This window comes from Scyliorhinus torazame, chromosome 8, assembly GCF_047496885.1.
Source record: "Scyliorhinus torazame isolate Kashiwa2021f chromosome 8, sScyTor2.1, whole genome shotgun sequence".
In the NCBI taxonomy this organism is placed as follows: Eukaryota; Metazoa; Chordata; class Chondrichthyes; order Carcharhiniformes; family Scyliorhinidae; genus Scyliorhinus; species Scyliorhinus torazame.
In genome coordinates, this window is record NC_092714.1 from 224,616,361 (window position 1) to 224,760,539 (window position 144,179).

The window sequence follows — 144,179 nt, forward strand, 5'->3', positions numbered from 1 at the left end:
ACTAAGGAGAAACAGGTTTGTGTGTCAAAGTGATGTCTGATGTTGGATAGGAGTCATTTAAAACAGCAGAGTCTTATGAAATCTATCTGGTGCGTGACTGGAATTAATTGTAGAGGTGCATGCAATACGGATCTGGCTTTTAGAACCACTATTGCACTTGGGTAGGTGGGGAGGGTGTGGGGCAGAGAGAGACATGTGGTGTCAGTATTAGTACTGTCAGTTCAATGTAACTATGAAGCATGTTAAATTACACTAGGCATATTTCACTACTGCCTTTATGATCAATCAAATTCTAGTTATACTAATTAAGCTGACTGAAAAATGTTGGCTGAAGTCTAACATAAACAGTAGTAAGAAGTTAAAGATCAACAAGTTTGTTTCAAACACTAGCTTTCGGAGCACTGCTCCTTCCTCAGGTGAATGAAGAGGTATGAAGATTACAGCAAATGCAACCAGGAGCTTAGAGTAGCATTGTGCTGACTTTTCTGTTAAATAATGGAATGATATAGCATAGTATATGTTAGAAAATTATTCTCTAATGGCAGTGCATCAAACAAAGCCAGACTAAATTGCAGCAAAGAAATCTTCGGAACAACGAACTACAAAACCAGTTTTCTGCTTGCTATTCAGATTGGTGAGCACAAGACATGCTTTTGATATCGACGCCTAATAATCCAACACATCTGAAATTAATCATCCAAACCTATACTGTCATATCAATGTTTTTTTCGCTTTTGAAAGAAATAGTTGCTTAACCATGTAGTATTTAGGTTTACACAATTGTGCTCCAACTAGAAAATAATGAAACCGAACAGAATCAAAGAAAAGAATCAGTTCACATGCTTTTGTGCTGTGTCAAAAGAATGCAAATAATAGCTGAGCCATTTCATCCTGTTATAGTCATTTCCTTAGAGAAAAGCAAAGAAAAAACTCATCTTGCACAATTTGATCCTTTTCTGCTATTGTAAAGAGGTCACATATTGAAAGATGAACAGGTTGGAATCTTCTGCTCTCTCTGGTGGTGAGGTTGGAAGCGGATAGGCTCTTTAATATGGTGGAATGGTGGCGTACCAAAACTCTGCCTCCTTCCCGTCTCTGCCAAAATTAAACTATAATCACCAAAATTATACAGCTGGGTTGGTGGAGTGGGCGATAAAGTGGAAGGTGGAATTTAACACAGAGAAGTGTGAGGTCATGCATTTAGGGAGGTCAAACAGTCAAACAGTTATAGGGAGTACACAATAAATGAAAATATACTAAGAGTGGTAGATGAAGTACACAAGTCCCTAAAGGCAGTAGTTCAAGTGGACAGGTTGTAAAGAGAGCACATGGAATGCTCTCCTTCATTAGCAGAGGTATAGAATATAAAAGCAAGGATATAATGTTGGAATTGTATAAAACACTGATGAGGCCACAACTGGAGTATTGGGCATAGTTCTGGTCACCACATTACAGGAAGGACGTAATTGCTCTGGAGAGAGTGCAGAAGAGGTTTACAAGAATGTCGCCAGGGCTAGAAAAGTGTAGCTATGAGGAGAGATTGGACAGGTTGAAGTTATTTTCCTTGGAAAAAAGAAGGCTGAGGGATGATTTAATTGAGGTGTACAAAAGTATGAGGGAAGTGAGAGTGGACAGGATAAACTGTTTCCCTTTGGTGGAGAATTCTAGAACCAGGGGGCATAGATTCAAGATAAGTGTCAGAAGATGTAGAGGGTACATGAGGAAGAAAGGTTTTACATCATTGAATATTAGTAGAAAATCAACTGAAGTTTATTTGAACATACTGACTGGAGCGGTACTCATCCTTCTCACTCAGTTTGTCCTAATTTATTGCTGTCAGACACAATATAAGTGTATGCGAAGAGTAGGAAGTTGAGTCCTCAGTCTCGTTCCCATTAAGGCCTTGCACGGAACTGAGCATTCTGAAGTGGGGTAGAATGATAACTTAGCATTGCCAGGTAAATGTCATTGTATCTCTTTAATAAAGCCTTTATCATCCTCACACTTCTTTCAGCTTCAGCATTAGCCTGCAAGTACCTCGACGAGAGAGTCATGGGGAGAAACGTATCAGATCCAATGAACCCCCTGAAGTATTCATTAGCAAAGTGTGGACCATTGTCTGAAGTGGTGAGAACTGGAATCCCATGTGTGCCAAAAATGTATTTCTACAATGTAATTACCGCCTCAGGGGTATAGCCATGTAGACACGTTTCCTCTATCCACCTTGAACAGTTGTCAACCACGATCAAAAAATGTTTTCCCTCTTGATCTCAAAAAGATCCAACCCGAGACATTCCCAGGGTCTAGATGGAAATGAGGATGCCATCAACCATCACACTTTGCTCGTCCCGATGGATAGTGCATGTGGTGAAATTGGATCTCATTTTTTCTCATGATTTGGGGAGTCCTGGCCACCAAACTGGAGGGATTCTCCGTCCTGCCAGACCTGTTTTCTGGCGCGACGTGGTGCACCCCTGCCAGCAGCGGGATCCTCCACCCCGGCAGCTGGCTAATGGGGCTTCCCATTGTGGCCACTCTCACGCCGTCGAGAAATCCGCGGTTGTGTGTGCGCTGCCAGCGAAGCGGAGGGTCCCGCGAACAGAGAATCCTGTCTCACTCTGGAAATGAACCTCCTGATACCCAAGTCACCTTTGTGTAACATCTGAAGTATATTAAGCTGCAGGACTCAAGGTATAACCAGGCCCTCATCATAAATCATCAAGTCATTCACGCCACTGAGGTGTCCCCGTTGTTCAAAACTGCCTCAAATTAGGATTTTGTGGGGCATATTCTGCCCATTCTCTGATGCAGTACTCACAGATTTGAGCACATTCTTCTTCTGACATTTCTGCATTTCTGATCTCATTTAAGTGTAGTGTTGGAGCTGGTAGGTTTGATCATTCACAAAGTAAAGGCCTCCAAGTCGTGAACAAAATTCAGATCCCCTTGTTCCGACCTTGCTGCAAAATATGCAAAAACACATCTGCTGTAGTTTGGCTCTTACCTTTCTTACTCAGTTGCAGCATCAAATCTCATCAAACTCCAAACTCATTTGAAAGCTTTGCACCCTTGGTGGAACCTTTGCTAATTCCTTCACATTAAACAGAGAAGCCAAAGGTCTCTGGTTAGTCGCAATTGTGAATTGAAGATTCAGGACATAGTCTGCAAACTTAACGAAAACCCAGGTAGCAGTTAGAGCTTTGTTTTCAATAACTGCTACCTTTGTTTTGTTTCAGTTAAAGAACAAGCTGTGCAGTACCCCCGTCTATGTTTACCTAAGTTTGGGAAAGTGCCCCCCCAATTCCAGTCGATAACGCATCTATGGCAACAATTGCAAGCAGTTCAGTGATATAATGAGCCAATGTGTCTGGTGATATTAACATTTCCTTGATCCTTTCAAACGATATCTGTTGGCCTTCTTCCCAGCATCAAGCCTGGTCCTGTCTTAACAGCAGACATAAATTCATGTTTGCAAGTTGGCTAAGAACTTCCCCACTTGATTCACCATCCCCATAAATCGCTGGAGCTCTCTGTCATTCCAAGGAGGTGGAAATTCTTTGATCACTCTAGTTTTCTGCGGATCTGCACTGACCCCGATACATGTACAATATGCCCGAGGAATTTAATAATCAGTTGTGAAAACTCACATTTGTTATTATGAGCAAGTCTTGTTTCCAGTAGATGTTGAAACATAGCTCTCCCACTTGCCCCGTGCTCTTACTCTGGCACCGTGCTCAGTTATAGTGGAACCATGGAATAGGATGTCATTCATGTGCCAAATTACTCCCTCAAACCCTTCCAGGATATGTGTCACCATCTGCTGAAAAATCTCAGGCGTCAATGTGATTTCAAAAGGTACTCTGTTAAAGCAATATCTCCCAAACGGTGTAATATAGATTGTAAGTAATTTGATACAGAAACGGGGGAAGTGCGAGGAGGCACAGCAACAGCCATAGCCATATGTCATCGATGTGGTGGGAAAGGGCAGCGTCACTTGAGACTGTCCCCCCAAACCTGTAGAGTGCCATTTTTGTAAGAAGGTGGATCATTTCAAAGCAATGTCTTCACAGCAAGGAGGTTTCATTGTAGAAACAACAAGAAAAACCCTCAAAAGTTTGCAAAATCCAACATATTTTGACCACTGCCTGTACGTTAAAACTTAACAGCCTTCTCTGTGTCTGTACTTCTTTGCAAATGAGTCTCCCTGTCACCTCGAAGTGTTGAACGATTCTGTTTTCTAACTTCAGGTTGCCTGGTCAAATGAACAGCCTTGGTTAAGTGTCGTCATCCCTCGACTGCAGGAGCTCCGAAACGTTTTCATCAAAGGCTCTAACAATGCTTTCATTGGAAATTAATTCTCCTTTTAAGTTTCCATACTCACAACTTTCTGCCACTCGGTATGGATAATGTGATGAAGGATATCTGTATACACATGTACCTTTAATGCGTAGGCCCCTTTAAGACCGGGTTTCGAACCCTGGGGGACTCCGCCCCCAGGGAACTGTATATAAGGTTACGTTCAGTGGGCAGCGTGCAGTGAGCACACTTCTCGGCAGCTGTCTGGTTCTCTGGTAATTAAAGCCTTTGAATTATCCATCTTCTCTCCTGAGTCGTAATTGAGGGTATCTCAGATCATTAATAAACAAATTGACACTTTCTCCCAGTCACTGGGTGCACTTATTAAACTTTCCCCACTCAACATTGATAATTTTTCCTGAGAATAAATTAGGCATTAAATGCTTCATTTCTTCATCATATTCAGCATTTTCCTCATCGATCTCTTGACTAACTAAGATATAGCCTGCACAACCCCCCCCCCATTGCATACAGATGTGTACTGACCTACTCCTCGCTCAGCTTTGTAATGAGCAGCATAGTACATTACAAATCTTCGGTGCCAGTTCAGCCATCTTTCAGCTTAATTTGAACCTGCAACTGGTTTGAAACAATCTAGTAATGGCAATGGCTTCTCCATTCTGTTTCTTTAAATCTGCTATTTGTCAACATGCTATTGGGTCACTGGGTATTTGTTTTCCTGCTGTCCATTTACCTGCTGCCGCCATCAAATGTCTTAGGTTCGAGGTATTGTTAATGACTGTTGGAATCCTCTGAGGCAGGTTTCAACATCAACTTTATTCAGAAAACATAGCAAAGAATAACTAAATCTGGAGTGAGATGTCACCCTTGCCATGAGACTGCAAGAGAGAACTCCAGCAGGATAGTCCTGTGATCCCATGATGATGTGAACTGTCTCATTTACATATTCACTTTAACCCTTTACACTACACACAGAGGTGCAAGAAAATACAGAAGCTGAGTCAACAAATGTCATGGAAAGTGTCCAAAATGCTTTGTGAAAGTTCTCAGGAGACTATTAAAAGGATGAGGTGGTGAAGTTTAAGAAGTAAATTCCAGAGCTTAGAGTTTTGGTGAGTAAAAGGGTGACCGACCAATGTTTGAGCAAACCGAGCTATCACCACTGATTGAATGTAAGATCCCTGGTCTCTGTTTAAGACCCTCCACCTCTCCGTCCTTCTATAACCATCTGAACCAACGGAGTTTACAGCCTCATTTTCCCTTGGAATTCTATCCGCTCAGGGGCAACACAGTGGCACAGTGGTTAGCACTGCTGCCTCACGGTGCAAAGGACACGGGTTCGATCCCAACCCCGGTGTGGAGTTTTCACATTCTCCCCGTGTCAGTGTGAATCTCAACCCCACAACCCAAAGAAGTGCAAGGTAGGCGGATTGGCCACGCTAAGTTGCCCCTTCATCATAACTTTTTTTTTAAATGAATTGTACCCTCTCATTCAAACAAAATCTCCTCGAAATTTTGTTCTTTTGATAATGTCTTTGCTCACATAGCATCACTGTTTGATATCAGTTCTTTGGGCTGTTTAATATGGTATAGGTATAATGTGCAATTTAACTTAAGAAAAACATGCGCAATTTAACAGAAGAAAAACAGAGTCCCATTTTGGGCACATATAGCGGGGTGTTTCCCATCACCTGCAGCGACGAGAATGACCTCGTTATCTAATGGGACTCTGCCGTTTTTTTGGCCTCAATGGGGAACGCCCTGATGAGCTCAGCTCGACAGTGCAGGAAGATGACTCGCAGATCGGGGGGGCGTCATTTATAAATGCCGCCCCTATCTTCCGACCCCCTCCAGCATCCCCACCCTGACCTCCGGACCCCCCAATTTACCTTGCAGGGGTCCTCAAGCCCCCCCCTTCCTCTCGTGCCACCTCTCAAGGACAGAGCATCCCCGGGCCCGATTCCTGGCACGGTCAACCTGGCACCTGGGCACCACGACACTGCCAGCCTGGTTCCCTGACAGTGCTAAGGTGGTATTGCCAGAGTGCCAGGGTGGCAATGCCATGGTGCCAGGCTGGCAGTGCCAAGGTGCCCAGGTGCTAGTGGGAGCTCCAGGGTACCATCCTGCCCAGAGTCTGACCACCCAGCTGTCTCCAGTAGCCTAGAAGACCCCCAGGTGCCATTGCGCCTGGTCCACGTTTGTGTGGACCAGTGCAAAATGGTGTCACGGCGAGATCTCCCAGGCAAGGCCATTAGTTATTGGGCCTTGGGAGAATCTGGCATACATGTATTTAATTGAGCCTAATCGCTGATCGCGAATATCCCAACGTGTCACGAGATCGCGTTAGATCTCGCGAGACGTTCTGAGCCCTCATTTTTTCACCAAGTCGGGCGCAATGAGGCCATTAAATCACGACCATGACATAAATAGGCAAAGGCAGTTTGTCTCAGACCCACAACTATAATCAAAATCATTACGTGCCCATGAATGTTAAACCAGCAAACATGTTTACAGGCACTGAACTGCTTACATGGAAGCAAGTCATTTGGTCTTGCACAACTATGCAGTAGAAACATAAAAAAATCATTTTCTGATCACTGCTCTTTTAGTCTGAGCCAACATCTGTCCAGAACAATCCATCAGCAGAGGCAAGGTGCAGCCAGTTCAGTGCAGTTAGCCAAGATTTGACGTTTTATACGGCACTGAATGTCCTGTGTGTACATGTGTTTTCACAACATTTTGCACAGATGTGGAACAGTACAGTAAATAAAAAGGTTCAGTGCAAAGCTGCGTGCCACCATATAACTGGTGTCAGATTGCCATGCAGGCCAGAGATTAGCTGTTCGTGCCGTGAATGCTTTTTTTTCACATTTATTAATTCTCGGAAGCAATATGCTTAGTGCTAATATTGAAAAAGAAATGCTGCAAATTGCAGTCTGGAATGAAATTTCTGAATTGACTTCATGCGTCCCAGCACACGTTGCAGCATTACAGTGAAAGTTCAACTTGTCAAATACACACAAGAATCCAAAATAATAACCGCACATCATTGAAGAAAGATCATGCTGACATCACATGTGGATCTAATAAAAACTGTTGTCGCTAATTGATCCTTGCTACAGTGCTCTATTTGGGGTGTATAAAGAAAACCTGGGCGGGATTCTCCCCTACCCGGCGAGGAGTGGCGTGAACGATTCCGGCGTCGGGATGCCCGGAAGGTGCGGAGTCCTCCGCACCGTCAGGGGCTAGGCCGGCGCCGGCTGGGTTGGCGCTGCGCCAACCGGCACCGAAGGGCCTCCGCCGGCCGGCATCAGATGGCGCATGCGTGGGAGCACCAGTGTGTGCTGGCTTCATCCCAGCGCATGCGCAGGGGGGTTCTTCTCCGCGCCGGCCACGGCGGACCGTTACACTGGCTGGCACGGAGGGAAAGAGTGCCCACATGGCACAGGCCCGCCCGCGGATCGGTGGGCCCTGATCGCGGATCAGGCCACTTTGGGGTTCCCCCCCCCGGAGCCAGATCCCCCCGCGGCCCCCCCCTCCCCCCCCCTCCCCCCCCCCCCAACCCCCCACCCCCCGAGGACTCCGCAGGCTGGCCGGAGAGCCAGGTCCCGTCGGTACGGACCTGGTGTATTTTACGCCGGCAGGACCCACCGAAAACGGGCGGCCACTCGGCCCATCGCGGGCCGGAGAATCGCCGGGTGGGCCGCTGCCAACTACCTCTGACTGGCGCAGTGCGATTCTCGCCCCAGCCGAAAAACCGGCAGCGGAGAATCCGGCAGCCGCCGGCGGGGCAGCGGGGCGAGATTCACACTGCCCCCTGGCAATTCTCCGGCCCGGCGGGGGGTCGCAGAATCCCGCCCCTATTTCTTGAGGAACACCGAGTAAAAAATGACAACACAAAAGAAAGCAATTCAGCCTATCGTCCCAATGCCAGCGTCGACTATTCCACTGGAGTACAATTCTGTAAGCATATTTGCCTCTCCTGTTTTCTTTTGCAACATTTGTTGTCGTGATTCCACATGAATTCCACATTAAATGTACTACTCCATCCCTTGTTGGATCAATGGCAGAAGCCCCAAATTTCAGCTCGGGAATCCCCAAAAAATTGCCGAGAAGCACATGGGGCGGGTTTCTCCTTTACCCGACGCCGATATCGTAATCCCTGATCGGGTGGAGAATCGATTCCGATGCTGGAATCGGGGCCGGTGCTGGTTTGACGCTGGTTTGCGAGTCTCCGTCCACTCCAAACTGGCATCCTCATGATACGCGCCGCGCACAGTCGCAATGCTGTTGCCGTCTCATTGGCCATCCCACTCGCGATGCTCCACCCCCGATAGGCCGAGTTCCCAACGGCACGGGACAGTGTCCTCACAGAAATCGTGAACCTGGTGCTGCGGCTGTGGACTGTGTCCAGCGCTGCCATACTCAGCCGGGATCCATGCCATTGGATGGGGGGCGGGAGGGGGGGGGGTGCTTCAGCGAGTGCTGGGGGGACTGGTGGAGGGTGGCCAGGGGTTGAGCTGTGGGGTTGCAGTTTTCGGGTTGGGTCAACACATGGACGACGCTATGTTGCATGGCGCAACCGCTGCAGGTCATCAGCCGTGCGCATGCGCGACCTGGGACCCGCCCATTCTCTGGCCAGTTTCGGCGCAGGAGGCAGGAGTTTTGATCAACGCCAGTGCTAGCCCCTCAGCGGTACCAGAATCGGTGAGGGGCTTGTCTCGATTTTCTTTGCATAGACCTCCCACGGATTCTACGTTCGAGTCAACAAGTATCCAGAGAAATGGAGAATCACGCCCATGGCTTTTCCACGCGACTCGCTTTGAATAAGGGGCTGAAATGGGGAACGCACAGCCAAGGCCGCACATAGGACCATTTTTTACAATGCGGAGCTCTGCTCACCGCAACTCTTCATTGTAGCAAGAGATCGGGACCCCAAATTACGTCCTGATCTCCAAGGCACCCTGGTGGCATTGTCACGGTTCCCAGATGGCACCAGCAGTGTAGGGTACCACCCTGCCCGTGCCTTCCAGTGTTGACCATGGAGTGAGTAGTCACACACAGGGCGGCTCCTGCTTGAAGGCACAAAAACAAGCTCTTTTTACCCAATGCAGGGTGGAATTTTGATGAAAAGGTTTGGGTGAATGTTGGAGGAGTAGTTTCCCCCAGGAGTGGTATGTCTGCTGGTTACCAGACTCGGCAGAAAACAGTGAGAGATTGGCTGAAAAGTTGGAACAGGCTTGTGCTGCAGCAACAGCCACTTTAAACACGCAGGTGCGGAAGGGCTGATGCAAGTTGGAAGGCTTCAACTTGACTTGATGGTGTTTACTAAAGCTGACTTCCAGCAGCAGAGCAAACAAATGCGTGAGGATCATACAAAGGCCATCGAAGAAGCGGTGGCACCTCTGAAGAGTTCTTTGGAACGGGTGGAGAAGTGTTTGGAGATGCAGGGGTCGCAGATTTGGGAGATCAAAGTAGTGATCTCGGACCACAGCGATCTTGTGGTGACTATGGAGGCAGAGGTGGAGCTCCTCGGAGACCTCTGTAAAACTTTGGAGGGCACCACCCTGCCCAATAGGCAGGCAACTGGGGGCCTCCGATCCCTTTGGAGACCCCCACAAATGCCGTTCCGTCTAGTTCCCGTTTGTGGGGACCAGTAACAAATGGCGTTCGCCCGAAGTCCCTGAGGCGAAGGGATTGAATCCCAAAGCCTCAGGTACCTTGGGCATCTGCACATTAGAGTAAGGCTTACTGCCTCACTCTAATATGCAGATTTGTCAAAAACTGATCCCGTCCATTGTGGGTGGGATTCCCCTGCAATGTCTTGCGAGATTGCATTAAATCTCGTGAAGCATTATGCGCCGGGTAAATCCTGGAAGCGGGGTCTCCCGGCTTTCACCGACCACGCTGCGTCACGGCGAGGTGTTTTTCCGACACAGCGTGGCCGGAAGATCAAGCCCGTAGTTTCGATCTGAAATTGTTGAACTCAATGTTGAGGCCAGAAGGATGTATTTTCCTGCCGGCATTGCGGAGAATCTGGCGTGGGTCCTCAGCCTGGAGGCAGTTACATTTTACTAAGGAGGGGCCACTGAAATGTTCCACCTTCTTCAATCAGACCTGCAGCAACAAAGCAGAATGAGAATAGCACTACCTATGACTGTTTAGATCATGCGAGACCTCCATTGTAATGCCACTTCTAGGCGAGACATTTCATAGTTCCCCTTGCCTTGTTGCATCAGGGGGTTGACAGAGGCCATGTAAACCAAGCGTGCGGCCATATCATAGTCTTCTCTACGACCAAAGAGATGCAGGAGGAGCAAGCATGTGGTTTTTCAAGGCTAGCAGGATTCCCATTGGTGCAGGATGCCATCAACTGCTCACAAGTGACTCTGTGTCTCCCACATATTAATGGAGAGATGCACCACAATGGCAAGGACCACCGCCAACTGAACATGCAGTCGTGTGCAACTGTGTACAGAAGATCACGTTGGTGAATGCCTGCTATCCCCTGTGAGCAGCCATGATGTTTTTGGCGTGCACCAGTCAGTCATTCCTCTCAGATTTAGGTCACCTTGACGATTTAGAGGTTGGTTTCTTGGTGACAAGGCTTAGCCAATCTATACCTGGCTCATAACTCCTCTCTGCCACTCTACCATATATGGACAGGATGTTCACAATGAAAGCCAAGCCACCGCCAGGACCAATGTAGAGAAATTCATCATGCTCATGCTTACATGCTCATTTGTGTATTGGTATCCACAGTCAAGATGGCAGCAGTCTGAATCTCGGATGTCATGAAGTTGGGTTGTACATCCCTCCAAGCTTCTTAACAATGGCATAAGGCTCAGTGAAATCATAGAATCATAGAATTTACTGTGCAGAAGGAGGCCATTCAGCCCATCGAGTCTGCACCGGCCCTTGGAAAGAGCACCCCACTTAAGCCCTACACCTCCTCTTTATCCCCGAACCCAACCTAACCTTTTTGGACACTAAGGGCAATTTAGAATGGCCAATCCACCTAACCTGCACATCTTTGGACTGTGGGAGGAAACCGGTGCACCCGGAGGAAACCCACACACACACGGGGAGAACATGCAAACTCCACACAGAGAGTGACCCAAGCCGGGAATCGAACCTGGGACCCTGGAGTTGTGAAGCAACTGTGCTAACCAACATGCTACCATGCTGCCTGGGTGCGCAAAGCATCTCTGTTTGCATACTCATCTGTCTTCCATACACACCAGCATTATCTAACACACATGAGTGTTCTCCCATCAAAGTCTTCACCTTTGGCAGCACGATAGCACACGTGGGCAGCAAGGTAGCACATGTGGCTAGCACTGTGGCTTCACAGCACCAGGGTCCCAGGTTCGATTCCCCGCTGGGTCACTGTCTGTGCGGAGCCTGCACATTCTCCCCGTGTATGTGGGGGTTTCCTCCGAGTGCTCCTGTTTCCTTCACAGTCCAAAGATGTGCAGGTTAGGTGGATTGGCCATGCTAAATTGCCCTTAGTGTCCAAAAAAGGTTAGGAGGGGTTATTGGATTATGGGGATAGGGTGGAAGTAAGGGCTTAAGTGGGTCGGTGCAGACTCGATGCTCCGAATGGCCTCCTTCTGCACTGTACATTCTATGTATCTATGTATCTGTCCAATAGATCACATCTGCAATCTCGCCCTCTGGGGAGCATGGCATTCACGTTACCCTTTCTCCCTGGCCTGGCTGCAAACCATTCATGGTCAGTGAGCCATCACATGCTGTCCCAAATCTATACTATCCCCTTAATGTATGCACAGCTTAATGTATTCAAAGTGCGAGTGTCTGAGCTGTCAGATCAAGTGACAGTGCATCTTCATCAGAGATCCGCTGTTGCTAGTGGTGAGACTGCAGTCACTGGCCAGGCAACAAATCTTAAGTACTCAAAAGTAAAAAAATGTTGAAGGGGAGGGTTGGGACAAGAGTGTGGAAAGCAAGAGATTCATGGGTCACACCATCAGCTGCTAGTAGTTAAGATAGTGAGGATGATGGTGAATTATGATTTGAAAAACGCACAAATTGCAAGAACATTCCAAAGATCTGAATGATGACAGATACTGTGGCCTCAATGACTGCTGGCCCTATGATGTGGAGCACTTTCTCTTTGATGCACGATCAATTGCACAGAGACGAGTGTTGAATACAACTGAGGCTTTATTACTCTAAGATGTGTGGCCTCCTACAGCAGCTGGCAAAATGGCTGCTGTATAGGGAGCACACATATTTATACTCCGCCTACTGGGCGGAGCCAGCAGGCAGGGATTACCCCCATACCTGTAGTACAGGGGCCTTACCACACATCTCCTAATATATACAACAGTGGTGATTACCACACTCTTCCAAGGAGATACAGGCATGCCCTGTTCCCTGCCGATTGTCTGCTACTCCCTGGGGTTATATGTGACATTACCTTGCAACCACGAGGGAAGAATGGCAGTGAGTGTGTTGCAATGCGTTTAATTGATATGTTTGCTATTGCTACAGCTGAATAACTGGAATAAGGTGGAAACTCACTGGTAAGTGTGTGAGGTTGAGCTGGAATACCTGAGTGTTAAGCATGGCTCCTGATTGCTGATGGCTGATGAAGTTGTGGTGCATTGAGTAGAGTGAGAAGTTGATAGCGCTTAGTAATGGGCCAAGTCAAATGTTTTCCCCCAGCATGCTGCTTATAAGTTTATAGTGAGAAATGTTACCATTTCTTAAATGAGGCAACAGTGTAAAACATGGTCAGCCAATTGATATCATCAAAGGAACTGTTGTTCTTTGAAGTAGGACTATAATTGTTGTAAAAAGTTCCTATATTCATTTTACTGCTGAAATGATGAATGAGGAATAGGTCAAATAAATGAGGTATTCCATTTAGAACATAATTCACAGCTACTAACCTCAATGAGTCAAACTGATTCATTTCCTACATTAAATTGCATTTTCTTATGTTCTTTTATTTCATGCCAATTCAGTCTGCCACCATTTATTAATGAAGGAAATCCAAGCCCAGTTGTACTTAGGCCAAATTATATCACTTTTATAATTCAGCTATTGCCTGAATGTAACATTGCCTGTGCCAACTGACCCACAACTCCCCGTAAGCAGAAGCTACATTAGTTTAAACAGAAATACTATATAATTGTTTTGGACATTACTGTGCCAACGCTTTCATATGATGTAATAGAACACAGTTCGATTTGTAACTAATTGATAAATGTTATGTCTGTCTGAGGTGTGTATTCAATAACCAGCCATAGCTACCGACAGACTCGAAGATTCAAATCAATGTATTCCAAAATGATTAATTTAGCTTTGGAAAAATTAAATGGAAATGCAAGTTTTAGACAGTTATGAAAGATGTCACACCTGGGATTGGAGTGTCTATTCCAAATGACATTCTACTGTTGCATTGATAGAGCAGCCATTCTTCAGGAGAAATGTTAAACACACTCAACGATGGCAGAGCCCAGCGTCTGACCACAAGAGTCAAGGCTGAAGCATTTGAATGGTTTGTCCACCTCCTCCTCCTCCTCCTGAGGACCTAACAATTGTAGATCAGTCTCCAATCGATTCGATTCACTGCACATGATACCAAGAAATAGCTGAGCACAAAGGAGAGAGCAAAAGGCTCACAGCCCTGAAACATCCTGACTGTGGGGTTAAGACATGTGCTCCAAAACTGGCAGCCTAACTGTGCCAGTACAGCTACAACACTGGCATCTACAGGACAAAGGGAATAATTGTCCAGGAATGCCATGGTCACAAAAAGTTGAACATATTCAATCCAGTTAATTATCACCCTATCAACCTACAATCAATCAACAAAGTGTGGAATGTCAACAGTGCTATCAGGTGGCCCAAGACTCCATTATGTCCAAACAAAGACAAAAACTGAATTCCAGAGATGAGGTGAGAGTGACTCCACTTGATATTAAAGCAACATTTTACCCAAAGGAGCCCTAGCAAGATTGAGGAAATAAGTGAGAGTCAAAGGGAAATTATCCCCTGGCTGAAGTCATACCGAGCAAATAGGAAAATGGTTGGAAGCCAATCAGCTTAGCCCCCAGGCAAGGTCTGTAATGGTTTCCTAGGACACAGACCTATATGCAACAATCCTGAGCAATGGCCTTCCCTCTAACATAGGGCGCGATTTAACAGAAAAGTTTCCAAGTGTGGTAGTGAGCGGGAACTGCCATGTGCTTCCCGATGCTCGGACCGGCGAGGCCATCACTGCTTTAAAACTTTAATTGGTCCACTTAACGAGGCCCAATGGGCTTCACGCCACAAATGATGGTCCCGCCAACTGATTCGCTGGGACCATGCTTGCCAGCCCCCTGCTAACAAGGAAGAGCAGCATTTTAACTGCCCCAGCACAGTCAATCCCACTGAGCTCACAGCAATGCCTCTAAGACCAGCCCCACAATTCATGATGCCGACTTGCGTCTGCCACAGGGCAGCCAGTGCTGCCTGGGAGAAAGTGGCAGCAGCCGTCAGCAAGGGGAACATGACCAGGAGCACTGTTCCATTCCCCACCCACCCATATCCAGCTGTGCCGCCCACACAGCACCCCCGTATAGCCTCCATCTACCCCATACTCCACATTCCCCCTCCCCCATACTTCCCATTTCTCCCATACTCCTCATTCTCAACACCATACTCCCCATTCCCGGATGCCATACTTCCCACCCACCCCCCAAACGGCCGTCCCCCTACCCCTCCCCCCCCCCCAGCCAAAACGAGCCTCCCCCAGGCCCCTCACCCCCCAGCAACCCTCCTACATTCCACAATGAACAACGCGTGTGGCTAACGATGCCCCCTTTGTGTCCCCGTGGAAGAAGTTGGTTCACAACAGACGGGGCAGGATCCAGATGGGCGGCAGGGTGCTGGACATCAGAGTCCTCACCCCCGACGTGAAACGGGCCCTGGAGATCGCGGGGGTGGTCAAGGGCAGATCGGTCACCAACATAGAGATCGGCATATGGTGGAGAGGTAAGGGTTCACCAGTCCCCATAAAGATGACCTGTCACTCGTGAGTTGTTAATACCATACAGAATGACCCATCCCTCCCACTGACCACATGTTCATTCTCCCACAGGATCCTCATCCGACTGTGCCGGCCAGCTGGGGTAGGTACCCCTCCCCCTCCCTCCCATGAGAACATCGCGGAGAAGAGTCCCAAGGGTGCCACCGTCGATGCGTCACAGCTGTCATCCCCACCCTACACCAGCGCAGAGACACACACCTCGCTGGGCAACAGTATTGGGCAGACTTCTGGGGCACAGCCTGGTGAGCTCCACACAGTTGCTGATGCACATCAGATGGAGGCAGTAACGCCCAGGCAAGACAGCAGACGGATGTCAGCAAGGGGAATGTGACCAAGAGGACTGGCACCCAGTGCCGCAAGAAGATCAATGACTTCCGCCGGGCCGCACGAGAGGATTGACCCAAAACCCCCCCACAATGAGAATGCGCAGGAGATGGCGGCAACAATGCCTGGCACCGAGGCCAACAATGCTGGGGTGGCGACTACAGTGGAGATCTTGGTGCACACCCTCGGCAGCATGAGTGGAGGTGTCCAAGGTGTGGCTCAGTTAGTAACCCCCGAAGCTGAGCACGTCGACAGCATGTCCCAGTCTCTGGGGGACGTGACTCAGTACCAGGTGGACCTTGATGAGCTGGTGCTTGATCCAGCTGCCCCTCCGTCTCAAGGTGAACCCCAGGGCCCTATGGGCACCAACCGGATGCCAAACCGGAGCCACCCTACGGAGTGACGACGGCGGCCAGCTGCTCCCCAGAGACACATCCCCCTGACAACGATGCGTCTCGGAGTCAGCACCCAGAGCAGGGTGGCACGGAGGGGCATGTGCCTTCGACAACTGCGCTGGGGCCCTCGGGGTTGGGTGCATTGGAGGGGGAGCGGGGGAGGGTCTGGGAAAGGTGGGGAGAGTGGGGCGGCACCATCGTGGAATTGGGGACATATGCATAGATTATTAAAAATCGTTGACCTCGACCTAATCACACCTCTGGCACTTTCTTCTGCAATGCAAGCTGAGCACCAATTCCATGCCCTATCTCCCCGGACACGGAGGTCGTGGATGCCTCTTCTCCCTCTGCCGCCTCATATACCCCCATTCTCCCATTGTTCACCCCCCCCCTCCCCCACATCCCCTGTGTTCTGACACCTCCTGCACATGCACCCCCGGCTGCAGCGGGGGCCCCTGCCTACCGGATCCCACACCTTGTACCCCAGCCATCTGCACGTTACCTGGACTGGGTGCTGGTCCCCTCCCCGGTGCACTTGCCCACCTTCTGGTCACCCATTGACCAGGAACGAAGATGGCTACTCACCTCCTTGGTTCCACACAGCAGCCCTTCCGCCAGCTTCACGTTTGTAAAAGGGAGTACTATACGGCGCCCACGTAACCACTTGCTGGGGAGGCCATTAGATCACAGGAGGCTGTTAGATAGGGGGTTGCTCCCGTTAATTGAATCGAGATTGGGCTTAAGTGGTGATTATTGGTTTCTCACCACGCAATGGCGGGTTGCTGATTTTGTCAATGGGGTGGGCGATTAGATCTCAAACAGATCAGCGCCCGGCACAGTTCTTGACTTTGGCCTCTCCTGCAATCTAAAGGCCTCGTCGCGCACTCACTTAAACGCAATACGGGCATTAATTCGCATCCTGAATTTGGAATGTTCGATAATAGCTGCACAGTGTTCCGTTCCACTTACAGTTCTTCAGATAATCAAGCAGTTATGCCTGCATGCAGCAGAACTTGAGTCACATCTAACTGATAAGTGGCAGCAACATTCATGCCACACAAGTGTCTGACAATGACCATCTTCAACAATAGAGAATCGAATCATCACCCACCACCTTTGACATTGACACGGTGATCAAATGCCCCACCATCAACATCCTGGGGTCACCTTTGACCAAAAACCTAATGGCACCCACCACATAAATACTGTGGTTACAAGAGGCTTGGTATTCTGCAATGAATGACTCAACTTCAGACTCTCCAAAGCCTTTCCCCCATCTCCAAGGCATAAGCCTACTTGCCTGCATAAGTGCAGCTAAATGTTCAAGAAGTTTGACACCATCTGGGGCAAAGCATTGTGCTTGATTGCCACCAATTCTAATTCCTTAAAGATTCACTTCCTTCACCACCAGTGCAGAATGGCTGCAGTGTGTACCATCTACACGATGCACTGCAGCAATTCATCGAGGCTTCAAACCCACAAACTCCACCACCTAGAAGAACAAGGGCAGCAGGCATATGAGAACATCACCACTTCAAAGTCACACAGCATCCTGACTTGGATCTATATATACTACATCTATAGCCCGCTGCCAGCGGAAAGAGCGAATGGCAACTGCCGGAGAATTAAATATACATAAGCTGTTGCCATGGACTCCATTCTTTCCTCATGCTTTTTTTTTCAGTTGTCTACTGAAGAAATTTTATTTTCTCAAATAATACACCACAGCGGCACGGTAGCACGGTGGTTAGAACTGTTGCTTTACAGTGCCAATGCCCCAGGTTCGATTCCCGGCTTGGGTCACTGTGCAGATCTGCAAATTCTCCCTGCGTCTGCGTGGGTTTCCTCCGGGTGCTCCGCTTTCCTCCCACAAGTCCCAAAAGACGTGGGGCGGGATTCTCTGACCCCCCCCCCCGTCTGCCGAATTCTCCCACGCCGTTTTTTTGGCGGGGGTGGGGATCACGTCATGCCGGTCGGGGGCCGTTGGCAGTGGCACCCCCGGCGATTCTCCGATGGGCCAAGCAGCCGCCCGATTTCGGCCAGTCCCGCCGGCGTGGATTAGACCAGGTCCATACCGGCGAGACCTGGCTTTGAGGGCGGCCTGCGGCGTCCTCGGGGGGGGCGCGGGCGGATCCGGCCTCGGGGGGATCCCCACGGTGGCCTGGCCCGCGATCGGGGCCCACGGTCCTGTGCCGTGGAGGCACTCTTTCCTTCCGTGCCGGCCTCTGGAATGCTCCGCCATGGCCGGCGCGAAGAAGAAACCCCCTGCGCATGCACAGGGATCACGCCGGCGGTTCTGCGCATGCGGCAGAATACGCTGGCGCTCCCGCGCATGTGCCAACTCGTGCCGGCCAACGGAGGCCCTTCGGCACCAGTTGGCACAGCACCAACCACTCCAGCGCCGGCCTAGCCCCCGGAAGTGCAGAGGATTCCGCCACTTCCGGCGGCCCGACACCGGAGTGGTTCACGCCACTCTTTGGCGCTGGTACAGCCCGCCCGCCGGTTGGGGGAGAATCCCGGCTGTGCTGTTAGGTAATTTGGACATTCCAAATTCTCCCACTGTGTATCCGAACAGGCGCTGGAATGTGGCGACTAGGGGCTTTTCAAAGTATCTTCATTGCAATGGTAATGTAAGCCTGCTAGTGACAGTAAAGATTATTGAATTGAAATTAAATTAAGTAAAGGTAAGTAAAGAACAAGGTTTAATTAAATTATTTCATTTTAGATTGCTAATGCTGGTTAAACCCACACCCACTATTATATTGAGCAAAACCATGTGGGTGAGCTAACCACTAAATTTTGAAACAAATGCATTTTAAAATTACTTTTAAAAAGTTGCAGCGTTAAAGAACCATGAGAAATTGGTTTGTGTCCAACACCAATTTTCCAACCTTTGGGAATACTCCCCACAGCAGGAGGGGAATATCACGAGGCAACAGTCAACTGGAATATATTTCCTCAGTACTTTGCAGTGTATTATGTAATCACAGCTGAATCCAACTGTGGAAGCCAATTCCTAGAGGCCACTTGGTAATCTTCTGGCTGAAATATACAGCTCCAACAAGTTAGGACACGACTGCTGAATTAACACGTGACTCCTTGAAAACGAGTGATTATTGTCTTTAATATTATTAAAACCCAGTTCTAAACCATTGCCAAAAATCTGTTCAAAGTGACTTTGCCAAAGGCCTCAATAATGTATGCTACCCGGTTTGGCTGTCTTTGGTCTATATCCCAGGGAGACAAAGTAAAACAGAAGAAACGTGTTGGAAAAAGACCAGAAATTTTGTACATGTATTTAATCAATTGAATGCTGTTTAAACCATGGGTGATGCTAGCATGTTCGACAGCATCACGAGGAACGATAAAACGTATTTTCCTGTTACACTAAAAAGTAGAAAGTCCCTTTTGTATCCTGCTGTTTTATTCTGTTCCAGATTCTGTCAGGTATCATCCATCATTTGAGGTCAGTTGGATTATACTGCGCCAATCTTGCCAAACATCCAATTTTTATCCTATATTGTTGCTCTGATCTTTACAGGCAGTCTAGACTAATTGACAGATGTGGGATGTAAAAGGAAACAAAATAGAATATTTGCACGCTACAACACCTGTAGGAGCATGCAAAAAATGTTTTTCAGAATAGTAGTATGTGAAATTTGTTAAAAGATATTTTTAGATTTGTTCATGGGATGTGTGCAACACTACACGACAGTGGCACAGATTTTATAGTCAGGAAGGGCTCCAAAGCCCCGTAAGCTAGCCAACAAAATGTTTTGTGGGCTTCTGTATGTAAACTCGCAGTACTAGAAATTCCAAACAGCAGGACCCTCTATAAATCATCTGGAACTTGCTTGAACAGGGCAAACAGTGGGCAAGTGACTCCGTAAGCAATCAGATTGAAGAAGCCCCTCAGATACTTGCTATTTTCCTGGTAATTTGGTGGGAGAGGCAGTGGAGGAGTTTTGTTTGAGACACTGTGCAGTTTGAACATTAAAGCCTGCATCTTTCCTTTGAGGGGTTTGGTCACCTGGAACCCACCTGAATTGATAGACTTGTCCTCCTATTACGCAGGAACTCTTTAGAGGAGGCAACAGATCAGGAGCAGTTATGAGGGTGCAGATTTGTTGGTAGTACTTGGTAGCAAGGTTCATGGGTGGGGTTCTTCTTCCCTGAGAATAAGTGTTAGCGCCAGGGCAGGATTCATGGATTTCCGTGACAGCAAAACTTCCGCTGCACCTAGACCAATTCAGTGACTGTTGAGAGGCTGGGACCAGCATCACGTGGAACATAATCGATTCCAAGGAGAAAAGGTGGGGGATTCGCCAGATTCACGATTGACATGCTGACAAGCTGCAGCCGCATATACACAAAATTCCTACACACCATCCCAGCCAATAAGATGGCAGCAAGGAAAGTGGCAGCACACTTCACATACGCCGAGCTGGCGACCCTCCTGGATGCGGTGGAGGAGAGGCGGCCCACCCTGTACCCAGCCCGGGAAGGAAGCTGCCATCTGCCATTATTTGCCATGCCTGGCGCAGGTGGCAGAGGCCATCAGCGCCACGAGCAACTCCATTAGGACTCACCTGCAGTGCCTTAAAAACTGCACAACGTCCTCAGGATAGCCAGGGTAAGTAGGCAACACTATGCCTCTCGCACTAACCTGGTCCCACACATCAATAACCCAACACCTCCCATCGGCGGTGGTCGAAACTCTGCCCTGCATCACCTGCCAGCATCCACAACAGCCTCCATGGCTGGATCCCCTGGCCACTGATGCCACCAGCTACCCACCCCCAGGGTTGCATGTGTCGGTCGAACTGTCGAACACTGCCATTTTCTGTTTCCCTCCCACTCCCCAGGACAAGTCCGCCCATAACTGCCAGGAGCAGGAGAAAATTGGAGGAGGACCGCCGGACCTGCAGCCCCTCGTCATAGCTTAGCAGAAGTCCCTGGATGTGGTTGACGGCCCAGAGGAAAGGGAGGTCGCCGAGGTGGAGATCGGTCGCGGGCGAGGAAGTGAAACACCACTGAATTGCGGTTCCCCATGGCACGTGTGGCAACCCCCCCCCACACCACCCCCAGACCATGCTCACCCTCAACCCCACACCATCCCCACCCCCGCCCTCAGCCCCACCAAATCCCTCACCCCCCACTCGCACCCACACCACCCCTACTCGGCACCCGGCCCGCAGTCTAATCATACATCTTGTCCTGTGCCTTGCAGAACCTGCTGGTGATGGGGCGGGTCCATCTGGTGCCGCCCTCTTCCAAGCCAGTGCCAAAGCCGGAGCCCCCCCATGTGCCAATGAGGAGAGTGGGGTGGTCAGTGGGGTGCGCAGCAAGGTGGCTGCCTTGCAGGGTGCAGCAATGTTGGTCCATGCCTGGACACCGCCTCAGTACTGTGGGGGGGTCACATTGGCTAAATGGTGTGTTCCTCCATCACCCTCCCTCTGGCCCTGGCAGGGCCACCTCCACCCCAGCCAGCCCGGCCAGTGTCCAGCCAGGCAGGCCACGGTCTCGCCCCTCCGTGTCCTACCTCCTCTCTCTCCCTCATCAGCCATGACACCGGTATCACGAGTTTTAAAAGCACAAGTAGGGCAGCACGGTCGCAAAGTGAATAGCACTGTGGCTTCACAGCGCCAGGGTCCCCGGTTCGATTCCCCGCTGGGTCACTGTCTGTGTGGAGTCTGCACGTTCTCCCTGTGTCTGCGTGGGTTTCCTCCGGGTGCTCCTGTTTCCTCCCACAGTCCAAAGACTTGCAGGTTAGGTGGATTGGCCATGCTAAATTGCCCTTAGTGTCCAAAAAGGTTAGGAGGAATTATTGAGTTATGGGTATAGGGTGGAAGTGGGGGCTTAAGTGGGTCAGTGCAGACTCGATGGGCCGAATGGCCTCCTTCTGCACTGTTCTATGTTCTAAGTGACCCTCACCGTCGGGAATTCAGCCCATTGGAGGCAGAGAATCGCGGATGCCCCCGGAGAATCCCGGGTCAGGCCCGCTAATGATATGCCAATGGAGTTTACTGTACGTGCATTCTGGAACACATTGACGCTGCTGTCGAGGCGATGGAGAACTGCGATTTGGCGTGAAATTGGCACCCACCACGAGTTCGGTGTTGGAACTGATTCTCCGCCCAATCGCATTTCCCGATTCCGGTGTCGGCCAACGGAGAATCCCGCCTATTGGGTGCGATTTAACCGAATTCGTTCTAAGTGTGGTAGCGAGCGGGAAATGCCGGGAGTTTCCCGACAGCCGATCCGGTGAGGCCATCACCGGTACCTAACATTTATTAGGCCACTTGACAAGGCCCCACGGACTTCACGTCACAAATGACAGTCCCACCAGTGCTTCCCCGGGACCACTCTCGGCAGCTCTCCGCTAACAAAGAGGTATAGTACTCAAACCTGTCCCGCAGAGCAAACACCAGATTGCATGCAGCAATGCCACCAAGGAGATCAACTCGGTGAGTGTAACCAGAATGACCGCCACACAGTGCGGCAAGAGACTCAACGCCGTCCAACAGGCCACGCGGTTGAGTTGCCATTGGCCACTGGCACCGGTCCCGTCTGCTACATCTAGCGTCCTCCCCAATGGCTCTGCAACTGCACCCACCCCCCCCCCCACCTCCCCAGTACAACACCACCAAATGCCCAGCACATCCTGGCATCCAGCCATGCCCAGCAGTGGTGCACCGCCATGATCCCCCCCGCCCCCCCCCCCCCCCCCCCAGGAGGAGTGAACACTGGAGGCTGATCTGGAGCTCCGCTACAGGGAGATGGTGGTAGTAACCAGCTCTCCCCATTTCCACACCCCCGACAACAGTGCATCTCGGGGTCAGCGTGCGGAACAGGGTGGCACAGCCAGGCATGAGTCACCGCCGAGTCGGCTGAGGTCCTCCGACCCCAAAATATCCAGAGGACACCCACCAAGGGCATCAAAGGCCACAGGATGCGGTAGGCAGTAGGTTGCCTCCATCTCTGATGTGTATCCTGCAACACCTAGATTGGCAATCACTGTGAGTACACTGCAGAGGGAGGGTGGGGGGGAATGGCACCATCAGGGCCTGGGGATGGTTAGGGTCACTATTGTACTGGTACACCACTAAACACACGTTGCACTCGAGACATGTGGGGCGGGATTCTCCCATCCCGCGGCAGTGTCCACGCCATCGTAAACGCCGTCGCGTTTTACGACGGCGTGAACGGGCTGCTGCCAGGAGTAATTCTGGCCCCTACATGGGCAACATGGCGCAAGGCTACACGGCGCGTAGGAAAGGAGGCCCCCAGCTAGAATGGCCGGCCTGCCGATCGGTGGGCCCCGATTGCGTGCCAGGCCACATCAGAGGCCCCCTCGGTGGTCGGACCCCCCCCCTCCCACCCCACAGGCCGCCACCTGACCCTTCAACGCCGAGGTCCCACCGGCCCAGAGCAGGTTAGAACGGCGCCGGCGGGACTCGGTTCTTTTCTTACGGCCGCTCGGCCCATCCGGTCCGGAGTATCGGCGGGCCGGCCGCGTAAAGCGGCCCACGACCGGCGCCGTGCCAACCACGCTCTGCGGAGAATTGTGTGCGGGCGTCGGGGTGGCGTGGCCCGGTCCCGGGGATTCTCCGGCCCGGCCCAGGGCTAGGAGAATCCCGCCCGTGAAGCCTCTGTCATGTTATTCCACACTGCGGGCCAGACCATGCCCCCGGCCCCAGCCCCCGGACCCCTTGCTACGGGACCTGTACCCACCCCAAGGCATACCACATGCCGATGATGGGTGCCAGCGCGCTCTCTGCAGACAGACAGGAGACAGACTATGGTATATATTGAGGAGCATGAGAGCTCAGCTCACTGGGGGTTATCATCACCCTCCTGCCTTGTATATTGACCCACTGACAGTGCTGGCATAGGCCCATCACCCTGGAGTAAAGTAACCTGCTCCAGGCTTCAGCAGCCAAGGGAGTCACATGCAGGCGTTTGAAGTCTCCAGACCACCTAAGATGTATCAATTGGGCATATAAAGGCCAGAGTATTAATCATTAGGAAGTGACATGTGACACCACACATCCCCTGATCGCAAATAAGCAGACATATAAATTACTTTGTGGTGGCTCGATACCTTAGTTAAAAACCATAAACTTTACAAAATAACAGGGAAAAACTGTGGTGAAAATCATGCTCCCTTTTTGAAAAGGGTGTGTGCTCAGTCCTCTGCTGTACTCCCTATACACACACGACTGTGTGGCACGATTTAACTCCAACACAATCTATAAGGTTTTACGACCGCGGTGGGCCGTATCTCAAACAATGACGAATCAGACTAGAAGAGGGAGATAAATCACTTGGTTGCATGGTGTACTGAAAACAACCTCTCTCTAAATGTCGGAAAGACCAAGAAACTGATCATCAACTTCAGGATGTGCAGCATGGCACACACTCCCGTCTGCATCAATGGCTCCGAAGTGGAGATGGTTGATAGTTTTATGTTCCTGGGGGTCACCATCACCAACAGTCTGTCCTGGTTCACTCACATTGATGCAACAGTCAAGAAAGCCCAACAACGTCTCTACGTCCTACGGAAGCTCAAGAAATTTGGCATGTTTCTGCATCAACTCTCATAAACCTCTACAGATGTGCGATAGAGAGCATCCTATCCAGCTGCATCACGCCTGGTATGGCAACTGCTCGGTCCAAGATCGCAAGAAACTGCAGAGTGTGGTGAACTCAGCCCAATGCATCACACAAACTTGCCACACCTACATTTATTCTGCCTACACCTCCCGCTGCCTCAGGAAGGCAGACAGCATTATCAGAGACCCCTCCCACCCAGGCATTGCCTTCTTCCAGACCCGTCCATCAGGCAGAAGGTACAGAAGTCTGAAGACCCTCACATCCAGACATAGGAACAGCTTCTTCCCCAAAGCTACAAGACTCCTCAATGACTCCCCCTCGGACTGATCTGTTCCCTGTAAGAACACTATTCACAACGCCCTATGCTGCTCTTAATCATGTATTTGCTTTGTTTGGCACCTTGTTCCGCACTGTAACCAATCACTGTTTGTCGACGTCAATGTTCACTGTTGATTATTCTCTTTGACTACTATGCACGTAATGCACTATCAATTACCACAAAGACGAGAGTAGTGGAATAATCAAGGCTTTATTGAGCAAAGATGTTGTGCCTCCTGTAGCTGGAACCAGAATGGCTGCAGCACCGGCGAGCACACACATTTATACGCCGCCTACTGGGCGGAGCCAGCAGGCAGGGATTTACCCATGTACCTCTACTATACGGGCAGTGCCGTAATACATGTAATACAACTAGTGGTGACTACCACAGTACGTATTGTGTACATTTCTTTGGCCGCAGAAAAATACTTTTCACTGTACTTCGGTGCATGTGACAATAAATCAAATCAAAAATTAATATCCCACAAGTGACTGACATTTTAGGGAGCTAGTCAGACAATAACATGAGTGAGATGACCATCGCCCTTTCGAGGCCAATCTGATAGTCAATAAGACATGGACCACTTGATCAATCGGGGATCATGGGTTGCCTGGACCAATCAGAACTCAGGGAAGCAACTGACCATACACAGAGGTAAGGGTCGATAAGCAACAGCTTTAGCAGCTAGGCATGCAGCATGATGAAGTAAGAAGAACAAAGATAGACTTCAGTCAGCAGGACAGGAGGCAGCGCTGCAGTCAACCAGAAATCTAGAGCCAGTGTAACAGAGTGAATTGACTGATCCGCTGCCTCTTCTCAGTGTTGCATTGTGTGCTTATTGCAATTAACTTAACAAATTCTGTGAAACCTGTGACAGCATACTCGTACCCAGAATGGTTAGTAGCGAGTCGGAACTGCAGGTAGTCGGAACTACAGGCTCCTTTCAGATTATTCTCTCAACTCAGTTTAACAATCGACTTAAGTTTTTACGATTAAAGTTAGAGTGAATACCAAGGGCGGGATTCTCCTTTCCGGGGACTAAGACCCCACGCCGGCTGGAAAACCAGCGCGAACCACTCCGGCATCAACAGCGACTGAAACTGCGGAATGCTCCGCACTTCCGGGGTTAGGTGGATGCCGGAAGGGTTGGCGCCACGCCAGCCGGTGCCAAAGGGACTGCGGGAGTTAGCGCATGCGCGAAGGACCGGCGTGATCTCACGCATGCGCAGGACCGCCGGCGTGGTTCCGTGCATTCGCAGACGGGCCAGCGCGTTCTGCCGCATGCGCAGGGGGTTGTCTTCTCCATGTAGGGCTCCGCCATGGCCCCCACAGCACAAGCCTGCCCACAGATCGGTAGTCCCCGATCACGGGCCAGGCCACTGTGGAGGTACCGGGGATGGGAGTGCCGGGGAGGGGATTGCCGGAGATGGGAGTGCCGGGGATGGGAGTGCCAGGGAGGGGATTGCCGGAGATGGGAGTGCCGGGGATGGGAGTGCCAGGTAGGGGAGTGCCGGAGAGGGGAATGCCGGGGATGGGTGTGCCTGCCGGGTAGGGAAGTGCCGGGGAGGGGAGTGCCAGGTAGGGGAGTGCCGGTGAGGGGAGTGCCGAGGATGGGTGTGCCCGCCGGGTAGGGGAGTGCCAGTGAGGGGAGTGCCGGAGGTGGGAGTGCCAGGGAGGGGATTGCCGGAGATGGGAGTGCCGGGAATGGGAGTGCCGGGGATGGGAGTGCCAGGTAGGGGAGTGCCGGGGAGGGGAGTGCCGGGGAGGGGAGTGCCGGTGAGGGGAGTGCCGGAGATGGGAGTGCCAGGGAGGGGATTGCCGGAGATGGGAGTGCCGGGAATGGGAGTGCCGGGGATGGGAGTGCCAGGTAGGGGAGTGCCGGGGAGGGGAGTGCCGGGGAGGGGAGTGCCAGGGAGGGGATTGCCGGAGATGGGAGTGCCGGGAATGGGAGTGCCGGGGATGGGAGTGCCAGGTAGGGGAGTGCCGGGGAGGGGAGTGCCGGGGAGGGGAGTGCCAGGGAGGGGATTGCCGGAGATGGGAGTGCCGGGAATGGGAGTGCCGGGGATGGGAGTGCCAGGTAGGGGAGTGCCGGGGAGGGGAGTGCCGGGGAGGGGAGTGCCAGGGAGGGGATTGCCGGAGATGGGAGTGCCAGGTAGGGGAGTGCCAGAGATGGGAGTGCCGGCGAGGGGAGTGGCGGGGATGGGAGTGCCGGGGATGGGATTGCCCGCCGGGTAGGGGAGTGCCGGAGAGGGGAGTGCCGGGTAGGGGAGTGCCGGAGAGGGGAGTGCCGGGTAGGGGAGTGCCGGAGAGGGGAGTGCCGGGTAGGGGAGTGCCGGAGATGGGAGTGCCGGGGAGGGGAGTGCCGGGGAGGGGAGTGCCAGAGATGGGAGTGCCAGAGAGGGGAGTGCCGGGGAGGGGAGTGCCGGGGATGGGAGTGCCGGAGATGGGAGTGGCGGGGAGGGGAGTGCCAGGTAGGGGAGTGCCGGCGAGGGGAGTGCCAGGGAGGGGAGTGCCAGGGTGGGGATTGCCGGAGATGGGAGTGCCAGGTAGGGGAGTGCCGGGGAGGGGAGTGGCGGGGATGGAAGTGGCGGGGATCGGAGTGCCCGCCGGGGAGGGGAGTGCCGGGGATGGGAGTGCCGGGGATGGGAGTGCCAGGGAGGGGATTGCCTGGGAGGGGAGTGCCGAGGATGGGAGTGCCGGGGATGGGAGTGGCGGGGAGGGGAGTGGCGGGGAGGGGAGTGCCGGGGATGGGAGTGCCGGGGAGGGGAGTGCCGGGGAGGGGAGTGCCGGGGAGGGGAGTGCAGGAGATGGGAGTGGCGGGGATGGGAGTGGCAGGGATGGGAGTGCCGGGGATGGGAATGCTGGGTAGGGGAGTGCCGGGGAGGGGAGTGCCGGAGATGGGAGTGCCGGAGATGGGAGTGCTGGGGATGGGAGTGCCGGGGAGGGGAGTGCCAGGGAGGGGAGTGCCATGGATGGCGGGGGGGGGGGGGGGGGGGGGGGGTGCCTAGCCAGGTGCCAGCTGGCAACTGTGGCAACCATGCAGCCCATGGCGCCTGGCTGCATGTCACCTACCCCCACCCCCTGCAGACCGTTATGTTTGGGCATCACCCAGCAATGTCGGCCGCCGTAGCGGGAGCCGCCCTTCTACATGTTGCCCGATGGGAGCTGGAGCAGGGAGGCGGCGGAGGCTGCCGCAGAGGAGAGTGCTACAGAGGGTCAGGTGGCAGCCGTCCAGGCTTGAGAGCCGCCCGCCCGACAGGAGGAGGTGGTGGTGGTGCCGCGGCGACGGAGGCGCCCATGAGGTCCCATGTGTACCGGCGCCGCTCGTCGTACCAGGACCTCACAGACCGGGCATGCAGGAGGAGACTCAGGATGAGCCGGGAAACCATCGCCCATATCTGCCATCTCATGCCACACTTGGCACCGCGTGGCACTGGGGGAGGACACTCTCTCCCTGTGGCCGTCAAGGTCACGGTGGCCCTGAACCTCTATGCCACGGGGTCATTCCAGTCACCGAGTGGGGACCAGTCCGGTATCTCCCAGGCATCGCGGAGACCCGCTACAATGATGCCCATGCAGCGACCAGGGGTGAGGTTGAGAGGTGCTTTGGGCTGCTAAAGATGCGCTTTAGGTGCCTGGACCACTCTGGAGGGGCCCTCCAGTACCCGTCGGAGTGGGTCGGCCGCATCGTTGTGGTCTGCTGTGTCCTGCACAACATAACCCAGCAGAGGGGCGATGTCCTGGAGGCAGAGGAGGGGGAGGGAGAGGAGCAACACGACGAAGGGCAGGCCTCCCATGTGAGGAGGATGGGGGCAATGTATGGGACAGACGGGCTGGACAGGTGGGCTGCCCGCCGCCACCTGCTGGCCCAGCGGGCACGGGACAGGTCAATATCTGCACTGTTCACAGACTAGGGGGTGGGTGGGAATCGCCGAGTATGGGCACAGACAGCACAGTTCGGCACCAGCCCACCACCCTCACCCCACCCACCACCAACCACCCTCACCCCGCCCACCACCCACCACCCTCACCCCACCCATCCGCACCCCACCCGCATGCACACCACCCCTCCATTACACATCCATCTGCCGCACAACGGGGAGGGCTGACACGGTCGCCAGTGGAAGCGAGTCTATTGCATACCATGGAGGATGATGACAACCCGCTCTGCGATGAGCTCCGGGCTCGACATCGTTAGACAACGTCTAATGGGAGTCATGGCCACAGTAACACCCTCCACCTGGGAGGCCCCTGCATGCGGCCTGGACACTGCAGCGCACGGACCCGTCGTCTGCCCGGGGCGGGATGGCGAGGGAGGCCCAGGTATGGGGGGGGCCAAACTCACCTGAGGCCGATGTTCTATCACCCCTCACACACACACTGGCGCTCATCTCAACCCCACCCCCGCACACATCGGACAGACCACAGAGGCAGCTTCTATAGGTGTGAAAGTGATATTAATGACAAACAGTTCATACATGTGCCCTAGCCCCTGTGACTAATCTGTGCTCTGCACCCGTGCCAACTTACTCAGTGTCTAATCTTTTGGCCTTACGGGCCCTATGACTACGTCTCCGTGGTTCCCCAGGCGGTACAGCTGAACTGGAGGCGGACATCTGTAATTCCTGCCCTGTGACTAGTGTCCCCTTTGGCGGCCGTTTCCTGGGGCGGCCCGGCCTGGATGGGCCAGGCTATGCCTTGGGCGACTGGGATGGTGAGCTGCCAGCCTGTCCTGCCCGTTGCCCACCAGGTGCACCTGGGACAGAAGGGGTGGTGTCCGAGGTGTCGCGGTGTCCTGGGACATCCCCTGCAGGGGCACCCGGAACGGGCCCCACCACCTCCTCCTCCCTCGGGGTGCCCGATGGACCCCGGGCCTCTCCATGGGTCGGAGATGCGAACGGATCCAGCACCCGACGCACCCCCGGCACCTGGCGCTGCCAGTGCTGGAGGCCTGCCCTGGTATCAAAAAGGGTCTGTAAGTTTGCAGCCATGGAGCTCAGGGAGTTGGCCATCCCTGTCTGTGTCTGGGCGACGCCGGTCAGCACCTATGCGCCGATGCCCTTAGCAATGGCCTGCTGAGACTGGACCACAGCATTGAGTGCCGCTGCGATCTGCAGCTGGGTCTGGCTCATGGCTTCCTGTGAGAAGGCCACGGACGCTGCCTGCACGGAAAGCCCCTGGCCTTGCATACTGCGACTCATGTCTGACACCGTCGCACCCATTGCCTCCACCTCGGACGCCACCCATGCGGTTTCGGCCTGGGTGGCACGCATGACTGGCACCACTCCCTGCTCCTGCAGGCGGGTGGACTCCTCCACCTGCGTCTGCAGCTGCTGCAAGCCGACCGTCACCCCCTTCGATCGTCCCGGGTCCGTGACTGCATCGGGTCTATGGGTGGGTGTGGTAACTCCAGGATCCCGGGACCCGTCTGGGCGGCAGCAGGTTGCTGGGGACGGGCTGCCCTCCGACCATCGGGCGCCTCGGCTGCTCCTACCTCCACCTGCTGTACCGGGACGGCTGTGTGGTGTACACCAGTGAGTATCCCAGAAGTCTCATCACTAAAATGGCCAACTAAGGTGAGAGTCTCTGCGATGGTGGAGGGTGCAGGAGATAGGAGTGGTGTAATGTCGAGGTCCTCATCAGACCCGAAGTCCTGATCTCCTAGGGTGGTGTTTCCTGTCCGTCCGTCTCCTGTCTTTGGGTGTCCTGGGTGGGTGTGTCCTGCGTGTGGGTGCCCTGGGTGGATGTGTCCTGGGTGTCAGTGTCCTGGGTGAATATGTCCTTTGTGTCGGTGTCCAAGGTGGGTGTGTCCTGTGTGTGGGTGTCCTGGGTGGGTGTGTCCTGTGTGTGGGTGTCCTGGGTGGGTGTGTCCTGTGTGTGAGTGTCCTGTGTCTCAGTGTCCTGGATGGTTGTGTCCTGTGTGTCAGTGTCCTGGGCCGACTTAGACGGGGGCCTGTTTTTGTGGCTGACCTCCTCATCGCTGGATGTGGCCCTACGGCGTCGCCGCACTGGCACTAGATGGAGGCGGCGGACGCCTGATGATCTTGGTCTATCCCTGGCTCTTGGGTGCCCTGGCACTGGGTGGAGGAGTCATATGCCTGACGGCTCAGGTCGGTCCCTGTCTTTTGGGTGCTCTGGCACTGGGAGGGAGCATCGTATGCCTGATGGCCCGGGTCGTTCCATGTCTTGTGGGCACCTTGGCACGTCCATGACGGCGGTCGGCATCCGCAAGGATATGTGGGTCCTGCAATACACAATACAGCAAGCATGGTTAGACACGCAGGCGGGGGGGAGGATGGGGGAAAGGGGGAATGGGGGGAAGGGGGGATGTGGGAAGGGGGGTGGGGGGAAGGGGATGGGGATGGGGCAAGGGGGGATTGGGTGAGGGGGAAGGGGGAATGGGGGAAGGGGGGATGGGGGAATGGGGGAAGGGGGGTGGGGGAATGGGGGATGGGTGGGTAGGGGGGCAGGCATTGGGGGGTCTCACTTGGTGCTGCGCCCCCGACCTCTGCCTCCGCAACCTCCCTGTCCTCGGGTCCTTCTGCCAGGTCAGGGCCCTCTCTTCATAAACGGTGAGGGGGCGCAATTCAGGTGGACCCCCTCCGATCCTTTCACGCTCCCCGTTGTTATGGGCGTGCTTCTCCTGGAGGAGGGGAGGGGAGAGGGGTGACAGAGATAAAGGGATAAAGGGCAACAGTGTTAGGCGGACATATACTTGCAGACCAGCGGTTGTGTGTATGTTGGCATAGGTTCACACCCCATCCTGCCACTGCAGCCTGCATGGGTGGGTGCAGCCATGTCGGTTTCAGCTGGGGCTGTGCCGCCCATTCTGGGGGAGGGTGGGGGGAGGGGGTACTCACCCTGGCTGCCCTGACTAGGTCATTGACGTTCTTGTGGCACTGGCTGCCTGTCCTTGCTGTTACGGCCACGGCACTGACGGCCTCTGCAACCTCCCTCCACAGGCGCCGGCTGATGTTTGATGCGACCCTGCGGCCATGTCCAGGGTGCAGGGCCTCCCTCCTCTGCTCCACTGCGTCCAGGAGTGCCTCGATGTCCCGCTCCTGGAACCTTGGCGGCGGGCGGCCATTTTGCCGTCTCTCCGGCGGTGGCGTCTTTTGTGGAGCGACGGTGCGTGCGTCTGTGACCCCGTTCCCGGGTCACGCCATCGCAATTGGCGTCACGCCGATGCTAGCCCCTTCTGGGGCGTAAGATTCTGCACTTCCGGGCAGCCCGACGCCGGAGTGGTTCGTTCCGATTTTAATGCCAGCGTCGGGCCATCACGCCGATTGCGGAGAATCCCGCTTAATATCTTACAGAACAGGTATGAGATCCCATCATTCAAAAACATTGTTTGCGCGTCGTTTGATCAGCTCCATCGATGTCTGTTCTCTCATCTTGTTTTATCTGGAGACTCTCAAGAAGCCTGGGAAACCCATGCACATAGTTAACAGCAGAACTTGGGGTAAAAGAAGCAGATATGAGCTCTTAACACATATAAACAGCTGACCCCACCTCTCCCCAAGATGTTTCCTGCATGCCACTGATCGCATTGGATGTTAAAAGTGGATATCAGCACAATCCTGCCGCTGGCAATTTACAGCACTTTTAACCTGCTGGCAAACCCACCCACATTATCAGGATACGTTTCACCCTACTCTCTCTGATAGTGCCGTGTGGAACACAAAGTGGGTAATTTTTCACTGATTAGAAAATCAGCGGAGGTAGATAATCCTGTCTGCCGTTCCAAGAAGGTTACACATCTAGATTTCTAATTTACCCTAACCTTAGAGCTAATAACGTGAGAGCCACAAATAAAAATATGATCATTTGTCTCATTGCGTGTGTGGTAGTCACCATTAGTAGTATTACGTGTATTACGGTAAGGCCCGTATAGTAGAGGTACATGGGTAAATCCCTGCCTGCTGGTTCCGCCCAGTAGGCAGCGTATAAATGTGCGTGCTCGCCTGTGCTGCAGCCATTCTAGTTCCAGCTACAGGAGGCACAAGATCTTTGCTCAATAAAGCCTTGATTATTCCACTGCTCTCGTCTTTGTGGTAATTGCTAGTGCATCAGCGTGGCATTGTCATTTCTCCGGAATCTTTTTGGCTACTTTTCCATGAATAGATTTGGAGGGAAAAGGCTTGATTTAAGAGAGTTGCTTTATAAAGAGAAGACTTTCAGAAAGAGAGACATTAACAGTTAGGTTTTAACTTGGCTGATCTGCCAGGAGCAGGTTATTTGAGGATTGCCAAATCCCAGAGTCCTGGAGTTAAGGTATTGGTGGCCTTGGGATTTGTAATCGAGGCCACGGTCACAAGAGGAGTCAGAGATTGGAAGAACTGCAGATGAGGGGAGCAGAGGCCTCGGGGGGAGTCAGAGGCCTTGAGAAGAGGCCGGAGGCCTCAAGGGAAATTCAGAAGGGGATGAGAAGATCAAGATGAGTGTACAATTATGCTGGATCCAGCAGGTAGGTGGAAAGCCATTAAATCTTGACTGCCCCTGCAGTTTAGTCATCAGCTTTCCTGAGGTTCGGCAAGCTTGGCTATTCATTGTTCAATTCAAAATGGTGAATAATAAGGAGACTCACTGTCTCATTATAAAGTACCAACCTACCTTCTTGGTGTGGGTTCATCACCCACCCACTATCCTGTTTAAACTAGAAGTGATGGGTTGGTGTCGGGATTCAGATTTATAACACTTTAAACTGCCAGGCGACTGAAATGCAAACATTTTTGACGGGTTAAAATTCTCCCAAAATCAGAAAGGGCATAAATAAACGAGGAACTAGGAAAATACAAGGAAAACTCCCTAATCTTTTCAAATGGTGCCTTGGGCTGTCTTATGTCTGCCTCATCTCACTGATTTTTATTATTTTATATTCAAGGCGGCAATTCCAACAGGGTAGCACTTTGTCAGAACTGAGCTGATGTTTTGGCCTAGATTCGGTAATGGATAAGATTACAAATAGAGTGAGTTTTAACTCGCTATTTGCCAGCTCAGCGGCAGGCTGATATGTCACCATACGTTTCGTCATCAGTGTGTCATTTACCTCTATAACCCAAATTTATGTTGGTGTTGAATTAATATTTTCTTTTTATGATAGCTGCACATCCACAGAAGACTCTACCATGTGTGTCTTTCCTACTGTGTTTCAATTAACAGGAAATATTTTAATTGAGAAACATCCATCAGAGCTGATTGTTGTTGCTGCACAAACAAGGGCTGAGTGCAACTTCAAAATGCTTTCATTTTCAGTTTGGCTCGAAATATATCTTGGTACAAATTAGCAGATTTGTTCATTATCTTCAGTCTTTTGATGTGAAATCTGCAAACAAGTTCCTGACTGATCAAGAGCAAAGCACTGCAGATGCTGGAAATCTGAAATAAAAACAAAAGAAATGGTGATGCGAGCCGCCATGACTGGCAGAGAATCCGTGAAATAGAGGGTGGCGACCACTTCTCCGGCCAATCCGGGTGCCGGTGGCTTCGTGGAGTGGGGGAGGCAGCTCAATGCATCGACATGTGGGATCCGTGTGTCAGGGCGCTATTCCAAGGTATATTCATACGTGGCTGATGCACGATCAATTGCGCAGAGACGAGGGTTGAATACAACTGAGGCTGTATTACTCTAAGATGTGAGGCCTCCTACAGCAGCTGGCGAAATGGCTGCTGTATAGGGGGCACACATATTTATACTCCACCTACTGGGTGGAGCCAGCAGGCAGGGACTACCCCTGTACATATACTACAGGGTCTTACCACAAATCACCTAATATGTACAACATTGGTGATTACCACAGTGGCTAATAGCAAAGCCCACCATTGGACCCTGGCCGACGCGATCAGGGGAATCACTAGATTCTCTTTTAAGTAACCTGAGCAATGGCTTGTGGTCGCTGTAGGCCGTAAACGCGTGGCCGCAGCCGTACGGGTGGAACTTGCAAAAATGACAGCCAGGCCTCCTTCTCAATTTGCGTGTAGTTGCGCTGCGGCTTGTGTTCTGGTTGTGAATGTTATGGGTCGTTCCGATCCATCAAGCATGCTGTGCGCAAGGACGACCCCCACCCCATAAGGGGAAGCATTGCATATTAATAGAAATGGCTTCGTGGGATCGAGGATGGTGAGCAGTTTCTCAGAGGACAGTTCCAGTTTCACCTCTGTGAACGCCTTCAATTGTGGAGAGTCCCACACCCAAGGATGCCCCTGATGTGTTGGGTGTTCTGGATCCGTGGAACACATACACGCCACCAACACTTAAAATAGTGCAAAACTATTTTATTAAGTTAGAAACTGTTGAACATACTTTCACTGTGGGTTAACACAATGTTAGATTAAACTAAAGACTAATGCCTGTCCGAACCAGTCTATGCACTCAGTACATGGTGAGGACCTGTGCTCTAAGCTGTAAGCTCTGTGCTTGTAGGAGGCTGCATTCCGAATGAGCAGGAACTCTGATGCCCCTTGTCTTTATAGTGAGTGTGCTCTAACTGGTGATTGGCTGTGGTGTTGTGTGTGTTGATTGGTCTTGCTGTGTGTCCATCATGTGTGTGTATCTGCACCATGATATACTGGTGCATATCATGACATCCCCCCTTTTATAAAAGAATATGTGTGTAGCAATAAATACCGTATGGTGAGAATGTTCCTAACTACGTGTGGGGTGCAAAGACATATTTACAGGACTACGTACATGAGAACTAAGCTATTTACATGGGAAGGTGCCTGGTGCAGAGAAGCAGTATGCAACAAGAATAACGAGATCAACACTATATACAAACCAGGGAAACGATCAAACAAAGCAACAAAACAATTCAGAGAGTCTATAAGTCCGCAAAGTTCATAAATTAAGTCTCTGAGGTGGGCGACGAATTCTGGTTGATCGCCTCAAGGGTGGGTCGAAAGCTGCCGGTTCATGAGCGGGCTGGACTGTGTCAGAGTCAGGGGGAGGCAGAGTGACAGGGAGCTCTGCATAGTCTGTGGCAGGGTCAGCAGGAGGGCGAGGCGACAGTGGAGGATCATGTGGCGAGCGTGGAACGAGACGAAGGGCGCGTCGATTCCGGCGCAGAATAGAGCCATCCAGTAGACGAACCAGGAACGAGACCTGCCGAAGGACAACAGCGGTCGCAGACCAGCCCCCATCCGGAAGATGGATGCGGGCGTTGTCATCTGGAGCCAGAGCTGGGAGATCAGCTGCACGGGAGTCATGAGTCGCCTTGTGCTGTGCACGAGACAGCTGCATCCGGCGAAGGACCGGAACGTGGTCGAGGTCTGGGACATGGATGTACGGCACCGTCATCCTCAGGGTGCGACCCGTGAGTAACTGGGCTGGCGACGGGCACCAACAGTGGGTCGGAGTGATAGGCCAGCAAGGCAAAGTGGAAATCGGACCAAGCACGGCAGCCTTGCATAGGAGCCGTTTGACTATATGTACTCCCTTCTCCGCTTTGCCGTTGGATTGGGGGTACAGGGGACTGGATGTCACATGGGCAAAATTGTACCGCCTGGCAAAGTTGGACCATTCCTGGCTGGCGAAGCAGGGGCCATTGTCCGACATAACCGTGAGCAGGATGCCGTGTCGAGCAAATGTTTCTTTACGTTTCCCGTAACAGCCTCCCCGAACAGGCGCCGGAATGTGGCGACTAGGGCCTTTTCACAGTAACTTCATTGAAGCCTACTTGTGACAATAAGCGATTTTCATTTCATTTCACATGCACGAGTGACGGCAGACGAGGTGATGTCGTGCAACCGTATCACCTCTGGGTAATTTGAAAAGTAGTCCACGATCAGGACATAGTCTCTACCCAGCGCGTGGAACAGGTCGATGCCCACCTTGGTCCACGGTGACATGACCAACTCATGGGGCTGCAGGGTCTCACGTGGTTGGGCCGGCTGGAAACGCTGACAAGTGGGGCAGTTGAGCACTGTGTTGGCTATGTCCTCATTAATGCTGGGCCAGTACACTGCCTCTCGGGCCCATCGGCAGCACTGTTCCACGCCAAGGTGGCCCTCGTGTAGTTGTTCCAGGACAAGTTGGCGCATGCTATGCGGGATGACAATGCGGTCCAGTTTTAAAAGAACCCCGTCTACTACCACCAGATCATCCCTGATATTATAGAACTGAGGGCATTGGCCCTTGAGCCACCCATCCGTTAGGTGGCGCATGACACGCTGTAGTAAGGGGTCAGCCGCAGTCTTGCGGCAAATCTGGATGAGGCATTTTGCTTTGAGTTCTCTCCATTCGCGCTCCTGGGCAGGGAGCCATTGGAAGTCTGTCGTCTTCCTGACCAGGTTCTTGAGAGCCGTGGTATGAGAGGCAAGGTTAGGGATAAATTTCCCTAAAAAATTGACCATGCCCAGAAATCAGAGGACCGCCTTCTTGTCCTCTGGTGTTTTCATAGCTGTGATGGCAGCTACCTTGTCCGCATCCGGCTGCACACCCAATTGGGAGATGTGGTCCCCGTGGAACTTGAGTTCCGTCTGACCAAAAGAGCATTTGGCCCTGTTGCGGCGGAGGCCGTGCTCATGTATATGTCTGAATACGCGCTGGAGGCGACTAACATGCTCCTGCGGGGTGGTGGACCAAATGATTATGTCATCGACATAGACACGAACAGCTTCAATGCCTTCCATCATTTGTTCCATAATCCTATGGAACACTTCTGATGCAGATATGATCCCAAACGGCATCCTGTTGTAACAATATCTGCCAAAGGGGGTATTAAATGTACAAAGTTTCCTGCTGGATTTGTTGAGCTGGATTTGCCAGAAACCTTTTGAGGCGTCAAGTTTGGTGAAGAGCTTGGCGCGAGCCATCTCACTTGTGAGCTCTTCGCGCTTGGGAATTGGATAATGCTCCCTCATGATACTGCGATTTAGATCCTTGGGATCAATGCAAATTCTCAATTCGCCGGAAGGCTTTTTTACATATACCATGGAACTGACCCAGTCGGTCGGTTCCGTGACTTTGGAAATCACTCCCTGGTTCTGGAGGTCCTGCAGCTGCTGCTTGAGGCGGTCTTTAAGGAGTGCTGGGACCCTGCGAGGTGCCTGCACCACAGGCGTGGCATTCGGTTTTAATAAAATCTTGTAGGTGTACAGGCGCGTGCCCATGCCCTCGAAGACTTTGTGGTACTGGTTAATAATGGCGTCGAGCTGCGCCCTGAAGTTGGTGTCCTGAAAGGCAGATGCATCAGCAGCAGAGAGAGAATGAACTCTCTGAACTAGGTTCAACAGCTTGCATGCCTGCGCGCCAAGCAGGGAGGCTTTCGAGGAGCCCACGATTTCAAAGGGAAGGATGGCTTTGCGTGACTTGTGCGTCACTTCGAGCTGACATGAGCCGCTGGCAGCAATGGCATTGCCATTATAATCTAATTGCTGGCAGGCTGATGGGAGGATGGCTGGTTTGACACGAAGGCTTTGGAGGTTAGACCGCGCAATGAGATTGGCGGAGGCACCAGTGTCCAGACGGAATCGTATTTGGGACCAGTTGACCGTAAGGGTGGCACACCACTCATCATCTGGATCGATGCTGTATACCGATAGAGGCTGGATTCTTTGCTTCGGGGACACCCTGTTTTTTGTAACAATACCGATTCGAAAAAGTGTCTTCCGGTCCTCGGTGTCAATATCGGGTAGTAGGTCCGCATCAGACTCGCGACCATGGGTTGAATGGCCCGGACATTCCTGCGAGTCTGGCCGGAGCGATACGAATTGGCAGGCCGAGCTGATCTGCATAAAGCAGCATAGTGTCCAAGTTTGCCACATCTCAGGCATTGTCGAGATTTGGCAGGCATTGCCGCTTTAAGTGGGCGGAGCCACAGTTGCCGCACGTTGTAGCGTCAGTACGTTCGCTGTACCACCGCGCATGCGCATTGCAGCCGTACGTGGTGCGCGCCTGCACAGTATGTTCGTCGCCGTCCCCTCGTTCGGTGCGCACAAGCGCGGGAGTTCGCGGAAAGCGTGCAAAATGGCCGCCCTCATCCAGGCTGAGGCCCTGGAGTTGCTCGATTGCTTGGACCCGTTCTGCTCGTGGGGACCTTGCCGTGCCGTTTCAGCCACTTGGATGTGGGAATACCGACTAGTGGCGTTTTTGTCTAGCACCCAGGTATCGATGACGGTCGCTAGGGTGAGCTGCTTTACCTTGAGGAGCTGCTGGCGTAGGGGGTCCAACTGAACAGCGAAAACGATCTGGTCGCATATCATGGAGTCGGAGGTGGACCCGTAATTATAGGACAGCGCAAGGATACGGAGGTGGGTAAAAAAGGCCTGGAAAGGTTCATCCTTACCCTGTAAACGCTGTTGAAATACATAGCGCTCGAAACTTTCATTCACCTCTATGTTGCAGTGAGTGTCAAACTTGAGGAGGACCGTCTTGAATTTTGATTTATCTTCATCATCAGCAAAGGTGAGAGAATTGATAATGTGGATGGCATGTTCCCCGGCCGTGGATAGGGAGAGACCAATCTTCTTGGTGTCCGAGGCATCTTCCCGGTCTGTGGCTTCAAGGTAGAGCTGGAAGCGTTGTTTGAATATCTTCCAGTTGGCCCCAGGTTACCAGTGATGCGGAGCGGCGGCGGCGGGCGGACGCTATACATTTTGCAGGATGGCTGTATGCTGGTGGAAGGCAGATCACTTGCAGGTAGGTCTAAAAAGTTCTAACATCCCCCAACTACTGGTACCATGATGTGTTGGGTGCTCTGGATCAGTGGAACACACACAGGCTACCAACACTTAAAATAATACAACACTATTTTATTAAGCTAGAAACTGTTGAACATGCTTTCACTGTGGGTTAACACAATGTTAGATTAAACTAAAGACCTATGCCTGTCCTAACCAGTCTATGCACTCAGCACATGGTGATGGTCTGTGCTGTAAGCTGTGAGCTCTGTCCTTCTGAGAGGCTGCATCCCAAACGAGCAGGAAAGCTGATGCCCTCTGTCTTTATAGTGAGTGTGCTCTAACTGGTGATTGGCTGCTGTGTTGTGTGTGTTGATTGGTCTTGCTGTGTGTCCATCAGTGTGTGTGTCTGCACCATGATATACTGGTGTATATTATGACAACAATGTTCTTCATTGCGCATTATCAACTTATGTTATTCAGCGCACGATTAATCATTGTACTTGTCCAACACTCATTTGATAATCAGCCATGTAGTCAATTCTATGAAATAGACTGTTATCGTCATGCTAGATTATTTTTTGCCATGCTAGATTATTTTCCCTTGGTGCAGCAATGTGAACTTTAGAGATTGCAGAACTTTGTATAGTTAGAATTGAGGGGGCAAATCTTGTTCTTTAAATGCCAACGGCTATTTGACATTCAAATTGAAATGACAGCAGATTCCTGAGCAGTACTTCATAACTCATGAAATGCTTTGGAATATTTATGAATTGAGTATTGTTTTTCTCCTTACATGAAGTGCTTGTCTTGTGCAAGTAAATCTGTCCATGATTTGTTTCAATGTCAAACGTACGATAGTTAACATAACATTTTAAAGCTCAAAAAAAGTACGTAGTAGAGTTTTTGCCTTTTTCGGAAGCTGAAACGTTTAGAAATTATTCTTGCAATGTTTGAAGGAAGTAATTAGAGAAATTAAGTGCTGATTCATAGCTGAGTCATATAGACGCGGTGTTCGAGTGAAACGAGATGAGGTTTCACTGATGCTTACTGGCTAAAGTAAATCTGAAAGCACATTAAATTTTTTTTAATGCGCAAACACGGATCAACTATCAATAATCGCAATGAGTGTGCAAAAATTGTTAGTGTGTCCTTGAAGTCCATAATTCATTGATTATGAAAGAAATGATAGAGTGGGCACGCACTGTCATTGGAGAAGCACAAGTCAAGACACTCCCACATCCAGAGAGTAGTAGAAAAGCAAGTTAATGGAAAACAGTAATAGCTGGAATGAATAATGCAACACATGGAAAAATATTGGAAAATAATACTCTGGCTAACATCAAATTCAGCTGTGGTGAGATAAACTGTTGGAGACATCTTGTTGACAAAAGGGCACATGCAATACAATAGAGTCACGGAAAAGGCTCTTCAGACAATTGCGGCCGTGCTGATCAAAAACATCTACTTAAGTATTCTAATCCCATTATCTAGCACTTGGCCCATAGCCTTGTATGCCTTGGCATCTCAAGTAGGACATAGAACATAGAACAGTACAGGCCCTTCGGCCCTCAATGTTGCGCCGACCTGTGAAACCACTCTAAAGCCCATCTACACGATTCCCTTATCGTCCATATGTCTATCCAATGACCATTTGAATGCCCTTAGTGTTGGCGAGTCCATTACTGTTGCAGGCAGGGCATTCCACACCCTTACTACTCTCTGAGTAAAGAACCTACCTCTGACTTATATCTATATCCCCTCAATTTAAAGCTATGTCCCCTCGTGCTAGACATCACCATCCGAGGAAAAAGGCTCTCACTGTCCACCCTATCCAATCCTCTGATCATCTTGTATGCCTCAATTCAGTCACCTATCTACCTTCTTCTCTCTAACGAAAACATCCTCAAGTCCCTCAGCCTTTCCTCATAAGATCTTCCCTCCATACCAGGCAACATTCTGGTAAATCTCCTCTGCACCCTTTCCAATGCTTCCACATCCTTCCTATAATGTGGCGACCAGAATTGCACGCAATACTCCAAATGCGGCCGCACCACAGTTTTGTACAGCTGCAACATGACCTCATGGCTCCGAAACTCAATCCCTCTACCAATAAAAGCTAACATACCATACGCCTTCTTAACAACCCTCTCGACCTGAGTGGCAACTTTCAGGGATCTATGTACATGGACACTGAGATCTCTCTGTTCATCCACACTGCCAAGAACCTTACCATTAGCCCAGTACTCTGTCTTCCTGTTATTCCTTCCAAAATGAATCACCTCACACTTTTCTGCATTAAACTCCATTTGCCACCTCTCAGCCCAGCACTGCAGCTTATCTATGTCCCTCTGTAACTTGTAACATCCTTCCGCACTGTCCACAACTTCATCGACTTTAGTGTCATCTGCAAATTTACTCATCCATCCTTCTACGCCCTCCTCCAGGTCATTTATAAAAATGGCAAACAGCAGTGGCCCCAAAACAGATCCTTGTGGTACACCACTAGTAACTGGGCTCCAGTCTGAACACTTCCCATCAACCACCACCCTTTGTCTTCTTCCAGCTAGCCAATATCTGATCCAAACTGCTAAGTCTCCCTGAATCCCATGCCACCGTATTTTCTGCAGTAGCCTAACGTGGGGCACCTTATCAAATGCTTTACTGAAATCCATATACACCACATCAACTGCTTTACTCTCATCCACCTCTTTGGTCACCTTCTCAAAGAACTCAATAAGGTTTGTGAGGCATGACCTACCCTTCACAAAACCATGTTGACTATCTCTAATCAAATTATTCCTTTCCAGATGATTATACACCCTATCTCTGATAAACCTTTCCAAGATTTTGCGCACAACAGAAGTAAGGCTCACTGGTCTATAGTTACCAGGGTTGTCTCTACTCCCCTTCTTGAACAAGGGGACAACATTTGCTATCCTCCAGTTTTCTGGCACTATTCCTGTAGACAAAGATGACTTAAAGATCAAAGCCAAAGGCTCAACAATCTCCTCCCTAGCTTCCCAGAGAATCCTAGGATAAATCCCATTCGGCCCAGGGGACTTATCTATTTTCATGCTTTCCAAAATTGCTAACACCTCCTCCTTATGAACCTTAAGCCCTTCTAGCCTAGTAGCCTGAATCTCAGTATTCTCCTTGACAACATTGTCTGTTTCCTGTGTGAATACTGATGAAAAATATTCATTTAGCACCTCTCCTATCTCCTCGGACTCCAAGCACAACTTCCCACTACTGTCCTTGACTGGCCCTACTCTTACCCTAGTCATTCGTTTATTCTTGACATATCGATTGAAAACTTTAGGGTTATCCTTGATCTTACCTGCCAAAGACTTCTCATGTCCCCTCCTGGCTCTTCTTAGCTCTCTCTTTTGGTCCTTCCTAGCTAACTTGTAACTCTAGAGCGCCCTAACTGAACCTTCATGTCTCATCTTTACATAAGCCTCCTTCTTCCTCTTGACAAGTGTTTCGACTGCTTTAGTAAACCACGGTTCCCTTGCTCGACCACTTCCTCCCTGCCTGACAGGTACATACTTATCAAGGACACGCAGTAGCTGTTCCTTGAACAAGCTCCACATTTCCATTGTGCCCATCCCCTGCAGTTTTCCTCTCCATCCGATGCATCCTAAGTCTTGCCTAATCGCATCATAATTGCTTTTCCCCCAGATATAACTCTTGCCCTGCGGTTTATACCTATCCCTTTCCATCACTAAAGTAAACGGAATCAAATTGTGGTCACTATCACCAAAGTGCTCACCTGCCTCCAAATCTAACACCTGTCCTGGTTCATTACCCAGTACCAAATCCAATATGGCCTCACCACTCGTTGGCCTATCTACATACTGTGTCCGGAAACCCTCCTGCACACATTGGACAAAAACGGACCCATCTAAAGTACTCGAACTATAGCATTTCCAGTCAATATTTGGGAAGTTAAAGTCCCCCATAACAACTACCCTGTTGCTTTCGCTCCTATCCAGAATCATCTTTGCAATCCTTTCCTCTACATCTCTGGAACTTTTCGGAGGCCTATAGAAAACCCCTAACAGGGTTACATCTCCTTTCCTGTTTCTAACCTCAGCCCATACTACCTCAGTAGACGATCCTCACCAAACGTCTTTTCTGCCACCGTAATACTGTCCTTGACTAACAATGCCACCCCTCCCCCTCTTTTACCACCTTCCCTGAGCTTACTGAAATATCTAAACCCCGGAACCTGCAACAACCATTCCTGTCCCTGCTCTATCTATGGCTCCGAAATGGCCACAACATCAAAGTCCCAGTTACCAACCCATGCCGCAAGTTCACCCACCTTATTCCGGATGCTCCTGGCATTGAAGAAGACACACTTTAAACCAACTTCCTGCCTGCCGGTATACTCCTGCAACTTTGAAACCTTACTCATGACCTCACTACTCTCATCCTCCTGTATACTGGAGCTACAATTCAGGTTCCCAAGGCCCTGCTGAACTAGATTAAATCCTCCCGAAGAGCATTAGCAAATTTCCCCCTCCAGGATATTGGTACCCCTCTGGTCCAGGAGTAGACCATCCCATTTGTAGAGGTCCCACCGACCCCAGAATGAGCCCCAATTATCCAGAAATTTGAAACCCTCCCTCCTGCACCATCCCTGTAGTCACGTGTTCAACTCCTCTCTCTCCCTATTCCTCGTCTCGCTATCACGTGGCAAGGGTAACAACCCAGAGATAATAACTCTGTTTGTCCTAGATCTAAGTTTCCCACCCTAGCTCCCTGAACTCCTGCCTTACATCCCTATCCCTTTTCCTACCTATGTCGTTGGTACCTATGTGGACCACGACTTGGGGCTGCTCCCCCTCCCCCTTAAGGATCCCGAAAACACGATCCGAGACATCACGCATCCTGGCACCTGGGAGGCAACACACCAACCGCGAGCCTCTCTCATTCCCACAGAATCTCCTATCTATCCCCCTAACTATGGAGTCTCCAATGACTGATGCTCTACTCCTCTCCCCCCTTCCCTTCTGAGCAACAGGGACAGTCTCTGTGCCAGAGACCTGTACCCCATGGCTTACCCCTGGTAAGTCCCCCCCCCAACAGTATCCAAAGCGGTATACTTCTTACTAAGGGGAACAACCACAGGGGATCCCTGTACTGACTGCTTCCTCCCAGCCCCTCTCACCATCACCCATCTATCTTTATTCTTCGGAGTAGCTACATCCCTGAAGCTTCTATCTATGACCACCTCTGCCTCCCGAATGATCCGAAGTTCATCCAGCTCCAGCTCCAGTTCCCTAACGCAGTTTCTGAGGAGCTGGAGATGGGTGCACTTCTCACAGATGAAATCAGCAGGGACACTGAAGGGGGTAGGGGGGGAAACACTGAAGAAGTGTTTCGGGTTTAAGTGTCATTTGACAACAGCTCCTCCACAAACCACCTTCAAGTTAGGGTGAGCACACGGATGTATGCAAATTTCACCTGCAACAGCCAATCAGCAGCTCCGCTCTACTGCCCTCTGCTGGATGATTGTCTTCACTTGAACAGCTAGGGTCTCTTGCTCGCTCAGGTACACCTTCAAGTTAAGGTGAGCACACGGACGTATGCTAATTTCACCCACAACAGTCAATCAGCAGCTCCACTCTACTGCCCTCTGCTGGATGACCACCTCTGAATACTTAAATAAATTATCTAGAAATAGTTCTAAGTGTGGTAGCGAGGAGGAACTGGTGTGGGCTTCCCGGCGCTCGGCATGGCGAGGCCGGCAACACAATTCACTGTTAATCGATCCACTAAATGAAGCCACACGGGCTTTGCGCCGCAAATGAAGTCTTGCCAGCCAATTCAGCAGCACTGCGCTCGCCAGCACCCCAGCTAACAAGGTTGAGTGGCACTTGAGCAACAATGGCATTGAGGAGACCGGCCCCAAGATTCGAGTTGCAGACCTGATGAGGCTGCTAGATGCAGTGGAGGCCAGGAGGGATGTCCTGTTCCCCCGAGCGTTTAGGAGGATTAGCCATAGGGCATCCAGTGCTGCCTGGGATGAGGTGGCGGCAGCTGTGAGCACCAGGAGTGTGACCAAGGGGACTGGCCTCCAGTGCAGGAGAAAGGTCAATGACCTACATCAGGCAGCACAAGTGAGTAGACACTAACACCCCCCCCCATCCCCCCCCCAAGAGCATTCCACCCCCACGCGAGCAACCAACCCCCAACTCTCCATGCGAACCGCAACCCTCCCTCCACCCCCTCCCCCTTCAACGTCCTCTCCCGAACCCTTCTGTTCCAACCACTCCCCCCTCCCACCACTGTGAACCATGCATGTGGCTAATGATACTCTTTCTGTGACTCCTCAGGAAAAGCTCTCCTACAATCGCCAGGAGAGGGCCCAGACTGGCGGTGGGGTGCTTGACATAAGAATCCTCACCACTTTCGAAGAGCATGTTCTGGAGGTGACTGGGGTGACCAAGGACAGAGTGGTCACCAACACTGAGGCCGGCGGACGCCGCAGAGGTGAGGAACCACTAAGATCCACCCGGAGGACATTGCAAATGTGAGTTGTATTGCTTTACTGACTGACCCATCCGTCCCACTGACCACAGGTCCATTGTCCCACAGGTTTTCCAGCTGATGGCGACTGCGTATCCTGGGCGGCCCCCTCACTAGCCTTCCATGAGACCACCTCGGAGGGGAGCTCCGAGGATGCCACAGTAACTATCGCATAACAGCTGTCATCCCCACCAGCATAGATACACGCACCTCGGTGGCAAATGTTAGTGGTCAGGCGTCTGGGACACAATCTGGTGAGCACCACTCTGCTGCTGATGTACATCAGGAGGAGGCAGGAACCCCCAGGCAAGACAGCAATCGGAGGTCTGCTGGATCCCAGGATCCAGCTTTGTCCCAGCCGGCTGCTGAGCCTGAGGAAGAGGCCATCCTGGAGCTGATAGAGGTGTTAGGGTGCAGCCGGCACATTCAGAGGGAAGAGTCAGCATTCAGTAGATCCGTAGATGCTTGGAGGAGTCCCAGAGGCTCGGGGTGCTGGAGATGTCACCGGCAATGTGTGGCACCAAGGCCAACACTGCTAGGGTGGCGGCCACAGTGGAGAGCCTGGTGCACGACGTCGGCACCATTAGTGAAGGTGTCCAAGGCTTCGCTTGTCGGTGACGGCCATTGCTGAGGGCCTCGACAGAATGCTCAACTTGCTGGAAGATGTGACCCTGTACCAGGCTGACCTTGATGAGGTTCTGTGGGACATGTCCCGCTCTCAGATGGAAATGGCTGAGGTGCTGTGGAGCTTGTCCCAGTCGCAGGTGGGCATTGCTGAGGTGCTGCAGAGAATGACCCAGTTACTGAGGAGCATAGCCAAGAACGTCAACACCATGGTGCGGACCATGGGGAACCACCAGTGCTGGCAGAGCCAGATGATGCAGGGGCTCGACAAGTGAGTCGGGGTTCTCCGGTCTCCAAGCCCCCAAAGGATGCCCGCCATAGGCATCGAAGGCCACGGGACGAGATAAGCAGCTGGTTGCCTCCACCTCAGATGTGCATCCTGTGCATACACCTATTTGTAGTGGGAGAGCAAGGAAGGCTAAGCACATCGAGGATCACTGAAGGCATCAGGGGAGGAAGGGAAGGGGAGGTTGAGGGGACGGGGTTGGGGGAGGAGGCAAAACCATCAGGAGGATGGAGAATTGTAAAACACAATAAACACCCTTGTGCACAACCAGTATGACGCCCCTGTCAATTTCTTCCGCAATGCTGGCCGACCTCCGAACATCTCTCCAAGCATCTACCTGTCCCCGTGGCTCTCACCTACCCTCCAGCCATGCACATGACCCCGGAGCTGTGTCCCATCCTCTGGGTGTTCTGATATTTGCTGCTGCGTGTGTGGTGTTGCCTCCCTCAGTGTTCAAGCACAGTGTCCATGCATCAAGGTATGATTGGGATGCTACATGTCCCGTCCACCCACGGAAATCTACTTGGGTTGTGTGAAGCGCTCACTTAACCATGATTACCAATTCCCTATTAGATATAGCTTTCAGCCACATGGCCAGCAGCTTCAGCAGTCGGTGGGGGTTATGGATGGTCAGTGGGGCAGACGGGCAGGGACAGGAGATGCCCTCAGAACAGGTACACACAATCCAGAGGTTGGCATGGTTGTGCCGCATGCGGTTGCCTCCTGTTGTTCCCCCTCCACCACCCAGCGCCCCACCGCCCACCCTCCCATGGCGGCCCACCCATGTGGAGGTTCCCCCCACCCCTGCTGAGCACTGGGGTGGCAAGCCTAGCACCCCTGGGCTCTTTGCATGTGAGAAAAGATGGCTACTCACCTCCTTGGTTCCCCGCAGAAGCTCTTCCACCAGGTTCACGTTTTTCAAAAGGAGTACTGATCGGCGCCAGCGTGACCACTTGCTGGGGAGGCCGCTGAATGACGGGAGGCCATTGGTTATGAGGTGGCTCTGGTTAATTGTATGGAAATAGGGCTTACGTGGTGATAATTAGTTTCTTGCCACTCTATGGCGTGATCCCGATTTCGCCTTGGGGAACGGGCCCGTTGCATCGCAAACTGTTTGGCACATGGCGCGGTTCTCACTTTCTGCCTCTCCCACTATTCACTGGCCTCGTGTTGCTAGAGCGAGAGTGCAGCGAGGCCGGAGAATCGCGCCCATAGACTCATAGAGACTGTAAGAATAAAAGTTAGTTAAAAGGGAACGCGTTAATCACAGGAAAGGTAAATTCTCTCGGCATTAGCTGAAATTATTGTTATGGAACACAAAGATTTTTCAAAAAGGGAAAGGCCCAAAAAAATTAAGTAGGAAGTACGAAAATTACAAGGACATGTCAATTCCAATAGTGTTACTGCAGTTCTTGAGAAGCGATGGCAACCAGCCACTAAAATATTAGTACCCTGACTGGAAAGGAAGTAGGACAGAGCAGTTATCCACAGCGCCACTTAGGCGAAAATCAAATGTCCACGTATAAAATCAGTAGCAGTTTGGAACTAGAATTTGCAAGCCGCTGAAACAAAACATTTGCTCAGTTGAAAAGAGGAGGGTCCCCTGCAAACCTTGGGAACATATATAAAAACAGAAATAAACAGTAGTTAAGTAATCAAATTAAAAAAAGAGACTTACCAGCCTTTCAATTGTAAATGAGGCATAACACTTAAGTAAGTTGGGAAATATTAGCACAAAGTATATTTGGTGCAACATGAACGAAACTGCCAACACATTGACACAAAAATTAATTGCTGAGAGGCACTTAATTTATCATTTAGACAGCAGCAAAAAACAGTTGCTATATTAGGTGCGTAACCCCTCATACAGCACAATAGGAGATCAGGTAAGATTACATTACATTTAGAGTAGAGCAGAGGTGGTTTAGAATTTAGATGTATGAATCTGAAATTAAAAGACGTCTTGTCTGACATGAATTCAGCAAACTGGAATAAAACTTTCCTGATTTTTATATCATATTAAGATTGAAGCATTGCTGACTAGATAGTGCCATTGCATTCACTGAGGTGATGGATGACGAAGAAGATAATCTTCCGAATTTCCTCTGCTGACTGAAATTTGAGCAACATTATTCACTAGTATCCAACACAATTGAAGCAAATTACATTATAGAATGACGGATGAGAGTGAGGGAATAATACATTGAATTGGTGCTTTCCAGTTTCTGCTGTCTCCTCAAAATGCCGTCCTTTATTGTTTTTGTGTTATTTATGGTCCAAAAGAGAGCAACAGTCATGCCTTTTAAAATGTCTACTTTTCCTTGGAAACCTTTAACGTATTGTAATGGGAAACTTCCTTTAATCTCGATACAGTGTCATGGAAATATCTTTCCAAAATACAGCATGATCCATCTCCATATTCCAATTCATCCATAACAATACAAAATCAAACATTATTCCTGTTCTAATGAAAGTACCACCTCAATGGGATAAAAATCTGTCAACTAAACAGGCCCATTGTTTTGCAGTGGAATACTCAGCACAAATTGAGTGAACCTGCAACACCTTTCTGCCAACAGATGGGCTTAACCCCTTAATTATGCTTACAGAAAAACTTCACTCCAGTGCAGATTCAGGAGCTTGAAGGGAGGCAAGTGAAGGGAAGAATGGGTTGGGGGACACTGGCTGCCCTGTGGCTCACCCTCCGGCACCCTCAGGGCAACAGGGGATCTCTCCTGGCCTCAACCGCATCTAGGAGCCTCCCTAGGTCCACGTCTCCAAATCTTGGGGTCGGTCGTCTCGGTGCCATGGCTGCGAGCTGAGTGGGGTTGGCTGTGCGAGTGTTGTTTAAGTGCTTCTCGACCTTGTTAGTTGGGGCTGACGAGAGCGGTCCCGGTGAATCGGCTGGCAAGCATTCATTTGCAGCGTGAAGCCTGTAGGGCCTCGCTAAGCGGACTAATTAACATTGTATTGCGTTGCCGGCCTCGCCTCGCCGAGCGCTGGGATGCTCATGGCAGTCCCCGCTCGCTACCACACTTAGAAAACTTTCATAGAACATAGAACATAGAACATTACAGCGCAGCACAGGCCCTTTGGCCCTCGATGTTGCGCCGACCTGTGAAACCACTCTAAAGCCCATCTACACTATTCCCTTATCTTCCATATGTCTATCCAATGACCATTTGAATGCCCTTAGTGTTGGCGAGTCCACCACTGTTGCAGGCAGGGCATTCCACGCCCTTACTACTCTCTGAGTAAAGAACATGGGCGTCATTCTCCGACCCCCCAGAGGGTCGGAGAATGGCCGTTGGCCGCCGTGAATCCCGCCCCCGCCGGTTGCCGAAGTCTCCGAAGGGAGAAAAGTCGGCGGGGCGTTAATGTCGCCGCTGCCGCGGAGAATGTCACGGGTCTGCGCAAAGCAGCCGATTTTCGGCCTGCCGATATTCTCCCTTCCGGATGGGCCGAAGACCCGTCGACGTGATGACCGTTCACGTCGATGTAAATTAAACCTCCTTTTCATCGGCTTGACCCGGTGCTCCAGGCTCACGCCGACCAGCGTGGAGGTGAGTGACGGCCTGGGGGGTTGGCTCTGGGCAGGCAATGGCGTGGCCGCAGTCTGAATGCGTGAGGAGAGGTGTGTCTCGGGTTGTGTGTGTGTGTGTGTGCGGCGGGGGAGGGAGGGGGGGTGGTTAGAGTAGGCTGGGCTCCGGGGGAGTGCCGGGAGGGGGTCCGTGCCGGGGAGGTGGATGGGGGGTCCATGCCGGGGTGGAGGTTGGGGGGGGGTCCGTGCCGGGGTGGAGGTTGGGGGGGGGTCCGTGCCGGGGTGGAGGTTGGGGGGGTCCGTGCCGGGGTGGAGGTTTGGGGGGGGGGTCCGTGCCGGGGTGGAGGTTGGGGGGGGTCCGTGCCGGGGTGGAGGTTGGGGGAGGTGGTCCGTGCCGGGGTGGAGGTTGGGGGGGGTCCGTGCCGGGGTGGAGGTTGGGGGGGGTGGTCCGTGCCGGGGTGGAGGTTGGGGGGGGGGTCCGTGCTGGGGTGGAGGTTGGGGGGGGGGTCCGTGCCGGGGTGGAGGTTGGGGGGGGGTCCGTGCCGGGGTGGAGGTTGGGGGGGGGTCCGTGCCGGGGTGGAGGTTGGGGGGGTTCCGTGCTTGGGGTGGAGGTTGGGGGGGGGGGTCCGTGCCGGGGTGGAGGTTGGGGGGGGGGTCCGTGCCGGGGTGGAGGTTGGGGGGGGGTCCGTGCCGGGGTGGAGGTTGGGGGGAGGTCCGTGCTGGGGTGGAGGTTGGGGGGGGGTCCGTGCCGGGGTGGAGGTTGGGGGGGGTCCGTGCCGGGGTGGAGGTTGGGGGGGGTCCGTGCCGGGGTGGAGGTTGGGGGGTGGGGGTCCGTGCCGGGGTGGAGGTTGGGGTGGGGTCCGTGCCGGGGTGGAGGTTGGGGGGGGGGTCCGTGCCGGGGTGGAGATTGTGGGGGGGGGTCCGTGCCGGGGTGGAGGTTGGGGGGGGGGTCCGTGCCGGGGTGGAGGTTGGGAGGGGGTCCGTGCCGGGGTGGAGGTTGGGGGGGGGTCCATGCCGGGGTGGAGGTTGGGGGGTGGTCCGTGCCGGGGTGGAGGTTGGGGGGGGGGGGCGGTCCGTTCCGGGTGGAGGTTGGGGGGGGGTGTCCGTGCTGGGGTGGAGGTTGGGGGGGGGGGGTCCGTGCCGGGGTGGAAGTTGGGGGGTGTCCGTGCCGAGGAGGGGGATGGGAGGGCAAGTGAGTTGGTCCACCTGGCCAGGTGCCAGCCTCCAACAGTTGGACCCATGCGGTCCATGCCACCTGGCTGGGGGGAGGAGGGGATATGGGCAATGATGACAAGTCGTCGTTCCCCTCCCCCCCACCAGGCCGTCATGTTTTCAGATCATCCAGCGATGTTGGCCGCCGTGGTGGCAGCCGCTCATGTCTATGTTGCCCTGGATGAGGAGGAGGAGGAGCGTGCCAGAGAGGCGGCGCAGGCTGCCGCAGAGGGGCAGGCGGCAGCCACCCAGGCTGGAGGGACACCTGACCGACAGGACGAGGAAGGGGAGGAGGACGTCGCGGCCCCACGGCAATGGAGGCACCCGAGGGCGCCCCGTGTGTACCGGCCCCGGCAGTCATACCAAGATCTCACGGACCGGGAATGCAGGAGGAGACTCCGGATGAGCCGGGAAACCGTGGCACACATCTGCCACCTGCTGGCACACCTGTCACCGCGTGGTACTGGCGGGGGACACCCTCTCCCCGTGTCCGTCAAGGTTACGGTGGCCCTGAACTTTTATGCAACGAGGTCATTCCAGGCACCGAGTGGGGACCTATCCGGCATATCGCAGACATCGGTGCATCGGTGCATCCGGGCAGTGACAGATGCCCTATATGCCATGGCGCACCGCTACATCCGCTTCCCCGTGGACCGGGCCAGCCAAGATGCCCAGGCCGTGGGCTTCTCTGCCGTGGCCGGGTTCCCCGTGGACCAGGGCGCGATCGATGGGATGCACGTCGCCGTGCGGCCACCTGCAGATAACAGGGCCGTGTTCACTAATAGGAAGGGGACCTATTCGATGAACGTACAGGTGGTCTGCGACCACCGCATGATGATCCTGCACGTCTGCGCCCGTCACCCAGGCAGTGTACACGACTCATTCGTGTTGTCGCGGTCATCCATCCCCGGCATGTACGAGGGACGCCATCCCCGGCTGAGGGGCTGGTTGCTGGGCGACAGGGGCTACCCATTGCGATCGTGGCTGATGACGCCTATACGGAGGCCACGCAATGAGGCGGAGAACCGCTACAATGATGCCCATGTAGCGACAAGGGGAGTGATAGAGAGGTGCTTTGGCATGCTGAAGATGCGTTTCAGGTGCCTGGACCTCTCTGGGGGCGCCCTCCAGTATCGGTCAGATAGGGTCGGCCGCATCATTGTGGTGTGCTGCGTCCTGCACAACATAGCCCAGCAGAGGGGCGATGTGCCGCAGGCAGAGGAGGGCGGAGTGGAGGAGCAGCAGGAAGAGGCCCAGTCCTCCCCAGATGAGGGGGATGGGGGTAATGGTCAGGGCAGACGGGGTAGACACAGGCGGGTGGCTGTCCACCGTTACCGGCTGGCCCAGCGGGCACGGGACAGACTGATAGACGCCCGCTTCACTGACTAGATGGGCATGGGAATCGGGTAGTATGGCCACAGATCGCACACCATGGCAACAGCCGACCACCCACACCCCCCACCCATCCACCCACCCAGCACCCTCAACCCCCTCCCCAACCCCACCCACCCCACCCGCATGCACACCACCCCCCCCCCCCATTTCCGACCCACCTGCGGCACAACGGGCCGGGCTCACACAGTTGCGGGTGGACGCGTGTCTATCGCAGGCCATGGAGGATGATGACAACCCGCCCTGCGGTGAGCTCCTGGCTCTACATCGTTGGACTATGTCTGACCCATGGCCACAGTACCACCATCCACCCGGACCATCCCTGCATGCGACTGTGACACTGCAGCGCACGGTCCCGTCCTCTGCCCGGGGGATGTTGATGGCGGCCCAGGGGGAAGGGGGCAGACTCACCTGGGGCTGAGGTAAGACCACCCCTCACACACACACTTGCGCTCAACGTACATGACACCCCCGCTTTGGACAGAGCACAAAGGCACATTGACTTTGATAACCAAAGGAGTTCATGCACGTGCCCTAGCCCCTAAAACTCATCTGTGCCCTGCACCCGTGCCAACTTACTCAGTGTCTAATTGCTTGGCCTTACGGGCCCTTTGACTACGTCTACGTGGTTCCCCAGACGGTACAACAGAACTGGAGGTGGACTCCTGTGATTCCTGCCCTCTGACACTGGATCCCTTTGGCGGCCGTTTCCTGGGGCGTCCTGGCCTAGATGGGCCAGGCTACGGCCCGGGCGACTGGGATGGCGAACTGCCAGCCTGTCCTGCCCGTTGCCCACCCGATGCACCTGGGACGGAAGGGGGGGAGTCCGAGGTGTCGCGGTGTACCGGGACCTCCCCTACAGAGGGAGCCGGGACGGACCACACCACCTCCTCCTCCCTCGGGGTGCCCGATGGCCCCCAGGCCTCTACATGGGTGGGGGATGCGAATGGACTGGCCATCCGACGTCCCCCCGACATCTGGCGCTGCCAGTCCTGGAGGCCCGTGCTGGTATCGACAGGGGTCTGCAGGTTTGCAGCCATGGAGCCCAGGGGGTTGGCAAACCCTGTCTGTGACAGTGCGACGCCGGCTCGCACATGGCCACTGGCGCCGATGCCCTCAGCGATGGCCTGCAGAGTCTGGGCCATGGCCTGCAGAGACTGGGCCATGGCCTGCTGAGACTGGGCTATGGCGTTGAGCGCCTCTGCCATCTGGCGCTGGCACTGGCTCATGGCCTCCTGTGAGAGGGCAGCCATTTCCTGGGCCACAGACGCCGCCTGCACGGAAGGCCCCAGGCCTTGCAAACCGTTCCCCATGTCTGACACCGTCGCACCCATTGCCTCCACCGCGGACGCCACCCGTGCGGTGTCGGCCTGGGTGGCACGCATGACCGGCACCACTCCCAGCTCCTGGACGCGGGTGGCCGCAAGCCGCCCGTCACCCTCTTCGCTCGTCCTGGGTAGTGGTGTCCTGGGTAGTGGTGTCCTGGGTAGTGGTGTCCTGGGTAGTGGTGTCCTGGCTCGGATGTGACGGGGGCCTGTGGCTGCCCCCCTCGTCGCTGGGTGGTCGCTCCCGCACGTGACGGGGGTGTCGTCTCCCTGTTGCTCCAGGTCTCTCCGTCTCCCGTGGTGTACGAGGGGCATCCTGCGGGCGTCGCATGCTGGAGGGTCCGGGTCTCTCCGTCTCCCGTGGTGTGCGAGGGGCATCCTGCGGGCGTCGCATGCTGGAGGGTGCGGGTCTCTCCGTCTCCCGTGGTCTCCGAGGGGCATCCTGCGGGCGTCGCATGCTGGAGGGTGCGGGTCTCTCCGTCTCCTGTGGTCTCCGAGGGGCATCCTGCGGGCGTCGCATGCTGGAGGGTGCGGGTCTCTCCGTCTCCTGTGGTCTCCGAGGGGCATCCTGCGGGCGTCGCATGCTGGAGGGTGCGGGTCTCTCCGTCTCCTGTGGTCTCCGAGGTGCATCCTGCGGGCGGTCTGCATCTGCGGGGATGGGTGCCTGGACGTTTGGTCCTGCGATACACAATGAAGCATGCATGGTTAGACATCAGGCAGTGATCAGGTGATACGGGGAGGGGGATATAGGGGAGGGGGGATATGGGGACGGGCTGTCGGTGGCTCACTTGCTAGTACGCCCCCGACCTCTGCATCAGCAACCTCCCGGTCGTCAGGTCCGCCAGCCAGTTCCAGGGCCCTTTCCTGGTGTTCGGTCAGTGGTCTCTCATCAGCGGGCCCTCCTCCAGTCCTCACATGCTCCCTATTGTTGTGTGCGCGCTTCTCCTGTGGGGGGGGGGGCAGGGGTAAAAGGCAACAGTGTTAGGCAGGTATATGAATGCACGCCATCGGTGGCGCGTGCATTGCAGAGGTTAAGGTTAGGGCTGGATTCACTTGGGGATATGGTGGATATGGGGGAGGGGGGGATATGGGGGATATGGGGGAGGGGGGGATATGGGGGAGGGGGGATATGGGGGATATGGGGGAGGGGGGGATATGGGGGAGCGGGGGATATGGTGGAGGGGGGATATGGGGGAGGGGGGATATGCGGAGGGGGGGATATGGGGGAGGCTCACCCTGCCTGCTCTGACGAGGTCGTTCACCTTCTTGTGGCACTGGGTGCCTATCCGTGGCCTCTGCCACTTCCCTCCACAGACACCGGCTGTGGCGTGGGGCAACTCTGCGGCCGTGCCCGGGATACAGGGCGTCCCTCCTCTGCTCCACCGCGTCCAGGAGCGCCTCCACATCGCGTGACTTGAACCTCGGGGCTGAGCGACGGCCAGCCATCCAGTCGGGTGTTGCGGTCGGGTGTTCCGGTCGGGTGGGGGGGAGCAGCACGGCCTTATGAGCCGTCACGCTGTGCAGCGCGTATGACGCTGCACGGCGTGAACCACTGCGCAAGCGCGGATCCCGTTACGTCGCTGCTAGCCCATTTCGGGCCGGAGACTATCGACCCATTTTTCCGACGTGACGCAAGTCGGATTTGCGCCGTTTTTTGCGCTGATCGGCGGACTTTCCGCCGATAACGGAGAATTTCGCCCCATATCTCTGACATCTGTCTTATATCTATCTCCCCTCAATTTAAAGCTATGTCCCCTCGTGCTAGACATCACCATCCTAGGAAAAAGGCTCTCACTGTCCACCCTATCTAATCCTCTGATCATCTTGTATGCCTCAATTAAGTCACCTCTTAACTTTCTTCTCTCTAACGAAAACAGCCTCAAGTCCCTCAGCCTTTCCTCATAAGATCTTCCCTCCATACCAGGCAACATTCTGGTAAATCTCCTCTGCACCCTTTCCAATGCTTCCACATCCTTCCTATAATGCGGCGACCAGAATTGCACGCAATACTCCAAATGCGGCCGCACCACAGTTTTGTACAGCTGCAACATGACCTCATGGCTCCGAAACTCAATCCCTCTACCAGTAAAGGCTAACACACCGTACGCCTTCTTAACAACCCTCTCAACCTGGGTGGCAACGTTCAGGGATCTATGTACATGGACACCGAGATCTTTCTGCTCATCCACATTGCCAAGAACCTTACCATTAGCTCAGTACTCTGTCTTCCTGTTATTCCTTCCAAAATGAATCACCTCACACTTTTCTGCATTAAACTCCATTTGCCACCTCTCAGCCCAGTGCTGCAGCTTATCTATGTCCCTCTGTAACTTGTAACATCCTTCCGCACTGTCCACAACTTCACCGACTTTAGTGTCATCTGCAAATTTACTCACCCATCCTTCTACGCCCTCCTCCAGGTCATTTATAAAAATGACAAACAGCAGTGGCCCCAAAACAGATCCTTGTGGTACACTACTAGTAACTGGACTCCAGTCTGAACACGTCCCATCAACCACCACCCTTTGCCTTCTTCCAGCTAGCCAATTTCTGATCCAAACTGCTAAATCTCCCTGAATCCCATGCCTCCATATTTTCTGCAGTAGCCTACCATGGGGAACCTTATCAAATGCTTTACTGAAATCCATATACACCACATCAACTGCTTTACCCTCATCCACCTGTTTGGTCACCTTCTCAAAGAACTCAATAAGGTTTGTGAGGCACAACCTACCCTTCACAAAACCGTGTTGACTATCTCTAATCAAATTATTCCTTTCCAAATGATTATACACCCTATCTCTTATAAACCTTTCCAAGATTTTGCTCACAACAGAAGTAAGGCTCACTGGTCTATAGTTACCGGGGTTGTCTCTACTCCCCTTCTTGAACAAGGGGACAACATTTGCTATCCTCCAGTCTTCTGGCACTATTCCTGTAGACAAAGATGACTTAAAGATCAAAGCCAAAGGCTCAGCAATCTCCTCCCTAGCTTTCTGGAGAATTGCGCCCTCTATCTCCTATTTCCCATGGGCCCCTTTCCCTAAATTTAGCCAACCTAAGTCTGTAATCTCCTTTGGTTAACAACCATTGCCTTGTTTCATACTGAATTAAATTCTCATCAAATGAAGGTCACTTTTTCCATTAATGCACAATTTAGAAATGTCAGTGTTCCTCAGGGAAAGGAAGGTAAGTTTTAATTTTTTGAATCAGTAAATTACCACATATTTATTGAGATCAAAGCTTTACCTAAATATTCTTTACATCCTTCTGTCCACATATGCACACATATACGACTGCATTACGTAATAAAAAGATATACTATTTGGCATTATAAAATATATTCATATTTACATTCACTCAGACACATAAATGAAAACATTTACACATGTAACATGGAACTTTCTAAAATGGAACAAAAACAGAAAATACTGGACAATCTCAGCAGGTCTGACAGCATCTGTGGAGAGAGAAGGGAGTGAACATTTCAAGTCTGGATGACTCTTTGCCACAGCTGGAGAGAACTGGAAATAGGATCAGATTTAGTATCGTGGAGTAGGACAGCAGCTTCCAACGACTGCCTGGGCTGTGACCTTTATCACAACTTGGTTGTAAAGAAAGTGAAACCCCTTCAATGAAAAACTGATTGAAGAGAGAAATCTTCAGGACATGGACGATAACACCCCTTTGAATAGGCAGAGAATAAACTGACATTCCCTCTGCTTCTGCTTTGCGCACTAAGAAAATGCCCAAGCGCATGAAGAATTTTCAACTTCTATGACGAATTTCACATCCATAGCATTCACTGCCGCTGTCTCAAAGACGTATTCAATACCTGCAACTTGAACAAATTTGGTAGCCAAGTAGAACAACACCCTGAAATCATTGGACAGTACGAAGAAAAAACAATTTCCCTACTACGCTCAGGATAGTGTTTGCACTTTTTACAAGTAGTACTTTCATTTCCACACTTGCTTCAACTGGCCCTCCGCTCGCCCTCCTCATCCATTTCCAAAGTCCAGTCCTGGCTGATATTTTTTACCTTTAAATTATCCCTCCGTGCTTAGCTCCTTCCTCCTGCCTGTGCCTGATGACTCTAATTGGACGGCGAGCTCACCTCTGGGCCATTTAGCGACTGACACTTGGAAAATTGTTTTGCGACATTGCCGCTGGTGCTGTGCAGGTTGGGGATCCAGAAATGTTCCAGGCACCAGGTTCCCAACTTCGGAATGAAAATTCAGCCTCAGGTTTCCCATTTTCCCATCAGGGCCGGGATTCTCCCCGACCCGACAGGCCGAGGGGTCCCGGCGGGATGGAGTGGAGAGAACCACTCCGGCTTCGGGCCGCCCCAAAGGTGCGGATTTCTCCACCCCTTTAGGGGCCAAGCCCTCACCTTGAGGGGCTAGGCCCGCGCCGGAGTGGTTGGCGTGCCGTCGACCGGCGGGAAAGGCCTTTGGCGCCATGCCTGCCGGGGCCGAAAGGACTTCGCCGGGCGGTGGAAGTCTGCGCATGCGCAGGAGCGTCAGCGGCTGCTCACGTCATCCCTGCGCATGTGCAGGGGGGGTGTCTCTTACGCGTCGGCCATGGTGAAGGCTGTGTCCGAGGCAGAGAGTAAAGAGTGCCCCCATGGCACAGACCCGCCCGCGGATCGGTGGGCCCTGATCGTGGGCCAGGCCACCATGGGGGCACCCCCTGGGGCCAGATCGCCCCGTGCCCTCCCCAGGACCCCAGAGCCCGCCTGCGCCGCCTAGTCCCGCCGGGAAGAGAGGTGGTTTGATTCTCGCCGGCAGGACAGGCATTCCAGCAGCAGGACTTCGGCCATCGCGGGCCGGAGAATCGCCAGGGGGTCCCGCCGACCGGCACGGCACGATTCCCGCCCCCGCCAAATATCCGGTGCCGGAGAATTCGGCAACCAGCGGGGCCGGGATTAACGCCAGTCCCCAGCGATTCTCCGACCCGGCAGGGGGTCGGAGAATCCCACCCCAGGCCTGTGTTCCCGACATAAAAGAAAAATGCTGCGGATGCTGGAAATCTGGGGCGAAATTCTCCGGAAATGGCGCGATGTCCGCCGACTGGCGCCCAAAACGGCGCAAATCAGACGGGCATCGCGCTGCCCCAAAGGTGCGGAATACTCCGCATCTTTGGGGGCCGAGCCCAAACCTTGAAGGGCTAGGTTGGCGCCGGATGAATTTCCGCCCCGCCAGCTGGCGGAAAAGGCCTTTGGTGCCCCGCCAGCTGGCGCGGAACTGACATCTCCGGGCGGCCCATGCGCGGGAGCGTCAGCGGCCGCTGACAGCTTCCCACGCATGCGGAGTGGAGGGAGTCTCTTCTGCCTCCGCCATGGTGGAGACCGTGGCAGAGGCGGAAGGGAAAGAGTGCCCCCACGGCACAGGTCCGCCTGCAGATTGGTGGGCCCCGATCGCGGGCCAGGCCACCGTGGGGGCACCCCCCGGGGCCAGATCGCCCCGCGCCCCCCCCAGGACCCCGGAGCCCACCCGCGCCGCCTTGTCCCGCGTGGTTTACTTTACGGTAGGTGGTTTAATTTACGCCGGCAGGACAGGCATTTTAGCGGCGGGACTTCGGCCCATCCGGGCCGGAGAATCGCGCGGGGGGGCCCGCCAACCGGCGCGGCGCGATTCCCACCCCCGCCGAATCTCCGGTGCCGGAGACTTCGGCAACCGGCGGGGGCGGGATTCACGCCAGCCCCCGGCGATTCTCCGACCCGGCGGGGGGTCGGAGAATTTCGCCCCAGAAGTAAAAACAGAAAATGCTGGATAAGCTCAACAGGTCTGGCAGTATCCGTGGAGTGAAACAGATTTAGCATTTCAGATCTAAATGATCTTTCTGCAGAACTCTGATTCCCCCTGTTCTAGAATATACAAAGTCTCGATTTTAGCAAAGAAGAGCTGGAGACATATTGGGGTATTTTCTTAAAAACATGTTTATTTACACTATTTACAGTCCATAAATAGTGGGTTACAGGAAAGGCACATCTCCCAATTGGGGCTGCCTGGTTGCGGCCTGGAATACCCAGCACATGGTTGCCTAATGTCAATGCTACATAATCATGTACCTCATAAATCAGCATATCCATTCTGTTAACCTTGATTATCAATCCCCGACCCTCCAAAAGTTCTCCCCGCCACCCCCAAGTAGTATGTCCCATGCTCTCCATGGTCTGGTCCCCCTACCTGACTGGAAGCTTGTTAACAGGCTATCTTACAAGTTGGAGACTGGCCAGTGACATCTCAAGCTTACTATGCAGTTAAAACTCTATTGCAAGAGGGGGGATCCCCAACACTTTCCACCCCTCTGTCCCTGGCAGGTCAGATAAGTAAAAATCAAAGCCTATGTAACAGTTGTTGTGTGACTGAACCCATGATATCTATTTTGTCACAGGATCTGTTAAATATGTAATCTTCACAACTGGACTGTCCTCATTAGAACATAACCATACTTTGATTGTAACAAGCAGTACCAATTTTCCCTCTTTTTTCTGCAACTATTAAATCATTACAATGACACGACTCAGGTGGTTGGATAATCTGGAGTGCAGTGTCTTATATTGGTCACTGTACCACTGCAGTCTAAATGCAGCATTACTTCACCTATCGCTGTGATGCAGCAAATTAGATCACAGCTCAAAAATAAGTGTGGATTTTCTTTTGTCAGTTTATATTGACATTCCTCCATCCTGCAATTATGTTTAAACTTTATGCAGTATTAGGGTCATTCTTTTCTGTTACATTTACTATCTACAAGTTCACCTCATTTGCTTTATTTCAAGGTTGAAGACTGAAAGCTTTTATAACCTTTCAACAACAGCAGCATTTTGCATTTATGTAATGCTAAAGATTTCATAAAACAATTCATAATATTTTGGCTTTTATTTAAAATGTTCTGCCTGGTTGAAACAGAGAACTCTGGCTACTGCCGTTCCACAGAAGCTTAGTTGTTGCATCTGACACATTCACATACGATTTATCCTGGGCAACTGAAAATCCTTTGGGGTTATTGTGATGAGAGAGCGAAAACAGGCGCTAAGTGGATACTGAGCTACTCCTGTTTGAAAGCCCAATTTTTAGCAGGCAATCTTGATCCTTATTGCTGATTTACCATGATCGGAAATTGCCTGGAGGTTTGGGTTTAGCACTGAAGCATTGATCAGAGGCAATTTTCATGGAGCAATATATGTGGGTTCCACACTGAGTTTTGTGGGTTGATTGACACAGGCACTGAGGAAGAGGGTGTAGCACTAATTCTCGGGTGTACATCTGGCAGTATTGGTGGAGGAGGTCCAAGGGAAGAGGGATGCCATGTTTGATAAGGAAATGGGGAGACCACACCAAGTAAAACAAGAAACAAACTTTTATTTACACAAACGATATGTACACTACCCGGTAGACCTCTACCGGATTCCTGCTCTGGTTTGTGCCTTACTGGCTGGCCTTATATACTTTGGTTAATTGAGATACCCCGCCCCTAGTGAGAGGAACTCATACTCCGCAAGGTGCATGGGGAAGACAAGCATTACCACCCCGTAAGTTCCATGCGGGACATTAATTACACCCTATACCCACAAGCATTGAAGGATGTTACCTCAGCGTCAACTCCTTCTTTCTTGATACTGTTGGCAAGGCGACCTCGTAGCCTCCTCACTTTCCTCTGGCTGTTCAAGAGGGATCCCTAACAAGATTACCATGTTTGATTCTCCTTTTCATCCCATGAGATTTCCAGTAAGGTAGAGTAGCACAACACTCACTTTTCTTTCGCTGAAGTACGAAGAGAATTTGCAGAATAAATGTTGATGGAGTATTGGTGAAGTCTTGAAAAACTCTCCCAGAAAGTCTCTTGATATGTTTTCAAAGTCCTCTTTAAACCTCCAGCAGCAAGTGAACAGTAAATGATGAATGTACCTTCAAATAATGCTCAAACTCCTTCGCAACAACTTACTCCTAATCAGGTGGTTGCTGTTATAAGAGAGCATTAGGTCAATTGCTACCCATAAAATGACATGCATCTAATGAGCTAAGATGGCATTCAGCCGCTTGTTGTTTCTCTGGCAACCATTCCCAGAGATAACTAATTTACCAAGAAGGCATGTTGCACTAAAAACTGACTAAAATTGACATTTCAGCTTGACTCCCATCTTGAACACAGCTGTTACTGCAACCTCTAAGCATCTAGGCCTGGATGATTTGCTCAACATTCCCCGGATCCAGACAGAAGGCAGGTCTACAACAGACAGCCTTGGAGGTCAGGTTTACAAAGATTAAAATCCGTGTACATTCATGATATCAATAGATCCCGAAGGGAACTTTTAACTGGTACTGCGATTTTAGTGGACAGGGCAAATGCACTCTACCTCAGCAGCATAATGCCATGGCTGATTTTTAATTCCTGGGGCTCCATCTGCATGCTGCAGGTCAACTGACTCTGTTTTAAATGTGCTGGAAGCAACAGCTGACCAATAGGCAGGAGGTCACCATCTCACAGCAATAGAAATGGGCAGCATGTTAGTACAGTGGTTAGCACTGTTGCTTCACAGCTCCAGGGTCCCAGGTTCGATTCCGGCTTGGGACACTATCTGTGCAGAATCTGCACGTTCTCCCCGTGTCTGCGTGGGTTTCCTCCAGGTGCTCCCGTTATCTCCTACAAGCCCCGAAAGACGTGCTTGTTAGGTGAATTGGACATTCTGAATTCTCCCTCAGTGTACCCGAACAGGCACCGAAATGTGGTGACTAGGGGCTTTTCACAGTAACTTCAGTGCAGTGTTAATGCAAGCCTACTTGTGACAATAAAGATTATTGTACAGATTATTATTATAGAAAGCTCACCAGCGAGAAGGCAAGTAAAACGCAAGAGTTTCTGGAGGGTCTTGTGGGAAGGTGGTGTGGCCTGGTGGTGGGGGGGGGGGGGGGGCAGGGTGAGGTGGGGTAAACATTCCATTTCATCTTTCATGGCCCTCAAGAAAAATAAAACAAAATAACTTAAATACTCTCTTCTGGTCCTGGATCCTGGTCCTGGTTACAATTGCAGCTAGGACCTAATTATATCATCAAACCTTATAAATAATGAATTGATTTAGACAGAGGCTTTTGCCACATGCTGAGCTGAGTAGATAAAATGGAAGGTAATAGGATTCAGGAGGGACAGCAACAGCTAAGTTATCTATCTGATTTAAAACCACCCAGCTATTTAGTTCATACTGGCCTGGTAGGAATAATATTACTCCATTGATTGGTCAGTTCAGGAGTTATCCAGCAATTAGGCGGACTGCACTAAAAATCTCTAAGCCTTCAAGATCAACAAAATTTAAACTGGAGAACACAATAAACAAAAAAGATAAAGAGCAAAGATTTCCTGGCTTTGAGGACTGGATTACAAGGCCTCCTGGGACCACAGGTGGCTGAGAATGCAGACCCCTATTGGAAGTAATTTTTATTTATTTGGAAACATCTGCTAAGGAGTGGGAGAGAAAAGTTAGCTTTTAGTTTTCACAATTGCAGATTTTCTGTTGCCTGTGTTTTGATATTGTAGGACAGAGTTTCTCCTCCTGAGTGTAACATCTGGGAGAACAAGAGACTGACATAAAGAAACAAAGCTAACAATTAGTGGAAATTAAGCAATGCAGAAAAGGGAGTACAAGGTGGCACAGTGGTTAGTGCTGCTGCCTCACAGCGCCAAGGACCCTTAGGTTCCGGTCTGTGTGGAGTTTGCACGTTCGCCCCATGTGTGTGAGTTTCCTCCGGGTGCTCCGGTTTTCTCCCACAGTACAAGATGTGCAGGGTTGGTGGATTGACCATGCTGTAAACAAATTCAACCTTAGTGTCCAAAGACATGCAGGTTAGGCGGGGTTAGACCAATAGAGCGGGGGAGTGGGCTGAGGCAGAGTGCTCTTTCAGAAGGTCGGTACAGACACGGTGAGCCGAATTGCCTCCTTCTGCACTATAGGGATTCGATAGATTTTATGGATAAATCAATCCAGATGGAGAAGGAAGAAGTCAGACATTGAATCAACATGACAGGACCATAAGAAAATGCCACAAAGGAATCCCATTGGAAAGATTCAAATGATTTGCATATCTCCATTTTATGCCAGCAGGAGGCCAGGTCAGCTTCACATTAATATCTTTATTATTAAGGGTCTGTGCCAAGTCCATGTTGGCTTCCCAATATTCACTTTAGCGATTTTGTTTTGTGCCAGTACAAATTTTAGTGCACAACTCATGAATAGAAAATTACCTTCCCACTGAGGAAGCACACCTCACAGACTCCATTTCGGATGCTGGGCCATTTTTAGAAATTCTTTTCCCTAAAATATTTGATCATCTCCTGGAAATACTAGTTTTTCCATACACTCCGTAGTTCACCTGGTCCTGGCCCTATATACAGTATTTCAATATTGTAATATTACACAATCATGACTATACAAATAAATTGTACTTACTCAAAAGGAATAAGCAGTGCATATATGCATGCTACACAAAACAGGCACAGTTCTGCTCATTTCACTGATCCTGAGCTTTGATTTAAACGTCACAGTGGTGAAATTATGCTGTGTGAATTTTATTTAAAGTAACCAAGCAAAATGTCTGCTAAAATAGCAAATGAATTCAAACATATTCAGAATTCAGATGTTGATAATTGCCGCTTAATTTCAAGTTGGAAATTTCAATATAATGATGGCTCGAGGTGGAATATTCTCATGTCTATTTTACATTCTCTTCTTTCAAAATCTATTCAGCCAGACAAACATCCCACAGCTTTATATGACCAGCTTTGTTGTTTTTGTTACTAATTACAATATTGTACTTCCATTAAGGATGTGCTTGCCAAGATAATAAAATCATTAGTGAGTGAGATTTTATGAAAATATTGAATCATTAAAAGTCAATTGACATGAGCAGATGAGGCTTATTTTCCCATAGTCGGAATCTGAGACATATTCATCTTCCACAAAATCTGTGAGGCAGTAAAAGAGGGAAGGTTAGCAATGCCTTTATTTCAGTGTAGAGATGCATTGGTTAATGTTCTGTAATGCTCTGTTATTGGAAATGACATTCTCAGCTGAAGCACTGTTGGTATTCTGCACCACAAAAATTCTATCATCAACCTGTTCCCCTGAGCTACTGCCCCATCTCGTAGGAAGGGTCATTATGTCCCTGCTCTGTATCCACCTCTCCCAAGTCAACTTGTCCGATTCATTCATCCTGCTCACAGCACTAAGAGTGTCTTGATCACAATTATAAAAGGCCACCCTGTGATAGTGACAGCAGAACAATATTCCTCCAGTCTCTCTCAACTACACATACAAATATACAAGAGCAGGATTGGTTGTGGGGCATTTGTTCCATCGAGCCTGCTCCACCATTTAATATGGACATGCCTGATCTGATTGTGGCCTCAGCTCCACTTTCCAATCTACCCCCATGTCCTTTGGCTCCCTTGTCTATCATTTGGACCCATTACCCTCCTGCATTCCCTTTCTCCTGTTTCTCAGTTCCACAAGACTGTCCTTGTTTGGTTCAATTCTGAGCTATCTGCATGCAGTCAGCATATTTTCCCCCAGTGTTTTCTTGCTACGCCTGTTCACTGTAAAATTGTCGCTAGGCACAGGTCCGGTTTCCATGAGCGTGCTGATGATACCCAGCGCTGTTTCTCATCATCTCTCAAAACTTCCACTTTTTCAAACAAATTCATGCCTTTTTGCTCCTGGAATCCAGCTTTACAGCGAAAACTATATCAACTGAACTGAAAACCCAGAGAACATTTGCCATATATTTCCCAAACTTCTAGATGCAGAACTATCAATCAAATGTTGCTCAAAAGTATAAAGGAAAGCTTTAGAACACCTGACTCAAGAGTTTTGTGCAACTTCAAGACAAAGAAAAACTCCAGGAGTCATTCTGGCAGGACCTGATGATGGGACGGCCTAAATGATTACTTTGCTATTTCCACCGAGACAGAAGTCATGAATGACAGATTATAGCTTAATTGTATTTAGCCTTTTAGCGGTTCTCAATAACAGTTGTAACTGCAGTTGCCAATTAAAAGTGCCAGTAAATCGTTTCATTTTAAAAAAAATATTTTTATTCTCCTCCTTTTTCACATTTTCATCATATTTGAAACAACAAATAATTAACAATAACAACAAATACAATGGCAATCCCCCAGCCAACAGTCTCCTTATCTCACCCACCCTCAAATAGCTCCCAACATTTTGAATACAAAACACCAATGAAAAATAATCATCAATAACTTATACATTTCAACCTCCCCCCCAACCCTCCCCCCTAATGTACGATGTCATCTAATTCATGAAAATGCATGATGAACAAGTCCCATGAATTGTAGAACCTTTCCACCCTCCCCCTCAACTCGAACTTTACTTTTGTGAGCATTAAGAACTCCAGCAGGTCTCCCCACCACGCCGAGGCATAGGACGGAGAAGCCGACCTCCACCCCAGCAGAATCCACCTTCGGACAATCAGCGAGACGAAGGCTAAGACATCTGCCTTCGCACCCGCTTCCAACCCCGGCTGATCTGATACCCTGAATATGGCTTCTAAGGGAGCTGATTCAAGTCTCACGTGCACCACCTTTGAGATTACCCGAAAAACTTGCCTTCAATATCCCTCCAGTTTTGGGCAGGACCAAAACATATGAACATGATTTGCGGGGGGGCCCACAGTGTTCACAAACATATTCCACCCCCTCAAAAAGTCAGCTCATCCTTGCCCTTATGAGGTGCGCCCTATACACCACCTCCATCTGTATCAGCCCCAACCTCGCACACAAAGTTGACGCATTCACTCTTCGTAGCACCTCACACCACAACCCCTCCTCCATGCCCTCTCCCAACTCTTCCTTCCACTTTTCCTTAATCCCATCCAGCGATACCTTATCTTCTCCCAGAATAACACCATAAATCGCCGATACCACCCCCTTTCTCCAATCCGCCTGCCGTCAATATCTCCTCCAACAGTGTGGGGGCCGGTGCCATCGGAAAGCTTCGAGCCTCCTTCCTGGCAAAATTTCAGACCTGCATACATCTAAACATCTCCCCCTGCCCCAACCCATATTTCTCCCCTAACTCCTCCAACTTTGCAAACAGGCCTCCCAGAAACAAATCCTTTAATACCCTAACTTCCCTCTCCTCCTATCTCCGAAAATTCCCATCCCACCTCCCTGGTTCAAAGCTACGTTTCCCTTGAATCGGCATTTCCCGTGACCCGCCCATAACCTAAAGTGCTCTCAGGGCAGAGTAAGGGGGCAAGTCCGAAGTCTACCTCAGCCAGAACGGGAGTCCAAGTTGTTGATGTTACCCTGAACCAGACGCTAGCCATTTAGCCAGTTGAGCTAACCAGCCCTCACCACTAACATACTGGAATGATATACTTTCACAGACTTCATTTGTGAACATAAAAAGGTTTTATTAATAAGAAAACAGCAGCTTCATATCTGCACCTAGCTCCCTATATGTCTCCTAACTAATAGGGCACACCACCCCCTCCCCCACCCCCACCCCCACCCCCAGCCCCCAGCCTGGGTGATTACCACACTGAGTCCTAATTAGTCTCCCTCTTCTGCTGTGTTGCCCTTAAAGGGACAATCACCACAAATCACCACATCCCTCCCCCTTTAACTCCCTTATATAATCTTTAATAATTAAGTTACTCAGTCCTAGATACTAACTGAATATTATATACACGGGTTGGACAATTATAAATCTAGTCTTTGAGGGTTTCTTTTGTTTCTTGTAGAGTGACATTATTCGGTAGACTGAGATGATTCCACAGGATCGACACTAACAGGAATTGCAGTAACAGTTCGGGCACGGGCAGTTATCATAGAATTTACAGTGCAGAAGGAGGCCATTCAGCCCATTGTGTCTGCGCCGGCCCTTGGAAAGAGCACCCTATATAAGCCTATGCCTCCACCCTATCCCCGCAACCCACTAATCCCACCTAACCTTTTGGACACTAAGGGGCAATTTAGCGTAGCCAATCCACCGAACCTGCACATCTTTGGACTGTGGGAGAAAACCGGAACACCCGGAGGAAACCCACACAGACACGGAGAGAAAGTGCAAATGCCACAGAGACAGTTTCCCGAGGCCGGAATTGAACCTGGGACCCTGGAGCTGTGAGGCAGCAGTATTAACCACTGTGCCATCGTGCCACCCTCATTACTACTAATTTATTACTAATTGTTTCCACGGAATAACAGTTATGTCTAGAACAGGTTGATCAGGTACTTTGGTGCTTACAGATTCGAAAACATTTCTTGATAGCAACAGTGACTGCTGTAGCATCTCTTTAATCCTCAAGTGATCCACCTGTTTCCAAACAATCCATCCCTCCTTGTCCTGTAGTTACGACAGGGGTCCGGTCTTAAGAGACAATAGTTCCGGGGATCCAACTCGATCCACTGTCGAAATTTCATGTTATGACACCATGTGATATTATGTACTTAATATGAGGTTTTTTTATTTTTGTAGTAGTGATGACTCATTGATGAGATCTTGAAGCTTGCTTGTTTAACCATAAACACTTTTATTGGTTGGCTTTAACCATGCACAGTTCCAAATATGGTCCTTCATGGAGCTGTGACATGCAGGCTTGCTGCTTACCGAGTTCTGTCATGGATTGTTTTCTGACCATGTGACTACATACATTGCTCTGTGGCCACTCTCCGGCCCCAGTTCTTTCGCAATCTTGGTTGGTCGCATGTGAAGGAATGGTCATGGTACTCTGTTTCTGGTACCTAGGTCATTTTCTAGGTCATGTGATAAAAATTTTTGGAGGGAGTCCATCATGTTCTTACTGGGCATATATATTTCACAAATGGAACCTTAATTTCTACTTGTCTTAAATTCACCCAAACCCTTTTGTCTTCACTGTTGGTAAGACTTGTCTCTGATGAAGTGTTGACTAGTTTTCATTCTGCAATTCTCTTGTTGCCCTTCCTGTGCGGTCTTTTGTTGCCCTCATTCTGGGGTCTTTCATGGCCTCCTTCTGGGATCCTACATTGCCCCCTTCTGGGATCCTTTGTTGCCCTTTCTTCTGGGATCCTTCATTTTCCTCCTTCTGGGGACCTTTGTTGCCCCACTTCTGGGACATGTCATCGCCCTCCTTCTGGGGATCTTCATTGTCCTCCTTCTGGGGACCTTTGTTGCCTCCTTCTGGAGACCTTTGTTGCCCTCCTTCTGGGATCCTTCATTGTCCTCCTTCTGGGGACCTTCATTGTCCTCCTTCTGGGATCCTTCATTGCCCTTCTCTGGGGTCCTTTATTATCCTCCTGTTGAGTCTTTCATTGCCCTCCTCTGGGGTCCTTCATTGCCATCTGGGGTATTTCATTGCCCTCCTTTTGAGGGTCTTTCATTGCCTCCTTCTGTCCTCCTCTGATGTCTTTCATTGCCTCTTCCTTGAGGTCTTCATTGCTTATGGACCTTTTCTGAGAATTGCCCTCTTTCTCACCTGATTCTGTATCTCGGGATCTTGCCAGTTTCATTTCCGTAATTTTTCCTGTGATTCGGGACACCCCCTGCAGTTTACTTGGGGCTATTATTTTACTTAAATACTGCTTTCCGTGTGCTCTCTTCGCAAGGTTATTTTCCCTTTTTTTCTCTCCATATGTTTCTGTCTAAAGGTTTGAATCTTCCGGCCAATGCGGGTTTCTTCTGCAATGGTCCCTCCACCTTTACAATGCACTTAGCCTCCCAGACTGCCTCCTAGTCTACAATGTAAGTGGAGATATGTTCTGCATTTTGCTCACCCTTCTTGTGGATTCTGACCTAGGGGTCTGGCCATGTTCTCTCTGTTGCCCATGTATCTTGAAATTGTCCATTTTATCTGGTACTATATTACTCAGGGTCTGGTAATATCTCAATATCTCGAATGGACCTATTCATCCAAAGGGAGACATTCCAGTGAGTAAGTCCTTTTTCAGACTTTAGATTAAAACAGGATGCTCACAGATGGCAGGCCAAGTGCAGTATCACAATAATTGTATCCTCGTCGCCAGATTCAATGATGCACTTTCACAGACTTCATCTGCGAACACTGAAAAGATTTATTAATAAGAAAACAGCAGCCTTTTGGCTGCACCTAGCTCCCTAGCTGTCTCCTGCCTGTAAGGACTCCCCCCAGTCCCCTGAGTCTGAATTGGTCCCCCAAGCCAGGTGACCCTTTTCTGCTGTGTTTCCCTTGAAGGGACAAACACCCCAAATCACCATCAGACTTTGACTTTTGGTAGATTCTACAAATTAGTGCCCATGGCATGGAGCGTTGCCTGACAGAAGTGCACATCAAGCATCTAAGCATAGAGGGCAGTCCTTCTTGCATGATTTTCCATCTATTCAATTAAACGGATGGAAAATTGTGCCTGATATACAAACTTCTTTCCTGATTATGCTCCTGTTCAGGAGACATATGTTCAAATCATTCTTCTCCATGATTTCCGAATAGGGCGCTGCGGCTTGGTGATAAAATTGATGCGTACCAGTGCTCGAAAATGACTGGCAAGATTTCCTTGTGTGCTTTGGGACCATGATGTCTGGACCAAATGGGAACCCCAAGCCTGCGTTCACCAACAGAAGCTCCAACTCAACAATTTTACAATAGGTGATCTCCAAACTGGTCACTTCTAGGCTCGTTTCCCACTGAGGAATGGCTGGGGAGACCATGATGCTGCCAGTCCAATCATATTTAATTTACTGAAATTATGTATCATTTTATTTTAATTGTTTAATTCAAACTACTGGCAAGAAAGTTTTGAATTACCAGAAGTTCACTGCATCCACCAAATCCTGTGTTGTACAGTACATGGGAGCCACTAGTTTATATTCGTACTGTTCATTTCCAATCTCCACATTCATTTCCTTGCATTTGTCTACATTAAACGTAGACAGAACTGAAGACCTGCTCATGGGTTATTTTTGACCAAACTCACTTTGAAGCATGCCTTTAATTTGCTACATATCAAGCAATCTTTCTACAGACTTAATTGCCTTCTTCCCAATGTATAAAATTATCATGTTGAATAAACAGGTGCCTTTCCTGTGACCAAGATATGGAATTTAGCTCATTTCAGTGCGGAATATTCCTTGCACATCCACATTGCTGCTCCCCTATAAAAGTAATTAGGATTAGCCTGATGTATTGACATTTTCATATTTATTAATCCTGTATTAATCCTGATCTTCCTACTCTTCTGAAGATGACTTTATGTAATCTGCCTGCCTATTTCAGATAATTTAAGCTTTCCGAATTTGAAATAAAATAATCTGTGCTTTGTAGGTTGATTTAGTTTCTCCTGTATTATGTTCCTTCCTTCCTTCTCCCTTTTTACTTGGGGTCATCACAATGCTGCTGGACCATCCTTCTCCATCCCCTCCTGTCAGTCACACATTCCTCTTCCAATTCCACCACGTTTAACTCTTGCCACCACATCTTTCCATCTGGTCTTCGGTCTTCCTCTTCTCCTACTTCCTGACAGTCCCATCTCCATTATTCACCTCACCACATTTCCTTTCTCTCTCTCAACAACAGATGACTATGTCATTTCAATCTATTCCTGGCTACTTTCTTCAATGCTTCCACAATTTGCACTAACCCCGTGATGTTCCGGTTCCTGCTGTTGTCCGTTTTCATTACTCCATGCATTAATTTCAGCATTCATGTTTCATTAATATCCAGGCATTGTTCCTACCTTCTTGAAATTGCCCAGGTTTCTGTACAAGGCCAGTTCCATAAATGTCTTGTAAATTCTTCCTTTTAATTTCAATGGTAATGGTCAAATAATTACATTATGGTTCAATAATATTGAGCAATATTCTTTGCTAAGGCACTTTACACACTGAAAGGTAACCAGAGGTGGATGCAATGTATTTATAACAGAGTTGTGCATCGCTGCTATTCCTTATCCCTTGTAATCTCCGCTCTGGCATTGGTAGCTGATTTTTCATCCAATATAATTCTGTTCTCCAGTTTTCGTCTCTAACCTTCAACATCTTGTTACTGCTCAATTTTTGATAATCTCCGAAATACTGTATCAGCCCCATAACTGCCGGAATTTTCCCCCAATTTACCTTCTGCTCATCATTCATGATTTTCCCACCTCAATGCAAGATTTTTTTTGAGCCATTTTCCTGGATTTGAGGTTCTCTCGAAGAACATAGTGGGATGGATTCTCCAATTCTGTGGCCATGTCTTACGACCAAACAGTTGGCTCCGCTCCCGCACTGATCCTCCACCCGGTGGGGGGCTAGAACCCGCGCCGCGTTACCTCGGAGACGGCCGCAGAATGGCCGGGTCCGTGGCCATGCATGGGCATGGCGGCAGCCGTTGGCAGCCGCGCCATGCAACATGGCGCCGGCCGCGCACGGACCCGGCCTGCCAAAAACGCTCCCCTGCAACCCCCCTCACCACCCCTGGATCAGTACCCAAGCCCCCACCAAAGACCCCCCTGCCAGCGGAACGGCTCCACCCCCCGACTGCGGTGGCACTGGACACAGTCCGCAGCCACCACGTGAGGTCCCCGAAAGTTGTGAGGACACGCACCCCATGCCATCAGGGACTCGGCCCATTGCGGGGGGGGGAGTATTGGGGGAGGGCCTCAGGTAATGTCCTGATGCTGTCCCGACGGTGTGTGGCGTACCCCTTGAGTACGGCATATTTATGGATGCGGAGCATCGGAAAAACAGCGGCGCCCCCAATTGCAGCGTAAAAACGCATTCTCCGGCCGATCGACAATCGCGATTTCGGCGACAGCAATCGGAGAATCCATCCCACATTGTTTCTGCTAATATGTTACATGTTTACCTAAAATAAGTGGAGGTTAGCTACCTCAGCTGGAGTTTGATACACAATGATGGGGTTCAATCAGTACCAGCTGTGGTAGTTGATGCAGGCGGGTTGGCAGTGGCACCGGGTCTGGTCCATGGGATGGAGAATGATGATACCCTCTTTACGATGAGCTCTGGTGCTCTGCATCGTATGGCAACGATAGCCCACGGTAGCACTTTCCACCGTCCACCTGGGTGATCAAAGCATGCGAGCTGGCCATTCCATCACACGGTCCCAGCGGATCCCTGGGGTGACAGAGGCGGGGACAGTGGGGGAGGGTGTCCAGGCCACCCACAACGTCCGCCCACCATGCGAGAGTCACCGGCATGGGCCCCATCACCTCCTCCTCCATCGGGATGCCTGGTGGCCTCTCGGCTACTCCATGGGATGGGGGTGCGAGTGGCGCTATCCCCTGAGGCTCAACTGCCAGCTGGCGCTGCCAATCCTGGAGGCCCCTCTTATCCCGATCAGAGTCTGCATGCTCGCGGCCATGGAGCGTAGGGTGTGGGCCACCACCATCTGGGACTGCGTCACATGGCCCATTGACTGTGCTACCACCTCTGGGTCTTTGCCACATCAGCCAGTGACTGCGCCATCTCCCTCTGCAACTGGGCCACCTCCCTCTGTGTCTGCGCCACATCAGCCAGTACCCAGGCAATGCTGCTGATGTTCTCATCCATGTCCCGTTGTGACTGGGCCATGCTCAGAAACGCCGCTGCAATTTCCAGGTAGCTCTTGCACATGGCTGCCTGTGAGGTGGCAACCCAGTCCAGCTGTGGCACTGGCTTGGGGCGGAGGACACTGGATAGACCTGTCCCATCACCAGCAGATCCTGCAAGACACAAGACAAGATAAGACAGGATGAATGGTTAGACCACAGGCCGGGGATGGGGGGGATGGGGGGTGGGGGGGCCGGGGGGGAGGGGGGTGAAGGGGGTTTAAGGTGGTGTGGGGGTGAGGGTTGTGTGGGAGTGAGAGTGGTGTGGGGGTGAGGGTGCTGTGGGGATGAGGGTGGGGGTGAGGTGGTGTGGGGGGGAGTTGGCACACATGTCACAGGGAACCGCAGGGTCTCACTCCCTTGAGAAGGTCGGGTTATAGGTGTCTGGGATGCGCGTTAGTGCCAGGGCCACAGTGTTGCCTCCTGACCCCCTGAGGAGATCAGGCAATTTTTTTCAGCATTGCTGGCCGATCCGGATGGTGTTGCTCAGGACGCTGACCGCCTCTGCCACCTGCGGCCAGGCACGGCGAACGGCAGCAGCTGGCAGCCTCCTTCCTGGGCAGGGGACAGGGTCAACCACCTCTCCTCCACCGCGTCCAGGAGGGTCTCCAGCTCAACATCAGTGAATTTTGGTGCTGCTCTCCTCGCTACCATCTTGTTGGCTGGGATGGTGTGTGTGGGGCGCACAGTGTGCATATGCAGCTGCAGCATATCAATCGCGGACCCGTCGAATCCTGCACCGTTTCTCATTGCAATCGATTGTGTTCCATGTGACGCCGGAGCTAGCCCCTTAACACTAGCTGAATCAGTTCAGGTGCAGCTCCAGTTTTGCTGGTGGAAGTCCACGAATCCTGCCCCAGTGTCAACACTTAGTCACAGGAATGGAGAATTCCACCGATTATCTCTCTCTAAATAGCACGGTAGCATTGTGGATAGCACAATTGCTTCACAGCTCCAGGGTCCCAGGTTCGATTCCGGCTTGGGTCACTGTCTGTGCGGAGTCTGCACATCCTCCCCGTGTGTGCGTGGGTTTCCTCCGGGTGCTCCGGTTTCCTCCCACAGTCCAAAGATGTGCAGGTTAGGTGGATTGGCCATGATAAATTGCCCTTAGTGTCCAAAATTGCCCTTGGTGTTGGGTGGGGGTACTGGGTTGTGGGGATGGGGTGGAGGTGTTGACCTTGGGTAGGGTGCGCTTTCCAGGGGCCGGTGCAGACTCGATGGGCCGAATGGCCTCCTTCTGCACTGTAAATTCTATGAAAGGAGACAGATGCCCATGGTCCTTTGTGAACTCTAGCTAATTACTGGGCCTTGCCTAAAGTAAGCAGCATAAACTTTTAATACCTTCTGAATGTCGTAATATTACAGAAATCTCATTATCTTCAAGTTGTGCAGATCTAACATAATGATCGTTGTGTACAACAGCATTCATGGTGTTTAATATAAAATTTCCTCTAATCATAAAATAAAAATTGTCTTCATCAAAGCAGGAAATACCTGAGAGCTAAAAGGAAATTATATTTGTGAAAGTTTTCAAGGTATAGATTTTCCCTGGTTTGGATAGCTGCATAAAATACTCAAACTTCATGGTCATATGTTATGACATTATCAGAACTTGACAAATGAGAGAGAGCCTTGAAAACGCTCCAAGGCATTATTGATTTTTCTATACCAACCATATCAACTGCCAATTATCACTTGACAAATTTGTAGCGATTACATTACTGTACATCCACCACTGCCAAAATGTAATAAAACCACTTCACAAAATTTACAGTGTATATTACAAATACAGTGGGAAATACTTCAAGACTGTAAATGTACCTCATGCTTTAGATGACAGCAAGAGACTGAATTGCTGAAGGTGCTGGTCTTCAGGATGTCACCTGAGCACTCCGATCTGCCGGAAGGCAGCTTCTTGAGGAAGCACTTTCTGCACATGCTTCATCCTGAGCCATTTTCTTGTCAGTTTCTGTCAGTGGTGGTTTTCCATTGCCTTCCACGCTCAGGGGCAGGGCAATGAGGCAGGTTCCAAGTCTTCTGGAGTGTTGGCACTATTCAGAACCGCACTCTAGCCATCCAGCCAACTTTGCATTGGGAAGAATCTAGTGAAGCTCCCAGGAGCAGTAAACCAGGCTGACAGGGACACTTAATTACATAGCTGTTAGCTTCCTGACGATGGGATGCAAGTTGGGAAGTAAGTTGGCGGCTGATCATGGTTCCCGATGGTAAGCGTCGGGTACGCATTTGAATGCATTAGAATGTCATGCATTCTCATTAAGACACTTGGTCGGCACATTGAATTGTACCTTTGCAATTAAGTTTGCAGGAAATGAGAAACTCTTGCATTCAGATTGTTTAAAGGTGACATGCACCAAGAAAGCAGTTGGTGATCACGCCGCCTTGCGAGGTCCGGGTAGATCTCATGTGGCATACTGGCTGCCAGGAAGCCCATGGGAGGCTTCACCCAGCATCTACCGGCCACGTTGTGCTCTTAATGGAGCCCGTGACAGCCGGTAGTTCTTGTCCATCATCTTTAATGAACAGAGACACCCCTCCAGCTTTTCCTAACTTCCTGTTCTTTCTAAATATCATATAACATTCAATGTTCAGGTTCCAATCTATGTCATCCTGCAGCCTTATCTCTGTGATGGCTATCAGAAAAGACTAACTGACCTGATAAATTTACTGCGAAGGACATGTTGCAATTCATTCACCCATCTGATATGCCAGGAAATATATCGGTCAGTGATGAATCAGACAAGAATCTGCTTACAAATCACTGTGAAGAAATTGCTCCGGGACTCTGTTCACTACTTTAGGTGTCATGATTCTCCATGCCACTGATACTGGTAAAGCCATTAACAGCACCCGTCAGAACTCAATTTGGGTCCATTTCTTTCAATGCCATTATTAACTGGCATGGTAATGGCACTCAAGGCAGCCACCTTGCTTTTTACAACTAGATAAAATAGCCAGTGGGTTTAATGGCAGGCAGGGTGGAAACTTCGGCAGGAGACCCAAAAATAATTTCTATACCGACATGCATTTTCTGCAGGATCTTCCGCTGGTACCTGCCAAGGTGAATCGGGAAGCCCTCTGGTGGCCAGCGTGAAACTGATTTGCATCCCAGCAATTTGATGCACCTCACGCCCGATTCTCTGTAATACCAGCGAGTGTAGCCATCTGGGATGGCCACTTGCAACCACGAACAGGGAAGGTCGCAAAGCATAGCGGGAAAAATGGACAATACGAGATTCAGGCAGGCGCAGAGCCTGAAATGTATATTTGCGAGTGAGGAATCCAGACGGTATCGAAACCCCAACCGATTAACATTTGATGGCCCATCTCCACCAGACAAAGGACTGGTACTTGAGCGACCGGTACAGTCCCAGACATTTTGGCGCCACTCCCTGTACTAGGGAAGTGTAAACAACAGGGTTAGTGACCGCTTCGGACACGCCCAGCCATCAAGGCACCCACCCATTTATTGGTTCGATCCGAACATAGTGATCAGGGATCACCCAATTAGTGGGGTCCAAACTGAAGGATGCCCAAAAGAGCGCGAAAACCCCCAAGCATAAGAAGAGAGTCCACCATGTGTTCGGCCTCTTTTGGACCTGGCACTCCGGCAACGACCATCTCCAACCGCAGCACCACCAGCAGCAAGTTCAAGTTCAATGCTCGCTACCAGACGGATGAGCCTAGCTGAGCAGCAGTTACTTCTCCAGACTCAATAGATCCAGAATTGAACAACGGCCACTGTTTCTCTGACCTAAACCGGGTGCCTGAAGTTAAGTACAGGTTGTTATAGCCGATAGGCGTAGTTTAACTAGTAGTGTTTATGTTGCATGATTAATTGTGTGTGTAAATAAAATACCATTGACCTTGAACTAACTAACTGGTGTTTGGCTCTTTGATCGATATCCGGTTGAACCTTGTGGTGGTATCATCTGATACCTGGCGACTCTGAGCATTAGAATATTGATATCCGAAGGAAGGAGGGCAACCTCACTGACTGCCATATTTACAGTAGGTAAAAAAGGCAACAGTTATTGGCGACTCTGGTGGGATTCGACCCAGAAGTGACTGTGTCACTCCAAGAGAACCCATAAAAATGGTTGAATTAGAAATCCAAATTGGCAAAGTAAAAGAAACCACAAGAGTAAGACCAGTATCGATCAAACCTCCAAAATTCGGAAGTGTGTAATTTGCATGCGTATGAACAAAGGGATATAAGATAACCTCGATAGATTTTGTTGCATGAAACTTTTGGGAGCTGCGTAAACCGGAAAATAGCTTGAGCCGTACCCGTGTTTGCAGCACCGCTTTATTCCCCCTTGTTCTAAACTCTCGGAAGAGACAGAGATAATTGTAGGGATGGCCATGAAGGCACTGGAACGCCTTATGCATCCACAAGAGCCCGAGGTCGCAGCGACCAACAGAGCAGAACAGTGTCCCATATGGGAGGAAGAGAATAGGAAATACCTAAAGGGGAAAGGATGGCCCCTATGGTCGGAATTTTGCACGAATGAGGAAACAGGTCCCGGCAGCATAGGACAGACTTGGTGGGACAGCCTGACCGAGATCCACAAAAAGAATTTGAGTAAGGTTCGTATGCCGATAGCAATCGTGTCCTGCTTGGCACAATTGCGAGGCACAAAGGAGGTTGTGAGGACGCTCCGTAGACAGCTTGAGGAGAAGGAGAGAAGTAGAGAGGGAAACATTAGCGAATGTGAGAGATTAAACGAGCAACTCCGGGAGCAGCGGCGAAGGACAAAGAGATGGATGATGTCAAGAGGGCACACCAATCTTGCCTCGCCCACCTCAGCAGCTTTCAGATTCAATATGATAAGGCCTACCAGGACACGCAACATGCGGTGTTGGTAAGAGAGGAAACAGAGAACCAAGTAGAACAGTTGAGGAAACAATGTGAGGATATGAAGGCAGCCCTCCGAGCACTCCACAGTTCCACCACGGAACAGAGGCAGAGTTTGGTGGATCATGCCAAGTGCAGGCAGCAAATTGCAAGATTGCAATCTCTGCTATCCATTCAGAATGAGTTCAGAGATATCTTTGGCCCACAGTTAGATCAGGAAGATGGCCCCAATTGGCAGGAACTCAGTGAAACGGCCCAATGATATGTGAATGAGGCAGAAAATCAGATTAGAGCCCCCCAGGCCCCGAAAAGGAAAGCACCCGCACCACCGACTGCACAGGTAGCACCCAACCCAATGAACCCCATCACTACTCAGCGCAGGGTCACCACGGAAGACCGACCCGATTTTGTGTACACCACCCCACTAACCATCACCCAGTTACGGGATGCCCGCGATAAAATTGAGACTTTCCACCCCACATCAGACCCACACTTCTTTTTCGAAGGGGTTAAGCAACAGACCCTCATGTACGGTTTGGATGAGCAGGAAGAGGTAAAGCTTATAGTGATGTGCCTAGACCCATCAGTTAGTTCAGCCCTTCCCGACCCACAAAATGTAGGAGGAGGTAGCCTCCAAGATATGAAAACAGCCATTTTAGACGCCATTGGCTACAATAGAGGAGATCCGGTAGACGGACTCAACCGGTGCAGACAGAAAAAGGGAGAGCATCCAGCAGCATTTGCTAGACGCCTCTGGATCGACTTTACCGCTGTATTCAGTGAGTTCGCCCGCGGCCATTTATCGGCAGACGATACGGCCAAATGGACCCGTACTCTAGTATCCCATGCCACAGAGGCAGGACAAAAGGCATGTGCCAACTACGACCCCTCAGACCCGGCACACAATGAAGTGTGGGTACTGAAGCGATTATCCAGAGCTTGAGAACAGTCCTGACAGAGAAATACAGAGTAGGAAAGAATAGACGCCACAATGAACCCAGTAAGGACACACCAAGACCCCGCATGGGTAACTGAAATCAGACGTAACGCACAGCACCCTAGAGTGGAGGAATTTTACAATTGTGGACAGAAAGGACATTATGCCCGCGAATGTCAAGCCCCCCTGAAACAGCAACGGAATCAGTCCACAAATGCCCCCCCCCTTAGAAACAATGCCAGACCCTTCCACAGTGTTAGCGCTCGACCAGATAGTTTGGCCATAAACAGCACCAATTGACGGTGTTTGGACTCCCCAACTTGGGTCTGCGATACCCTTTGGGATAAGTCCAGAAGACTGGTAGTTGCCGGCACAGTCCGGGGACACCCAGTAGAGTTCCTTTGGGACACAGGAGGGTCCCGAACCACGTTAAACTCCTCCACGATGTACCAGCGAGGTATATGGCCCACTACAGACACCATTACAATGGCTTTACAGGTCATCTCCAGCAGGGACACATCACAGCCCCTGTGGCTGCACAGATCTGTAACATTAAAACGAAACACTCGGTCATTTTGGTAGATTTACCCCAGACAGCAGAACACATCTTGGGAATAGCATTTATGAGTGCACACAACCTTTCTTTCGACCCCGTGAATAGATGTGTGTGGAAAATGGCCAGAGCAGTACGCGCCCCCGCCACGCTCACAGTAGGAGACTACGCACACAGAATTAGCTCAGTAGGAGAGTACTGGTTTGATCCACAAACCATTACCACAGACAAAACGGTTAGAGAAGTCTTGAAAAGACATAAAGCATCATTTGCCCAGCACAAGCACGACTGCGGCAAAATCCCAGGAGTGGTTAACATTACAGGTTCCGATCCGAAGCCCCAGAAACAATACGGCTTTCCCCAGCAAGCCAAGGGAGAGATAGCCAAAGTAATCCAGAGTTTATTGAACCAAGGAGTGATTTGACCCGTAGCATCAACGAACAATGCCCCGATTTGGCCCGTAAGGAAACCAGATGGTTCATAGCGACTGACCATCGATTATAGGGAATTAAACAAAGTGACTCCGTTAGCAGCCCCCACCATTGCCACGAGTCCTGAGACCATGTTAAAACAGGGACTCCAGTCAAAAGTTTTCACGGTATTGGATATTAGCAATGGCTTTTGGTCCATTCCATTGGAGAAAGCGTGCCAGTACAAGTTTGCGTTCACTTTCCAGGGACAGCAGTACACGTGGATGTGCCTTCCACAAGGCTTCCACAACTCCCCCTCCATTTTTCACAGACAATTGGCGAACGGCTTATCAAAATTTTCCCACCCTGAATGCCTTGTTCAGTATGTGGACGACTTGCTCCAACAGACTGACACCAAGGAAGAGCACATTTCACTTCTTTCAGAATTATTAGGACTCCTCACAGAAATTGGATGTAAAATTAACCCCAAGAAGGCCCAAATTTTCCAGGAAAAGGTCACTTATTTTGGTACAGTCATCACGCATGGTAAGCGTGAAATAGAACAAAAATGGATAGATTTGATTATAAAATTGCCCTTGCCCCAAAATGTTACAGTACTCCGGTCATTTTTAGGACTGGTCGGTTATTGCAGGAACCACAGAAACGGTTTCGCCACAAAAGCAGGCCCACTTTCCGAGCTCCTTAAGAAACAGGCCCCATGGAAATGGCTTCCGCAGCACACGGATGCCGTAGATGCGTTGAAACACGCCCTAAGCGCAGCCCCCACTTTGCAGGCACCAGACCCACAGGGATGCGCAGGGACGCGCTTTAGAAAAAAATCGCATTAAAGTTGCCTGGACATTTAGGTTCGCAGGCAGCTGAGTTAGCAGCCATTGCTTACAATGTCCAGCACCCCGATTCGTTCCCGACCACAGCAGACATATATTCAAACAGTTTGTATGTCTGCAACAGCCTGACAGAATTCCTGCCCCTTTGGGAATCTAGAGGATTTATAACCGCCGACGGAAAGCCCCTACCCTCAGCACCATTACTCAAACACATCCTCCAGACAGCAAAAGGTAGAACATATGGAATAGTTAAAGTTAGAAGTCACCATCGTTCCTCTCCACCCGGTAACGTGACAGCAGACACCCTAGCGAAAGCAGGCTCACGACATGGCCACTTTTGGCAACCCCCCGAGAGTGCCCCAGTACACGCGGTTCAGGTCTCACAGACCAACATTCAAGACTTAGCCCAAGCACAGAAAGAAGATGAGACATTAAAGGAAATTTTAAAAGGAAACTTCCCAGCTCCCTACGAAAAGTTTAAGGATTCTTTAACGATCCATGAGGAAATCGTTTTAAAAGATGGTGTTTATGTAGTTCCCACCCAGGATAGGAACGAGATCATTTGCAAATTCCATGACGGACATGGACACCAAGGGATAGAATCCACCCTTGCCCACCTCAGACCTCTCTGCTGGTGGCCTGATTTAAAAAGCGACGTATCTCATTGCTTCAGAATTGCTTGATTTGCGCCCAGAACAACCCGGACAGATATGCGAAGAAAGGCCAGCTACGACACACCCGCCTGTAAATGGCCCGTGGACAAACTTGCAGTTAGACTATATTGGTCCCCTCCCCCCCTGCAGAAATGGATATAAATATGTTTTGGTTGTCATCGACACATTTACGAAATGGATAGAAACTTTCCCTTCACGAACAAATACAGCCAAAGCCACGGCAAAAATTCTAACTGAACAGATTTTAACCAGATGGGGACTCCCCCGTAGTATTGAGTCGGACCAAGGTTTGCACTTCACAGGCAGGGTCATGAAAAATGTCATGACGATTTTTGGCAAAAAACAGAAGTTTCACATTGCCTATCACCCGCAGTCCAGCGGCATTGTGGAACGCATGAATCGGACACTAAAGGCCACACTTAGGAAAATGGTACAGCAGCACAACACGACATGGGACACAGTGCTCCCATTCGCACTGATGTGTATTAGAAACACGGTATCAGGTTCGACAGGTTATACCCCTCATACCCTCATGACCGGACGATCCATGAAGGGTACCGAGTATTTATTTGGACTTGATTTGGCCAGCCCCGCAGTCACCGCCCTGACCCATGGGAAAGCAGTCCAAAACATGTTGGAGAATATTAAAGCAGCACAGCTTGCTGCAGCTGTTCGGCTAGGCGCTAGACGAAAGCAGAGTAAAGCCTGCTTTGATAAGAACAAAAACAAAGAAGAAAGAAATGTACAGCACAGGAACAGGCCCTTCGGCCCTCCAAGCCCGTGCCGACCATGCTGCCCAACTAAACTACAATCTTCTACACTTCCTGGGTCCGTATCCCTCTATTCCCATCCTATTCATGTATTTGTCAAGATGCCCCTTAAATGTCACTATCGTCCCTGCTTCCACCATCTCCTCCGGTAGCGAGTTCCAGGCACCCACTACCCTCTGTATAAAAAACTTGCCTCGTACACATACTCTAAACCTTGCCCCTCTCACCTTAAACCTATGCCCCCTAGTAATTGACCCCTCTACCCCGGGGAAAAGCCTCTGACTATCCACTCTGTCTATGCCCCTCATAATTTTGTAGACCTCTATCAGGTCGCCCCTCAACCTCCTTCGTTCCAGTGAGAACAAACCGAGTTTATTCAACCGCTCCTCATAGCTAATGCCCTCCATACCCGGCAACATTCTGGTAAATCTCTTCTGCACCCTCTCTAAAGCCTCCACATCCTTCTGGTAGTGTGGCGACCAGAATTGAACACGATACTCCAAGTGTGGCCTAACTAAGGTTCTATACAGCTGCAACATGACTTGCCAACTCTTATAATCAATGCCCCGGCCTTCTTGACTACCTTCTCCACCTGTGTTGCCCCTTTCAGTGACCTGTGGACCTGTACTCCTAGATCTCTCTGACTTTCAATACTCTTGAGGGTTCTACCATTCACTGTATATTCCCTACCTGCATTAGACTTTCCAAAATGCATTACCTCACATTTGTCCGGATTAAACTCCATCTGCCATCTCTCCACCCAAGTCTCCAAACAATCTAAATCCTGCCGTATCCTCTGACAGTCCTCATCGCTATCCACAATTCCACCAACCTTTGTGTCGTCTGCAAACTTACTAATCAGACCAGTTACATTTTCCTCCAAATCATTTATATATACTACAAACAGCAAAGGCACCAGCACTGATCCCTGTGGAACACCACTGGTCACAGCCCTCCAATTAGAAAAGCATCCTTCCATTGCTACTCTCTGCCTTCTATGACCTAGCCAGTTCTGTATCCACCTTGCTAGCTCACCCCTGATCCCGTGTGACTTCACCTTTTGTACTTGTCTACCATGAGGGACCTTGTCAAAGGCCTTACTGAAGTCCATATCGACAACATCCACTGCCCTACCTGCATCAATCATCTTTGTGACCCCCTGGAAAAACTCTATCAACTTAGTGAGACATGACCTCCCCTTCACAAAACCATGCTGCCTCTCACTAATATGTCCATTTGCTTCCAAATGGGAGTAGATCCTGTCTCGAAGAATTCTCTCCAGTAATTTCCCTACCACTGAAGTAAGGCTCACCGGCCTGTAGTTGCCTGGATTATCCTTGCTACCCTTCTTAAACAGAGGAACAACATTGGCTATTCTCCAGTCCTCCGGACATCACTTGAAGACAGTGAAGATCCAAAGATTTCTGTCAAGGCCTCAGAAATTTCCTCTCCAGCCTCCTTCAGTATTCTGGGGTATATCCCATCAGGCCCTGGGGACTTATCTACCTTAATATTTTTTAAGACGCCCAACACCTCGTCTTTTTGGATCTCAATGTGACCCAGGCTATCTACACCCCCTTCTCCAGACTCAACATCTACCAATTTCTTCTCTTTGGTGAATACTGATGCAAAGTATTCATTTAGTACCTCACCCATTTCCTCTGGCTCCACACATAGATTCCCTTGCCTATCCTTCAGTGGGCCAACCCTTTCCCTGGCTACCCTCTTGCTTTTTATGTACGTGTAAAAAGCCTTGGGATTTTCCTTAACCCAATTTGCCAATGACTTTTCGTGACCCCTTCTAGCCCTCCTGACTCCTTGCTTAAGTTCCTTCCTTCTTTCCTTATATTCCACACAGGCTTCGTCTGTTCCCAGCCTTTTAGCCCTGACAAATGCCTCCTTTTTCTTTTTGACGAGGCCTACAATATCTCTCGTTATCCAAGGTTCCCGAAAATTGCCGTATTTATCCTTCTTCCTCACAGGAACATGCCGGTCCTGAATTCCTTTCAACTGACACTTGAAAGCCTCCCACATGTCAGATGTTGATTTGCCCTCAAACATCCGCCCCCAATCTAGGTTCTTCAGTTCCCGCCTAATATTGTTATAATTAGCCTTCCCCCAATTTAGCACATTCATCCTAGGACCACTCTTATCCTTGTCCACCAGCACTTTAAAACTTACTGAATTGTGGTCACTGTTCCCGAAATGCTCCCCTCCTGAAACTTCTACCACCTGGCCGGGCTCATTCCCCAATACCAGGTCCAGTACCGCCCCTTCCCTCGTTGGACTGTCTACATATTGTTTTAAGAAGCCCTCCTGGATGCTCCTTACAAACTTTGCCCCGTCTAAGCCCCTGGCACTAAGTGAGTCCCAGTCAATATTGGGGAAGTTGAAGTCTCCCATCACCACAACGCTGTTATTTTTACTCTTTTCCAAAATCTGTCTACCTATCTGCTCCTCTATCCCCTGCTGGCTGTTGGGAGGCCTGTAGTAAACCCCCAACATTGTGACTGCACCCTTCTTATTCCTGATCTCTACCCATATAGCCTCACTGCCCTCTGAGGTGTCCTCCCGCAGTACAGCTGTGATATTCTCCCTAACCAGTAGCGCAACTCCGCCACCCCTTTTACATCCCCCTCTATCCCGCCTGAAACCTCTAAATCCTGGAACGTTTAGCTGCCAATCCTGCCCTTCCCTCAACCAGGTCTCCGTAATGGCAACAACATCATAGTTCCAAGTACTAATCCAAGCTCTAAGTTCATCTGCCTTACCCTTACACCCGACAGAGTATACAGTGGGACAGCAAGTCATGATCTCCCTGTACAACCCCAGCTCATTCCTCTTCCCTAAATTTTCAGGACCCTATTCAATCTCTGACAAAGTAAGCTCCTCAGTTTATAAAATCACATATATAATGGAAAGTCAGGATGGTTCCATGTAAACCAGCACAAGGTTTATGGAACGCAGTGCAGCCAATCGCAATGGCAGACAACGGAGACCCGCCCACTGACAACCCAATCCCGCCCTCCCCCAACAGCGACAGCACGTCCACAGACACGACCTTGACCCCACCCCCAGAGTCAAATTTCACTCAAACGCTTGATTCGGCTGCTAGCAACAGCGACAGCACAACTGACACTCTTGAGAGACCCGAACAATGGAAACACAGACCAGGCCCCAATCACTACAGCCCCATTGACACCGACCACGATATGTTCAGCCCATTAGAGAAAATATATTTGCCGTTACCAGAACCTGACCCACCACTCGATGATAGTGACACCCCCATTGCCCCTACCACCCTACAGAATTCTAAACACTGGCACTGCGATAATTCCTGTTGTTTGACACGGAATGACGAGATGGACCCCACATCGGCACACGCCGCATTGGCAATCATACTCCAGGCACGAGTTTGGCACGCGGGAGATGGTGATGACTCAGAGTCTGACTCCCACCATGCTAACCCCTTTGAGACCCATTTTGGAATGGAACCTTCAGGTGTCCAGATGACGAGAGAAAGGAACCGATTGAGATCTATGGTGTCCTATACCCTCATGGAACCTGCCCGCTTTCTTCTTTAGTTTTTTTTAAATGTTGTATGTTCTCTCTCTTGTACAATTTTGTGTGTCGGTCTCACAAAAATTTCTTGGTACAGTAATGACTACTCTTCTGACGCCACATGGCAGCTAAAGAAACAAGTTTGCTGAAGTCCATATATCCTCAAATTCTTACTGCTCTTGGAAGGTCACTCAAGCAGTGGAGTAACGGCACTTATCCCTGTCTTGCCTGAGCACCCCCTATACATTTGGTCAGCCAAGCTCAGGTAGTGGAGCAACGGCACTGATCACCACCCTACCCGGGGACTCCACCCATTCTTGCCCTGCTGCGGATCATACGCACTCCATTCGGAGAATTGTTTTTGAAACTCTTTTGCTGTTCTTTTTACATCTGTGGTTTAAAGAATGCACTTTTGCCACAACCTTTGTCCCCTTTCCGGTGACCCTTCGGTTGCTATCCCCACACCTATTTACATGTTCAAATCACTTGGTTGAAATGAGTTTGCAGAGGACTGAGAAATTGTCCGCCCACTCAACCCATCAAACACAGGCTGCGAGAGTGCTCGCACTGTGACAGAATTTTTTTTTCGGATGTCTTGTCTCCCAAATGATTGGTTTAAAAAAAAAATGAGGGAGTCACATATGGTGATGATTCTAAATGGGAAATTGATTAAGGAGAAACAGACAGACAAATGAGATATTAAGCAACAAGATAATAACAGATATTATGTTTGTACCCCCAGGAAGATACGGAAATACCCGAAGACAGAGAAAAATACGGACAAGATGAAGACGAACCTGATGATCTGCATCATGATCATCATTGGAGCAATACAGTTGTGCACGTTACCCACTCTTACACCTCTCACCACACAGGCCCTAAACATTACTACCCAACACAACACCCCTAGCCCGGACTCTATACCACACATCTACACAGCCACTGATACCTCCACATGGTGTGAGAATATCATAAAATGGTAGTCCCTGTCATAGACAGTAGAAGCCCTACTGGTGATAGCTATACTTTGCAGTGTCATCCAGATGATCAGACTTTGTAAATGGAGAAGGAGAGCCACCCGCCTTCCAGTATACACCCTTAGAGCCCCTTTCTAAAAGAGATGGCTAAGGAAATTGCAAATGCACTAGTGATAATTTACCAAAATTCACTAGACCCGGCGGATTGGAAATTAGTAAACGTGACACCACTGTTTAAAAAAGGAGGTAGGCAGAAAGCGGGTAATTATAGGCCAGTGAGCTTAACTTCGGTAGTAGGGAAGATGCTGAAATCTATCATCACGGAAGAAATAGCGAAGCATCTGGATGGAAATTGTCCCATTGGGCAGATGCAGCATGGGTTCATAAAGGGCAGGTTTAACTAATTTAGTGGAATTTTTTGAGGACATTACCAGTGCGGGTAGATAATGGGGAGCCAATGGATGTGGTACATCTGGATTTCCAGAAAGCCTTTGACAAGGTGCCACACAAAAGGTTGCTGCATAAGATAAAGATGCATGGCATTAAGGGGAACGTAGTAGCATGGATAGAGGATTGGTTAATTAATATAAAGCAAAGAGTGTGGATTAATGGGTGTTTCTCTGGTTGGCAATCAGTAGCTAGTGGTGTCCCTCAGGGATCAGTGTTGGGTCCACAATTGTTCACAATTTACATAGATGATTTGGAGTTGGGGACCAAGGGCAATGTGTCCAAGTTTGCAGACTAAGATGAGTGGTAAAGCAAAAAGTGCAGAGAATACTGGAAGCCTGCAGAGGGATTTGGATAGGTTACGTGAATGGGCTAGGGTCTGGCAGATGGAATACAATGTTGACAAATGTGAGGTTATCCATTTTGGTAGGAATAACAGCAAAAGGGATTATTATTTAAATGATAAAATATGAAAACATGCTGCTGTGCAGAGAGACCTGGGTGTGCTAGTGCATGAGCCGCAAAAGGTTGGTTTACAGGTGCAACAGGTGATTAAGAAGGCAAATGGAATTTTGTCCTTCATTGATAGAGGGATGGAGTTTAAGACTAGGGAGGCTATGCTGCAATTGTCTAAGGTGTTAGTGAGGCCACACAATGAGTATTGTGTTCAGTTTTGGTCTCCTTACCTGAGAAAGGACGTACTGGCGCTGGAGGGTGTGCAGAGGAGATTCACAAGGTTAATCCCAGAGCTGAAGGGGTTGGATTACGAGGAGAGGTTGAGTAGACTGAGACTGTACTCGTTGGAATTTAGAAGGATGAGGGGGGATCTTATAGAAACATATAAAATTATGAAGGGAATAGATAGGATAGATGCAGGCAGTTTGTTTCCACTGGCGGGTGAAAGCAGAACTAGGGGGCATAGCCTCAAAATAAGGGGAAGTAGATTTAGGACTGAGTTTAGGAGGAACCTCTTCACCCAAAGGGTTGCGAATCTATGGAATTCCTTGCCCAGTGAAGCAGTTGAGGCTCCTTCATTAAATGTTTTTAAGATAAAGATAGATAGTTTTTTGAAGAATAAATGGATTAAGGGTTATGGTGTTCGGGCCGGAAAGTGGAGTCCACAAAAGATCAGCCATGATCTCATTGAATGGCGGAGCAGGCTCGAGGAGCCAGATGGCCTACTCCTGCTCCTAGTTCTTATGTTCTTATATTCTTTCCTCGGACTCCAGCAAACCCCACACTCTTTTTGAACCCTTCCTCCCTAATAAATTCCGTGGTTGTTGTTTTTTTTAATAAAGTTACTTTCTTTGTACATGGACATTAGTGATGAGTAGGAATGTGATGCTGCTAGTGGTTATTTTGTATTGTAAGATAGGTTCTTTGGTTATTAGATAGCAGCATGAATGTAGTCTAGTTAGAGACAGTTAGAGGTTCCCCTTTTTGTGTAAAGAGACTGAAGTGTATGTTTGAATGTTAAGTACCCCCTTAGGATTTTTTTTAAGAGATATGTGTTGTATTAGGGAAACTTAGGTAAATATTTTGACCCATAGGACAGAGTAGGGTAGAACCTGTCCTTGACTGAGGGAATCCGGCATGCCAGAGAACAGGAGAAGATCCAGTAGTGTGATCCTTCACGCTTCGCGTTGAGGATCAAGAGGACGGAGTGTAGCCATCTGGGATGGCCACTTACAACCACGAACAGGGAAGGTCACAACACATAGCGGGGAAAATGGACAATGCGAGATTCAGGCAGGCTCAGAGCCTGAAATGTATATTTGCGAGTGAGGAATCCAGGCGGTATCGAAACCCCAACCGATTAGCATTTGATGGCCCATCTCCGCCAGACAAAGGACTGGTACTTGAGCGACCGGTACAGTCCCAGACATTTTGGTGCCACTCCCTGTACTCGGGAAGCGTAATCAACAGGGTTAGTGACCGCTTGGGACACGTCCAGCCATCAAAGTACCCGCCCATTTATTGGTTCGATTCGAACATAGTGATCAGGGATCACCCAATTAGCGGGGTCCAAACTGAAGGACGCCCAAAAGAGCGCGAAAACCCCCAAGCATAAGAAGAGAGTCCACCATGTGCTCGGCCTCTTTTGGACCTGGCGCCCCAGCAACGACCATCTCCAATCGCAGCACCACCAGCAGCAAGTTCAAGTTCAATGCTCGCTACCAGACGGATGAGCCTAGCTGAGCAGCAGTTACTTCTCCAGACTCAATAGATCCAGAATCGAACAATGGCCATTGTCCCTCTGACCTAAGCTGGGTGCCTGAAGTTAAGTACAGGTTGTCATAGTTGATAGGTATACTTTAACTAGTACTGTTTATGTTGCATGATTAATTTTGTGTGTAAATAAAGTACCATTGATCTTCAACTAACTAACTGGTGTTTGGCTCTTTGATCGATATCCGGTTGAACCTTGTGGTGGTATCATTTGATACCTGGCAACTCTGAGCATTAGAATATTGATATCCGAAGGAAGGAGGGCAACCTCACTGACTGCCATATTTATAGTAGGTAAAAAAGGCAACTAAACCAACGAGGAAACACGCCGGTCCAGAACAGATCTGGAACAATGTTGGGTGCAGAGGTTGGGGACTTACCTGAAGGAAGTCTGGTGCTGCTCTGGAGTTCAGGATGGAGGCCGTCAGTGACTCTGGACTCTAGTCATAGATAGGAGGAGCATTTACCAGGTGGACCTTCCAGCTTGAGTGTCAGCGATGAGATCCGTCTTCCAACCTCAGAGTGTTCCTGGAGATTCGTCTTCTTTCTTCAAGAGGTTCATCTTTCTTCAGGAAGTCAACCTTCCTTCTTCAATGGTGAGTCAGTGATGTTGTGCGTCTTTTCAATGTGGCACGCAAATATGATGACGGGAGGCTTGCAATCATGGCCACCCCACCACAGAATATGGCACTGAACCTTCAGCTGCACAATAAATGAGGCGGGGGCCGGACGATATGGCGTGGTATCCCGTCAGCCTCCACAGCGGGAATCATTCCCTGCTCACACCCCTGCCACGGGACTTGGTTGGGAGATGGGAGAATTCCACTCAATGTATCCAAGTGGTCAAAGCAGCTTTAAATGACCAAATGGCCAGAAAGTGCAGGAGGAAAATCAAGTTAACATAATTATGCCTGTGCTAGGAAATCAGCTACTGGATTATCAGCAGGAAATCTTCCAAGTGGGCTGCATGAACACCAATTATTGATACAACATTTGGGAAGAGCTTATCCCCCAGCATTTCCATACCCTCATCCCACCAACCACTCCTCCATGTCCCATCCCAATGTACTGTATTGAAGGTCCAAATAAATGCTATGACACCAAGAAAGTCCCCAAGGTGTGACTGGAATGTAATCACTGCTTGAAAGCTGACTTGTTCAAGGTCTGGGATTAGAAACGTTATGATGCGATCACAACAGCTAGCAAATCTGGTATGCCTTAATGAAAAAAAGCAAGCGTGTGAAGTTGTTATCACAAAGGCATATGCTATCTCGAGAAGCGTTTGTAAACTGTGACTGAATACGTGCATAAGCTGTGAAAAATCTGTTGGAGGAAAGGGGCGAGGGTATCTTGTCTATATTGGTGCAGAATACACCGTTGAATTTGTGGAAATAAAACTATTCATGAAAGTGTGGGTAAATAAATATACAGAGGTATGGGGACAGTGTGGAGGAAAGGGCATTGAAGTGGATAATCAGATATGATCAGATTGAATGGCAGAGCATGATCGATGGGCTGAATGGCCTACTCCTGCTCCAATGTTCCCATTCACTGATCCCACATTCCAAAAAGTAGGAATATTTAAACAATGCAACTCTGCAGGACCAATTTCATGACCTCTGCTGTCTTTGAACATAGCTCCCTTAATGGATATGTGGGAGTGGTGGATTTGCTCTTCTGAGGAAGTTTCTAAAAGTAACAGGAATTTCTCCAAATATATGCAAAGTGTAACTGTGCCATAAAATGCTTTAGATTGATGTCACCCTAGTTTTGCTTGTTAGAGCTCAAGGCTGTGGAAGACGCAGTAATTCATTCTGGCTGCTCGAGTAGAAAGAGCAGACATTGGAATGCGTTGGCCAGTGCTCTCGATCGCCCCCGACAACAATCACATTCGAGTGTGCATGTGTAGTGTATTTGGTGCTTGAGAAGGGTGAAAGGTCTCATAGCTTCAAGTTGTTTTCTCCCATTCATTTTCAGTGAGAGGATTATCCCTGAAATGTTCCAATGTGTTGTCTGGATATCTAGGCCGGGTTTTCTGCCCCTGTTTTTGACGGGCAGGAAAGCCTGTGGGAATGGAGAATCGAATGGTAGCCCCAAAACAGCGTTAACATCAGTGGGAATTCCCATTCCGATTGTTCCTGGCCCCTGCCAATGACATAATAGAGTTCCTGCCATAAAAAGTCAGGAACCCCATTAGCACACGTTTAAATATCAATATCGGGCTTCCCCATTGTATCTCCCACCTTAGGATTTCCCCCACGCCCCCACCAACGTGCTGTCACGCCAGTGGGGTTTACAACAGGTCCTGACAAATGAGGACCTGATGAAGAGACCACATCGGGGTGCACAGGTAAGTGGAGCCCCCCCACCGGGGAGATGGAGAGTCATGCATGGGAAATGCCCGGGCACTGCCCCCGGCACTGCCAACTGGCTCTGGCCCCTGGAACTGCCCCCCGGCATTACACCTGGGGTCAATGTCAGAGGCAGTGCCGGGGGGCAGTGCCTGGGCAATGCCAGGAGTCAGTACCAGCAGGCAGTGTTGCGGGGGGGCTTCCATTGGGGATGTCTGTTGGGGAGGGTTTCCTGGGGTGTGGGGGGGGGGGCGGGGTTTCTCCGGGGTGGAGGGGCTTCCTGGCTGGGCGACCTGAGTTTGCCAGGGAGGTGGGTCCTGTGTCTGTTGGCAGGGGTTTCCTGTGGTGGGGGGTGGGTCTCATGTACATTTTGGTGGGGGATTCATTGGGTGGGAGGGTAGATCCCGTGTCTGTGACAAGGATTCTTTTCTTTATTTTGATTTTTTCAGATTGGAGTGCCCTTTAAAATCGGCGCCCCAATCTGTCAGGGGCTGAGGTTGCTGCCCGGGGCTGGCTCTCTCGCCCCTTCCATTTTTCTTCCAAAGTGTTAAAAATTTGCTGGGGCCAGCCATCAAGGCAGCTGGAGGCCTGCCCTCTGCTTTTCCCACTCGAGTCAACACTTGGAAACAAAGGAGAAAATTCAAACCATGAACTATGGATTCATCAGGAAGCCGGTGAACTGCTTGGTGGTCTTTGTGGGGTTTAGGTGGAAACAGCTGGAAACTGTCTTGATGGCACCTTTAAATCAAGGGCGGGATTCTCTCATCCCGCGGCAGTGTCCACGCCATCGTAAACGGTGTCACGTTTTACGACGGCGTGATCGGGCCGACCCGACGACTAATTCTGGCCCGCAAATGGGGCCAGCATGGCGCCATACCAGCGTCATTTGCGCGACGCCCCGATGACGCAGCGCCGCGTTGCATAAAATGTGCGCGAGCGTCGCAAAGTCCCGAGCCCGGCGAGATGGCGCCCCCCCACCGTGCCGCCCCGAGGTTCAGGGACAATGACCTTGAGACGCTGCTGGATGCAGTAGAGGAGAGGAGGGCGATCCTGTGCACTAGAACGTGGCCACCGGCACGCTACTAGCACAGTCCGGAGGAATTGGCGTGAGGTGTGCAATGCTGTAAGCGGTGGTGGGGCACACCCCACGGACGGGCGAGCAGTGCCGCAAGAAGATGCACGACTTGACGAGGGCAGCCAGGGTGAGTACACCGAGACACCCAACCCCTACCAGCCACACATGTGACCCCCCCCCCCAGGAGTGTTGCCAAACCCCCCACTTGACCCACATGGACTGCACACACCCCTGAGAGCCGCTGTGGTCAGGTGCCCAGTGCTCCAATGCCATCATCTAAGCGACAGTCAGGACAGTGACGCACAGAGGATGTCGAGCCAGGACAGTGCCCCTCAGATGGACAGAAAGAACACTGGCCCCTGGCTCGACGCAGGAGTCCCTGGACTTTGGGTCCGATGACGGCCTAGACTTGGCGTCACTGCACTCACCCACACCCCCCACCATTGCAGAGACTCGCACCTCGGTTGGGCATTTTAATGATGAGACTTCTGTGACACAGACTGGTACAGCAGGTGGAGGTAGGAGCAGCCGAGGGGCTGGACGGTCGGAGGCAGCCCAGCCCCAGCAACCAGCTGCCGTCCAGACGGTTCCCGGGTTCCTGGATTTTCTAGTCCCACCCATAGACCCGATGCAATTAGAAACCCAGGGACTAGACAACGGGATGACGGCCAGCTTCCAGCAACTGCAGACGCAGGAGTCCATCCGCGTCCAGGAGCAGGGAGTGGTGCTGGTCATGGCTGCCACCCAGGCAGACACCACACTGGAGGCATCCTCAGTGGGTGCAACGGTTTTGGCCATGGGTCAGGTTATGTAAGGCATGGGGCTTCATGTGCACGTGTCATCCATGGCCCAGGACAGGGCTGCCCTCTCACAGGCAGCCATGTGCCAGCGCCCGCTGGACATTGCAGCCGCGCTCCACAGTCTGGCCGAGTCTCAGCAGGCCATTGCTGAGAGCATCGGCGGCATAGCACAGGCGATGGCTCAGTCTCAGCAGGCCATCGCTGAGAGCACCGGCGGCCTCGCCCAGATGCTGGATGGCGTCGCACAAGTACAGAGGGAGGTGGCGCAGTCCCAGTCAGGAATGGCCCACTACCTGAGCTCCATCGCTGCTAACATTCAGGCCCTGGTCAATACCACAGTGGGCCTCCAGGAATGGCAGCGCCAGGTGTCGGGGGTGCCTCGGGGCTTGTCTCCACTCACACCCCCGACCCATAAAGAGGCCCAGGGGCCACCGGGCACCCCGAGGGAGGAGTAGGTTCTGGGGCCTGTCCCGATGACTCCTGCAAGGGAGGTCCCGGAACACCGCGGGTCCTCGGACTCCCACCGTTCCGTCCCTGGTGCAGCTGGTGGGCAGTGGGCAGAACAGGGTGGCACCAAGCCATCCAGCACTCCTGAGGAGCAGCCTGGCCCATCCAAGCTGGGTCGCCCCAGGAAACGCGCGCCAACGGGGAGCCAAGTCGCAGGGCAGGAGTCTCAGCAGTCCGCCTCCACGCCTGCTGTACCATCTGGGGAACACCGAGATGTAGTGGTAGGGCCCGTAAGGCCAAGACGTTTGACACCTAATAAGTTGGCATGGTTGCAGGGCACAGTATAGTTATAGGGGCTAGGGCACGTGTATGTTACCGTTACAATTAAACTCACTGTTACACCAATACAAGATGCCTCTGTTCTATGTCCAGTGGCCGTGGGGTCGTGAAGGGGACTGCGTGGTACTGTGTTCGAAGGTCGGTGGAACAGTGAGCCCAGGTTGGTGTAAATATTCCCCCTGCCGTACTCAACACTCTGCCGCCAGCCATCCAACATGTCCATGTGATGGAGTGTCCGTAACGCGTACAGGGACCACCCATGTGGAGGGTGTAGCTGTGGCCATGAGTCAGACATTGGCTAACGATTTGGAGCTCACAGCTCATCGCAAAGCGGATTGTCATCATTCACCATGGCATTGAACACACCCGCTTCTATAAGCAATCGTGTGAGACCAGCCCGTTGTGCCACAGTTGGAGGGTGCTGTGCATGTAGTGGTGTGGCAGGTAAGGTAGTCGGGTGGTGTGGAAGGTGGGAGTGCTGGGTGGTGAGGCGGGGTGGTACATTGGTGCCAGTGCCTCTGCTCAAAGAGCCTCTACCCCCCTAGTTGGTGAAATGTGCGGCAATTAACGCAGCCTCCTGTCCATATCCAGCCCCCATGTCGCGTCTGTTGACCCCTCGTCCCCATCCTCCTCATCTGGAGAGGCGTCCCCTCCCGCTGGTTCTCCCTCTGCACCCTCCTCCTCCTCCAGCCCATCACCCCTCTGCTGAGCAATATTGTGCAGGATGCAGCTGACAACAACGATGCGGCCGACCCTCTCCGAATGGTACTGGAGGGCCCCTCCAGAGCGATCCAGTCACCTGAAGCGCATCTTCAACAGGCCAAAGCACCTCTTGATCACACCCCTGGTTGCTGCATGGGCCTCATTGTATCGGGTCTCCGCGTCGGTCTGTGGCCTCCGTATAGGCGTCATCAGCTATGACTGCAACAGGTAACCCTTGTCACCCCGCAACCAGCCCCGCTGCCGACGGGGCGTTTCTCGAACATGGCGGGGATGAACGATTGTGCCAGGATAAACGCATCATATACACTGCCCAGATACTGTGCGCAGACCTGCATGATCTTCATGCGGTGGTCCCTGTTCTCCGCTGGTGGCTGCATGGCGACGTGCACCCCATCGATCGCCCCCTGTACCATGGGTATCCTAGCGACGGGAGCGAATCCCGCTGCTCATGCATTCTGGGGGGCCAGTCTACTGGGAACTGTATGTACTGGTCCGCGATGTCATATAGGATGTCGGTCACTGCACAGATGGACCTGTGTACCGATCGCTGGGAGACGGTGGAGAGGTCCCCACTCGGCGACTGGATCGACCCCGTCACATAAAAGTTCAGGGCCACCATACCCTTGACAGCCACCGGGAGAGCATGTCCTCCCCCAGTCCCACGCGGTGCCAGGTGCGCCATCAGGCGGCAGATATGTGCGACCGTTTCCTGACTCATCCAGAGTCTCCTCCTGCATGCCCTGTCCGGTAGGTCCTCGAAGGACATGCGGCGCCAGTAGACACGTGGCCTCATCGGGCGTCTTGGCACCACCACCACCTGCTCCTCATCCTGCTCCCCCTGCTCCTCATCCACATCGGTATCGTCATCCTGTGCATCCCCCTCGTTGTTCTGGCCATCATCCGCCTCGCCTCCTCCTGCGCCCGTCGGACAGGCGGCCCTGCAGCCTGAGCGGGTGCCACCTGGCCTGCTGCAGCCTGTCCCTCTGCTGCAGCCTGTCCCTCTGCTGCAGCCTGTCCCTCTGCTGCAGCCTGTCCCTCTGCTGCAGCCTGTTCCCCTGCTGCAGCCTGTCCCTCTGCTGCAGCCACCGCTGCCACAGCCGCTCTGAGCCGCATGCAACGACGCTGCCACAAGGCCACATGCAGGGCAGCGGCTCCCGCCACGGCGGCCAACATCGCTGGCTGGTGCCCAAACATTATGATCTGCAGGGCGTGGGGGGTATACAACATGTTTAGACTATACAACATGCCCCCTCTACAGCCATGTGCCATGGGCTACATCTGCCCGGTTTGCTGATTGCGCCACAGACACGCATGCACCCAGAGCCCTGCCCACACCATCCGTGCTCTGCCCAGTACTGCCCGTCGCTCCTGATAGCGCCATCGTTTGATGGCTATGCCCTCACTGGGGGTTGCCATGGGTGCAGACCCGCCCTTCCCGCCGATGGATGCCGGCTGCTGGGAGGTCTGCCCCCTGGGGGGTCCCGCGCCCATGGGCAAGGCCCGTGGCCGTGCGGGCAGACAGCGCCCGGGGCCGGTCCCTATCAGCCTGGCCGCCGTACTGGCGCCAGTGGCTCTGGCAACGCTTTGCCCTGGAAGGCCGGCTGGCATCTTGTCCCCACGCACCCCCGCCCCCGAACATGGAGGACCCCTACCAAACCCCCCTCCCCCTCCGAACATGGAGGCCCCTCCCTGCCAACATAGAGGCCCAGCCCCCTCCTCCCGAACATGGAGGCCCCGCCCCCACAGCATAGAGGCCCTCCCCCTCCCCTGAACATGGAGGCCCCACCCCCCCCCGAACATGGAGCCCCCCCCCCCAACCCCCTTGCCTGCAGCACGACTGGCTGACGATTTTTATTTGGAGGTGTGACGGCACCGGCGTGACCTGGGGTCACACCGTCGGGACTTCGGCCCATGGGCCGCAGAATCCACAGGACCCCGGAGAATCGCGGGACTAGCCCCCTCGGCCGATTCTCCGGGCGGCACGGCGCCGTTCACGATGACGCTATTCACGCCGGTTGGGAGAATGGCGAAACGGCGTCGGACCCGCCTTGCATTAAAAAAATCGCCCAATCGCCGATTCTCTGACCCGACGCGGTCTGAGAGAATCCCGCCCATAATCTTTTGAAATAGGCAGACAGGATGACTTCGCTGTACTAAAATTCTCTTCCTGAACATCCAGACAGATGTCATCTGCTCATTTGTGAAGACGTTTGTGAGAATAATAATCACTCATTTTACACTGTCGCACAAAGTCATAACTTACTCATGGGGAGAATTATAGCAGAGTCGGGACTGGAGGTGGGTGGGTTTAACATTTCCTGACACTGACTGACGTACTGATTTTTCAGCATGTTCCAGCCTCCAGGCCAATTAAGAATACACCTGGTGTGAAATGTCTACCTGCCTACAAGCAGCAGGCAGTCGATTAGGCTATTAAAGGATCTTTTGAGGCCCTTTCTGCCTCCACGGACTGGATCTTCCAGTCCACAAGCAGATTGCCCATTGTGGATGGAACAGAGCCGATGGAAGGAAATGACTTCCCGGCAGGAAATGGAGGGGGGTTAACATGTGACTAGTTAAATGCCTTGACAAATGAATGGCCACAGTTCTGACCACAAGCTGCCTTATGGAAGTGTTCTGCCCATCACAATTGAATTCTTACAGCTGTGAATATTTTATTGAATACATTTTATCAGCTTTGAGATGGTGCTTTCACCTTGAGGCACCTGCTCTCCCTCTGCCTGGCATCTGTCAGTAGCTCCCACCTCTGACAGTGGGGCTGCCACTCTTTTGCTGCTGGAGCATCACCTAACAGCCTTCAAACCTCGGTGGCTCACCCTCTGTACTTAATTAGATGGAAAGAGCACTTCTCGGCCACTTATTGGACATCTCTTCCAAAATGGCAATGAGAATGTCACGCCAAAACTGTTCAGGTTTGAGACCCGGAAACGATCCCAAAGTCGAGGTCCCAATGCCAGAACAAAAGCCCAATGATTATAGTTTCAGATTTACTCCAACTCCCTTTTTTTGCTGGATGACAGACCATAGGCTGGATTCTCCCAAAATAGGACTATAATAATAATAATTGCTGATTGTTACAAGTAGGCTTCAAGGAGGTTACTGTGAAAAGCCCCTATACGCCACATTCCAGCGCCTGTTCGGGGAGGCCGGTACGGGAATTGAACCTGCGCTGCTGGCATTGTTCTGCATTACAAGCCAGCTATTTAGCCCACTGTGCTAAACCAGCCCACTATGTCTCCATGCCGGCGTAAAAATGCTGGAGTTTTACTCTAGAGATTCCTGCAAACAAATACAGCTAATTGAATGCCCTGCAGGGGGCTAGCAGGGACCCGGAGTAATTCTCACAACTTTAGCTGCGAATATGGGCCCCCTCACTTTCGGTTTTGAGTCCACATATGCGCACGCCGAGCGCCATGGCGGACTTGGACCGCGGCGGCAGACTGAGATATTAGACCCCCCCGATCGGCCGCATGCCCAAGGATCTGACCACGCTGATCTTAACCCGTCCGCCTATAAGGTCCCCCCCCCCCGGTGTCCGATCCCTCCCCCCCCCCCCCCCCATTAAGGGCGGCCGTGGACTGAGTCCGCAGCAGCCACGCCAGCGTCCCGACCAGCAATACCAGGTTAGTTCCATGCCGTAGGGAACTCGGCCGGTCGGGAGCAGAGGGTCGCTGGGCTGGCCTCTGTCAATGGGCCCCCAGCCGCGCGGCGTACTCCGCGATCACCCCGATTCTGGGGTCCCAGAGAATCGCCGGACCGGCGCCGGGCTCGGTTTTGGCATGAAATTGGCTTCTCCGCCCCCATGCCCAACGCAATTTCGGCGCGGGGCTGCGGAGAATCCAGCCCCATGTTGTCTGTGAACTGAAACCAACACCTTTTATTTCTGGCTCCAATGAGCTAATTTGGTATCAGTCTAATGAATTGTTCACATGTAGCACTCTCACTCACTTCCATTGGTTTGGACAATGGAAAATGTCACAATGTAGGACCTTTTTAAAAAACATATTAATGTGTAGTTTATTTATATAACATAAGCTAGATACCACCCAGAACAATCAGTAATTTGCAGGTTGCACAACTTGGACTGTCTGACTTTGGGAAGTCCTATCATTTCTCTTGATATATAGGCCTGGAGTCCTTGTTAGTTTTTTTTATACGTTTAGAGTACCCGATTCTTTTTTTCCAATTAAGGGTCAATTTTAACATGGCAAACTACCTACCCTGCACATTCTTTTGGGTTATGGGGGTGAGGCCCACGCAGACACGGGGAGAATATGCAAACTCCACATGGACAATGACTCGGGGCCGGGATTAAACCCTGGTCCTCGGCGCCGTGAGGCAGCAGTGCTAACCAATGCACCACCGTGCTGCCACTTATTAGTTATCTATGAGGTTGTCTAACAGTTTGTACTTGCACCTGTATAACATGTGTAGAATTTTGTTTTATGTTTTAATATTCACCATAAACAGGGAAGTTATGATGAACGTTGATAAAAATATTTGGTCCGCCTCAACTGGAGAATTGTGTCCTATTCTTGAACAGTGCACTTTAGGATGGATGTGAAGGCAATGGAGAAGATGCAGAAAAGATTTGGGAGAATGGTTGCAAAGGTGAGGGACTTCAGTTGCATGGATAAATTAGAATAACTGAGGCTGTTGATGCGACCATCAATTCACTCGAAGACACGTGGTTTTAATCAGCTTAGGACTGAGCCTGCCTGTGACCGGTACAACACTGAAGGCGGCCCCGCAGGTCAGCAGCTCTTATACTTCCTGTAAAGGGGGTGGGGCCATGGGCGGAGCGCGTACATGCCCCAACATATCCCCTGTGGGTGAAGCCACTCAATGGCCCATAGGTAGAGCCCACAGGGTTAATAACATAACACAGTGCACTGGTGAATTATCAGTACTTATACATTCACCACAGCTGTTCTCCCTAAAGAGGAGAAGGCTGAGAGGAGATTTGATAGGGGTGTTCAAAATCATTAAGGATCTGGACAGAATAGAGAAAACTGATCCCCTTGCTGGAAAGATCGAGAATCAGAGGACACCGATTAAAGTGATTGGCAAATATAGCAACGGTGAAATTAGAAGACTATTTTCCTCAGTGAATGTTTAGGATTGGAACTTCACTGCCTTAGTTGAGGCAGATTCAATTCCAAAGAGAATTGGATCATTATCTGAACAGGAAGAATTTTTAGGACTTTGGGGAAAAGGCAGGAGAAGTGGCCCTAAGTGAATTGCTCTTGCGACAAACATGAGGGACCAAATGGCCTCTATGATTCTAAATTCTAAAATGTTGAATAATTAAAGACTGTCCTCCTTATCATACTGAGGATGCTCATTCCAGGTTTTGAGAGGCAGAGCGATGCTTGGAATGCCGGTTTCCATGGTACCTCTCCAAAATATTCACTGGGTTGATTTATAGATCAATTTTAACCATTCTCAGAAGTGCTTTAGCCTTGGCAACAACAGCATCTTCATTTAACTGCTCCTCACTACCGATAACGCATTATAGTCCCAGAGTATGAGGAAATCTCACAATAAAGGCACTCTTCATGCTGATGTAAGTACCTCCAATTACTGTCATAAAATGATACCAGTGAATAGACCAACTTGAGTGTAATATAGATCAACATTACCTCAAGTATTTAATGGGTTTATGAAAATATACCTCTTCATTCTCCATTATTTCTCCCAACACAAACTTTGTTACTGCGCTGATTGGGAAGCTTTCAGTGAAATATATTAATCCACAATGAACCATCAATCATATTTGATCGATAAACCCATTCATTATGATCAGCAAACTGTTTGCAAACATGCTAAAATCCATTTTTATAACACTTCTCCGCTTTCTGGTCTAGACACATCCTTTGTTTGTTGAACAACAGGCTGGGGCCAGCCTTTTCCAACAGCTGTACATTCACATTAAATATTAATCAGGAAGCCTGCTGTAAGAGAGCTCGTAGACTGACATTCAGTATAAGGTTGCCATCTGTTCAAATGTCCAATGCTTTGTAAAGACAATCCTGTATGTTTTACAAATGACAGGTCCGAGACAGTCCCTGTAAAAAAAGTTGAAAAAGGAGAAGATCTATATAGAGAAGAAAAATAATTTACACATGGAACTCACAGAATCCTAATCTCTAGTACTGAACTAGTTTATACATAGAATCAATTGAGAATATAACGAATAAGTGAATATTGGAGCATTTTGGAGTAATCTTTAGCAAACAATGGAGATTTTCATTTTTTTTAATAAATGAAGAGTATCCAATTCATTTTTTCCAATTAAGGGGCAATTTAGCGTGGCCAATCCGCCTATCCTGCACATCTTTTGGATTGTGGGGGCGAAACCCATGCAAACACGGGGAGAATGTGCAAACTCCACACGGACAGTGACCCAGAGCCGGGATCGAACCTGGGACCTCGGCGCCGTGAGGCAACCGTGCAACAATGGAGATTTTCATGTTTCCTTCAAATGTGTGTTAGTGAATGTGATATCTGAACACTCATTTTATAGCAAAATGTGCATTTCAATTTACTATTGTAGAAATTCTAGATATTTAGATTTGTTGGCTTACATTTGAAATCCCTTTAAAACATTTGTACTAATGTATAACTTCCTCAAGAGACACAAGTCATTGCAATCAGAAAGTCTGAATGCCAGAAATTTGAAGAGATGGATGTTCCTTTAGAAGGGCAGGAATCAGGAATGTCAAGCTGGAGGTTAATAAATGGAAGGTTGGATATCAGAAGGCTGTAGAATCTAAAATTAGAATCACTTATTACTACCTCATTAGCATGATAAGAAAGTGGTTTATTTAAATGTGTCTGGTCAGCTCACAATAGTTCCTTGTTTCAGTGCTTCACCAAGGTTTTGTAAGTGTCTTTTGTAAGTATAACATTGTGACCACAGTAACCGTCTTACTAATTGTTCATCTTTAATGCGACCTTTGTTGCTGCAATCTGCTCAACAAAGGTTCACCACACCTGCAGTATCTAAGTGCGACCCTTGTGTGTACAATCCATCAAGGCCTGGAATATGCAGCATCTTAAATCCTGCAAAAACACTTCCTCATCAACCACGAGAGCTGAAGGCTGAGACATGTGATAGATTGGCTCCCTTTACTGCAGACATGCTGATCTCAGTGCTGACACCGGGTGAAGATGTGCGCAATAAGAGTACAATTTCAAAAAGGGAGCGATTAGTTTCTGCCATCAACGCGAATTGAACACTAGCTTCGCTGAGAGAATGCTAAATTATCCCATCAGATTACGCTGGTGCGTTCACTCAAAGAAATATACTACCACAATCCAGGGAGGCTTTCAGGCTTGAACTGAAGATTGATGTTCCAAAGTCTTTGACTGGAGCTACAAGATAATTTACTGGAGAATAGAGGCAATTTTGCTATGGGATCTGAGTATGGGTAGGTGGGGGGGTGGGGGTGGGTGGGGGGGGGGGGGGCTCTTTCGAGCGCTGATATTTTTCAGTTCTTATTTCAGCAGCTCTTACCGCTCATGTGGCATGTGTCCTTGAGAAGAGTGATCATGTGATCAAACTAATAGCAGTTCAAGTGCATACAGTAATAATTTCAGCAGCGCATGACAGATTGGATGAATCCCACCAAATATGTACAAAGTAGCTGCATCTGAATCCCCAACAGGTAATTGACAGAATGTCAGATGATTTCTTTAAATACCCCACCCCCCAACCACCACCACCGCCCCTTTTCATGACACATTAGAAGATTCAGTGGTGTGACTTAGACTGGCCAGTTTCGTACAGCCGCACATCATGAATATTTGCAGAGCAATCTTTTTCGCAAAATAAGTGAACTTTACAAAAAAGTTTGCATTTTTTTTCACACAATTTTGCATTTATTTCAATTAAAAGGCAATTCTTGCTGAGCTAAAGGAATGAGGCAGAGGTGGCATTGGAGAATTGTTTTTTGCTGTTATGCCACTATCCAGAAGGGCAACAAGGAAAACATTCATCAGAAGTTAGTGCTCCGTAGTTCAGGGTGAGCAACGAGCCTCCATTTTTTCAAAAACTCTCTGATAGTGTGTAACTAAGATGCATTCTTTAAAATGAGCCTATGATTACTGGAAAAGCAAAAAGGGCTTGATTTTATATGCGCACACCGGCCATGTTCTAGGCAGGGAGGCATATAAAATAGGGCAAATACCGGGCCCACCACTTCCCAAGCTCAGGATAGGTGGGCGGGTGCTGAAATTGGCAGCCCACCCGCCATATTTAAATAAAGAATCAGGGGCGAAATTCTCCTACCCGCCCCGCCACATTTCTGCGTCGACCGGCCGGCGGGAGTCTCCGTAACACCGGCCGGTCAATGGGGTTTCCCATTGTGGGGCAGCCCCACGCCGTCGGGAAACCCCCGGGCGCCGGCAAAACGGAGACTCCCGCCGGCGGAGAATGACGCCCCAGGAGTCAGTTAAGCTCATTAATAAGCCAGTTGGCCGGAATGATATGCTGCCCATGTCATAATACAGTTCAAATGGGCATTTTTGTTCAATAGTTTTTAATAAGGCGGGAAGGAAAGGGGGGACCTTTGCACATCATGGTGGACAACCCCCCCCCCCCCCCAAGATAGGACCCTCCCTCCTTCCTACCTGCCTTGTCTCTGAACTCACCAACCTATGGTTGCAGTCCCAGCAGTACCCACTAGTAAGATCTTGGCACTGCTGGAGCTGCCAGCCACCTGAATTGGATGGCAGTTCCTGAGGGTGGGATCTTGGGTGGCACATTAGCACAGTGGGTAGCTCTGTTGCTTCACAGCACCAGGGACCTGGGTTCGATTCCTGGCTTGGGTCACTGTCTGTGAAGAGTCTGCACATTCTCCCCATGTCTGCGTGGGTTTCCTCCGGGTGCTCCGGTTTCTTCCCAGAAGTCCCGAACGACGGGCTTGTTAGGTGAATTGGGCATACTGAATTCTCCCTCAGTGTACCTGAGCAGGAGCCAGACTGCGGCGACTAGAGGATTTTCATAGTAACTTCATTGCAGTGTTAACATAAGCCCACTTGTGATACTAATAAAGATTATTATTATCATCCTACCCGGTGAAGGCGGGATTCCCACACTCCAAAAATTTAGTTTGCCCACAGTATTATGTCTGCAGGGCAGGCTGGCATAGAGCGAGTCAACTTCTGACTGGGGTGTGCATCACTGTAACACCCATGTAAACAACAATGGCTGCCTCAACTGTGCAAATGATCCTGTCCATGCAGTCTCGGACAGGAAACTAAGGCCAACTGAGCCGCATTTAATAAGTTTATTTGTCATCAATGACCTCTATGGCATCCTTTCCAGGAAACTACTCACATGTAGGTCGGAATTCTTTGGTCATTCACTGGCGGCAGCATTCTCTGAGAAGTATTCTGGAATCTGTCGGAATTCCAGTATCAGGCTGCCATTTTGAGCAGGTGGTCTGATATCAAGGTCCAGTGGCAGGCCCCCCCCTCTCCTCCTCAATGCAATCCCACCCCCATGATGTTGACAAGTAGGGGTATTCTTCCCCCCCCCCCCCCACCATCAGCACAGGAATAATGGGGCACCATCTTACAACATGTATGCATAAGGAGGATCCCCCCAATCATAAAGCCACTATCGGAGATCCAAAACAGAGACCTCCATCAGATCCCTCCTTCTGTCACCCCCATCAGTCACCCCTGCCTGAAAGCTGAAGAGCAATCCAGGCAGTAGAGTGAAAAATCACCATTTTCACTTACCAACCCCTAACACCTGCTGCCTCAGACCAAAGTGTTTACAGCAGCAGCTGTTACAAGTGTCAGAGGCTTCCTCAAAAACAAAGTGAACTTCAATGAGCTTCAAATCCCTTGACAGCCTTTGAAATGAAAATCTCCCGTTCAATTTCACACAGCAGTACATTGTATTAGTCAATGATTGACAGTTTTATTACTTCAGAGACAGGTGCTCGGTGGTCTGTTTATCTATCTTTCCCTTCACGCTTAAATGCATCTCAAGTACCCTGCTTTGATGCTGACCACAATGTTCATAAACATTCTTGCTATGATTGACAGCCCCTCACCCCATCAAAATCAGCTAAATGCTTTCTGCTGTGTAAAAGGGGAACTGAAAGCACTTAGCACTGTATCAGGGCTACACTTGGGCAAACTTACACCAAAGCCCATCTGGTGGATTTCCCACTCTGGGGGTCGGTACATAACAGGGGAGGTGGAGACTCGGGCTTCCCGCCCGTTAATCAAACGGAAATGGATGTAAACCGGTGATTTGCGTCCACCCGCTGGGACAGGTAGCGCTCTAAAGCCGTTGGTGGGGGATCGGTGCATCACAAATGATTTGGCACGCGGCACCAAACCCGTTTTTTCCTCGACAGACCATTCTCTGCTTAATCGAGAATCCCGATACCGGTGTCGCACAATGGAGAACCCACCCAGTATTGCATGTATCATGTGGGGTTTTGTTCTATAATTATATCTATAATTGACCAGCTCCTGGGATTAAAGGATTTTAGTCTCGATTTGTTCTCGGTTTTGGCCTCCACATTTTCAATGTTGGTGCTGTTAAAATTTTGTTGAATGCTGTGGAAATAAAATCACGATGTTTGCTTAAGGTCTGCAAGTCTCTGAAAATAAATACTAAAGGTCAAGGGAATAATATACAAATGTTGGATCTTGGGCTTTTCAGATCCTGTTCCATATTCAATTGCTGAGCTCACAACAACAAACCTCACACTCCACACTGTGGAAGCCAACCCCATTTTATTGAATTTGTGTACCTTTCTTAGCATTATATAAAATTACACACAGTTTGGGAGAGATTTTGAAGTTCAAATGTTAAATGGATGGAAAGTAGACGAGACAAAGGCCATTATCCTGACCTCCACCCCTCATTAACATGCACTGATGAATGCTTTTCCCATAAACAGTTTGCCAATGTGACCAGCGGCTGATGCAGTTCCTTATCAAGGACCAGCAGCAACAGCTTGAAGTGGAGTCACTTCTTTTTGTAGGACAGAGGAAACCTGCAGACGAGACTACTTCATAGCTTGCAACAACCAGCTGTAAACACTTTCAAGTCCTTTAAGTTGTATTGTGAAAGGCCCCAAGCGACTGCAAGAAGAGGTCCTCCAAGAACTGCACACAGGTTTGCTTGAGAGTGTCTGAGGGTCCCTTTAAGTATTGTCAAAATGCTTGCTTTACAACTCGACTCGTCCATGGGTGATTGCCAGGGGCAAGAATTGGCAGTAGTTCAGCAATGAATGCTGAAAATACTGTTGGATGTAAATCACATCATTTGACTCCTATTTATATGCTTTCATTAGACTCCCACCCGTTTGAGACAGGGATTCAGGCTACAGCACCAGCAAATCAAAGCACACACAAAGATAGCAGTATGAGGGTGGGGTGCATGAGTAACTGGTTTATTTTCGGTCAGCTTTTCAGCAAAAACAGCCTTGCAATGAGATGAAAATGATTCCTTATACGTTTACAGGGAACACATTTTGTTTGTTTGAATAAATGCTCCAGGAACTCTGCAAAGGACGATAAAATCCTGTTCATAATCCCCACCCCAATATCCTCCTCCATCCCCCCCATATCTTTCCCCCCCCCAAAGTCCTATCCCCAAAACCCCCCACACCCTCTCACCCACCCTCCAACATTCTCCGCCCCCAACCCCAACACTCTTACCCTCACCCCCATCAAACCCCCTCAACCCTTACAACCACCTGCATCCCTGCCTTTCCAAAACTATGTATTCACATGGTCCCTTCTCATTTACTAAGCTGAGACATCATGAAAGGAGCACAAGACAACGGTGTCATAATATTCAGATAAACATATCATGGTGCAAACACACATACACACTGATGGACAGATCAACGGACCAATCAACACATACGCAACATCACAGCCAATCACCAGTGAGAGCACACGCACTATAAAACGGGGAGCACCACAGTTCCCGCTCATTCCAGCAGGAGACAGCTCAGGGCACAGAGTTCGCAGCGTGCCACTCAGACATACACCATGTGCTGAGTGCCTCACAAAGATAGTGTTAGGGCTGGGTCCACAGGTTAAAGGGTAAAGAATGAACCACAGTCATAAGTTTACAGATGTTGTTATCAAGAGTAATAAAACAGAGTTGAACCATCTACAACCGTGTTGGTTCGTCTGTATAGCGGAACACCCAACACGACATAGTACCAGGATTGGAACCCAGCAACTGTGAGACCTACCTGCACATCTTCAGGGATCCGCCATCCTGCGCCATTAACACCATCAGCCCGCCGCAGCTGCTCCAAATCGCTGGAAACCTCGGCGTCAACTGGAAGCTGTTTAAACAGCACTTCCATTTCTTCCTAGAAGCCACAGAAAGGGAGAATGCATCGGACACCAGGAAAGTCGCCCTCCTCCTCTCCACGGCAGAGCAACACGCCATCCACATCTACAACTCCCTGGTGTTCGCGGAAGGTGAGGACAAGACGAAGTACGAGACGGTCCTTCTAAAACTTGAGCAACACTTCAGTGTCGAGGTGAACGAGAGCTTCGAGAGGTACCTCTTCCAGCAGGGCCTGCAGGGTAAGGATGAGCCTTTTCAATCTTTCCTGACACACCTCCGTATCCTTACGCAGTCCTGCGACTATGAGGCCACCTCCGATTCCATGATTCGGGACCAGATAGTTTTTGGGGTCACCTCGGGCACCCTACACCAGCAGCTCCTCAAAATTAAGAGCTTCACCCTAGCCACCGCCATCGAAGCCTGCATCCTCCATGAAAACGTGACCAGCCGGTACTCCCAATTCCAGGTGGCCGAATCGGCATGGCAGGGGTCCTACGAGGCCGAGTGGGTCCAGTCAATCGAGCTCCTCCCGGCCCGCGGCCCGGACGAGGGCGGCCATTTTGCGCGCTTTCCACGGCCTCCCGCGCTTGTATGCGCCAAAAGAGACGTCGACGCAGAGGGACATGACGTACAGGTGCGCTCTACGCAGGACCGAACTGCGCATGCGCGGTGGTGCAACGAACGCCATGATATCACGACGTGCGGCAACTGTGGATCCGCACATTTAAAGCGGCAATGTCCAGCAAAGAATCGACAATGCCTCCACTGTGGCAAGATGGGACACTACGCTGCCTGCTGTCGAGCAGCTCAATCTGCCAACGTTCCCCAATTTCGCCAGCCTCGCAGGGACGTGCTGGCCATTCAGCCTCCATACACCGAGTCATACCCTGACGATGTACAGACCGGTGATACCGACGACCGGGAAGCCTTCCGCATCGCGGTCATTGACAGGAACCGGATGTCCCCAAGGAGGAACCACCAGCCGATGCCAGTGAACAGCATTAATCCAGGTGATGAATGGTGTGCCACCCTAACGGTCAACCGAACACCAATCACATTCCGTCTGGACACTGGTGCCTCCGCCAACCTTATTGCATGGTCAGCCTTCTACGCCTTGAAGGTCAAACCACCGATTCGGCCATCCCGCTGTCAGATGGTCGATTACAACGGGAATGTTATCCCGGCCATGGGATCCTGCCAGCTCGAGGTTACACACAATGCATACACAGCCACACTGTCCTTTGAGATAGTTGGATCATCGAAGGACTCCCTGCTATGCGCACAGGCGTGCAAGGTTCTCCACCTCATTCAGCGGGTACACACTCTGTCTCCAGAAGGCACGTCCGACTTCCCGGATGCAGACTTTAGGGCACAGCTCTAGTTGCTCCTCGCCCACAACCAGGAGGCTTTCGAGGGCATGGGCACACTGCCCTACATTTACAGAATACGGCTCAAACCGGATGCCACCCCGGTCATTCACGCACCTTGCAGGGTCCCAGCGCCATTCAAAGACAGCCTCAAGCAGCAGCTGCAGGATCTCCAGGACCAAGGAATGCTTTCCCGGGTCACGGAGCCCATGCCATGGGTCAGCTCCATGGTGTGCGTAAAAAAGCCCTATGGTGAACTCCGGATCTGCATCGACCCAAAAGACTTGAACAATAACATCATGAGGGAACACTACCTCATACCCAAATGGGAAGCGATCACGAGCGAAATGGCCCGGGCCCAAATTTTTACTAAGCTTGATGCCTCAAAGGGTTTTTGGCAGATTCAACTGGATCAGTCCAGCAGGAAGCTGTGTACCTTCAACATTCCCTTTCACAGGTTCTGCTACAATAGAATGCCGTTTGGCATCATCTCGGCATCCGAGGTGTTTCACAGAATCATGGAACAGATGATGGAGGGCATTGAAGGGGTGCGTGTCTATGTTGACGACGTCATCATCTGGTCCACCACACCACAGGAGCACATCAGTCGTCTCCAGCACGTCTTTGCTCCAATACGAGAGCACGGCCTGCGCCTCAGCCGAGCCAAGTGTTCTTTTGGCCAAACTGAGCTAAAGTTTCTGGGGGACCACATATCCCGGCCAGGAGTGCGTCCGGATGCAGACAAAGTGACAGCTATTACAGCCATGCCGCAGCCGGCAGACAAGAAGGCAGTGCTACGCTTTCTCGGGATGGTCAACTTCCTGGGGAAGTTCATTCCCAACCTTGCCTCCCACACAAAGGTTCTTCGCCACCTAGTGAAGAAGACTATGGAGTTCCAGTGGCTGCCCGCACACCAGAAGGAATGGGAGGAGCTCAAGATTAAGCTCACCACAGCCCCAGTCTTGGCATTCTTCGACACTTCTCGAGATACGAAGATCTCGACTGATGCCAGCCAGTCCGGCATTGGGGCGGTACTCCTGCAACGGGACGACACTGCATCATGGGCCCCGGTCGCCTATGCCTCGTGGGCCATGACCCCCACAGAACAGCGCTATGCGCAGATTGAGAAGGAGTGCCTGGGTTTGTTAACCGGCATAGATAAGTTCCACGACTACGTGTATGGTCTCCCTCAGTTCACCGTGGAAACCGACCATCGCCCCCTGGTCAGCATCATACAAAAGGACCTGAATGAGATGACCCTCGCCTCCAGCGCATTCTGCTCAAGCTCCGGAGGTACGACCTCCAACTGGTCTACACCCCGGGAAAGGACCTCATCATCGCGGATGCCCTGTCCAGAGCAGTGAGCACACCGCCCGAATAGGGGGGGTTCATATGTCAGGTCGAAGCGCATGGGGCCTTCACATCGGCCAATCTGCCAGCTAATGATGCAAGTCTGGCCTGTATTCGCCGGGAGACTGCGGCTGACCCCCTTCTACAACGTGTGATGCGCCACATGACGGACGGGTGGCTCAAAGGACAGTGCCCACAATTCTACAATGTCCGGGACGACTTGGCCGTCATTGACGGTTTCCTCCTAAAGCTGGACCGGCTTGTGATTCCACACAGCATGAACAGGTTGGTCCTCGAACAATTACACAAAGGCCATCTCGGGGTTGAGAAGTGCAGGCGGAGGGCCCGAGTAGCTGTATACTAGCCGGGCATCAGCGACGACATCGCCAACATGGTGCTCAACTGCCCCACCTGCCAAAGGTTTCAGCCGGCGCAACCCCCTGAGACGCTTCAGCCCCATGAGTTGGTAACGTCCCCCTGGGCGAAGGTGGGTGTGGACCTTTTTCATGCGCTCGGCAGGGACTACGTCATCATAATTGATTATTTTTCAAATTATCCAGAGGTCGTACACCTGCACGATTTGACGTTGTCAGCTGTCATCAGGGCATGCAAGGAAACCTTCGCTCGCCATGGTATTCCGCTTACCGTCATGTCGGACAATGGGCCCTGTTTTGCGAGCTAAGAATGGTCTTCTTTTGCCACTTCGGATGGCTTCACACATGTGAGGTCCAGCCCTCTGCATCCCCAGTCCAATGGCAAGGCGGAAAAGGGCGTCCATATCGTCAAGCGGCTCCTCTGCAAGGCTGCTGATGCCGGATCGGGTTTCTGTTTAGCCCTGCTGGCCTATCGCTCGGCCCCACTGTCCACTGGCCTCTCACCAGCCCAGGTGGGTCACGCCCTCAGGACCACTGTACCGTCCATTCATGTTCCTAAACCCGGCCATGCTCCAGTACTGCAGAGGATGCAACAGCAGCGTGCTCAGCAGAAGGTGGCACATGACACTCGGGCAACTGATCTTCCTGCCTTGGCGCCTGGAGACAACGTCCGCATCCACCTACCAGAGGGTGGCTGGTCAGCAACTGCCGAAGTTCTCCGCCGCGTGGCTCCCCGCTCGTTCCTGGTTCGCGTGCCTGATGGCTCCATTCGCCGGCGTAATCGCCAGGCTCTTCGGCTGCTTCCGCGCTCACTACGTGATCATGCACCGGTGCCACGCCCTCCTGTTGTCCCTGATGTCAACTTCGTGGAGCTTCCTGTCACCATGCCTATTCCTCTATCGCCTGTGGCCAGGCCCATTCCTCAGCCGGTGGATCCTAACCCACCCTTGAGGCGGTCAACCCGAATTTGTCGCCCACATACTAGGCTGGACTTATGATCCTGTTTGCACATTGGACTCACTAAAGTGTTATGCCACAATGTTAATGTGTTTCTCTTTTTGTCGTTACAGGAGTTCGTTTTCGATGTTTGATGATTACACTTGTTTTGTTTATGGTACAACCTCGTTGCTATGTTGCACCTGACACCTTCCTATGTATATAGTTTAGCCTCATGTACATGTTGTAGATATTGCACACACATATTAGTACACACCAATATTTATTACCACATTGGCACATATTCTTGTAAAAAGGGGGGATATCATGATATTCAGATGAACATATCATGGTGCAAACACACATGCACACTGATGGACAGATCAATGGACCAATCAACACACACACAACATCACAGCCAATCACCAGTGAGAGAACACGCACTATAAATCGGGGAACACCACAGTTCCCGCTCATTCCAGCAGGAGACAGCTCAGGGCACAGAGCTCACAGCGTGCCACTCAGACATAAACCATGTGCTGAGTGCCTCCCTAAGATAGTGTTAGGGCTAGATCCACAGGTTAACGGGTAACTTACGAACCACAGTCATAAGTTTACAGATGTTGTTATCAAGAGTAATAAAACAGAGTTGTACCATCTACAACCGTGTTGGTTCGTCTGTATAGCGGAACACCCAACACGATAAACGGGGAATTGGAGTTCTTGGTAGCTCAAGTTTAATACCGGCTTCCTCATCCTCTTTCTTTTCACCCGACTCACTGATGTTTTGTAAAACTTAATTTTTATGGGATGTGGGCTTTCTTGCCAGCATCAGACGTCCCACCCAATTAATCTACAGCAGCTCCCCCCACCACCCCCCCCCCCCCCCCCAGGTGAGTTACACCCCACTATCAGGTTGTGAAATGCCCCCCTTCATGCCCTGCCCCTTCAAGCCCCACCCCATTCAACCCCCCCCCCTTAATATTCCCCCTCCCTTCATGCTCCTCTCCCATTGACAGCAGCGGGAGCAGAGAATCCCGCTGCCAGTGAACGGTGCATTGCCTCCTGCAGCTTAGAGGCCGGAGAATCCCGCCCCTGGTCTCCGGTTGTGGAGACCAGTAGTGATTCCTGCCCGCTTCACGCTGCACCGGCGGGGTGTGGGGTGGGGTGGGTGTATGCCAGGAGCTGGAAGAATCCGGTATCAAACCAGCCAAGCATATTTAAATGGTTTTTTAAACATGCTAATCTGGTTCACGCCAAATGAGGGCGCTGTGGGGTGGTGGTGTCAGGGCAGATGGGAACCGGTAGCGAATCCAGTCCAAGCAATTTCACGCTCAGCCCCCACCCCTCCCACCGGAGCAGGAAGTGCACGGAGAAAATTGGCCCGAAATATTGGGAGCTTTATATTGACTATTGGATTAACAAATGGCATTGCTATCTACGTGGCTGGCACATTCCCAGGCAAAGCTACTTGTACTAATATTTTCCAGCTTTGGCCAATTATTTTAAATCAAAAATGATGACACAGTCCCAAGGACTCGCTAACTTTAACTCCCAAAGATAAATACTAGCTATCTGGAGCAAAACAGCATTAGCATTGCAAAAGAAATAACATACAAGACAGAATACACATAAATCTGATGGTTTCAGGGACATACTGGCTTCCATCATAGACCCTAAGCTTACAGGGCTTCCACAAGAAAACCTATATAATTAATTACTGTAAAAATAATTACATTTATACTTCCTTTATAATAAACATCTGCATACATGAATGATAAGCAACATTTTTGCCACTCGAAACAAACTAAACAGTCAAGTGAATAAAATTGAAGAGTTTGCATTATATTCCTGTTGTAACTCTCCTATTAATTTGTCAACTTCCTTCCAAGGTCTATTCTCACAGAAAAGCAGATCTGTTGCACCTACCATGAGATAGATCAGAAATCCTGTAACTTTATTAGCCTTTGAGATTCTGGTCTGCTGCCAACAACTATTAAACGCTTATAAAGGCACTGCTACTTTTCCAAAAAAAAACGGATTGATTAAGTCCATCTGAATTTTTGTAGCATATTTATAAACTAAGAACATGGAGAAGGTTTTCTGTGGTAGCGTGACTCCTTTAAATGGGCGATACATCGCGGGCCACGTGATGGGCCAAGAGCCTATGGGGACACAGAGCGCGAACATAAACCTGCGGTTTAGCTGCAGTTCTGGTCTTTGGAGCTTGGGCAGTTAGCCTGGTAGTCGTGGGCAAGACTTATGTATTAATTGTGTAGTCCAGCGTATATAGTTCGATTTAGTTTAATAAGCATCTGTTGTGTTTCAACATTGCCTCATGAATTGCCTCGCAACACAACATTGGCGACGAGAGTAAAACAAGCCAGTCAAAGGAAATTGTCAAAACCTTGGACGGGGGCGGGGGGAAGGGGGGTGGGGGTGGGCGGGGGGTGGAAGAGCCTCTTGGAATACTAAAAGGTAAAACATCATCTGCAGTCGAATAACAATACTACTGTTCAGAAGAATTGATCCGTTTGATCGGAAAGTCGAAAGTTGGGGTCACTCTGTCGAAAGGCTTCAATACTTTTTCACTGCCAGTGAAATCTTGGCAGAAGAGAAACAGAAAGTAATATTACTTACTGTTTGCGGCCCACAAACATATACCTCCTGCAAAGTTCAACATCTCTGGAGGCTGCAGACCTCCAGAGTCTTTTGATCAATTTGTGCAGTTAGTGAGGAACCATTCTCACTCCCAACCCTCAGTCATGAAGCAGAGATACAATTTCATCAGCCATCAGAGGGCCAGTTGAAATGGGGCAGGATTCTTCGTATCCTGACGGCAAAATCGTGGTTGGAGATCGGGCGGAGAATGGATTTTCGTGGCGAAATTGGGGCCAGCGCCAGTTTGACACCTGTCCGCCAAGCTCCGCCCCCTCCAATCTGTCATTATCGTGACGTGCGCCATTTTAACAGCATTGCCGCATCATCGGCCAGCCCACCTGTAATGCTCTGCTCCCAATGGGCCAAGTTCCCGACAACATAGGACACGTGTGGTCCCAGCGGTCGGGAACCCGGCTCGCCGGCTGTAGACTGTGTCCAGCGCTGCTACATTCGGCCGGGATCCATGCCGCTGGCCGGGGGGCTTCTGCTAGGACTGGGGGGACTGGTGGGGGGTGGCCAGAGACTGGGCTTTGGAGTCCACGATGGCAGGTTTGGTTCGCGCACGGCCGGTGCCATATTGTATGGTGCACTACAGGTCGTCTGCCGTGCACATGCACATGCACGGCCTTGGACCCGGCCATTCTCCAGATGTTTTTGGTGGGGAAAGGTGGGAGTTTCTGTCACCGCCGGTGCTAGCCTCTCACCGGTGCCGGAATGGGTGAGGGTTTCACTCTGATTTTCCGATCGTAAAAGACCACACATGCTCCGCTGGCGCCAGCACTTAGCCCCTGAAATGGGGAACCCAACCCATGGTATCAGCTTTCGTAGCCAGACTGATGCACGATCAATCACTACTGAAGCGAGATTGTAGTCCAATTGAAGGCTTTAATGAACAAGTAGTTACCCCAGCTGCTCCGGTACAGAATGACTGCTGTGGGTGAAACACAGACTCTAATGCTCTGCCTGCTGGGCGGAACCAGCAGGCAGGTTCCATCACTCATACTACAGAATAAGGTACATCCCACCTAGGTACATACCCCTAATATAGCCTACCACATTCTGTACCGGAGCTGCTGGGTTAACTACTTGTTCATTAAATTGATGCACGATCAATCACTACTGAAGCGAGATAAGGTACATCCCACCTAGGTACCATGATACCCCTAAGATAGCCTACCACACAGACGTCAACAAATGTCTGAATATTGTGAATTAAGTCATCCTCTCAGCGACGTGCTGCGTGACTGGTTGGTCTGTGGGATCAACAACTTAAATATTAAGAACAAGTTGCGAGCAGAAACCAAGCTATCCTTGTACAAGGCGGTTGAGCTGGCTCAAGCGACTGAGAGCTAAACAAAGCGCTTTCAAATTGCAAAGCATGCAGATGGCGATGAACCAGTTATGCCAGGAAGTGGCAGTCGCTCGAAGCTCCCAAAGCGAGGGAGCAGTGGAAAAGAAGAAAAGTGACAGGCAGTCACAAAGCTTAGAGGTTTGTTACCATTGTGGGGAACAACACTCCAAGGACAGTGTCATGATATGCAGACACACACATAATGATATGCAGACAAGCAGCTAATGGACACAGAGAACAGGACGTGACCAATAAGCAGGCAGGACACTCAGGGGTGGGATCTGACTATAAAAGACACGAGGCACTCACACTCCACCTCTTTCCACTGATGAACATCTAGTGAGTCAGTCAAGGGTGTTGTTACAATCTCACACCTCCACCACGTGGCTAAGAGCTAGTCTGGTTCAGTCAGACAGAGTAACCACACTTAAGTTAGCAGAGAGTCGAACTGTACTATTAGTTCAATAAACCTGATTGAACTAACTTCAAGGTCTGGAGTATCTTTCTGATCTAAGCTGCATCCAGTTGCAGCCAGTGTTAGACCAGTGTACCAAACACGACATGATACCAGGAGACTACTAATTTAAGGTGGCTTACCTCAGTCCGTTCCGTGACGATCAGCAAATGTATCCCGGCACCTTGGAGACGATTCAGGCTCCTCACCAGCTCAGGACCTCCGGCAATCTCAGTGCCAACTGGTGGACATTCAAGTAAAAGATTCTGCTGTACATCACAGCCTCAGACCTCGAGGGTGCGTCTGATGCAAGAAAGATTGCGCTTCTCCTCTCAACAGCGGGTGATCAAGCCATCAAACTCTTCAACTCGTTTAACTTCACCGAAGGCCACGGCAAGACAAAGTTTCAGACCATCCTGGACAAGTTTGAAAGTCACTGTGAAGTGGACACCAATGAAATCTTTGAGCGCTACATATTCAAACAACGTCTTCAAGGTAAAGATGAATTTTTCAATACCTTTTTAACTAGCCTCCGCCTGCTAGCGCTGTCCTGCAACTTTGGTTATATTGCTGACTCCATGATCAGAGACCAAATCGTATTTGGAGTTCACTCTGATCCTCTAAGAGAGCAGCTCTTAAAAATCAAGCATATGACCCTGCCAGTCGCGATTGAAACATGTACAGTGCATGAACACGCAAAAAATCGGTATTCTCAATACAAAACGGCTGAAAATAAGAACCTTGCCTCCCACAAGGCAGTGAGTGTGCAGGCCATCTCCCGGATGAAGTGCCTCAGCATTGAAGACAGTGGCCATCGCACGCACTTTTCCCAGAGCCCCACGCATGCGCGATGCGAACGGGATAACGAAGCGACCGACACCCACACTGCGCAGCTGCAGATGTCTGGCGACCGCACTGCGCATGTGCGACAACGTATACCGCGTCACGACGCCGATGTCATGACGTGCCTGAACTGTGACAACGCCCGCTTAAAGGGACACTGCCCTGCAAGAGGCTGGCGATGTTTAAACTGCGGGAAGCCTGAACACTATGCAGCCTTGTGCAGGTCTGCACCACCAGTCAGAGGCCAGCGCTCCCAATTCCGACGATGCCGCGTCCAGAATATGCAACGACAATTACAGGATTCTGATGCTAGCAGTACAACGGATCCAGAGGACGAGTGCCTGGAGTCCGCCTACCGAGTGGGCATCATTACCACACGTGAACTCTCGTCTCCAACCGGAACACCCATGCACGGCTAAGGTTTGAAATTGTCAAGCCGGACAGGGCATCCCTACTGGGCGTGCATGCTTGAAAAAAGCTAAACCTGGTCCAGCGGGTTTATCCAACAACATCCTCCAACGTGGATCTTCAAGCTGGCACTGACGACATCCTCGCTCAGTATCCAGATGTGTTTGACGGGATGGACACTTTGCCATATCGGTACAAGATACGACTGCGACCTGATGCCAAGTCAATGATCCATGCGCCACGCCGGGTCCCGGCTCCACTGAAGGAGCGCCTGAAGGAACAGCTCAAGAAGCTGCAGCAGCAGGGGATCATTTCCAGGGTAACCGAACCGACTGACTGGGTCAGCTCGATGGTGGTGGTTAAAGCACCCTCTGGAGACCTGCGCATCTGCATTGAGCCCAAGGATCTCAACCAGAATATAATGTGTGAACACTACCCCATCCCGAAGCGGGAGGAACTCACCAATGAGATGGCACATGCACGGTTTGTCACAAAGTTAGATGCGTCACATGGATTCTGGCAAATCCAGCTGGATGAGTCCAGCAGAAGGCTCTGCACCTTGAACACACTGTTTGGCAGGTACTGCTATGACCGTATGCCATTCGGCATCGTCTCGGCATCGGAGATATTTCATCGCATCATGGAGCAGATGATGGAGGGCATCGAAGGGGTTCGTGTGTACGTGGACGACATCATCATATGGTCCACGACCCCTGAGGAGCATGTTTCCCGTCTCCAGCAGGTATTCATCATGTCCATGCTAATGGCCTGAAGCTGAACAGGTCCAAATGTTGCTTTGGCATGTCGACACTTAAGTTCCTCGGAGACCAGGGGCATCATTCTCCGACCCCCCAGCGGGTCGGAGAATGGCCGTTGGCCGCCGTGAAACCCGCCCCCGCCGGTTGCCGAAGTCTCCGGTACCGGAGATTGGGCGGGGGCGGGAATCGGGCCACGCCGGTTGGCGGACCCCCCCCGCCCGATTCTCCTGCCCGGATGGGCCGAAGTCCCGCCAATAAATTGCCTGTCCCTCCGGCGTAAATTAGAGTTGCTATTTACCGGGGGGACAAGGCTCCAGGGTCCTGGGGGGGGCACGGGGCGATCTGACCCCGGGGTGTGCCCCCACGGTGGCCTGGCCCGCGATCGGGGCCCACCGATCCGCGGGCGGGCCTGTGCCGTGGGGGCACTCTTTCCCTTCCGCCTCCGCAACGGCCTCCACCATGGCGGAGGCGGAAGAGACTCTCCCCACTGCGCATGCGCGGGAAACTGTCAGCGGCCGCTGATGTTCCCGCGCATGCGCCGCCCCGAATGTCATTTCCGCGCCAGCTGGCGGGGCAACAAACGCTGTTTCCGCCAGCTGGTGGGGCGGAAATCCCTCCGGCGCTGGCCTAGCCCCTCAATGTTGGGGCTCGGCCCCCAAAGATGCGGAGCATTCCACACCTTTGTGGCGGCGCGATGCCCGTCTGATTGGCGCCGTTTTGGGCGCCAGTCGGCGGACATCGCGCCGTTGGGGGAGAATTTCGCCCCAGATCTCTCAGCAGGGCGTGTGCCCCGACACAGACAAGGTCAAGGCCATCGCAGCCATGAAGGTCCCAGAATACAAGACGGCGGTATTACGCTTCCTGGGCATGGTCAATTTTCTGGGCAAGTTCATTCCAAACATGGCTTCACACACCATGGCCCCACGAAACCTAGTGAAGAAGTCTACTGCCTTCGAGTGGAAGGCGGCCCATCAGGCAGAGTGGTTGGAGCTGAAAGTCAAGCTCACCACTGCACCCGTATTGGCATTTTTCGACCCAGACAGGGAAACAAAAATCTCGACAGATGCAAGCCAGGATGGCATCGGTGCGGTCCTGCTGCAACGCGATGACACTTCATCCTCGGCACCAGTTGTCTACGGATCAAGGGCAATGACCCCCACCGAACAAAGGTAGGCACAAATCGAGAAGGAATGCCTGGGCCTTCTCACTGGCATTCTCAAGTTTCACGACTATGTCTACGGCCTGTCGACATTCACAGTCAAGACGGATCACAGGCCCCTGGTCCACATTATCCACAAGGACCTTAATGACATGACGCCTCAGTTGCAGCGCATCCTCCTCAAACTCAGAAGGTATGACTTTGACCTGGTCTACACGCCTGGCATGGAGCTCATCATTGCCGATACACTGTCCCGCTCCATCACCGTGCCTAGTGAACCACTGAACGTCATCCGGCAAATTGAGTCACAGGTGCAGCTGTGTGCTAGCACCCTCCCGGCATCTGATGAGAAGGTGATTTGTATCCATGAGGAGACAGCCAAAGACCCCCCCTTGCAGTGTGTTATGCAACACCTAGCCAATGGCTGGTAAAAAGGGTAGTGCCCTCAATTTTTCAATGTAAAGGACGACCTGACAGTAGTTGATGGTATCCTCCTCAAACTGGACCGGATTGTAATTCCACACAGTCTCCAGAGCTTGGTGCTCCGTCAAATCCATGAGGGCCACCTGGGTGTGGAAAACGCAGACGCAGAGCCAGGCAGGCTGTCTACTGGCCCGGGATCAGCCAGGACATCGCGAACATGGTCCTTAACTGTGCGACCTGTCAACGTTTCCAGCCAGCGTAGAGTAAGGAGACACTTCAGCAGCATGAAATCGAAACCTCTCCGTGGTCCAAGGTTGGCATGACCTCTTTCATGCAAATGGTCGTGATTACGTGTTAATCATTGATTACTTTTCCAATTACCCTGAAGTCGTGAAGCTCTCAGACCTCACATCTCAGACCGTCATCAAGGCCTGTAAGGAGACGTTCTCCAGGCATGGTATCCCACTCACTGTCATGAGTGACAATGGCCCGTGCTGCAGCAGCCATGAATGGTCTCTGTTTGCCCAGTCGTATCAGTTCAAACGCGTCACTTCCAGCCCACACTATCCACAGTCAAACGGAAAAGTTGAGAAAGGGGTGCACATAGTGAAGCAGCTCATCTGCAAGACTGCGGATTCTGCGTCTGACATTCACCTTGCGCTGTTGCATACAGGGCGACCCCACTATCCACTAGCATGTCGTTGGCTCAACTCCTGATGGACAGGGACCTGCGAACGACACTTCCAGCCATACACTTGCCCAACCTGGATCACCTCCCAGTGCTGGAAGGTGCAGCAACTCCGAGATCGGCAAAAACAGGGCTATGATGCTCATGCCACCGATTTGCCCGTGTTATCCTCGTCAGACACTGTTCGGGTCAAGATCCCTGATGGAGGCTGGTCAGCTCCAGCTGTCACTGTTTGACAGGCTGCCCCCCGCTCGTATGTTGTGCGTCTGGCAGATGGTTCTGTTATGTGACAAAACAGACGGGCACTGCGCAACGTTGCCTGCCCGCAACCACATTCTTCCCCGTTTCCTTATGTTGTTTTGCCACCTCCTGATACCTCGACTCACGAGGCCACCAGTCAGGCTGCAATCCCGCCCATCAAGGCGCTGTCGTTCCCACCACCACCTCTCCGGCGGTCGACCAGGATCAGACGCAAGCCACAGAGACTGGACTTATGAACATTTGTCCTGTTTGCTGTGTTCTGTGTTCTCACATTAGACAGCTGTTTTCACATGTACATATGTTCACATCCATACATAATGATATACAGACAAGCAGCTAATGGACACAGAGAACAGGACATGACCAATAAGCAGGCAGGACAGGGGTGGGATCTGACTATAAAAGACATGAGGCACTCACACTCCACCTCTTTCCACTGATGTACATCGAGAGAGTCAGTCAAGGGTGTTGTTACAATCTCACACCTCCACCATGTGGCTAAGAGCTAGTCTGGTTCAGTCAGACAGAGTAACCACACTTAAGTTAGCAGAGAGTCGAACTGACAGAGAACTGTGCTAACTGATTGAACTAACTTCAAGGTCTGGTGTATCTTTCTGATTTAAGCTACATCCTGTTGCAGCCAGTGTTAGACCAGTGTACCGAACCCGACAGACAGATGTAGGCACAAAGAATACAGCTGTTTCAAATGTCATAAGAAAAGCCATTTGCAAGCAAGATGCAGAAGTAGACGGTCTAATTAAAGTTCCCAAAAAAAAACGGTGGGCGCATTTCACCCAAAACATTTCAAAATTCATTTATGGCAGGTTTTTCAGGGAGTTCACCGTCGGCTCTGCCGGGGAGTTCCCCACCGCTATTCAAAGACACTTAGTGTTGTAGCAAACGGGAACTGCCACGAGCTTCCCGGCGCTGGGTCCAGCAAGGCCAGCAATGCGATTCAACATTAATTGGTCCATTTAATGAGGCCTCATGGGCTTCTCTCCGCAAATGATGTCTCATCAGCTGATTCGCTGGCACCGAGCTCGCCAGCGCCTGCCTAACAAGATCGAGCAGCACTTAAGCAGCACTTGCTCAGCCAACGCCAGCCAGCTCGCAACAATGGCGCCCAGGTGATCTGCCCCAAGACTCAGGGATGCAGATATGCGGGGCTCCTAGACGCAGTGGAGGCCAGGAGGAATGTCCTGTTCCCCCGAGTGTCCGGGAGGGTCAGCTATAGGGCAGCCAGTGCTGCCTGGGATGAGCTGGCTGCTGTGAGCGCCAGGAGTGTGACCAGGACGATTGTCCTGAAGTGCAGGAAAAAGGTCAATGACCTTCACCGGGCAGCACGAGTGAGTAGATACCAAAGCCCCTCCACCCCCACCCCCAAGAACATTCCGCCCCCGCGGGAGCATTCACCCCCCAACTCTCCATGCGACTCCCAACCCTCCCTCCCCCCACACCCTCCCCCTTCAGCCCCCCAACTGCATTTTCCAGTATCAATAGGGTGGATAATCATTCATTAAATTAATGCAACAGGTGTTGTAGAAATTCCTAATAAATGTATTACATCAGTAATTTACAATATTCATCAGAAATTTAGTACGTTACCAAATGGCTGTAAAGTGATCATAGTACATATCAGAGCGCATAGGCCAGGTCCAGAAGATCTATCAGTAATTCTGTGGGTCATCTACTAAGACCATGAAAAGTGTTGGGTGAGATTTAATGGAAAAGTCTCTAAGTTGGGGTGGCACAGTGGTTCGCACTGCTGCCTCACGGTGCTGAGGACCTGGGTTTGATCCCGGCCCCCGGTCACTGTCCATGGAGAGTTTGCACATTCTCCTCGTGTCTGTGTGGGTCTCAGCCCCCACAACCCAAAGACGTGCAGGCTCGGTGGATTGGCCATGCTAAATTGCCCCATTGGCAAAAAAAACAATTTTTTTTTAAGTTTCTAAATGTGATAGCGAGCGGGAACTGCTTCCCAACACTCAGACCAGCGAGGCTGCCACCGCTACAAAATCTTAATTGGTCCACTTAACGAGGCATCATGGGCATCATGCCGCAAATGATGGTCCCGCTGGCTTATTCACAGGGGCTGCGCTCGCAAGCCCCCTGCTAACAAGAGAGAGCAGCAGTGAAACCGTTCCTGCACAGCCAACCCCACACAGCTCACAGCCATGCCACCAAGGAGACCAGCCCCATGATTCGGGGCTGCCGACCTGGGCAGATTGTTGGATGTGATTGAGACCGAACGGGATGCCCTGCTCCCCCGAGGGTCTCGGAGAGTCAACCACAGCGCAGGCAGTGCTGCCTGGGAGGAAGTGCCGCCACCTGGGAGGAAGTGGCAGCGGCCGCCAGCTTGGGGAGGGTTACCAGGAGGACTGGAACCCACTGCAATAAGAAGGTGAATGACCTCCACTGGGCTGTATGGGTTGGTTGGCACCAGACCCCTGAACCGCAACGCCCCCCCATGTGCAGCAGTGCCTCCAATTCCGCCTCCCAATACTCCCCATCCCTCCCATACACCCCACCCCCTTCTCCCCATCCCCCAAATCCCCAATCCCCCTTTGTCTCCCCATCCCCACCCATACTCCCCACGCCCCCCGCATACATCCCACCTTCCCCCCCATCTAAACCAACCCCCCTACATCCCTGAGCATTGGTCACCGGCCTCCGTGCTGGTGACATTAACCACATCCTCCTTTATCGCCCAAGAGCCAACCGGCCATCTTGGGGTCATCCTCGAAGAGGTCAGGGATGTCCAACTGCCCCAGGGTGTAGCTGTCGTGCACACTTCCTAGGAAGCCTGAACACACGTGCATGATCATCTGGTGGTCGCACATGACCTGGACGTTTAGGGCGTGGAACCCCTTCCTGTTATGTCGGGCAATCCCAGATGGCCCGGTGAGCGCAATGTGACATGCATGTCACCTATTAGCCCCTGAACCTGGGGCATCCCGTCGATGGCAGAGAATCCTGCTGCCCGGGCATCTTTTTGGCCCTGTTCCATGTCAAAGTTCATATGGTTCGCTGCCCTGGCAAAGAGGGCATTTGTGGCTTGTAGCTTGTGAGGTGCCACACAAGTCCCCGCTCGAGCCCTGGAATGTTCCTGAAATGGTTCAGGGCCGCGGCGAGCTGGAGTGGGTATCCTCCTCCTCCATGTGGTGCCAAGTCCACAAGGACATGACACACTGTCCCTTTGTTGAGGCGGAGTCTCCTACAGCACACGCTGACCATCATCTGTTCGAAAGACCAGCAATGCCTGTACACCTTGGGCTGTCGCCGGCCTCCCCTTCTGTGTCCCTCCCAGGCCTGATGGGCGGTCGGTCTACAGAGTGTGGGGTGGGTCCTACACAAGTCCGCCACCTCGAGTCTCTGTCAATGCTGCTGCTGCTGCCTTCTCCGGCATCTGGCTGCCTGGCCTGCCAGCAGCACTACGAAGGCAGCTTCTGCGGGGTCCAAGATATCGTCCATTGTGTGTAATATCTGTAAGGAATTGGGAGAGGGTGAGAGACTGACAACCATCGGTGTCCTCACCCCGGTACCCTCCATTCCCCCATTGCTCCCCCTGCCCCCATCCCCCCATTGCTTCCTCTCCACCTGCGCCCATTTCCCCATTGCTCCTCTCTCCCCCATTGCCCCATTGTTCCCATCCCCCCATTCCCCAATTGCTCCCACTCCCCCATTGCTCCCCCCTCTGCCTCCCCCCAACCTCTGCCATCCGACACTCCTGCCCACACACCCCAGTCACAGTGGGGGCCCCTGCTCAATGGACCCCCACCATGTACCCCAGACACCCACTAATAATGTTACCTGCACCGGGCACTGGTCCCCTCCCCGGTGCACATGCCCACACTCTGGTCACCAAAATTCCCTCGGAGCTGGGGCCCAACCCCTGGGTGTTCGGATGTTGGCTGCTGCATTTGTGGTGTTGTGCCCCGCAGTGTCCAGTCATCACGGTCCAATTAGGATGCTAGGCAATAAGTCCCACATGCCAAATGGCCTGCCCACCCAGGCGGATGCATTTGGGATTAGCGCCCACGTGACCACTTACTGAGGCAGCGGTTAGATCACGGGAGTCCATGATGAATACTCTCCACTTGCTGTATGAGTGCAGCTCCAGCCACACTCAAGAAGCTCAACACCATGCAGGACACAAACAGTCTACTTGATCAACACCGCATCCACCACCGTAACCATTTACTCTATCTGCCACCAGCGCACGGTGGCTATAATGTGTAGTGTCTACAAGAGGTAGCAACTTGCCAAGCCTCAACAGTATCACCCAAATATATCTAAATAGGTGGTTTCTGTTATAAATATGGACCAAGGATTTATCAAATCGATGTAGCGCGACGTAATATGATGAGGCAGAGTTAAACCATAATGGTGCTGTATTAACACTGGAGAACTTTACATATGCAGACCAACACAACTCCAACTCAGGTCTAGTCCCACCAACTCCAATGCATACTCTGATGAAGTGTACAATCCAGACCACCTTCATAACCCCCATCACATCTACAGGCACTGACTGAAAGCACTGGCTCCAAGAGCCAAAGTTTAGCAAGATGAGAATTGCAGACTATTTTATTGGCAAAGAGAAAATCTGCAGACAACCTCAGAGGCACAGCATCGCCAGTTCCTGTGATGGTAACCACTATCCTCAATTGCTTTACATCTCCAGCTTCTCCTGTGCTAGTACAGGGGATATCAACAGCCAGACAATGTACTGTCCATAGAAGAATCACACAAGTGAATGATGCTTTACTAACATTGAACACTTGACACTCATTTTGGATTCCGCCAGAGCCACTTTGCTCAAACATGGACAAAGGAGCTAAATTCCAGAGATGAGGCAAGAGTGACTGCACTTGACCAAGTACAGCATCAAGCAACCCAAACAAAACTGGAGTAAATGGAAATCAGGGGGAAACTCTCCACTGGTTACAGTCATACCTAGCACAAAGGATGTGGTTGTTGGTCAGTCATTTCTGCTCCAGAGCATCACTGCAGGAATTCATCAGATTAGTGTCCGAAGCCCAACCATCCTCAGCTGCTTCATCAATGACCATCCTTCCATCATAATGTCAGAAGTGGGGATTTTCACTGATGATTACACAATGTTCAACACCTTTCGGGACTCTTCAGATACTGAAGCAGTTCATGTCCAAATGCAGACCTGGGCAATATCGAGGCTTCGGCTGACAAGCAGCAAATAACTTTTAAGCCATGCAAGTGCCAGGCAATAATCATCTCCAACAAGAGAGAATCTAACCATTGCCCCTTGACATTAAATGGTATTACATTGCTGCATTCCCACTATCAACATCCTGGGGGTTCCATTGACCAGACTAGCTATAAATATACTCTGGCTACAAGAGCAGGTCAAAGGCTCGGAATCCTACAGTGAGTAACTCATCTCCTGACCCAACAAAGCCTGTCCACCATCTACAAGGCACAAGTCAGGATTCTGATGTATACTCTCATCTTGTCTGGATGTGTGCAGCTCCAGCAACACTCAAGAAGCTTGACACCATCCAGGACAAAGCAACCTGTTTGTTTAACATCCGATCCACTATCATTCACTCCCTCTACCACCAATGAATGCACAGTCGGACATGTGTGCACCATCTACAAGATGCACAGCAGAAACTCACCAAGGCTCCTTAGATGGCACCTTCCAAACCCACAACCACTACCATCTAGAAGGACTAAGGTAGCAGATGCATGGGAATACCACCACCTGGAAGCTTTCCACCATGACACTCACCATCCGACTTTGAAGTATATCGCCATTCCTTCATTATTGCTGGGTCAACATTCTGGAACTCTCTCCCAAACAGCATTATGGGTGTATCTACACCACAGGATTGCAGAGGTTCTTGGAGGCAGTTCACCACCACAAGGGCAATTAAGGATGGGCAATAAATGCTGGTCAGCCAGCGACACCTACATCTCATAAATGAATTAAGAAAAAAAACCTTCTTCTTTCACAACAAGAGTAACATGTCAGTCCAGCATAGTGTCAGTTTAACTACTGGCAAATTGTAAAGTATGTTTTGAATATTTTACATCCAAAATAGTTGAACCATTAAGGCTTTCTGAACAAAATTAATTTTCGGCAATCAATAAGTTTCGGATAACAACAACTTGCTATTAACATGGGTTGAAACATCTGCTACCATTGTGTTCTTTGAATGGGATTTATCAGCAGCTCCTTAATGAGAGAGTTTTTGGCCTAGGGTACGTACTGGAGATCTGCCTCAAAATCTTCATCCTGTTCAGTTCCTGGAACTGATATTTGAAGGAATGTTGTCTTATGAATTAGTTCTGCATTTCTGCCAGTGTTATTTCAAGGCTGGTATTAACCCATTAGTGGTTCAGCAAAATGTATGTCAGTGATGGTCAATGTAGGTTGCATCACAATGAACCATGTAAGCATATTTTATATTTTAGTGGGTTGATTCTCTCTTTCTTTTTAAGCATTATTCTGCTGTAGGCTGTGGAGGCCAAATCACTGAGTGTCTTTAAGATAGTGATAAATAGGTTTTTGATTAATAAGGGGATCAGGGGTTATGGGGAGAAGGCAGGAGAATGTGGGTGAGAAAAATATCTGCCATGATTGAATGGCAGAGCAGAGTCAATGGGCCGAGTGGCTTAATTCTGCTCCTATGTCTTAATGTCTGTGTGGAATCTGCACGTTCTCCCTGTATCTGCGTGGGTTTCCTTCGGGTGCTCCAGTTTCCTCCCACAAGTCCCGAAAGACGTGCTGTTAGGTAATTTGGACATTCTGAATTCTCCCTCTGTGTACCCGAACAGGCGCCAGAGTGCGGCGACTAGGGGTTTTTCACTTCATTGCATTGTTAATGTAAGCCTACTTGTAACAATAAAGATTATTATATGGTTGTATAGTAATTGTCTGAATTTTTCTGCTTCTTTATGCAGGTTTCACTTCACTGTTTCTCTGCCATAATTACAAGGCAAATGTATTGGAGAAAAGGTCTTAACAACACTGTCCTTTTAAAGAAGAGTGTTGTCTCTTTAAGTAACCTTCCTGTTCACAGGTGTACAATCAAATAGCCTTAAAAATCCCTGAAGGAACATGGTACTCTGCACTTCCTTAATTAACATCAATCCTTTGATGTGTTGCTAATTATTCAGCACAATCAAGGTACAAAACTTAATTACATTAGTTGATTTATTGCCTTATTTTGTTTCATGTACAAAGATATGAAGAAGGAACAGGAGTGGACCATTCAGCCCCTCAAGCCAGCTCTGCCATTTAATAAGATCATGGCTGATCTAATAGTAACCTCAAATCCGTATCCTGCCTACCCTCCATAACCTATCGCCGCCTTGCTTACCAAGAATCTATCCACCTCTACTTTAAAAATATTCAAAGGCTCTGCTTCCAGCTCCTTTTCCGGAAGAGAGTTCCAAAGACCCACAATGCTCTGAGAGAAAAGATTTCACCTCATCTCCATTATAAATGGGCGGCTCCTTATTTTTAAACAGTGACCCCCTAGTTGTGAATAATTTCAATTAACTTTGCCATGGTGCTTTCCCTTTATGCTCATGCATCATCTGCAATATCTAACCTTCGACTTGTAACTTCCATGTCAAATGGCCAGATGCAATGTTTTATGAGATACAAGTGGGCCCTGTAGGTATTTGTATTGGTTGATGAGATGATTCAGAAAAAGGCTCATTCACTATTGCTAGAACTGGCTCGTCCTCACCACGTTCAAGCATAACTATGGGCCTTGACTCTGTAATCTTCTCTCATACTTTGTGAGGCAATCATTTTGAGGAAATACAGGATACCCCCCCCTTCCCCATATTAAATGTATGAGAATCGGCAATAGTTGGTTCTGCAGTGATTGCTTAGTTGTCGCTATTGATCTCGGTATGTTGTAGCACAAATCCCCGGCTTGCTCTTCTCCATGTCTTCTAAATCCATTTAAGTGCTGCTCATTTGTATAATAGATTCTGATTCTCCATTTACCAGCCTGTTGCGTGAGCTGAATATCATATGATTTGTGCAGGTTTCAAAAAACAATAACAGGTCACAAGAAGTCTTCCAAAATAAGTAATATCTCATTGATAACTGTACCGCAATACGTACTAGGATGCCAAATGCTTTTCCTAGATACTTTCTGATTACAATCCTGGCTTACTGCCTGGGAGCTTTGCCATTGGAAATCTATTTAATAATACATATTCTGCTTTAGGGGGACTATTTTCAGAAAGTGCACTTGCAGCGGGGAACCACGCCCACATGGGAGTTATCAGTAAAGTGCAGGCGTGCTCCCAACAATTTTCCAATCATTAATTTTGATTGAGGGTTAATTATAGACAGCACACCAACAACATGTGTTCCTGCTGGGCAAGGCTCCCCATTGAATTAATCATTTTGTAAATGATCATCAACCTATATTTCTCATTAGTCAGATTACAATTTCTTTGGAAGCATTCATAAATATATTTAATTTAAAGTTTTAAAAAGTCTATGGAGAGAACAGTTTATTAAGGAGTTGCTTCTGAGGGAAAGAATTTTGGCAAGTTCTTCCAGTCACCAGGAAGAAAAATCGTAAAACATTGGCCACTAGTAAAGCTTTAGCAGCGTGCATTATAATTATTACACCGACTCTAACTTTTAAAATTATTCAATGTTTTACCAAAATATGATTAATATTAAGATGGTATAGTGGCAAATATAATTATTAACAAATCACTGTCTTCATAATTTCTCAATTTCTCCAGATGTAATCAAGTTGACATGTCTGCCACTTTATTCTTGAACAGCAGGTTTCTGTGGTGATATGTCTGTAAACAATATCATAGATGGCTGGTGGTGTGACCTCCAACCAGCAGGTGGCGGTACAGACACACCATGCGGTCTCAGGACAGTGGTCATGTGACAAGGCATTCCAATATAAGTGGGGGCACATTCGACCATCAGGGCTGGTTGTAAGACAAGTGAACAGTCGTGACGGGTGTAGTTCCAGAGGAGTATAAAGAAACTCCATAATACCTTGCTCTGTAACGACAACTCCAGCAGGAAACTTTGCACATCTGATACCCCCTTTGGCAGATATTGTTACAACAGGATGCCGTTTGGGATCATGGGCGTCATTCTCCGACCCCCCGCCGGGTCGGAGAATGGCTGTTGGCTGCCGTGAATCCCGCCCCCGCCGAAGTCTCCGCTCCCGGAGATTGGGCTGGGGCGGGAATCCGGCCGCGCCGGTTGGCGGGACTCCCCGCTGGATTCTCCGGCCCGGATGGGCCGAAGTCCCGCCCAGGAATTGCCTGTCCCGCCGACATAAATCAAACCTGGTATTTACCGGCGGGACCAGGCGGCGTGGGCGGGCTCCGGGGTCCTGGGGGGGCGCAGGGCGATCTGACCCCGGGGGGTGCCCCCACGGTGGCCTGGCCCGCGATCGGGGCCCACCGATCCGCGGGCGGGCCTGTGCCGTGGGGGCACTCTTTCCCTTCCGCCTCCGCCACGGCCTCCACCATGGCGGAGGCGGAAGAGACTCTCCCCACTGCGCATGCGCGGGAAACTGACAGGGGCCGCGGACGCTCCCGCGCATGCGCTGGGAAACTGACAGCGGCCGCGGACGCTCCCGCGCATGCGCCGCATTTCCGCGCCAGCTGGCGGGGAAAGAAACGCCATTTCCGCCAGCTGGCGGGGCGGAAATCCCTCCGGCGTCGGCCTAGCCCCTCAATGTTGGGGCTAGGCCGCCAAAGATGCGGAGCCTTCCACACCTTTGGGCCGGCGCGATGCCCGTCTGATTGGCGCCGGCTTTGGCGCCAGTCGGCGGGCATCCCGCCGTTGGGGGAGAATTTCGCCCCCTATCTGCATTTATGGAACAAATGATGGAAGGCATTGAAGGTGTTCGCGTCTATGTCGACGACATAATCATTTGGTCCACCACCCCGCAGGAGCATGTTAGTCGCCTCCAGCGCATATTCAAACGTATACTTGAGCATGGCCTCCGCCTCAACAGGGCCAAATGCTCTTTTGGTCAGACGGAACTCAAGTTCCTCGGGGACCACATCTCCCAGTTGGGTGTGCAGCCGGATGCGGACGAGGTAGCTGCTATCACAGCCATGAAAACGGCAGAGGACAAGAAGGCCGTCCTCCGATTTCTGGGCATGGTCAATTTTTTAGGGAAGTTCATCCCGAACCTTGCCTCTCATACCACAGCTCTCAGGAACCTGGTCAGGAAGACGACAGACTTCCAATGGCTCCCTGCCCACGAGCGCGAATGGAGAGAACTCAAAATTAAACTCACCATGGCCCCGGTCTTAGCTTTCTTTGATCCAGCAAAGGAGACCAAAATTTTGACCGATGCCAGCCAATCCGGCATTGGGGCAGTGCTCCTTCAACGTGATGAGGCCTCATCATGGACACCCATTGCATATGCGTCACGCGCCATAACCCCAACGGAACAGCGCTACGCGCAGATAGAAAAGGAATGCCTGGGCCTTCTGACCAGTGTGGTTAAGTTTCACGATTATGTATACGGACTTCCAGACTTCCGGGTGCGGCGATGACCAGCTAAGTCGCACGTTTCGGCACCTCCCGTTTTAACAGACTTTTGGGCTCTTATCGGGAGCCCCAACGGCAATTTTCGAAGGCTAAACCCACTGTGAGGCGACATAGAAGGGGGTCCCCCCGGATGTGAATGGACAGAAGAGATAATAGTGGCCAGATTGAGGAGGATCCTCTGGAGCAGCGGCAAAGAAGGGAAGTGAGAAGCAAGATGGCGGTGGAGGGAGGCCAGTTGGTATGGGGCCTGGAACAGCAGAAGTTCCTCCGGCGATGTGTGGAGGAGCTCAAGAAGGAGGTGCTGGCGCCGATGCTGCAGGCGATTGAGGGGTTAAAGGAGGCGCAAAAGACCCAAGAGATGGAGCTCCGTGGAGCGAAGGCAAAAGCTGCCGAAAATGAGGACGAGATACAGGGCTTGGTGGTGAAGACGAAGACGCACGAGGCACTGCATAAGAGGTGTATGGAGAGACTGGAAGCCCTGGAAAATAGCTCGAGGAGGAAGAACTTAAGAATCTTGGGTCTTCCCGAAGGGGCAGAGGGAGCCGACATTGGGGCGTATGTGAGCACGATGCTTCATACCTTAATGGGAGCTGAGGCCCCAACGGGCCCCCTGGAAGTGGAGGGAGCGTATCGAGTCCTCGTGAGAAGACCAAAGGCAGGAGAAATACCTCGAGCAATAGTGGTGAGGTTCCACCGCTACAAGGACAGGGAGATGGTCCTGAGATGGGCGAAAAAGACACGGAGCAGCAGGTGGGAGAACGCGGTGATCCGCGTGTATCAGGATTGGAGTGCGGAGGTGGCGAGAAGGAGGGCGAGTTTCAATCGGGCCAATGCGGTGCTCCACAAGAGGAAAGTGAAGTTCGGAATGTTGCAGCCGGCAAGACTGTGGGTTACATACCAGGGTAAACACCACTACTTCGAGACGGCAGAAGAGGCGTGGACATTTATTGAAGAGGAGAAGTTGGACTAGATTGGAGAAAGAGGGTTTGAAATGAAGTAGTGAGGTGGTGGTAAGGGACTGTGAATCAGATGGGGGAAAATGTTCATTCCCCTCGAAGGGGGGACACACGAAGAAATGTGGGCGCCGGTGGGGAAGGGGAGGGGGAAGGAGAGAGGGAGCTGCGCCATTAGGGGCGGAGCAGAGAGGGAAGCGCGGGCTTTGTTCCCGCACTATGGAAATTGTGGCGGGTAAAGGGGGCGCAGGAAGGAGGGGGCCTCACATAATGGGAGGCTAAGGATAAACGGGGGAAGCCGAGGTCAGCCAGAGTTTGCTGACTTCCGGAAGCAATATGGGGGGAGCAACTAAGCTAGAGAGGGATCTAGCGGGGGGGGGGGGGGCGGTTAACTGGGTTGCTGCTGCTAAGGGGAAGGGGGAGCTGTTACGGGATGGGATGGTCGGGATGGGAGGGCGCCGTCGGGGGGATAAGCGGGCGCGTGGGAACCGGGTGAGAAGCTGGTCTAAAAAAGGGGATGGCTAGTCGACGAGGGGGGGATAAAGAGCCCCCCAACCCGGTTGATCACGTGGAATGTGAGAGGGTTGAATGGGCCGATTAAGAGGGCAAGGGTACTTGCGCACCTAAAGAAGCTAAAGGCAGATGTGGTCATGCTTCAGGAGACGCACCTGAAACTGGCGGATCAGGTCAGATTAAGAAAAGGATGGGTGGGACAGGTATTCCACTCGGGCTTGGATGCGAAAAATAGAGGGGTGGCAATACTGGTGGGGAAACGGGTATTGTTTGAGGCGAAGACGATAGTGGCGGACAGTGGGGGTAGAAACGTGATGGTGAGTGGCAGATTGCAAGGTGAGGCGGTGGTGCTGGTGAATGTATATGCATCGAACTGGGATGACGTGAACTTTATGAAGCGTATGTCGGGGCGCATCCCGGACCTGGAGATGGGAAAGTTGGTAATGGGGGGGGACTTCAACACGGTGCTGGACCCAGGGCTGGACCGGTCCAGATCTAGGACCGGGAGGAGGCCGGCACCGGCCAAGGTGCTTAAGGGCTTTATGGAGCAGATGGGAGGAGTGGATCCCTGGAGATTTACTCGGCCAAGGAGTAAATAGTTTTCCTTCTTCTCCCATGTCCACAATGTGTACTCCCGGATAGACTTTTTTGTCCTGGGAAGGGCGCTGATCCCGAAGGTGGCAGGAACGGAGTATTCGGCTATAGCCATTTCAGATCATGCCCCACATTGGGTAGATCTGGAAGTAGGAGAGGAAAAGGAACAGCGCCCACTCTGGAGATTAGATATGGGACTGTTGGCGGACGAGGGGGTATGTGTAAGGGTGAGGGGATGTATTGAAAGGTACCTAGAGATTAATGATGACAGAGAGGTCCAGGTGGAAGTGGTCTGGGAGGCGCTGAAGGCGGTGGTTAGAGGGGAGCTGATCTCCATAAGGCCCCATAAGGGGAAACAAGAGGGTAAAGAAAGGGAGAGATTGTTGAGGGAGATTTTGAGGGTGGATAGGCAATATGCGGAGGCTCCAGATGAAGGGCTATACAGGGAAAGACGGAGATTACACACGGACTTTGACTTGTTGACCACGGGTAAGGCGGAGGCACAATGGAGGAAGGCACAGGGAGTGCAGTATGAATATGGAGAGAAGGCGAGCCGGCTGCTGGCCCAACAACTTAGGAAGAGGGGGGCGGCGAGAGAGATCGGAGGGGTTAGAGACGAGGAGGGAAAGATGGAACGGGGAGCGGAGAGGGTGAACGGGGTGTTTAAGGTATTTTACGAGAGGCTATATAAGGCTCAACCCCCGGAAGGAAAAGAGGGAATGATGCGTTTCCTAGACCAGCTGGAGTTCCCGAAGGTTGAGGAACAGGAGATGACAGGACTGGGAGCGCAGATTGAGGTGGAGGAGGTGGTAAAAGGAATTGGGAACATGCAGGCAGGGAAGGCCCCGGGACCGGATGGGTTCCCGGTGGAGTTCTATAGGAAATACGTGGACCTGCTGGCCCCACTTCTGATGAGAACCTTTAATGAGGCGAGGGAAAGGGGGACACTACCCCCGACGATGTCGGAGGCGACGAGATCGCTGATCCTGAAAAGAGACAAAGACCCGCTGCAGTGCGGGTCATACAGGCCTATTTCCCTCTTGAAAGTAGATGCCAAGCTTTTGGCCAAGGTGATGGCGATGAGGATAGAGGACTGTGTCCCTGGGGTGGTGCATGATGATCAAACGGGGTTTGTTAAAGGGAGGCAATTGAATGCTAATATACGGAGGCTGCTGGGGGTGATGATGATGCCCCCACCGGAGGGGGAGGCAGAGATAGTGGTGGCGATGGATGCAGAGAAAGCATTTGATAGAGTGGAGTGGGACTACCAGTGGGAAGTACTGAGGAGATTTGGATTTGGAGAGGGGTTCATTAGATGGGTTCAGCTCCTGTACAGGGCCCCGGTGGCAAGTGTGATTACAAATAGGCAACGATCTGACCACTTCCGACTATATAGGGGTACAAGACAGGGATGTCCCCTGTCCCCGTTACTGTTTGCGTTGGCAATTGAGCCACTGGCCATAGCGCTGAGGGGCTCTAGGAAGTGGAGGGGGGTACTTAGAGGAGGAGAAGAGCATCGGGTGTCATTATACGCGGACGATTTGTTGAATGTCGCGGACCCAGTGGAGGGGATGCCTGAGATAATGCAGACACTCAGGGAGTTTGGAGAATTTTCAGGATATAAACTGAATATGGGGAAGAGTGAACTGTTGGTGATACACCCCGGGGAACAGGGCAGGGGAATAGACGATTTACCGTTGAGGAGGGTAACAAGGGATTTCCGGTATTTAGGGATCCAGGTGGCCAGGAACTGGGGAACCTTGCATAAGCTTATCTTTGCACGACTGGTAGAGCAGATGGAAGAGGACTTTAGGAGATGGGACATGGCGCCCCTGTCATTGGCGGGCAGGGTGCAGGCGGTTAAAATGGTGGTCCTTCCGAGGTTTCTTTTTGTGTTCCAGTGCCTCCCTGTACTGATTACAAAGGCCTTTTTTAAGAAGGTGGACAAGAGTATTATGAGCTTTGTGTGAGCTGGAAAGACCCCAAGAGTAAAGAGGGGGTTCCTGCAGCGCAGTAGGGACAGAGGGGCACTGGCACTGCCGAGTCTAAGTGATTATTATTGGGCCGCCAACGTGTCAATGATATGTAAGTGGATGAGGGAAGGGGAAGGAGCGGCGTGGAAAAGACTGGAGATGGCGTCCTGTAGGGGAACTAGTCTAAAAGCACTGGCGACGGCGCCGTTACCGTTCTCCCTGAAAAAATACACCACAAACCCAGTGGTGGTGGCAACTCTGAAAATTTGGGGGCAGTGGAGACGACATAAGGGAGTGACGGGTGCCTCAGTGTGGTCCCCGATAAGGAACAACCATAGGTTTGTCCCGGGGAGGATAGATGGGGGATTTAAATCTTGGTAGCTAGCAGGAATTGCGAAATTGAAGGACTTGTTCTTAGACAGGACGTTCGCGAGTCTGGGAGCACTGACAGAAAAATATGGGTTGCCACCTGGGAATGCATTTCGCTATATGCAAGTGAGGGCATTTGTGAGGCAACAGGTGAGGGAATTTCCGCAGCTCCTGGCGCAAGAGATCCAGGACAGAGTGATTTCGGGGGCATGGGCGGGTGATGGTAGGGTGTCAGATATATATAGGGAAATGAAAGACGAGGGGGAGACGATGGTAGAGGAGCTGAAGGGAAAATGGGAGGAGGAGCTGGGGGAAGAGATTGAGGAGGGGCTGTGGGCAGATGCCCTAAGTAGGGTAAACTCTTCGTCTTCGTGTGCCAGGCTCAGCCTGATACAATTCAAGGTTCTACACAGGGCACATATGACTGGAGCAAGGCTGGGTAAATTTTTTGGAGTGGAGGATAGGTGAGGGAGGTGCGCGGGAAGCCCGGCGAACCACACCCACATGTTTTGGTCCTGTCCGATATTGCATGGGTTCTGGGTGGGTGTGGCAAAAGTGATTTAAAAGGTGGTGGGGGTCCGGGTCGAACCAGGCTGGGGGTTGGCTATATTTGGGGTTGCAGATGAGCCGGGAGTGCAGGAGGCGAGAGGCCGATGTTTTGGCTTTTGCGTCCCTAGTAGCCCGGCGAAGGATTCTACTTATGTGGAAAGAAGCTAAGCCCCCGGGTGTGGAGGCCTGGATCAATGACATGGCAGGGTTCATAAAATTGGAGCGGTTAAAGTACGCACTAAGAGGTTCGGCTCAAGGGTTCACCAGGCGGTGGCAACCGTTCCTCAACTATCTCGCAGAGCGATAAGGGAAAATAGGAAAGGTAGCAGAAGCAACCCAGGGGGCAGGGGGGGGGGCTCATTTGGGTCCTCAGGGGTTTTATGTGTGTGTTTATACATTAGTTATTTATATTAGATGTTACAAAGTTACTATTTTAGTTACTATTTCTGTTGTTTCTTATTTCGTTGTTGGCAGTTGCCGTTAGTTAGCATATTATTTATTTTTAAAAAACGATCAATGTATATATTATTACAAAGTTGTAAAATGGGAAATTTTTGTTTGATCGAAAAACTTTAATAAAATATATTTATTTTTAAAAATGTATACGGACTTCCTCAATTCACCGTCGAGACCGACCATCGCCCGCTGGTCAATATAATACAGAAAGACTTGAACGACATGACGCCTCGCCTCCAGCGTATTGTTCTCAAGCTCCGGCGATATGACTTCCAACTGGTATACACCCCAGGCAAAGACCTCATCATTGCTGACACTCTCTCCAGGGCAGTCAACACTCCATGTGACCCAGCGGGATTTGTCTGCCAGGTTGATGCCCATGTGGCATTCGCGGCCTCCAATCTACCTGCCACGGCTGGACGCCTCATCCAAATTCGCCGCGAGACGGCGGCTGACCCTTTGCTACAGCGTGTCATGCACCACCTAACAGACGGGTGGCTCAAGGGCCAATGCCCTCAGTTCTATAATGTCAGAGATGATCTGGCGGTAGTAGACGGGGTTCTTCTAAAACTGGACCGCATTGTCATCCCGCATTGCATGCGCCAGCTCGTCCTGGAACAGCTACCACGAGGGCCACCTTGGCGTGGAAAAGTGCCGCCGACAGGCCTGAGAGGCAGAGTACTGGCCCAGCATCAATGAAGACATAGCCAACACAGTGCTCAACTGCCCCACTTGTCAGCGTTTCCAGCCGGCCCAACCACGTGAGACCCTGCAGTCCCATGAGTTGGTCACGTCATCATGGACCAAGGTGGGCATCGACCTGTTCCACGCGCTGGATCGAGACTATGTCCTGATCTTGGACTACTTTTCAAATTACCCGGAGGTGATACGGTTGCACGATATCACCTCGTCTGCAGTCATTCGTGCCAGTAAGGAAACCTTTGCTCGACACGGCATCCGGCTCGCGGTTATGTCGGACAATGGCCCCTGCTTCGCCAGCCAGAAATGGTTCAACTTTGCCAGGCGGTACAATTTTGCCCATGTGACATCCAGTCCCCTGTACCCCCAATCCAACGGCAAAGCGGAGAAGGGAGTACATATAGTCAAACAGCTCCTCTGCAAGGCTGACGATGCTGGGTCCGATTTCTACCTCACCTTGCTGGCCTATCGCTCCGCCCCACTGTCCACTGGCCTATCGCCAGCCCAGTTGTTCATGGGTCATACCCGGAGGATGACGGTGCCGTCCGTTCATGTCCCAGACCTCGACCACGTTCCGGTCCTTCGCCGGATGCAGTTGTCTCGTGCACAGCACAAGGTGGCTCATGACTCCGGTGCAGCTGATCTCCCTGCTCTGGCTCCAGATGACAACGTCCGCATCCATCTTCCGGCTGGTGGCTGGTCTGCAACCGCGTTGTTTGTCCTTCGGCAGGTGGCCCCCCCGCTCGTTCCTGGTTCGTCTACTGGATGGCTCCATTCTGCGCCGCAATCGACGCGCCCTTCGTCTCGTTCCACGCTCGCTACGTGATCCTCCACTGTCGCCTCGCTCTCCTGCTAACCCTGCCACGGACTATGCAGAGATCCCTGTCACTATGCATCCCCCTGACTCTGACGCAGTCCAGCCCGCTCCTGAACCGGCGGCTCCCGACCCACCCTTGAGGCGGTCAACCAGAATTCGTCGCCCACCTCAGAGACTTAATTTATGAACTTTGCGGACTTATAGACTTTCTGAATTGTTTTGTTGCTTTGTTTGATTGTTTACCTGGTTTGTATATAGTGTTCATCTCGTTATTCTTGTTGCATACTGTTTCGCTGCACCAGGCACCTTCCCATGTAAATAGCTTAGTTCTCATGTACGTAGTCCTGTAAATATGTCTTTCGCACCCCACACGTAGTTCGGAACATTTTCACCATACACTATTTATTGCCACACATATACATTATTTTATAAAAGGGGGGATGTCATAATATACACCAGTATATCATGGAGCAGATACACACACACTGATGGACACACAGCGGGACCAATCAACACACACAACACCGCAACCAATCACCAGTTAGAGCACACGCACTATAAAGACAGGCGGCATCAGAGTTCCCGCTCATTCGAGCTGCAGCTTCCTAGTAGGACAGAGCTCACAGCCTGCAGCACAGATCTTTACCATGTGCTGAGTGCATAGACTGGTTAGGACAGGGCATAGATCTTTAGTTCAATCTAATATTGTGTTAACCCACAGTGAAAGTATGTTAAACAGCTTCTGCACTATTTTAAGTGTTGGTGGCCTGTATGTGTTCCCCGGATCCAGAGCGCCCAACACAACACCTTGGAGGGTGGGAGCCGTAGTCGTGGGATGGGGGAAAAGGTTGAAGGGAAGGAGTGGCATGTTTTGGAGGAAGGCGCTGAGGCCAGGATTATGGGAAGTGGGGAACAAAGGTTTATGGGAAGGAGGAACAAGGGATCGAGTAAGGCAGCGGTTGATGGGTCTAGAGCTGCCGGACAAAAAGCCTCCTATGCTGGAGTCTATGAGGGTCTCACTGGTCCTCGCTGACTCAGTTAGGCCCTGGCTGCGACCTCCGGGTCCTACTTGGGCTCATCCCTGACACTGTCCTCCTCCGACGAGGTTGCATGTTCCTCCTCCTCCTCCATCATTTCACACCACTGCTGGGCAGGTTACGGAGGACACAGCATGCGGCCACGATCTGGCGAAAGCCTCTGGGGCTGTATTGAAGAGCTCCACCAGAGCAGTCCAGATTGCAGAGCTTCATATTTAGAAGGCCTATGTCATGAATCTGCCTGGAGACAGCAATAGACAGTATTCAAAGGGCCTCCATTGGTATGCATCTGTCCCTGTAATGAGGTTAGAAAGGCAGTTTAGATAATAATCAAGTGTGAATGGCTTATGGAAGAGAAACAGCTTATAGATAATTGCGAAGTTCCGTACGTTATACATATGTTAATGTATAGTCAAGGAGGTTGATCGGGGCAAACAGCAGAATACACAAATGGCATAATCAAAGAACAACAAAGGTATAATTGACCAGAACCTGATAAGCAAGAGAGGCAGTTTTCCTCTAGCAGTCCCAGAAAACAGACACACCAGTTTCCAGCCACCAAGACTGAAGGCCAAGTTTACAGCAAACAAGCTTTTACATCTTGATGTATTAGGCAGGTTGGTTCGATGTGGACTGCACTCGATACAGGGAAGTTAGAAATAGACGCCTAACACAGGAGAAGATCCAACACTGCTTTATTCAACTAGATGAACTACTGTACATATTCAGCTGTGGGTCAACACTATACTGATCTGACTAGTGACCTTGTAGTAGCCTGACCAGACTTACTAGCTACCGCATGGTGTTTGTACTTGCTCGCTCGTGGACTCTGACTGTCTCAGTCTCTGGGTCCCGAGAGAGCGGGAAACCTAGTGCCCTCTGGCTTTATAGTGGTAGTGTCCTGTCTGGTAAATGGCTGTGCTGTGTTGTATGCTTACTGGTCATCCTATGTGTTAATCACTGCCTGTCTGCATCTCATTATATACATGAGTGGATATCATGACAAGTCTTAGAGCCAAGGCAGTGCAGAAAACCTTCATAACAGTTGATTTAAAATATCTTCACCGGGCTAGGAAAGAGACGGTTCCTGGATTTGAGTATCATCCCTGTATCCTATGGTTACTATAGTTGCTTATTCAATCTGGATGTGGTTTGGGGAATAGGGGAAATCTTACGGGGTTCAGGGATTGTAGATATATTGTGTAACAAGGGGTACGTTCTACATAAACTGTGTGTGATGAGTAATTTATGCATCTTAATTGTGTGAGGGTAGAGTAGTCCTATTTTTGTGTATTTGACTTTTCTTTACTTTAATAAATTCTCTTTAATAATTGTTACCCAACGGCTGCACTATTTATTCTCACTGGGGTTTCACTTGTCTCCTCACACAAAAACAAAACAAAACTAGACACCCCCATGAACCGGTGCCCCAAGTTGAGATACCCACGCAGATAACATCAATGTGCTTCGTGACGGAAAATTGGAAGCTCATATCCGGGATTTTAAAAAGGCTTGGGTGCAGGAGATTTGTGACTTTTGATGGTAATGAGAATTTGAAACAAGTGGAACCAAGCAAGGACGTGTTATATTAAGTAAGAAGGCTGCAGAAAATGGCTCTTAATCTCGTTCGATCTTATCTGGATGCAGACAATAGCATGTTTGAAATGTGTGCCAAAAACCAAATAGAGGAATTGGCAGATAAATTGGAAGTAGTCTTATCCACAGGAGCTAAGAATGCTGAAATAATCGAAAGCTTAGCAACATATTTAAATATACGAGAGAGGTTATCCAGGCCCACAATTTTGAGAAATGAGGATTTTGAAATAGTGAAGCTCCAATTCAAAAAAGATGTAGAAATTAAGAAGCTAGAGACGCAGACAAAAGAGAGGCTGTGAGTGTTTCTGTGGGAACAAGAAGAGAGGGAGTTTAAAAGGCAAAAGGAGAAAGCCGCACAGGAGGAAAAGGAGAAAGAGAGAGCGAGAGAGAGAGAGAGACATCCAAATTCACACACAGGCAGCAGCAACCAAAAGGTTACCACATACGGCGGAAGGTCCTTCTAGAAGGGAACCTAGTGGGCAATTGTTCAGATATGTACCAGCTCTCCCAAAATTCCATGAGAGATGCCGAGACGTTTTTTTGTGCTTTTGACAAAGTGGCTAAACAGTTGAGATTGTCACACGATTGTTGGACCTTACTCTTACAGGCTAAAACATGTGGCTAGGACTTGCGAAGTCTATGCGTCCTTATCAGAGGAAAGTTCTGGAGACTATGAGACAGTGAAGAAAGCTACATTAGAGGCATATGAGTTAGTACTGGAGGCATATAGACCAAAATTTAGAGTTGTATGAAAATAAGCTAACAGGCATTCAACAGGGTTAAGCAAAGTCATTTTGATAGGTGGGGAAGGACCTTGAAAATAGGAGAAACCTATGAGGCTCTCAGGGAGATCATTCTGCTGGAGGAATTTAAAGATTCGTTGACTAGCATGATTAAAACTCATGTTGAGGAGCAGAAAGTTAGACCTGCCAGACAAGTTGCGGAGCTTGCAGACAAGTTGGTGCATAGACCAACCCCTTATTTACACCCAAGTTAAAAAGTGAGAAGGTGCAAGAGAGGACAGGTCAGTCAGAGGAGGAGTTGTCGAAAACTCCAAGGAGCTTTAACCTCAGAATGCAACAGAGTCTGTTGAAGGGGTGAGAGATATGAAGAAGGTCAGATGTTTTCATTGTAATAAACTGGGCCATACCAAATCACGATGCTGGCGATTAAACGGTCAGACGGTGGATGTTACAAATCTTAAAATTGGAAATATGAAATTAGAGGCTAGAGAACAGGGGAAGCAGATGGGATTGGTACACCGAGTAAAAGAACAAATAATAGGGGAGAACATGTGTGCACAACCTGCACAGGGATAGAATAACCAGCAGGTGGCGGTCATGTTTAAAAATTTGAATGCCAAAGTAAAATATGTCCATGTGGACAGGATCAAAGGGGAAAAGATATTAAAATGTTAGATGGTTGAGTCAGTGCCTAATGTTGTGGAATTTGTGCCCAGAAGCGGTAGTAAAAAATGGTGCTGATCAGCAGCATTCTCAGAGAAAGAAAAGAAATTCCTTTTATAAAAATAAGCTTACAGAGAAGCTTGAAGACAGGGGAAGTCATGGTAGGCAGATAGAAACCTTTCCCATTGCAGGCAATCAATTCATTCTAGACAATGATATCGCAAGGTCCCAGCTGGTAGTGATGCCCACTGTAGTCGAACAGCAGGTCGAGAAATTAGAAACAGACACCCCTGAAATATTTCTGAATTATGTGGTGATGTAATCAGAGGCTCATAAACTAAGATAAAAGAGGGAGGAGATGTGAACCCAGGGTGAGGCCACTGAGATCAGGTTATTTGATACCATCTTTCGCAGGCTGAATAAAAATGAGACAGACAGTGAGATCAGAATATCCAGTACAATTTTTAGCCCGCTAGATGAGGAGACAGACACAGAAGTTGAGGCAAAAGTAATCAATTCAAAGAGGTTGATTGAATGCAACAGAGTAACTCAAAAGTAAAATTTTAAAGACAGCCTATTAGGGAGTAAAGGCTGGCTGATATGAAGGCCCAGACAAGCATTTATAACCAGAGAATGCTCATGTTGTTATCTGTGTCAGGCGCATCCCTGAAAGCTAGATTCAGTGGGCCGTGGTACATTGAATGGAAAGCGAGCAAGGAAAACTATTTGCACCCCAGATAGATGCAAATCAACTAGAGTGTGTCATGTGAACATGTTAAAAATGTCTTGGATTAGCGGAAATGAGAACAAGCAGCAGGTCTTATAGTAATGAAGCGGGGGAAGTCGAGGGGGCAAATTCTGACAGTGACATCCCTGTAATTCAGTTGGACATTGAGGAAGCACTGGAACATTTAAACCAATGGTTACGTCAGCTCCCAGTTAAGAGCCAGAGTGTAATGACCTCCAATTGGCATTATTGGTTGGCCAATTGGAGTATGAACTCCCTCAATGATAGCTCATTGAGGGGGCCCATATAAGCACCTGTGTAGGCTTTGTGAGGCAGTCTTAAGTTGACTGGAATGCTAGCAGCACTGTTTGGAG